Raw genomic sequence first — 144179 nt, forward strand, 5'->3', positions numbered from 1 at the left:
ATGTTTGTCCCTTCCCTCCCACCAGCTCCAGCCCCTGTTCTACTCATCATCTTGTCTTCCCATCCCAATGTCTTCATCTTCTTCTACTGGAAATGCTTTCCAGGCCTCCTCCTCCAAGATGTTGGGGATCGCAAGATAAGAGGTGATAACCACTCCCAATTGTTAATTTGGACTTTGAAACCTCATACTTGCCCTGCCTTCTGGGCATCCTGTCAGTCTCTCTGGTTTTTCAGTACCTAATGATTTGCGGTTGAAAATCCAAAATCAATTCTGATGCCCCTGGAACAGAAGACTTCACCAGGAAAGTGGAACTGAAGCTGGATTCCTACCTTTTCTTCTCTAAATGCTACTTGCTCATTCCCTTGGATGTGATGCTAATTCTGTCCTCACAGGGTGCCTTTTAAGGAAGGTTGATAGAAACTGTCCTTGGAGATCATAAAGCTCAGCAAGTATGACATGCACAGTTGCACAGGTTGTACATTTCACAACACACCCTGCTAGGGCAGTAAGAGGGGCCTGAAATCCAGCCTTCACTCCCCTAAAAAAGATGTACCAAAAAAGATATACAACTTGAGAGTTAAGTTTCATTTGGGGCAAAATGAGGACTGCAGCCTGGGAGGCAGTATCTCAGAGAGTTCTGAGAGACTGCTCCAAAACAGCAGTGGGGGAAGGTCAATAGATAAGATTTTGGTGAAGGGGGAGTTCAGTACCATGAAGCACTCATTTTACAAAAGGTTTTTTGAGGATCTGATGTCACCATGAAGGGATTTAGTGATTCTTTAGATATGAGGAGATGCTAGGATTGAGATCATAACATCTGTTCCTAAAAACATCCAACTATCTGAAGACCTGTCCCACCATTCCCTGGAGCACAGACTGCCTCACTCCAGCCTGAACTTCCTCAGGGGGTGTTGAAGGTCAACAGCTATAGCAGCATGGGATTCAATCTCCATCAGTCAGTCAGTCAGTTCAGTCACTCAGTCGTGTCCAACTCTGCGACCCCATGAACCACAGCACACCAGGCCTCCCTGTCCATCACCAACTCCCAGAGTTCACCCAAACCCAAGTCCATTGAGTCGGTGATGCCATCCAACCATGTCATCCTCTGTCATCCCCTTCTCTTTCTGCCCTCAATATTTCCCAGCATCAGGGTCTTGTCAAATGAGTCAGCACTTCACATCAGGTGGCCAAAGTACTGGAGTTGCAGCTTCAACATCAGTCCTTCCAATGAACACCCAGGACTGATCTCCCTTAGGATGGACTGATTGGATCTCCTTGCAGTCCAAGGGACCCTCAAGAATCTTGTCCAACACCACAGTTCAACAGCATCAATTCTTCGGCGCTCAGCTTTCTCTGCAGTCCAACTCTCACATCCATACATGACCACGGGAAAAACCATAGCCTTGACTAGATGGACCTTGGTTGGCAAAGTAATGTCTCTGCTTTTTAATATGCTGTCTAGGTTGGTCATAGATTTCCTTCCAAGGAGTAAGCGTCTTTTAATTTCATGGCTGCAATCAGCATGTGCAGTGATTTTGGAGCCCAAAAAAATAAAGTCTGACACTGTTTCCACTGTTTCCCCATCTATTTGCCATGAAGTGATGGGACCGGATGCCATGATCTTAGTTTTCTGAATGTTGAGCTTGAAGCCAACTTTTTCACTCTACTCTTTCACTTTCATCAAGAGGCTTTTGAGTTCCTCTTCACTTTCTGCCACTTTCAGATATCATCTGCATATCTGAGGTTATTGATATTTCTCCCAGCAATCTTGATTCCAGCTTGTGCTTCTTCCAGCCCAGCGTTTCTCATGATGTACTCTGCATATAAGTTAAACAAGCAGGGTGACAATATACAGCCTTGACGTACTCCTTTTCCTATTTGGAACTAGTATGTTGTTCCATGTCCAGTTCTAACTGTTTCTTCCTGACCTGCATACAGGTTTCTCAAGAGGCAGGTCAGGTGGTCTGGTATTCCCATCTCTTTCAGAATTTTCCACAGTTTATTGTGATCCACACAGTCAAAGGCTTTGGCATAGTCAATGAAGCAGAAATAGATGTTTTTCTGGAACTCTCTTGCTTTTTCCATGATCCAGCAGATGTTGGCAATTTGATCTCTGCTTCCTCTGCCTTTTCTAAAACCAGCTTGAACATCTGGAATTTCATGGTTCACGTATTGTTGAAGCCTGGCTTGGAGAATTTTAAGCATCACTTTACTAGCGTGTGAGATGAGTGCAATTGTGTGGTACTTTGCGCATTCTTTGGCATTGCCTTTCTTTGGGATTGGAATGAAAACTGACCTTTTCCAGTCCCGTGGCCACTGCTGAGTTTTCTAAATTTTCTGATAGCAATCTCCATGGCAGATGGCAAATGGCTTTGTTGTTCAGTTGTTGGCAAAACTCTTGGCAAGTGCCAATTTGTAGTTGACACATCCTTAAACTGTGTCTGTCTAGTGGACAATTAGTAAAATTGTGTACTGATTTGCAGAAGGCACTTTAGGAACTAGCACGCACCCTGAAGCCTAGCCTGGGGGAGACACTAGCCAGGTAACTGGCTATGACTGGATTCAGAAAGCCTGCAGCCATTCAGGGCCCTGATTTACAGGGCTTTTCTGAGAAGATATGAAAGAAGGTGCCTAAAGGCATGCGCCAGTTTTCAATGAGGCCTGTTATCTGATGTTCAGCAAGTTAAGTGATGTAAAATCACTTAACTTGTAAAATCAGCCAAAGCCCCTGCCGGACAATTTCCATCCATCCACTCAGCTTTGGCGAGAGAGGCCCTCACTTCTTCTTGGGCCTCTGCCACCTAGCCTGTACCCAGATCAAACTGATTCAGCCATGCCAACTTTTCTTGGATTAGTATTTGCGTGGTATAATTTATCTTCTTCCCTACTTCCCGGTGGCTCAGATAGTAAAGTGTCTGCCTACAATGTGGGAGACCCGGGTTCAATCCCTGGCTTGGGAAGATCCTCTGCTGAAGGAAAAGGCACCCCACTCCAGTACTCTTGCCTGGAAAATCCCATGGACGGAGGATCATGGTAGGCTATAGTCCACGGGGTCGCAAAAAGTCGGACACGACTGAGCAACTTTACGTCAATCGTACGATGTTTCTCTCATTGACACTCTGTAGTCTCTATGCGGACGTGGACCCTCCACGGGCTGTGGGTGGTCCTGGTACACTCCTGTCTCCTGCACAGTGAGCTCTGGCCGGGCCGAAGCTGTCTTCTCTGCTTTAGACCAATGCCTCCCCCCCGTAGCTTCTCACCCAGCGCCGTTGCTTCATGGTCTTCCAAAGTAGGGCTGTCTCTCATCTCTCAACGAAGTAGGAACATCAGCCTTTTTTTCTTATTTATTTTTTGGCTGCCCTGGGTCTTCACTGTTGTGTACAGGCTTTTCTCTGGTTGCGGCGAGCAGGGGCTACTCTCTAGTTGCCATGCACGGGCTTCTCATTGGAGTGGTTTCTCTTTTTGCAGAGCATGGTCTACAGGGCATAGGGGCTCAATAGTTGTGGCGCCTGGGCTGAACTGCCCCTCAGCACGTGGGAATCTTCCTACACCAGGGATCGAACCCACGTCACCTGCACTGGGAGGTGGCGTCTGAACCACTGGACCACTGGGAAATCCAGGAATTTCACCCCTTAATGAACACTGAAGCAGAGGTCACAGAACACCAAAGACACAGAGAAGGGTCCCATCTTTCACTTTGCCTTTACTGCATAAAACTCACGAGACTGGATAGCATCTGCTCAGTTCCTAGCCTCTGCCTCCTTGTACTTTTCTTCAGCTGACCATTCACAGCTGTCCCAAGAGAGAAGGTTTCCTGTCCCTTCTCATCATTTCACTCAGGACAGAAATGTAAGTCCTATGATAACAGTGAATTAGCATTCTCTTACCTTATTTGAAACATTGATGAACCACCTTCTCCCCAATTTTGGGTGGAAATATAAATATCAGGGGTAATTTTCAAGCGGGAGATTTTGTTGACAATTTAAACACTGTGTATATATAGTGTATAAGAAAGAATATTTCAGGCAGACGCGAGAGACGCCTGGCTCTGGCGCAACCGACCACGTGCAGAATAGTGGCTGAGAGGAGCTGCCCGGCGCCCAGGGTTAGGGCGGTGGCCGAGAGGAGCTGTACCACATCCAGGAGGCGGTGGCTGCTTGGGCACCAGAGGGCTGAGAGGAGCTGCTCCACATTCAAAGCAGGAGGGGCGGCCTTGAGGAGATACCCCTCGTCCAAGGTAAGGTACAGCGGCTGCACCTTGCTGGAGCAGCTGGGAAGAGATACTCCACGACCAAGTGGAATATAAGAATCCAGTGTTCTGGGGAGGAAGGAACAAGATGGCAGAGGGATAAGACGGCGAGACCACTCTCTCCCCCACAAATTCATCAAAAGAACATTTGAACGCAGAGTAAAGTCCACAAAACAACTTCTGAATACTGGCAGAGGACATCAGGCTCCCAGAAAAGCAGCCCATTGTCTTCTAAAGGAGAGAGAAGACATCCAGCTCCACCCACCAGAACACCGACACACGCTTCCCTAACCAGGGAACCCGGACAAGTCACCCGTCCAACCCCACACACAGCGAAGAAACTACATATTAAAGAGAACTCCACAAACTGCAAGAAGAGGGAAAGGCCACCCCAAGCAAAGCAATATAAGCAAGATGAAGAGGCAGAGAAATACCCAGCAAGTAAAGGAACAAGATAATTGCCCACCAACACAAACAAAAGAAGAAGATATAGGGAATTTACCTGATAAAGAATTTCAAATTTTGATGGTGAAAATGATTCAAAATCTTGAAAGCAAAATGGAGTTACAGATAAATAACCTGGAGAAAAGGATTGAGAAGATGGAAGAAAGATTTAATAAGGATGTAGAAGAAATAAAAAAGAGTCAATATACAATGAATAATGCAATAGATGAGATCAGAAACACTCTGGAGGGAACAAACAGTAGAATAACAGAGGCAGAAGAGAGGATAAGCGAACTAGAAGATAGAATTGTAGAAATAAATGAAACAGAGAGGAAAAAAGAAAAATGAATTAAAAGAAATGAGGACAATATTAGAGACCTCTGGGACAATGTTAAACGCTCCAACATTCGAATCATAGGAGTCCCAGAAGAAGAAGATAAAAAGAAAGACCATGAGAGAATACTTGAGGAGATAATAGTTGAAAACTTCCCTAAAATAGGGAAAGAAATAATCACCCAAGTCCAAGAAACCCAGAGAGTCCCCAACAGGATAAACCCAAGGCGAACTACTCCAAGACACATATTAATCAAATTAACAAAGATCAAACACAAAGAACAAATATTAAAAGCAGCAAGGGAAAAGCAGCAAATAACACACAAGGGGATTCCCATAAGGATAACAGCTGATCTTTCAACAGAAACTCTTCAGGCCAGAAGGGAGTGGCAAGACATACTTAAAGTGATGAAAGAAAATACCCTACAGCCCAGATTACTATACCCAGCAAGGATCTCATTCAAATATGAAGGAGAAATCAAAAGCTTTACAGACAAGCAAAAGCTGAGGGAATTCAGCATCACCAAACCAGCTCTCCAACAAATGCTAAAGGATCTTCTCTAGACAGGAAACACAGAAAGAGTGTATAAACTTGAACCCAAAGCAATAAAGAAAATGGCTACGGGATCGTACTTATCAATAATTACCTTAAACGTAAATGGGTTGAAATTTTCAAAAAGGCTAGGAAACAATTCTCATAGCCATCAATAGTTCAGTGTTGAGTTCATGAATAGTTTTTAAAGTTTGGGACAAACTGTAGTATTTGCTATTTGAAGTACTATTTGTAATTGGCATATTACGATGTAACATTGGTCTTCATTTCCAACTTAAAACGCCTAAAAATGCCTAACAGGTTTTTAGATTTGTGAATTTTAGTTGAAATGTATTTTACGATGTTACTAAACCTGCAGAAATATTGAAATATTTCAGAGAACTTATTCACTGTACATTTAATTTATTTTATTTATAAAAGTTATGAACTGTAGAAAGTTTTACTTGTTGGGTCAAATGCTTGTTGCTTCAAATGCTTGTTGCATTTGAAGTGCTCAGTTCAGTTCAGTTCAGTTCAGTCACTCAGTCGTGTCCGACTCTCCATGACCCCATGAATCACAGCACGCCAGGCCTCCCTGTCCATCACCAACTCCCGGAGTACACTCAAACTCATGTCCACAGAGTCGGTGATGCCATCCAGCCATCTCATTCTCCGTCGTCCCCTTCTCCTCCCGCCCCCAACCTTTCCCAGCATCAGAGTCTTTTCCAGTGAGTCAACTCATCGCATGAGGTGGCCAAAGTATTGCAGCTTCAGCTTTAGCATCAGTCCCTCCAATGAACATCCAGGATTGATCTCCCTTAGAATGGACTGGTTGGATCCCCTTGCAGTCCAAGGGACTCTCAAGAGTCTTCTCCAACACCACAGTTCAAAAGCATCGATTCTTTGGCGATCAGCCTTCTTCACAGTCCAACTCTCACATCCGTACATGACCATGGGAAAAACCATTGCCTTGACTAGATGGACCTTGGTTGGCAAAGTAATGTCTCTGCTTTTTAATATACTATCAAGTTGGTCATAACTTTCCTTCCAAGGAGTAAGCGTCTTTTAATTTCATGGCTGCAATCAGCATGTGCAGTGATTTTGGAGCCCAAAAAAATAAAGTCTGACACTGTTTCCACTGTTTTTCCATCTATTTCCCATGAAGTGATGGGACCAGATGCCATGATCATGTTGAGCGTCAAGCCAACCTTTTCACTCTCCTCTTTCACTTTCATCAAGAGGCTTTTGAGTTCCTCTTCACTTTCTGCCATAAGGGTGGTGTCATCTGCATATCTGAGGTTATTGATATTTCTCCCAGCAATCTTGATTCCAGCTTGTGCTTCTTCCAGCCCAGCGTTCCTCATGATGTACTCTGCATATAAGTTAAATAAGCAAGGTGACAATATACAACCTTGATGTACACCTTTTCCTATTTGGAACCAGTCTGTTGTTCCATGTCCAGTTCTAACTGTTGCTTCCTGACCCGCATACAGGTTTCTCAAGAGGCAGGTCAGGTGGTCTGGGATTCCCATCTCTTTCAGAATGTTCCATAGCTGCTGCTGCTGCTGCTAAGTCACTTCAGTCGTGTCCAACTCTGTGTGACCCCATAGACGGCAGCCCACCAGGCTCCCCCGTCCCTGGGATTCTCCAGGCAAGAACACTGGAGTGGGTTGCCATTTCCTTCTCCAATGTGTGAAAGTGAAAAGTGAGAGTGAAGCTGCTCAGTCATGTCCGACTCGTAGCGACCCCATGGACTGCAGCCCACCAGGCTCCTCCATCCATGGGATTTTCTAGACAAGAGTACTGGAGTGGCTTGCCATTGCCTTCTCCGTTCCATAGCTAGTTACAAGAAAATCAAATACCTTCAATGTATAAATGCTATTAAGTTTTTAAAGGACTCTGGAGTATAAGTAAGTTTGTTTAAAGAAATTTAGTCTGTTCAACTTGAATCAGCTCTGTCAAACATTAATTAAAAGCCTCATTTAAATAAATAAATAAATAAATAATGGTGGTGGGAGGGAGGGTTGGGAAGCTGGCTGGAGGTGGAGGTGGTGAAGTTTATAAATCTAATTAAAAGTGAAGTTGCATTTCCATTTTCCAAAACTACCCATCCACCAGTGTACTGTGTCACTAGACATTATGTACGATTTTACTTTGCGACAGAAACCATTACATTTAAAAATTCATTACAGCAAGGTTAGTTAGACACATTATGGATGCAGCTTTAATCCTGCCATATATTATTACAGTTAAAATGTAAATGATGAAAAATATTTTGTGCTTATCAGCATTTATGTGGAAATGTGTTTTACAGTGATATATGGTGTTATATTGTGATGAAAAAGAAAGCAATACAAAAAGATGAAGTGTTTATTAAAACATGAAAAAAAAAAGAAATAAATGGTTTTGCAGCACTGAAGAGATTATAGAAAGTAAATAAGCTAGATCAGACCTGTTTTATGTAGTAATTTTATAGTTTATTTTAATTATTTCAGTTGTAAAATATTGTTATACTGTTAATTAGTTCTGATTGTTCATATTAAACTATTGAAATGCAAAAATAAATAAATAAATAAATTTTGAAAAAAAAATAAATAAATAAAGTTTGGGACAAACTGTAGTATTTTCTATTTGAAGTACTATTTGTAATTGGCATATTACGATGTAACATTGGTCTTCATTTCCAACTTAAAACGCCTAAAAATGCCTAACAGGTTTTTAGATTTGTGAATTTTAGTTGAAATGTATTTTACGATGTTACTAAACCTGCAGAAATATTGAAATATTTCAGAGAACTTATTCACTGTACATTTAATTTATTTTATTTATAAAAGTTATGAACTGTAGAAAGTTTTACTTGTTGGGTCAAATGGTTGTTGCTTCAAATGCTTGTTGCATTTGAAGTGCTAGTTACAAGAAAATCAAATACCTTCAATGTATAAATGCTATTAAGTTTTTAAAGGAAAAAAAAAAGAAAAGTAATGCTTATTGCCAAAAAATAAATAAATAAATAAAAAGAGAGGAAAGAAAAAAAAAGAAAGAATATTTCAACAAAGGACACTGACACACTACTTAAGTCTTCCCTCTCGCTGCAGATAGCCTTGCCTTTACTGGCAGAGGCGCACAGGTCTTGGTGTAACTCACAAAGGAAACTTGTTATATGGTAGCATCTCACGGTCTTTCTAGGGAAGAGGTTTCCTGAGTTCCAATGGACTTCAATAAAGCTTGACTCATAGTGGGTGCCAGAGTATGCCTTGGAATGAATGAAGGATGATTGCCTCTTCTCGGAGGCCTGATCTTCCCATTTCTCATGATTATAGCAGGTCCATTTACTGGATGGAGGAACCATAGACTCTGTAAGGTCACTAGCAGCACCCAATGCAACTAAAAACAAATCTCCTATCTCCTTCCAAGCTACTCACCCATTAACACTCAGCTGTCTACATTTGTTGTTATTCAGTGGCTAAGTCATGTCCGATTCTTTGTGACCCCATGGACCACAAGGACCCTGTCCTTCCCTGTCCTTCACTATCTCCCAGAGTTTGCTCAAATTCATGCCCATTGAGTCAGAGATGCCATCCAACCATCTCATCTTCTGTTGCCTCCTTCTCCTCCTGCCCTCAATCTTTCCTAGCATCAGGGTCTTTTCCAATGAATCGGCTCTTTGCATCAGGTGGCTGAAGTATTGGAGCTTCAGCCTCAGCATCAGTCTTCCAGTGGATATTCAGAGTTGACACACAACTCTTTACACTAGGAAAAATCAAAACATACCATCCACATGAGATAAATGGTTCTGAAGCCTGTAACTTGTCTACAAAATACTGACTTTAGGAAGGATAAGGGAACATTCATCTAGGATGGAAAAAAATCATCTTTGACCACCACTTCCTTTGGCCTCTTGCCTTCTCTCAACGAGAGATGATGCTTCTTTAGGTTTTTCCTTGCGGCTAAGTCAGAGCTCTGACTGAGCTCTGCCAGCTCTGGAATAACCTCTGCCAACTGTGGGCGAAGCTGTTTGGAAGTTATAAATCAAGCCACCGTTGTCATCAAGGGCTAGATGACAAATCAGTTTCTCCCTTGCACCAGTTTCCATCAACTGGTTGTGGCCACAGGAAGCACACTGCTGGAACAACACCTGAGACCTTATCTAAGGCTTGGTGGGGAAGGTTTTCTAATTGTTCATCAATACCTTCCATGGTTATTGTTACAAAAGAATCATCCAAAACTTGGAAATAAGGCAAAAGTCTTTTTATTATCAGGCTAGAGCATTGTCTAAAAGCCTTCAAAGGACCACCTGACTCTCCAAGGAAATGTGAATTTATATATTGACCAAAGACCCAGCTCTGCAAGGGTAGATAGTAACTTGGAATAAACTTAGAGAGTACACGTTATTTTTATGTGGTAGAGATGCAAATGGTTTCTGACTAGCAGAGAATATAGACCCAAACAGTATGGATATATTGTTCTTGTGTATATTAACAGGTCTTACAGTTTTATATCTTACTTAGCAACTAAATTCTAGCATCCTTCTATTATTTTAAGAGCACTGTATTTTTGCATATCAGTTCTCATATCCTCTCTGAAGCCAGCTCTGCCATCCTGCTGGTTCTCTCATTAATGAGTTAAATAAAACTTTGGTACATGCTTGCTGTGCATTTGAGATTTCAATATTTTCTAAAATTATTCCTTGACAGTATGGAAGGAGGTGGGAGGCAGCAAGGGAGTTTTGAGCCCTTTGTTTCTGGCCTGGGGTCCAGAGGGAGAAAAGGCTTTGAGGATGCTGCCTGCACAGCTTCCGTCGTGCAGCTCACCCTAAGCTCTCCATCTGCCAGGGACCCAGCTCTAGAGACAGAGACGCACATATGTGTTAGCAGTTGCCTGCTTGGGCCACCCAGTTACCTAGTGATTACAGAGATCATGTTGCCTTTCAACATTAGAGGAGATTTTGAAGATCTAATGAAACCCCATCAACCCCCTCCCCACCCCACACTTTTTTTTTTTTTTTTTTTGGCTTCATCTGGCCTCATCACGCGGCATGTGGTATCTTTCTTCCCTGACCAGAGATAAAACCCACACCTCCTGCATCGGAAGCACAGAATCTTAACCACTGGACCACGCAGGCAGCCCTGTAATCCCATCAACTTAATTCAAGGAAGTGATGTATCACTTCAAGCCCAGCTCAAAGAAGTGAACTTGAATAAAATCCATGTGGTCCAAAGCCCTCTCCTCACAGCATCTTTCCTAATGCTTTCATGTGCCAGCTTTCCTTCCTTCAGGACCACAGCACCCTATAATTAGCAGTATGGAGTGATAACAACTAATGCTTATTGTGTGCTTAGTATTTACAGATGAACTCTAAGTACTTAATATAAACGAAATCACTTAATATGATAACCACTCTATAAGACAGGCACCATTAATTATCATCCTCTCCATTTACAGAGGAAGGTACTGAGGCACTAAAAAATGAAGTAACTTCCCCCAAGATCTTACAGCTCATCAAAGGCATACCTGAGGTTTGAACACTCAAAGAATTTATACTCTAACTGCTTCACAATAGGCTCCATTCACAAATTAGAAGTTGAAATGTTCCTGGTGGTATTAGGGTTAAGACCCCATGGTTCCAGTGCAGGGAGTGCAGGGTCCATCCCTGGTCAGGAAACTTAAGGTTCCACATGCCAAGTGACACAGACCAAAAAAAAATAGACACTGCACAAATTCAACTTAAAAAACTCAACTCTTTGTATAGTGAAAAAGTTCTGGGAATGAATAGTGGTGATAGTCACACAGTGTCGTAAATGTCCTTTATATGCCACTGAATTGTATACTTAAAAGTGGTTAAAATGGTTAATTCGTATGTTATGTATATTTTACCACAATTTAAAAAAAAAACTGTTTTACTACATACTAGCTGTATGACTTTGAGCAGATTAACTTTCTAAGCCTGATTTCCTACCTAAAAATGGAGATGATAATAAAGGATGTGCATCATGGTGTTATTGTAAGGATTGACTAAGTTGATTCAAGTAAATTGCTCAGCAGAATTCCTGGCACATAGGAAGACAGAAATGATAGTTAGCTTAAAAAAAAAAAAAAGTAGAAATTCTTACCAGCAAGAGTAGGAAATGTGAACTTCACTGTTTATCTATGAAGGACTACCCTGTACTCTTGTGAGAGGAAGAAGCATTAGCCAACCAGTCATCCCACCGTCCAACCGCAACCTAGAAGGGACACACCAAGGGAACCTCATCTCCACAGCCATTGTGCTCAGATACAAAGAAAAGAAAACCACCCACCATTATGATATGTTTGGGGGCCCTTCTTAAATGCTGCTGCTGTTGCTAAGTCACTTCAGTCGTGTCCCACTCTGTGTGACCTCATAGACGGAAGCCCACCAGGCTCCCCCGTCCCTGGGATTCTCCAGGCAAGAACACTGGAGTGGGTTGCCATTTCCTTCTCCAATGCATGAAAGTGAAAAGTGAAAGTGAAGTCACACCAGCTAAACCCTTTGCATTATGATCCTCCTGTCACAATCATCATATGAGATCAGTATTACTACTTGCATCTTAGGAAAAAGAAGATCCCACAGATGCAGAGAAGTTCGTCAGCTTGCTTAAGGTCACCCAGCTGCTGAACAACAGACCCAAGATTTGAACCCAAGTCTATGCATCTTAGTCAATTCTGACTTTTATAACAAATCACCATACACAAAACAGCTTCAACAAAAGACCATTTATTTCTCACAGTTCTGGAGTGTGGCAAGTCCAAGATCAATGTGCCAACAGATCTGGTATCTGCACAAGACCCACCTCTTGGTGTGCAGATGGCCGTCATCTTGTGTCTTCACAGCAGGGAGAGAGAAAAGCAAACTCTCTCCTTTCTTCTTCTAAGGGCACTAATCCCATCATGAGGGCTACACCCTCATGACCTAATTACCTCCCAAAGGCTCCACCTCCTAATACCACCACACGGTGGGGTAGGTTTTCAACATATGAATTGGAAGGGATGCATTAACAATCTTTAAAAATAATTCCAAAATACCCATACTATAGCACCTTGCTGCTCTGCCACCAAGAATGTGACATGTTTGGAGCAATATTAACCAGAATTCAAAACACAAAACAAAAATAAATCCAAGTGAAGAAAGAGGAGAGGGTCATCCTTTGACTTTGAAATGGAAGAGACCAGGAGTCCTAGATGGAGCAGGAGAGGAGGAGAGGCCTATTGGGATGCTACGCAAGAAGAAATATACACCCCATCCCTCTTTGTTGAGGGAGCATACTTCTTGAGACCCAAGAAGACACGGGGCTGTGTTTTGGGAGCGAGCCTTTGAAAACACTGTGATGATGATAAGGAGGAGAAGGAGATAATTAAAATACTCGTAGTTGCAAGTAACAGAAACAGAGTTGCTTTGTTTTGTTTTTAAATTGTTGGCTATGCTTCACAACCTGTGGGATCTTAGTTCCCCAGGCAGGAATTGAACCTACCTCTCTATATTGGAAGCATGGAGTCTTAACCACTGGACCACCAAGGAAGTCCCAGAAACTGAGCTCTGACCCCTTTGAACAAAACGGGAGTTGATTCACTTAATCAAGGCAAGCCTGGAAGAATAGACTGGAAAAAATAGAATTGATGAGACCAAGTGCCTCCAAAGGGTTAAGAGACAGGAAACAGAACAACTGTCTTTTGTAGGAGACTGCACTGTGACTCTTTATATCCCTCAATCAACACCCCATATCCTAGGAAGGTCATATGTCTGTTCGTGATGCCCAAGTCCTTGAGGCTAAGATTCTGGAAGAGTTAGGCTTTAGACCTCTGGCTTCCATAACTGGAGGAAAAGCATTGCTTTCCACCAAAATCTCACACCTGGGGAATGACTTCCAAATAAGAAGATAAGTGGATGCTGAAAAGCACAACGCCAACCCCCCCACACCAACCCCTGCCAAAAAATTCCAGTCATTGCAATGTCTATGACGTATATTAATATTAATAGCCCTTTTATTATTTTTCCAGTCCCAGTATACTTAAATACTATAAATATTCAAGATGAAAGTGTAAATTTTGTGTTCAACAATGAAAATGTCTTGCACAAACATTTAAGTCTTACAAAAAAGTCATACCCAGTCTAAAGAATAGCATTTTCAGTTAGGACCTTCTCTATATGGAATTACTTCATCTCGGACAGTAAGGAGAGAGAGTACAAGACAAGTCAAAGAAAAGGTTACATGCTATCCAGCAGTGAATTATTACCTATTATCAAAACAGGAGGAAGAACAGAAAGCAAAACTAAACAAAATTATCTCTGTGATAGAATTCCTAGGGCAATTACCAGAGGCCAGAACACTCTCACGTGGACAGAAGAACCTGAGAAGAACAAATAATTGAGGACAAAAGTTTTGAGTTTCTTTGTTGATCTTCCTGCTTCCCATGGTAAAGTGGGATTTTCACTTTAGTCATCTTCATATTTTGCAATATGGTAAACAGGTTTTGCGATGATCCAGGACAGGGTGTCCTACCACACTGGACACAGTGTACCTACCACTGTTCTTCCAGCCAAGTGTGATTTCAGTAGTCTAGAATTGCCAGTGATCAGATGAAATCTTTGATTCCCACCATGGGGCCCAGAAAGAATTTTGCATCATCTTTTCCCTGAGGGACCATGCGCACAGATTTGGGGCATGTGTGTGTGCTCTGTTGCTCAGCTGTGTCTGAATCTTTGTGACCCCATGGACTATAGCTCACCAGTTTCCTCTGTTCACGGAGTTTTCCAGGCAATAATACAGGAGTGGTTTGCAATTTCCTCCTCCAGGGGGTCTTCCTGACCCAGGGATCAAACCCGAGTCTCCTGCATCTCCTGCATTGCAGGTGAATTCTTTACTGCTGAGCTACCAGGAAGCCCCCACAGACTTTGGGGATAAAACCCCAAAATAAATTTTAACAGAGATAATTGGCTTTCAATGGAAGAGGGTCACTAAACCATGATATCACCTACCTTAACCTCCTTTATTTTTTTCTTTAGTTTCATCCCTTTCTTCCTCTCCTACGATGTTGTGACATTGCCTATTTTCTCCATCAAGCATTATTCTACTCTTCAGTCTTCACTGAATTCCTCCTACAGTGTGTATTTGTCAGGAACTAATTCTGTTGCAAAAGATAGAAACCCAACTCAAAATAGATTAAAGAAAATGTATCAGCTCACACAATTTGGATATCAGTCCAAACAGTCGATATTCAGGTATAGCCAGATCAAGGGACTCAAACTATGTCATCACTCTTTGAGTTTTCTTCATCATTCTGGTACATTTTCCTCTCTCTTGGAAAATGTACCAGATTCTCCTCTGTGGGGTCTAGAAGCTTCAGTTTAAAATGGACGTTACAGTGGGAAAGGATAGCCTTTTTCTCCCAGTGACCATTAGCAATCCTCCCACAATCAGGAGTCATGACTGGTTCTTTGGTCGTGTGTCTACCTCTGAACCAATCACTGGATCCAAGAGTATAAATTGATTGGCCAGTCTGGGTCACATGCCCGCCCCTATCACAGGGGTGTGAAGTCCCTTGAATGACCATCTCACTAAAATCCCAAGCCAAAGGAATGCTAGGCAGGCAAAAGAATAAGCAACTTCAGACTATAAACATACAGTCAAACTTTACATTCATTCCCAACTTCCTTTCCTTTTGCTTCTTGTTTCTTGCTGTGGAATTCTGATCTGGATATTAAGCTGAGTCTCTGAAACACCCACCTGGTCCTTCCATGGACACCCTACACTTGAGATCCCAGGAGAAATATTGGCTTATAAGATAAATCAACAGAGAAACATTGTTTGGAACTTCTCTAGACCAAGTGTTCCGGGGTCCTGGGTCCCTGAGTGGATGTTTCTGTGTCAGTTGGACTGGGGACTTTTACTGGGCAGGAGGTACCAACACCTCATCAGAGCCATTTGCATGGAATTACTCTTCCTCAGAATTACATCATCCAGAATGGCATCCCAAAACATAGATTTATCACCAGTATAATGAAACTCATGAAATTTAATGTTCCATTCAATAATGTAGTAAAGTTTATTTGTAGACACTTATCAGCTCCCTATGTAATAAAAGAAATCATATTTTCACCACATGCTTTTTTCTGATTCCTCCCTCTTATCCTGGGTTGTGAGGATGGCCCGCTTCCCTCTGCCAGTATTAGGAAAATACAGAAAGTGAAGAGATAAATGGGGCACAGGTATGGGCTTGCATGCAATTTGCATGTGATGCTGTGTGCCCAGGTATTAAATGTACCTTGCATTCTGCCCTTGAACAGAAAGCAGGACTGGGGAAGATAAAATACTTTTTGCCAAGAGTCCTGTTGTTGAAATACCTGTTCATTATGCCTTCCCCTAAGAATATGAAAAATATCCCAATTTGGGGGCTTCCCTCTGCCATTAGCTCTTAGTGTTTTATTGTAGTAAACTAGGATCATCAATTACTGTGCAGACATGGTCCAGACATGGTGTTTTGTATGTAGTAGGTATTGTTCTAAAATTGAGATGGATCTAACTTATATGTTTTTAGAGTTTTTTTAAATCTGGACCATTTTTAAAGTCTTCATTGAATTTGGTACAGTATTGTTTCCATTGTTTATGTTCTGGTTTCTTGACCATGAGGCACATGGGAACTTAACTCCCCAACCAGGGACTAACCCACACCCCTGCATTGGAAGGCAAAGTCCTCACCATTAGACCTCCAGGGAAGTCCCTGAAATTTATTTTAATGCTTATTAGTACTTGCAGGTAACTTGGCCTCTTCTGGTTTAAAACAGGGTTTCCAGGTGACCGTGAAGTAGAATCCCAGATCCCTTCCTCTACCGTCTCTCTTTTGTTTGCCCTAATCCTCAGAATCTGGGTCCACAGGAGCTGGTGTGTTTTCCAAGCATCAGGGAAGCGGTGGTGTCTCATCTCCACCGGCTTTCTGGTTGGATTTCTCATCCTCATATCAGCCCCCAGTTCAAGTGGCCCCTGCTACAGTGTTCCCCCAAACCACCCTACAGACGCCCTGGGTCTTCATCCTGGAGTTCTCTTCCTGTCTCTGTGAGCCTCAGTGACACTTCCAGACCTCCCACTTCTGCCCAACCCAAGGGGTCATGGCCAGAGCGGTGGTGAGAGGTGGTCAGTCTTTCTCCAACGAAATAGACCGCACTGTGGTTTCTTTCCCTCTGTTGCTGTTTTTTGTTGCTAAGTCATGTCCATCTCTTTTGCGACCTCAAAAGATGGCCCTAAATCTCCATGGGGTTGAAAAATAGAAAAAGAACCTGCACATTCTAGAAAGAAAATGAGACAAAGGGAGGTATGCGATGAGCAAGATGTCTGGATCTCTGCTTCCCTCGTGTCAAGCTGGTTTTCTTTCTAGTTACTTTCATGCCCCCTCTGTTCACCAGCTTCTCCCCTTTTACCTCCACCAAGTGAACTTGGCTACACCTTCCTTAGTAGCTCACGTTGCTCCCGTCAGCTGGACTTCTGCAAGTAACAATGCTGGCTTTTCCATCCTGCATGCTCATATGGAGGCCACAGGGATGGTTACCATGGACACCAATCCAGCCAAAAGACCTCAGGGCCCGTGCTTGAGCTGGGAGGCCTCATCCTGCTTTCCCCAGGGCTCCTCGGGTAGAGGAAGGGAGAAGAGGGGCATGGACCGCTGGTTACAGACAATGAATCCAGTACCTTGGAGGCAGTCGTTGCAGTGAGACATCAGTGCACAGTGAGGAAGACTCAATTTCACTGTGGTCCTTGCCATTTCTTTCTCCTCTTTTCCCATCCTGCTCTCTCTTCTTTCTTCATCTCTCTTTCTCTTCCCCTCTCCTGGCAGGCAGTGGAGTCCAACCTGGATTTCAATTCTAGCTCTGCCTTTTGCTAGCTGTGTGACAGTGATTGAGGAATTTAACCTCTCTGATACTTAATCCCCTTGCCTATTAAACAGGGGTGAAGATACCTAGCTCCATTCTCTAATGAGAACTAGATGCGAGAATGTCTGATATCTGTCCAGGGCAAAGTAAACACCCAGTTAATGCTCTCCACGGTGATCATGTCTCCCTCCCACTAAGTCCTATTGAAACTAGGCAACTCAGATTGGGACTCAAACCCACTGTCCTTTTTTTTTTTCAAATTTTTATTTATTATTTTTGGCTGCCTTGGGTCTTCATTGCTGCACATGGGCTTCTCATTGCAGTGGGTTCTCTTGTTGCAGAGCACAGGCCCTAGTGAGCACAGGCTTCAGTGGTTGCGGCTTATGGGTTTAGTTGCCCTGTGTCATTTCAGCACGTGGGATCTTTCCGGACCAGGGATCAAAACCTATGCCCTCTGCAATGGCAGGTGAATTCCCAACAACCAGACCACCAGGGAAGCCCTTCAAACCCACTGTATTTTAATTGAAATCACCCACTTGGTCTCAGGACTTAATGAAGCTCAGGTTCTTTATGTCTAATCGCAGAAGAGTGAGAGGTAAAAAGTAGATTTACTGAGAAAGATATACACTCCACAGACCGAGCGTGGGCCATCTCAAAAGGCTTGGAGAGCAGCCCTGAAATATGGGGCAGTCAGTTTTTATGGGTTGGGTGATTTCATAAGCTAACAGGTGAGTGGGAGTGTCACTCCAGCTGTTTCAGGGAAGGGGTAAGGATTTTCAGGAATTGGAGCACTGCCCGCTTTCTGGCCTTTTATGGTCGGCTTCAGAACTGTCCTGGCCCCTGTGAGTGTGTCATTTAACTAATACATTACAATGAACATCTGATGAGGCTCGATCCACTGGGAGTTGAATCTCCCAGCAACGTGGGCCTAGTTGGTTCTAACCAGTTTTTTTTGTCATATGCTCAATGGCGCTGTCATTCTTCTAAAAGTTGTGCCCTGCCCTCTTCCCTCCTGTCTCCCTATTCAACCAACAGAATTCACAGGGGCTGCAAGGTAGGAAACCACAACTTTAATGAGAAGTTTGAGATTCCTTTTTATTCCAAGACGCTTAACATTTCCCACTGATTTGCCTACATAGCTTCATTCTCCCAGTTAGATCTGCTTAACACTCTGGGCATCTTCTTACCATCGGTATATATTTTTCTGCTAAGATAATCAAATATGCCAGTAGGGCTGAAGGAAGCAAGACAGAGCCACGGATAAGACAATTTCCCCGGCGCATAAAATGCAAAGGGGCTGTGAGCAGAGATGGCATGCCGAACGTCCAGGAGCACCGGGGAGATGTCCGGATCAGTGCAGGTTTTCATTAAACTGAGAAGACTGCGTTCGCTAAGGATATAGTCCTGGCCGTAGTCCTCTCGCACTTCAGGGGAGAGGTTGTCCAGGACAGTTCTCTCCAGCTTCTCCCACATTTGACTCGTGCCTGAGATGTCTGAGATGCGAGGAAAAAAAGAGAGGCTCAGATGCTGGGAAGGCCAGAACAGGCATATCCTACCCCTAATTAGGAAGAAGGCTCTTGTGAATTGGCTTCTGTTGGGAAGGACATTCCCAAATGCCTTTGAGAGTAAGTGCTTTGCTTTTTTATTTTTTTTAACGTTTTTGGATGTGGGTCATTTTTTAAGTCTCTACTGAATTTGTTACAGTATTGTTTCTGTTGTTTATGTTCTGGTTTTTTTTTTTTTGGTCAGAGAGGAATGTGAAATCTTAGCTCCCTGACCAGGGATTGAACCCACACCCCCTGCATTGGAAAGTGAAGTCCTAACCACCAGACCTCCAGAGAAGTCCTGAAGTATGTGCTTTATAATGGCAATTCTATTCTTTTAAACAGGCATACAGGACAGGGCACAGAGGACTAAGTTTCCACAAACTGAACAGCTCATGTAAACAGACCAAGAAAAGGAAAAACCACCTAAGGCTGCTTTCCCAGGAGCAACTGTCCCAATGAACAGAATAGAGTTTTGCCTGACTTTAGACGCACGCACACATGGGTACATGTGTTGCATAGTCAATAGCTTTCCATCTGTAAACACATCATAAATTATTGATCTGTTATACTACGATGGCCATTGGGGTTGTTTTCAATTTGAGGCTCTTACAAATAGTGCTGTCATAAACATTCTAGTACATATCTTTTCATGACTATTATATACAATATAAAATATAATTTATATATTATCTATGCCAATGTGCCAAGTCGCCTCAGTTGTGTCCGACTCTTTGCAATCCTATGGATTGCGGCCCGCCAGGCCCCTCTGTCCACTTTTAAAATATAGCAGTAATGCCTGTGTATAAAGTTAAATATATATCATTGGGAATTCCCTGGTAGCCTAATGGTTGGAATTCCGGGTTTCCACTGCCATTGCCCAGGTTAAATCCTTGGTCAGGGAAGGTCACAAAAGCCTTGCAGCCAAAAAAGAAAAAAGAGTTAAAAAATAAATAATTTTGAACATGATTTTATCTAGTTAATAAATATAATTTTCATTTTAAACAATACATTAAAATTTAACACATAATGATATGTGATTAAATATATAACCATAATTTAATATAGAAGTAAATTCTTGCTTATTATAGAAGATTTAATAATGTCTATGTGCTGTGCTGTGCTTCGTCACTCAGTCATGTCCAACTCTTTGTGACCCCATGGAGAATAGCCCACCAGGCTCCCCTGTCCATGGAATTCTCCAGGCAAGAATACTAGAGTGGGTTGTCATGCCCTCCTCCAGGGGATCTTCCCAACCCAGGATGGAACCCAGGTCTCCCTCATTACAGGCTGACTCTTTACCATCTGAACCACCAAGGAAGCCCAAGAATACTGGAGTGGGTAACCTACCCATTCTCTAGGGGATCTTCCTGACCCAGGAATCAAACCAGGGTCTCCTGCATTGCAGACGGGTTCTTTACCAGCTGAGCTACCAGGGAAGCCCAATAATATCTATATATTTACTTTAAAATATAGCAGCAATGTCTGCTTATTGTATAAATAATGAATAATAAGGAGATGCATATTTTTTAAAAATTAATCTCCTCTGAGGTCACACAGTTTGGTGTGTCATTTTACAGTCCTTCCTACTTCATAAACATATACATGTATGTTTGACTTCAGCTTAATTTCATTTCATTTGTGTTTTCACAAACAAAACACAGAAAGGATCATACTATATGCGTTTTTTGTTTGTTTGCAGGTTTTGTTTTTGGTTTGCTTGCTTAGTAATAACTCACAGACCTGCCTCCTGGTCAGTGGCTCGAGGTTTAAAGCAGAGCTGCAGAATTTTCCACCGAGCAGTTTTCAGTCACTGCTTCTCAATCAAAGGACGACCCAGTTGTTCCTAGGTTTCCCATCTCAGACAGTGCTGCCATCAACAACCTTGCACAATATATCCTTTTGTTTTTCACCCTTTACTTCTTTAGGCTACTGTCCCCAAAGGGTGACAATCTGGTCAAAAAACAGATATATTTTGAATTTTAATAGCTACTGCCAGATTACTTTCCAGAAATGTAGCAACCCACACTCCCTCCAACAAAGTGTGTGATTGCACAGGGGTTGCTGTGGGGGTGAATCTTGTTTGCCAGCCTGGGTGACTCCTGGATATCAGAACAGTGAGGGAGCTTGGCTAATCCAGTTATACTCAAGGAAATGCAAATAAGGTTTCAACTGCTCATTTCTTTTCATGAAGGCATGACACCCATACTTAAAGAAATGATTACCCTGACAGTTACCACTCCACCACTCCGGGGGCTTCTTTGACTTGGAAAACATGTTTGCATGAACTATGGTTCCTCCAGCTGCTTCTTTCCTAGTCTCTGCTCTCACAGCCTGTTGCTGCTGCTGCTAAATCACTTCAGTCGTGTCTGACTCTGTGCGACCCCATAGACCACAGACAGCAGCCCACCAGGCTTCCCCATCCCTGGGATTCTCCAGGCAAGAACACTGGAGTGGGTTGCCATTTCCTTCTCCAATGCATGAAAGTGAAAAGTGAAGTCGCTCGGTCATGTCCGACTCTTCGCGACCCCATGGACTGCAGCCCACCAGGCTCCTCCGTCCACGGGATTTTCCAGGCAAGAATACTGGAGTGGGGTGCCATTGCCTTCTCTGCTCTCACAGACTAGGGGCTTTCTTTCTCTCTCCACTTCCTCCCACCCTGAACATCTCATGGACATTCTAATCACTCTTGCACCTGCCCTGTCCACAATCCCCAAAGCTATGTTTATTGATGACAAAGCCACCAGTCTTTGATCAAACTTCATCTGCCTCTTCTGACATACAGTTGCCCATCCCCTGCCATTTTGAGACCATACACAATAAAACTGTTAAGATGACCTGGTTCCAAATCCAAACACTACCTCTTCTCAGCTCTGTGGCTTGAGAAATTCCCTAATTCCTCTGAGCCTCAGTTTTCTACCTACGAAATGGTACTGTTATGATGCCTACCTCATGTGTGCTCAGTTGCTTTGTCGTGTCGAATCTTTGTGACCCTCATGTAGTGTAACCCACCAGGCTCCTCCATCCGTGGGATTTCCCAGGCAAGAATACCGGAGTGGGTTGTCATTTCCTTCTCCAGGGGATCACATAAAATCTTAAAATGTGCTTGGAGTGCAAAATGTTTTAGCTATTTTTATTGCAATGGACCCCAAAAATCTGATGTCTCCTTGAATGTCTTCAGAAATTCTGTGTCCCTAAAGATTCTTTTTCTCATCTCCCAATTCAAATGTCATTTTCCAAACGTAAGTCCTCAGCCCTCTACCATCTGGCCTCTTGCCTTTAGAGAGCCCAGCAAATATCAGCTTTATTTTTCATTTTACTTATTCTTTTTGGCCCCACTGTGTGGCATGCGGTGGGATCTTCCCCGTGATCAGGGATTGAACCCCAACCCCCTCAGTGGAAGCATGGAGTCCTAACCACTGGACTGCCAGTGAAGTGAAGTGAAAGTTGCTCAGTTGTGTCCAACTATACAGTGCATGGAATTCTCCAGGCCAGAATACTGGAGTTGGTAGCCTTTCCCTCTCCAGAGGATTTTCCCAACCCAGGAATTGAACCCAGATCTCCCACATTGCAGACGGATTCTTTACCAGCTGAGCCATGAGGGAAGCCCAAGAACACTGGAGTGGGTAGCCTATCCCTTCTCGAACAGATCTTCCTGACCCAGGAAACAAACCAGGGTCTCCTGCATTTCAGGCGGATTCTGAGCTATCAGGAAAACCTACTGGGCTGCCAGGGAAGTCCCCAAATGTCAGCTTTAAATTGAGAGCAGCTTAGTTTATGATGTAAAAGAACCAGGCACTACACCAAGGGATCTGATTTCCAATTCCCCACCATTGTGGTGTCATAGACGTCCATGCTGGAATATCTGCTACCCACCCTACTGCAGTGTCCTCGCCTGGTGAATGATGTCAATTAAATCTACCCCTCAGGGCTGTGATGTAAATTAAGATATATACAGAAAGGATGGGAGTAAAATTGGAATGATAATTAAGGGAACAATTTAGAATTATCCAGTAAAGTTGAAGATAATGAAAATCTATGATCCAGTCATCCCATTCCTGGGTATGTGTCGTAGGAAAAGTGAAAAAAGACAGACACAAATGATTACATACATGTTGATTCCATTCAAAGCTCAAAAACCAATAAAGCCAAACTATTGTTTGAGGATGCCTGCATGCATGGAGCACTGTCAAGAACAGCAAATAAACGACCATTAGAAACAGTACAGGAAGTTAAATGTTGCAGGGAGGGGAGAGCCAAAAGTGGAGAGGACCGTATGGGGGCTTCTGGGAGCTGGAGATGTTTTGTTTTTCGATCTGGATGTTTAGTGCGTGATTTTCTATAACAATTCACTAAACTGTGCATATGTGATATATTTCTCAATTTAAAACATAAGATCAACAGCATCAAGAAGGAGTGTATGGAAAATGGCTACTGCCTGATAAGAGCAGCTGCCCCCAAATGCTAGCGATGACAATTTCACTGGGTCCTTGAAACAGTCAGTTAATTGCAGGGCTGCTGTCTGGCCCACAGTGCGTCCCGCATCTCTGTTAGAAGACTACGTTGGCTGTCACCAAGCCCTTGATCCCCTGCCAGTTCATCACTCTCCCCTTTCCCTCTAGCTGCCAGGCAGCTTCCCTCGTTCTGCCTCTCAGGCTGCCACATCTGGCATCGTTTCCTTCTCCATCAACTCCCCTCAATTCTTCTCCCCACCCAGAGTCCCCAAGCTGGAAACCGCCCCCTCAGACCTCGCCTCCCCTCCACTCCTACTCTTCTGGTCCCACCTATCAACCAGGATGGGCTAGGCGTCTTTCCCCAGGTTTCCATCCCAGATGAACCCTTTCACCATCTCCTGGCTCCTCCTGGACAGCTCTGGGAGACTCCTGGCTGCCAAATACTTCAAGACAAAGTTCTGCTTTTCTTTCCGATTTACATCTGGTGCATTTGAGTTAATATTCAAACCTCTAGGGTTTGTTCTTTAGCGTGGTAGGCATCCCTCTCCCAGTGTGTGGTTTTTTTATTAGACATGCTCTTTTACATCTTCGCTTAAATCACCAATTAAGTGTTTGATGGCCCAGAACTAAGGACTGAGCCACAGGGGGGTCATCTGCCTCTCCCTAGAGTCCAGAAATTCAGCAAGAGGAGAAGAAAGGACAGCCATCTCCTCCCGGGGTAGAAGGAGACAGATCATATCCATATCCTCCAGAGGAGACGAGGTGGTGTTTGAAAACATACATTACATCAATATAATTCACTGGTGTGAGGAGGCAGGGGAGCAACTATACATTTCAAAGCCAGGCACTTGGCCATCAGCGCTTGAAAGAGGGGCTTCCCAGGTGGCGCTAGTGGTAAAGAACCCGCCTGCCAATGCAAGAGAAGTAAGAGACGGGGGTTCGATCCCTGGGTCAGGAAGATTTCCTGGAGGAGAGCATGGCAACCCACTCCAGTGTTCTTGCCTGTGGAATCCCATGGACAGAGGGCATGGACAGAGGGGCCTAGCGGGCTACAGTCCACAGGGTCGCAGAGTCGGACACAACTGAAGCAACTGAGCACACATACACACTTAAAAAGGCCCACCCGTCCCAACCCCATTTTGGTCCACTGCTGATGGGTTTGATTTGACCTCTTTCAGAACAGAACCTCTGCCAGAACAGAACCTCTGTCAGAATCTCTTCCAGAATGAACACTTCAGGGCTCTTGGGCTCAGACACCTACTTGTTTTGAAGCCTCCGGGCTGGATGACAGAGACTTTAACTCCCCATTTGGATAGCTCTTGTCGCAGGATTGATGAAAACATGATCAGAGCTGCCTTGGATGAGCCATAGGCTGCCATCTTCTGCATTGGAACCCCTCCTAGGGAACAATGAGAGGGGGAAAAAAATCAGGTCTGAAGTTTTTATTTGTTCATCCACTAAATTTTTAGATGGCACCTACTGCATGCCAGGAGCTGGTATCAGCGATGCCTAAGACAGACAAAGGAAGGCAAGGGCCCCCGGCACCCAGGTGAGCACGTATTCCTGGCCACGCTGTTGTCTGGCTTCCTTTGCTTCTGCTTTCCATGGCTGTTCCATCACAGCTGGTCCAATGACAAACCAAGTGTAAGATTCAGTCTCTCCCAACAATTAAGCTAATGTAATAAAGAGCATCTGCCCAACCTCTGACCTTCCGGTTTGGCCAACCTACATTCTGAGGTCCTGGGTGGACATGTTGGGGGAAGGAAGGGTAGAATGGGCAGTGTTCACTCCATTACCGTACTTGTATTTGGGCTTAACACATTGCCACAAGGAGTAACAGACATCACAGGGAACTGTGGGACATTTCTGTGAGGGTGTGACCCATCAGAATGGCCATCATCAAAAAGACTCTAAGTAATAAATGCTGGAGAGACAGTTGGGAGAAAAGAGAACCCAATTACTGTGGACAGAGACTGCAGCCACGAAATGAAAACATGCTTGCTCCTGGGAAGAAAATCGCAGCCCAGTAAAACTGGGGGCAGGGAACACAGGCATTGAGGAGACACCTAGAAGAGCTAATATCAGTCAGCGTTATTCTTCTTACGTGATTATTAAAGCTCTGGTCCAGGACTTCCCCGATGATCCAGCTGTTAAGACCCCATGCTTCCAGTGCAGAGGGTTCAGGTTTGACCCCTGGTGGGGAACCTAAGATCTCACATGCCAGGCGGTGCAGCCAAAAAAAAATTTTAAAAATAAATCTTTGATCTGGCTCACACAACTTCCTTTTGGGAAACACTCTCGCTTTACCCCTCTGTCTTTGCAGGAAGGCCGTCAGTCAGGGGTACTCTCATCATTATGAGCGGCCAACTGGCCAACCATGATCTTGCATCCCCTGGCCATGAAGACTGGGTTGGGGCTATGAATGTGACCTCAACTGAGCAGAGTCCTGACATAGACTGTGGACGGGAGATAGCTTTATCGTTTATTCCTGGATACCTACGTATGATAATGGTGAAACATCAGAACTCCCGGGGCCGTTTTTGTCACCACCTCACAGAAGGTAAGCAAAAGAAAGTAGTGACAAGCGAGTTCAGAAAGCTAGAGGTGGAGGGTTGTGGACTGAAATGGAGATGGAGCTGTAGAAAGAGTTATGATGACCCTGAAGCTTGTTTGCAACCAGTCAGTGAGCTCATAAACTCCTGCTTCCTTCTTTAAGTTCCTTTGAGGTTTGGCCCTGTCACTTAAAAGAAAGAGTCCTGAGGCTTAACTGATGCAATTTCAATATAGAATCTGGCATCAAATATTAAACTCTGATTCCTGCTTGCCACATATTTAAGCTGCTTCTTATTGAAGTGATTAAGAGTTCAAAATCCAATTCCTTCCTTTGACCTGTGAGAAGGGCCAAAGAAGCTAAAGAAACTTATTCAAACTTTCAATCCAGTTTGGACAGTTAGACTTGTAATTTCTTCATAGTTTTTAGAGATGAGGCCAGCTGGAAGGCAGCTTAGCAGAGGGCAGCAATTAAGGGCTGGCTTCTGGAGCCAACTGGGCCTGTGTTCAAAGCCAGTTAAAGTTAGGAAAACCAGTTCATGTTTATGCACCTGTCTTTCGATCTGTAAATTAAGAATAAGGACAGTACATGTGTCACAGGATGGTTGTGAAAGCTGAGTGAGTGTTTGGTACAAAACAGGCTCCCTAATAGACCTTCCTGTTATTTGCCCAGGCACTGGATTGTTTAAAAGCTCCTTTGGTTGTTAAATGCTTCTCAAGAACATCTCTGAATGTTTTCCATTTGTTTCTGTCTTCTGGACATGTAAATGTTAATACAGCTTGGGACCTGGGAAAACTGAGGTCTATGTTTCGGTTGTAGAAGTTGTAACTCAGAAGTTGGATAGTGACCTGGCATTGCTGTCTTATCTTTGATCTAAGTCTCAGAGATGTGGGTGGAGGAAGGGGGAGGGCAGGGGTAAGGTATGTTGTGTTTCAAGAGTCTGAAATTTAATCTAAGGCTATGCAGGAAGAAAATGTTTCTTGTTTACATGTTTGGTTTTGATTGGTCTTGAGCTGTATATCGGAGAAGACAATGGCACCCCACTCCAATACTCTTGCCTGGAAAATCCCATGGGCGGAGGAACCTGGTGGGCTGCAGTCCATGGGGTCGCTAAGAGTCAGACACGACTGAGCGACTTCACTTTCATTTTTCACTTTCATGCATTGGAGAAGGAAATGGCAACCCGCTCCAGTGTTCTTGCCTGGAGAATCCCAGGGACGGGGGAGCCTGGTGGGCTGCCGTCTATGGGGTCACACAGAGTCGGACACGACTGAAGCGACTTAGCAGCAGCAGCAGAGCTGTATATGCCTTTGTCAAGATATATTTCCCTTAAATTATGTTGACTGAAAGCATATCTCAAAAGGTTGCATTCTGTATGATTCCATTTATATTGCATTCTTGAAATAAAATTATACAGATGGAGAATGGATTCGTGGTTGCCAGAAGCTGGGGTGAGGGTGTGGATGTGGTCTTGAAAGGGATAGCTCAGGGGATCCTTGTGCTGAAACATTCTGTATTTTGATTGTGTTGGTGGTTTTAGAAAGCTATGCATATGATGAAACTGCACAGAATTATACACACACACATAAATGGGTACAACTAAAACAGGCGAAGTCGGAGTAAGTTCTGTGCACACACATAAATGGGTGCAGATAAAACTGGCGAAGTCTGAATAAGTTCTGTGCATGGTACCAATGGTTTTGATGTCACACTATAATTACGCAAAATGTTATCTTTAGGGAAGGCTGAGTGAAGGGCCAACAGGACTTCCCTGTACATTTCCTTGCAGCTTCCTGAGAAGCTAAAAAAAATTTTTTTTTAAGCTTGTCATGGGAGGCCCCTGGATTTCCCTGGTAGCTCAGTGGTAAAGAATCCGCCTGCCAATGCAGGAGATGTGGGTTCAATCCCTGGGTCGGGAAGATCTCCTGGAGAAGGAAATGGCAATCCGCTCCAGTATTCTTGCCTGGAGAATCCCATGGACAGAGGAGCCTGGCAGGCTACAGTCCATAGGGTTGCAAAAGAGTTAGACATGACTTAGCGACTAAATAACAACAAATACGAGGCCCCCAAATCAAGGTCTGGCTAATCTGAAATGTAAAAGATGAGCTCCCTAAGCACACCAGAGTGTGAAACATTTCTGCTGAGGCTGCAAGCAAATTTAAAGTGACAGTGTACTTGCTCGTCACTCCATCCCACACGCACCCCCATCACAGACTTGACTAATGCAAAAGCAAAACTCTGCCCTTAGAGGGATACTTGCTTAGGAGATATTAAAATTGAATGCTGGGGTTCTTATCAATCGACTCTAAGTAGCCAGCTCTGGTAAACACCCCAGAATATGGGGTGGCCTGTTATTAAGCACCTTAATGGCGCACCCAGGCAACAATGGGGCTTGTTTAACCACTGCACACACACCCATGGACCATTCTGCTGCTGCTGCTGTTGCTTAGTCGCTCAGTCATGTCTAACGTTTTGCAACCCCATGGACTGTAGCCCGCCAGGCTCCTCTGTCTATGGGATTTCCCAGGCAAGAATACTGGAGTGGTTGCCCTTTCCTCCTTCAGGGGATCTTCCCGACCCAGGGATGGAACCCTCATCCCCTGCGTCGGCAGGCGGAATCTTTACCACTGAGCCACCAGGGAAGCCCCAGGGACTCTTTCCATCCTTCACAACTGCAAACCATCTACCTCCACCTGGTGGAGCCGCCATGAATGCAGTGTCCCACCCCCTTCTAAACCTACCAGTCTCCCCTACCCAGTCTTTCTGCCTCCGGAACTACTCAGTGACTCTGTGGTCTGGCAAGAACGAACTCAGCATTCACGTTTGTCATCAGTCTGGGGTTCCTTGTCTTGGACTTCATGGTGTAGAGGGAACCTTGGAGTTCCAATCCTGCAGCTTACAGAACTGTGAGGCTTTCCCCCGATCCACACCCCCCCAATCCCCTAAGGTGGGGCTCAGTCCTAATCTTTGCCTGACTCATTTGGTGCCGGACAAGCAACAGGTTAATAACCTTTCTCTCAGTTCTAGCAGTCAAGTGCTCTTGGAGTCTTCCGAGGAAGCACAGGGCCTCAAAGGCTCCTTGTATGCACAACGATCCACATCTACCAGGAGATCTTTTTCCTGACAGAAAGTTCACATACAGCTTCCCAAGCGGATGTCCTATAACACAGGGCGGAATGGCTGAAACGTTTCAGCCTGAGGCTGTATAGTTAGGGTGTGATATTTTGATTTATAATAAATATGTATTTGGTCACGGTCGTTGTTTCTGGCACTGGGCTTCTAAAGCCCTGGGAGTTTCCTAAGGCAGTGGTCCCTGGCCTTTTTGGCACCAGGGACTGATTTCATGAAAGATGAGTTTTCCATGGACAGGAGGTGGGGGGTGGGGATGATTTCAGGATGATTCAAGCACATACGTTTATTGTGCACTTTATTTCTGATCTAACCCTGCCACTAACCTGACAGAAGGTACTAGTCTCAGGGCTGGATGTTGGGGACCCCTGCCCTAAGGGATAGGAGCTGCAAAGGATAAAGGGGACTTTTGTCCTGTTAAAGAGGCAACCAACAAAATCCTCTCCTAAGGATGGGGCTGGTTGCCACTGGATTCAACCTTGTGATTAGAGGGTTAGAACTTTCAGTTTTACCCCCACTTCCATCTCCAGTGAGGGGAGAGGGGAGATTGAGATCAATCATCAATGGCTAACGATGTAGTCAATCACGTGCTCTAGCAAAGCCTCAAGAAAGCCCCAAAGGAGGGGGTTGGGAGAGCTTCCAGGTCAGTGACCACATGGAGACTGGCTTTCAGAAAGCATGGAAACATCTCACCCTCTCCCCACGCCTTGCCCTGTGTAGCTCTTCATCTGGCTCTTGATCTGTATCCTTTAATATCCTTTGTAATAAACCAGTAATCCAGTGAGTTGAGCTGCTCTAGCAAATTAATCAATCCCAGCAACGGAGTAGTTGGTACCTCTGTCCTACAGCCCATCGATCAGAAGCACAGATGATAACCTGGGCTTGTGACCAGCATCCACTGTTTGTTTGTTTGCCCACGTGTTTGCCTGATGTGTCCTTGTTTGGTAGCCTGGAAGACTGAGAATTTAGAGTAAAAGACCTAGGTTCCCACCCTCATTCCATTGCTCACCAGCTGGATGATCCTGGGCTAGAATGAGCTTGATCTAAGAGGAATTAGTCTCTGCAACCTGCAGACGTTAGAAATGAATCCAAAGTGGGGATGGGGGGATGTTTGGGGGGACAGTCCTATAGGACTGAGCCCTCAACCCGGGACCTGATGCTATATCCAGGTAGAGCGTGTCAGAATTGAGTTGCATTGTAGGCACCCTGCTGGTGTCTGAGCATTGCTTGTTGGTGTCGGGGAAACTCTTCTCTGCAATTTGGGACCAGGCGCAGGACACATTTATAGGGGTACCAGGGTCCCATATCCACAGCAGCGTTCTCATTCTCTAGTATCTTCCCAAGACAGTACTCTCATGACCTTGTCTCAGAAGAAAGAAGTGAGGGCTCCCAGCTGGTTTCTGCTTCCTCCAAGGTCAAGTGAGTCAATTCAAGTAACAAAGTCCAGGGAATTCCCTGGCAGTCCAGGGGTTAGGGCTTCCCTGCTGAGGGCCAGGGTTCAATCCCTGGTCAGGGATCTAAGAATCCCCACCTCCATCCCCCTCCCCCAAAAAAGGAACAAAGTTCATTGCTATAGTGCACCTTTCCAACCCAAGAACACAGACCAGGGCTTCCGTGGCGGTCCAGTGGTTAAGAGTCCATGCTTCCACTGCAGGGGACGTGGGTTTGATCCCCTAGTTGGGGAAGTTCTGCATGCTACAAAGTGCAGCCAAAAGGAAAGAAAAAAGAACACAGACCAAACCAGGAGAGGTAGGTTTGCTTACCTCGTTCAGATTAATAGCAACTCCCCAGTCCCTGAGGATTCAACAAACTGTTCAGTATCAAAAGAAATATCTAAGACCTTGTTCAAAGTGTGATTGAGAAGCAGCGGCAGCAGCTGGGAGTCTATTAGAAGTGCAAGCCCTCGGATACCACTCCAGACCCACTGACTCATAAATTCTGGGGGTGAGAGCAGGATTTTTTTCTTACTGTGATAAAATACACAAAATGTAAAATTCACCATCTAACCCTTTTAAGGTGTACAATTCAGTGGCTTTTAGTACGTTTACAATATTGCACAACCAACAGCACTATTTGGTTCTGTATTTTCAACGCCCCAAAAGGAAACCCCATAACCATTAAGTAGTCACCACTCACACCTTTTCCCTCCAGGCCCTGAGAACCACTAACCTGCTTTCTGTCTCTATGGGTTTGCCTGTATTGGACGTTTCGCATAAATAGGACTGTCCCAAGATGTGGCCTTTTGTGGCTGGCCTCTGCCACTTAGCACAATCGTCTCAAGGTTCACCCTTCAGTGTATCAGCACTCTGTTCCTTTTTGTGGATTAATAATATTCCACTGTGTGGACAGGCCACATCACGTTCATCAGTTCATCGGCTGATGAGCATTTGGATTCTTTCCATCTCTAGCTAATGTAAATAAAGATGCTATGAAGGACCTGTATACACGTTTTTGTTTGAACACCTGTTTTCTGTTCTCTTAAGTACACACTTAGGAGTAGAATTGCTAAGTCATACTGTAACGCTATGTTTAATTTATTGAGGAACTGCCAAATGTTTTCCACAGAGAGTGCACTATGTTACATTCCCACCAGCAATTCAGGAGAGTTCCAGTTCCTCCACATCCTGGCAGATCAAGTGTTGTTTTCTGATTTTTCATGACATCATCCTAGTGTGTGTGAAATATTACCTCATTGAAGTTTTGGCTTCCTATCATTGTTTTTAAATCTATTTCTCACTTCCAATGTATAATCATAAGGGATTTAATTTAGGTCATATCTGAATGGTCTAGTGGTTTTCCCTACTTTCTTCAAGTTCAGTCTGATTTTGGCAATAAGGAGTTCATGATCTGAGCCAGTCAGCTCCCGGTCTTGTTTATGCTGACTGTATAGAGCTTCTCCATCTTTGGCTGCAAAGAATATAATCAATCTGATTTCAGCTTTGGCCATCTGGTGATGTCCATGTGTAGAGTCTTCTCTTGTGTTGTTGGAAGAGGGTGTTTGCTATGACCAGTGCGTTCTCTTGGCAAAACTCTATTAGCCTTTGCCCTGCTTCATTCTGTACTTCAAGGCCAAATTTGCCTGTTACCTCAGGTGTTTCTTCCTACTTTTGCATTCCAGTCCCCTATAATGAAAAGGACATCTTTTTTGGGTGTTAGTTCTAAAAGGTCTTGTAGGTCTTCATAGAACTGTTCACCTTTGGCTTCTTCAGCATTGCTGGTTGGGGCATAGGCTAAGATTACTGTAATATTGAATGGTTTGCCTGGGAAATGAACAGAAATCATTCTGTCGTTTTTGAGATTGCATCCAAGTACTGCATTTCAGACTCTTTTGTTGACCATGATGGCTACTCCTAATCAAATCCCTTATGATTATACAGTGGAAGTGAGACATAGATTTAAGGGACTAGATCTGATAGATAGAGTGCCTGATGAACTATGGACGGAGGTTCGTGACATTGTACAGGAGACAGGGATCAAGACCATCCCCATGGAAAAGAAATGCAAAAAAGTAAAATGGCTGTCTGGGGAAGGCTTACAAATAGCTGTGAAAAGAAGAGAAGCCGAAAGCAAAGGAGAAAAGGAAAGATATAAGCATCTGAATGCAGAGTTCCAAAGAATAGCAAGGAAAGAGAAGAAAGCCTTCCTCAGTGACCAATGCAAAGAAATAGAGGAAAACAACAGAATAGGAAAGACTAGAGATCTCTTCAAGAAAATTAGAGATACCAAGGGAACATTTCATGCAAAGACGGGCTCAATAAAGGACAGAAATGGTATGGACCTAACAGAAGCAGAAGATATTAAGAAGAGGTGGCAAGAATACACAGAAGAACTATACAAAAAATATCTTCACAACCCCGATAATCACAATGGTGTGATCACTCACCTAGAGCCAGACATCCTGGAATGTGAAGTCAAGTGGGCCTTAGAAAGCATCACTACAAGCAAAGCTAGTGGAGGTGATGGAATTCTAGTTGAGCTATTTCAAATCCTGAAAGATGATGCTGTGAAAGTGCTGCACTCAGTATGCCAGCAAATTTGGAAAACTCAGCAGTGGCCACAGGACTGGAAAAGGTCAGTCTTCATTCCAATCCCAAAGAAAGGCAATGCCAAAGAATGCTCAAACTACCGCACAATTGCACTCATCTCACGCGCTGGTAAAGTCATGCTCAAAATTCTCCAAGCCAGGCTTCAGCAATACGTGAACTGTGAACTTCCAGATGTTCAATCTGGTTTTAGAAAAGGCAAAGGAACCAGAGATCAAATTGCCAACATCCGCTGGATCATGGAAAAAGCAAGAGAATTCCAGAAAAACATCTACTTCTGCCTTATTGACTATGACAAAGCCTTTGAATGTGTCGATCACAATAAACTATGAAAAATTCTTCAAGAGATGGGAATACCAGACCACCTGACCTGCCTCTTGAGAAACCTGTATGCAGGTCAGGAAGCAACAGTTAGAAAAGGACATGGAACAACAGACTGGTTCCAAATAGGAAATGGAATACATCATGGCTGTATATTGTCACCCTGCTTATTTAATGTATATGCAGACTACATCATGAGAAACGCTGGGCTGGAAGAAGCACAAGCTGGAATCAAGACTGCTGGGGGAAATATCAATAACCTCAAATATGCAGATGACACCACCCTTATGGCAGAAAGTGAGGAGGAACTAAAAAGCCTCTTGATGAAAGTGAAAGAGGAGAGTGAAAAGTTTAGCTTGAAGCTCAACATTCAGAAAACAAAGATCATGGCATCTGGTCCCATCACTTCATGGGAAATAGATGGGGAAACAATGGAAACAGTGTCAGACTTTATTTTTGGGGGCTCCAAAATCACTATAGATGCTGATTGCAGCCATGAAATAAAAAGACACTTACTCCTTGGAAGGAAAGTTATGACCAACCTAGATAGCATAGTAAAAAGCAGAGACATTACTTTGCCAACAAAAGTCCATCTAGTCAAGGTTATGGTTTTTCCACTGGTCATGTATGGATGTGAGAGTTGGACTGCGAAGAAAGCTGAGCGCCGAAGAATTAATACTTTTGAACTGTGGTGTTGGAGAAGACTCCTGAGAGTCCCTTGGACTACAAGGAGATCCAACTAGTCCATTCTAAAGGAGATCAGTCCTGGTTGTTCATTGGAAGGACTGATGCTAAAGCTGAAACTCCAATACTTTGGCCACCTCATGCGAAGAGTTGACTTACTGGAAAAGACTCTGATGCTGGGAGGGATTGGGGGCAGGAGGAGAAGTGGACAACAGAGAATGAGATGGCTGGATGGCATCACTGACTTGATGGATGTGAGTTTGAGTGAACTCCAGGAGTTGGTGATGGACAGGGAGGCCTGGCATGCTGTGATTCATGGAGTTGCAAAGAGTCAGACACGACTGAGTGACTGAACTGAACTGAACTGAACATTGTTTTTAAGTAGCCCTCTTGCTGATATTAATGCATCCAAAGTTTAAAAAAAATGGTCCAGGGACCAGTAGCATTCACTTACGTACTAGTTATGGAAATACAGACTCTTAGGCCCTCTCAGACCAATTCAGTCAAATCCTGCATTTTAACAAGGCCGCCCGATGAAAAGAGCAGACTCATTGGGAAAGACCCTGATGCTGAGAAAAATTAAAAGCAAATGGAGAAGGGGGCAACAGAGGACGAGATGGTTGGATGGCATCACTGACTCAATAGACATGAGTTTGAGCAAACTCGGTGAGATAGTGAAGGACAGGGGAGCCTGGCGTGCTGCATCCATGGGGTCACAGAGTCAGACATGACTGAGCGATTGAACAGCGGCAGCAACCAGGTGATCACCGTCCACAGTGTTTGAAAAGCACTGATGAAGGCAACAGCCCTAAACTGCTAACACGTCCTCATCATTGCTTAAGCACACTAGAGTTAGGGTCTATGGTTTTCCTGTTTGTTTTGGGGTTTTTGCCCCCCATTTTTGCCTGGTATCTCCTTGTTTGGTAGTCTGAAAGGATGAGAGGAACACAGAATTTGGAGTCAAAAAACAGACCTGGGTACCAACCCTGACTCCACTGCTTACCAGCTGGAAGGTCCTGGGCTAGAGTGTTCTTGTTCTAAAAGGAATTAGTCTCTGCATCCTGTAGATGTTAGAAATGAATGACGTCAAGTAAGTCAGCATCTAATTAAACTCAGCAGGAAGACGTTCACTCCGCTTGCTCTCCTCTCTCCACCATTGTCCTGCGCTTGCCCTGGCTAGTTTTAAGGAAGAAGATCTCCTCTGTGGCTTCCTCTCACACCACTGAGCGGATGAAACTGGCTGAATGGTTTGCCAGATGGTTCCCTTAAGGCAGCTAGTTCAGCAAGGGAAAAAAAAAAAATCCAGACATGATCCCATAGTCAATTTCTACCAACTAGGGCTTCCCTGGTGGCTCAGTTGGTAAAGAATCTGCCTACAGGACAAGAGACACGGAGTTCAATTCCTGGGTTGGAAGATCCGCTGGAGAAGGAAATGGCAACCCACTGCAGTATTCTCACCTGGGAAACCCCATGGGCAGAGTTGCCTGGTGGGTTACAGTCCCTGGGGTCACAAGAGTTGGACACGACTTAGTGACTAAACCACCACATGGTTTAGTAGTCAAACTGAACTCAAGGTTGGATATGCAGATACCTATAATTTGTAGACTTGTAAGACTCTCTGTGAGGCCACTGACTTTGGCACAAAGTAATTTTCACACATTTTTAAACAGCTTGATGTGATGGGTGTCAACTACAAATTGGAGCTTGCCAAGATCTTGCAAGATGACTGAACAAGGGCGTTCACCATCCGCCTCCGTGGAGACTGAGCCCTGCACTGTTGCAGCTGTTGACCTTTAACACCCCCTGAGGGAGTTCAGGGTGGAGTAAGGCACTTTGTGCTCCAGGCAATCTGATGGTCTTTAGATAGATGTTTTAGGAACAGATTTTAAAACCTCAATCTTTGCATCTCCCCATATGTGGATCACAATAAACTGTGGAAAATTCTGAAAGAGATGGGAATACCAAACCACCCGACCTGCCTCTTGAGAAACCTGTATGGAGGCCAGGAAGCAACAGTTAGAACTGGACATGGAACAACAGACTGGTTCCAAATAGGAAAAGGAATACATCAAGGTTGTATATTGTCACCCTGCTTGTTTAACTTATATTCAGAGTACATCATGAGAAACGCTGGGCTGGAAGAAGCACAAGCTGGACTCAAGATTGCTGGGAGAAATATCAATAACCTCAGATATGCAGATGACACCACCCTTATGGCAGAAAGTGAAGAGGAACTCAAAAGCCTCTTGATGAAAGTGAAAGAGGAGAGTGAAAAGGTTGGTTTGAAGCTCAACATTCAGGAAACAAAGATCATGGCATCTGGTCCCATCACTTCATGGGAAATAGATGGGGAAACAGTGGAAACAGTGTCAGACTTTACTTTTTGGGACTCCAAAATCACTGCAGATGCTGATTGCAGCCATGAAATTAAAAGACGCTTACTCCTTGGAAGGAAAGTTATGACCAACCTAGATAGTATATTTAAAAGCAGAGACCTTTGCCAACAAAGGTCCATCTAGTCAAGGCTATGGTTTTTCCCGTGGTCATGTATGGATGTGAGAGTTGGACTGTGAAGAAAGCTGAGCACCAAAGAATTGATGCTTTTGAACTGTGGTGCTGGAGAAGACTCTTGAGAGTCCTTTGGACTGTAAGGAGATCCAACCAGTCCATTCTAAAGGAGATCAGTCCTGGGAGTTCATTGGAAGGACTGATGCTAAAGCTGAAACTCCAATACTTTGGCCACCTCATGAGATGAGTTGACTCACTGGAAAAGACTCTGATGCTGGGAAAGGTTGGGGGCGGGAGGAGAAGGGGACGACAGAGAATGAGATTCCTGGACGGCATCACCGACTCAATGGACATGAGTTTGAGTGAAGTCCGGGAGTTGGTGATGGACAGGGAGGCCTGGCGTGCTGTGATTCATGGGGTCACAAATGGTTTGACATGACTGAGCGACTGAACTGAACTGATATCTAGAAAAGCAATAAATCCCTTCATGGTGACATCAGATCCTCCTGACTAGCAGAAACCTTTTTGTAAATGAATGGTTAATGGTATTGAACTCCCCCCTTCACCAAAATCTTATATACCGGCCTTCCCCTACTACCTCTTTTGGAACAGTCTCTCAGAACTGTCTGAGGTGCTGCCCTCTGGGCCTCAGTCCTCATTTGCCCGCAATAAAACTCAACTCGCAATTCTAGTTGTGCATCTTTTCAGTCGACTTGAGCAACCATTACTGTCTCTCAGTGGAGAGATCCCTGTTACCAGCGGGCCTTCTGCAACTGTGCTAAGCACTCAGAACCCACAGTGCATTTAGCTCTACAGTTGAGACCAGAAGTTCTCAACTGGGGGTGACTCTGCACCCCACCCCCACCCCCAGTGGACACGTGGTAATATCTGAAGATTTCTCAGCGCTGTGGGGGGGTACTACTTACATCTAATGAATCAAGAACACGTGTTGCTGAACATCCTACAGTGCATCAGACAGCCCCCCACAGAAAGAATGAGCCTCCCCGGAAATGTCGATAATGTGGAGGCTGGGCAATGCTGTCTTAGACTCAGGTGCTGTGTCACCCTGTCATGACAGAAGACGAAAGGGACCCACAGACAAGCGGGGTGGCCTGCCCTCAGATCACCCAGCTGGTAATACAAGGGCACAGTTCAGAGCACAACCGGCTCAAAATCCCTGAGGCCCGAGTCATTTTTATAAGGTTTGCTTTTCGCTGTTCTCACTCAAGCACAGCTTGCAACACAACACAGGTATTTGCTCTGCAATTTCTTAAGAGGACAGCTGGCCAGAAAAGACTTTCAGACCTCTCAAACATAAAGATTTTTCACCTGCCCTTTGTCCCATCAATCAGAGAGTCATCTCTCACTTCCTTCAATCCTTGGTTAAATATTTATCAAACTGCCTTGCCGGGATTTAGGTTAAAGAGCTATCCTATTCGAAACGAACTTGCTTACGGGGGGGTGGGGCGGGTCAGGAGGGTGAATATCCTCCCAGGTAGTGAAGTCATTCAGTCGTGTCCGACTCTTTGCGACCCCATGGACTGTCACCTACCACGATCCTCCGTCCATGGGATTTTCCAGGCAAGAGTACTGGAGTGGGGTGCCATTTCCTTCTCCAGAGGATCTTTCTAACCCAGGGGTCGAACCTCGGTCTCCCGCGTTGTAGGCAGACGGGGGGTGGGGGGTCAGGGAATGTCCTCCTGGGTAAGTTGTGGTCAAATCTGGAAGTAGTGACCTATTGGGCTTATCTTCCAGGAGCTATAGTGTGTGATAGGAAGCAGCGGGATGAAATGCCATGTAGTGTCACGATCAGGCGTGATGATGCCAGCAGTGGGCAAGATAAAAAGCCACAGGGGACACAGAGCCAGCCTCTTCATGGTGGATGGCCTTTGAGTCCCTCACTCTGCTACCGCCAGGTTCAAGGCTGATGCTTAAATCCATGTCATTTCATCCCATCTCACCATGGCCCTAAGAAGGAACAATCATTATTATCCCCTTTATAAAATGCACAAGCTGAAACTCAGGGATACAGGACTTTGTCCTGGGTCACTCCACTGTCAGTAGGAAAGACAGGATCAAAACCTATGCAGTTTATCCCCACTCAGCTTCCTGGCTTCCTCTCCTTTTTGAAACCTGATTCTACCTATATAGCTACATGCTGCCTCTCTTGTTCTTTCTGTTTCTTGTTGCTTTCTTTGGAGAGGGGGAGATGTAGGAGGGAAGGGTGTATTCGTGATGCGATTGACTCTTGTGTGCATCCCCTGGAGAAGTCTTTAAAGAAGCGATGTTTCTGCCCTGCCCCAATCCTGGAACTTCCTGTCTACAGGAGTGGTTATACTGACCCTCTTTACACCTGGGAATGGGGCGAGGCTAAAGCTTGCAGATTAATAGGCAGAGGAACATGGCAGAGGTGATCCTTTGGGAAAAGTCTCTGACATGATGTTAACACAAGATCCCACCTGAATCAGTGGGAGAGGCACTGACTTGGTGCATCAGAACATGGGGCCAAAGTTCAATTCCAGTTCTAGCTGCAGGGCTGGTTATATAACTGTTCTGAAACTTGATTTTCACAACTGCAAAAGGAGGATACCAATACTTTTGTTGGGATCATATATCTGATGGCATCCCCAAAACGCCTAAAACCTAATAGTTGTTTAATTCCTTAGTCATGTCTGACTCTGACCCCATGGACTATAGCCTGCCAGATTCCTCTGTCCATGGGATTTTCCAGGCAAGAATACTGGAGTAGGTTGCCATTTCCTTCTCCATAATGCCTAATGGATGCTTCCTAATAATTATTAACATCTATTAGATGTCTACTAAATGCCAGGCACCGCTCTAAGTATTTTAACATCAGTTCTATTGATTACAACTGTCCATCTTCCAATCACTCTTTGACTCTGACCCCCTTGCCTCCCTCTTATAAGGATCCTTGTAACCGCATCAGACCCACCTAGATAACTCAGGATAACCTCTGCCTTTCAGATCCTTAACTCAATTATACCTACAAAGTCCCTTTTGCTAGGTCAGATCACATAATTCAGGTTCAGGGAATGAGGCGTGGACATATTTAAGAGATCATTATTCTCTACCAGACCAGTTGTCTATTCACAGTATCCTGAGACACTGTCTTTGGGGTTGCTTGCTATGCAACCTTGAATAAATGGAACAGAGTTATCAGTTCCAGCTTAGCCCCTCCTGGCTGATGCAAACTTCCATGATAAATCTACATGATATTCTTGTCATGCAGAGGGTGGCCAAGGTGCCAGGCTCAAGACAGCCTGAAGGGTCAGGGCAGCCAGGAGCTCCTGGGAGAACTTTGGAGAACACTTATTGTGACTGGCTCTCTCTCCATACCTCCATCTTCAAAATGAGAAAGAGACCAGCATGTACTCCCAGATAAGTACATTTTCCAAAATTACTACTACATTAGCTTTGCCAAGAGACTCATCGTCAAGCTGTCATCATCTTGGATGTTAATTTCTGTGGATTAGTAGTAGGCGATATAGTGTCTTTTACACATCCCATGACGTTTCTGATTCTTGTCTTACAGTCGAGCTTCTTTTCTCCTTGCTTAAAATCTTTTCCATTGTTCTGAAAAACACTCATCAGCAAAGTGCAAAGAACTCTGCTGAATTCCTCTGCTCCTCATCGATTAGGTAAACTGTATGCGTAGTTTAAGATCTTCGGCTCCTGTCTTCTTACAAATGCCTGCACTGTCAGGAACATATGCTTCCCCTCTGCTCTGATTTCATGCTATTGTTCTAACAACTTTATAAAATACCCTGGGCGATTTCTGAGTCCTGTAAATGAACCTACTGCTGGGTTTTCCCTGAAACATAAGGACTCAGAGCTGGGTGTGATGAAGGAAGACTCTATGCTTCCTGGTGGATGAAGTGAGAGGCTCCAGTGGGTGACTGGCTGAGAGCAAAGGAGAGAAAGGCACAGGGATAAACAAACCCAAGAAAGCTCGAAACTCTGAAACCTAAAGACCAGGAGATGAACAGAAAGAAGAGAGCAAACTTTTGAGTTGCTAGTAGCAAGTTTAGCTTCAGATATGTTGACTCGATGATGATGGTAAAATAATGGAATGGAAATAACGAAGGCTAGATGTAAAGGTTTTGCATGTCTAGTGGTGAGAATAGGAATGAGATGTGTGATTTAATACTCAAAAATTTTCCTCTAATGGAAACATGTGATAAGTGAAAGTGTTAGTCGCTCAGTCATGTCCGACTCTTTGTGACCCCATGGACTGTATCCCACCAGTTTCCTCTGTCCATGGAATTCTCCAGGCAAGGATACTGGAGTGGGTAGCTATTCCCTTCTCCAAGGGATCTTCCCAACCCAAGAGTCAAACCAAGGTCTCCGGCGTTGCAGACATATTCTTTACTGCCTGAGCCACCAGGGAAACCCAAACATGTGAAAAGTCAGTTCAAAGTCTTAGCTTAAGGACTTCCCTGGTGGTCTAGAGGTTAAGACTCTGTTCTTGCAATACAGGTGGTGCAGGTTTGATCTCTGGTCAGGGAACTAGGATCCTACACGCCATGTGGCATGACCAAACTTTTTTTTTAAAGGCTTAGACAAGTTTTAGAGGCCAAGTTGAAGATGTATGAATGGATATCCTCGTGGTATAAATTCATCACCTGTCCATTCATTCATCCATTTTCCGTTCATTTGCACCCTTGCATTTTCTCATTTACTAATTGAGCTCTTACTTCATGCCAGACACTGGGCCCATAACAGATGGTGTGCATATTAGTGAAATGTAAAATAAAATCTTATGAATGAATGAGCAGCTCAAAGTTGAGAACAGAGGAAGAGAAAAACTTCCTTGTCACTGTGTCAAGCAAAAGGCAATGATAAGTCATTTCAGTAAATATTTGTTGAATGAATGAGGCAAAGGAGCATGTGAGACTTCCAGAAGTACCAGACTGAGGAAATTAAAGCTTTCGCAGAGGTCAAAAATGTAAAGGCTAAGTTCAGAAGAAAGATCAGGGTGAAATGCTGCCAATGTGTTTTCTCAGGATTGGTTTGCTTTAGCAAAAAAACCTGGAAATATTTTGGGGTGCTCATAAAAGTTAAAATACAACACTCATTGCTCTTAACCATCTTAGACCTCTCTCTCTGTGTCCTTTCCCCTCCTCCCTCCCTCTCTTCCTTCCTTCTTTCCTTCCTTCCTTGCAACCAGCAGCTTAATGTTGAAAGTGTTAGTCACTCAGTCGTGTCCAAATCTTTAAGACCCCCCTGGACTGTAGCCTGCCAGGCTCCTCTGTCCATGGAATTCTCCAGGTAAGAATAGTGGAGCAGGTTGCCATTCCCTTCTCCTGGGGATCTTCCTGACCCAGGGATTGAGCCTGAGTCTCCTGCATTGCAGGCAGATTCTTTACTGTCTGAGCCACCAGGGAAAGTAGCAATGTTAGCAACACACTCAAATAGCTGTAAAGTTCAAGGAAGTTGCTAAGTTAGAACCAGGGAAGAAAATATCAGGGACAATATCAATTGTCTAAAAAATACACACACACAAAAAAAAACCTTCCCCCCTTGAAACGTAAAGAAACCTAAATCAAACGAACAAATAGTTGGACTTTTATTTTAAAAAAAAATCTTACTCAGAGCCAACAGTGAAGATCGGTATTCCTCTGTGCAAAGACCGGATCCTGGAGTTTAGAGCCCACCCTCTAGGCTTCCCACTTACCCAAGCAGTGACTTTCCCAAACAACCCCCTGGACACCACTCAAAGCCTACTAAGGTTCTGAGGAACCCCAGTTTGTAGGTTTATCATATATGGCCTTTACTATGCTGAGGTAGGTTCCTTCTATGCCCATGTTTTGAAGAATTTTAATCATAAAATGGGTGCTGAATTTTGTCAAAATCTTTTTCTGCATCTATTGAGATTATCACATGGTTTTTATCTTTCAGTTTGTTAATATGGTATATCACATTGATTTGCATATATTGAAGAATGCTTGCATCCCTGGGATAAACCCAATTTGATCATGGGGAATGAGCTTTTTGATGTGTTGCTGAAATCTGTTTGCTAAAATTTTGTTGAGGATTTTTGCATCTATGTTCATAAGTGATATTGGCCTGTAGTTTTCTTTTTTTGTGTTGTCTTTGTCTGGTTTTGGTATCAAGAACGCCAGTTTGGAAATATCTATTCGAGGAGAAAGAATTTGACATCACCTACACGGGGCATTTTTTTTATGGAAGGGAGATGTTAAACCCTTAACTTTGTTAACTATCTGCCCTTTGAAATGGAGAGAAATGAGCCATCAAATGTCACACCCTGTCCCAATTATCTTGAGATTGCAAAACGATGGGAATAATCTTATGGAAAATGCTAGTTGGCAGCCAGCAGAGACACGAAGCACTGACAGTGCCAAAAGAGCGAAGACATGTGCCTACTCATTGTCCAAGGAAGGACAGAGGATGCCGATGCTGGGAGGCTGGAAAACGCAGGTCTTCTGTCATGCTGACCTGAACCGTATGCAGGGTTTCCCGGCCAAATCTAGGAAGCTTGTGCATTAGCAGTCACACTGTGAAAATATGTGAGAACCCTAAATCCCCAGTAATGAACAGATGAGTTAGAAAATAGGTAACAGTCAGTACAAGAAAGGATTTGAAAGGAAAAAAAAAGGTTTTATACTAAGATCAACGGCAAACACAGGATTTGACTAATCTTCATCCAGCCCTGCATGGGAGTCCTGTTTTCTTGCTCAGCGCACAAAGAATGCTACAAGCTGCATCTTGTAGGACTGGCACCCACGACCTTGTGAGGGAAAGGCAAGCTCACCTGCCATGCTGCTGATGTTTACCAGCCTCCCCTTGGATTTTCTAAGAAGAGGCAGAAACGCCTTTGTGACTTCCACAGCCCCGAAGAAGTTCACGGCCATGCATCGTTTGTATTCGGTCATGGGAATGAGTTCCCCATCAGTTGGTAAGCCAAGGACTCCGGCATTGTTGATCACAGCCCACAGTCCTGAGGATAGAAACAAACAAGTCTGAGATCAGGCAATACCAAGAGAGTGGGATGGTTTTTAATCCTTCAAGCTCCGAAGTCAAAAGGACCCATCTGAGACTTGAGATCTGGGCAAGAGATAACTTCAACACTCACACCTTTGTCTTGGGGCTTCCCTGGAGGCCCAGTGGTTAAGACCTCACCTTCCAATGCAGGGGGTTGTGGATTCAGTCCTTTGTTAGGGAACTAAGATCCCACATGCCTCATGGCCCAAGCCAAAACATAAAACAGAAGCAATACTGTATAAAATTCAATTAAGAGTTTAAATATGGTCCACATTAAAAAAAAAGAAAAAGTCTTGAAAAGAAAAATACCTTACTCTCCTTGAATACTTGTGAAATATTAAGAAATGGTTTTATGGAGGTATATTCTTTTGCTTCAAAGTTTATTTCAAGTCTGCCTCGTGTTTCTCCCTCAAATGATTATGTGGAGACAGAGTGATGTCTCTAAGACATGCAGATTTAAGACAATGTGTCTTACATGTAGTGTAACAAAATAAGATCCTGTCTTCCCTTTTCCTTTGACTGGAAAAGTTCTCCTAGTACAGGGAAACAGGAAAACTAGAGCAGAAATGCCAAGAGCTAAGAAGACTGCAGAGTCCTTGAGCTCTGCTCCCTTCCCCAGTCAGCCTGATCCCCTTGACTGACCGGAATCACAAGGAGAGCTTGTCCACACACTGGTGGCTAGGATCCAGCTCCAGAGAAACTGATTGGGGGTGTCTGGGGTGAGGCCTGACAATCTGCATCTCTAGCAAATTCCCAGGTGATGCTGACACAAGCCTGGACCTCACTTAGAGAACCACTGTCCACAACTGGTGATTTTTCAGCCTTGACTGCACATTAAAATCATCTGGGGAGCTTTTTAAAACCCTGACACCCAGGCCACACCCCAGCCAATTAGATCAGCAACTGTGGGGTAGTGAAGAAAGGGGATCTCGGCATTAGCCATTTTTAAAATTCCCTACGTAGGTGATTCCAGTGTACAACCAAGCTTCGGAGACATTGCCCTAAATGGCAGGAGAGTGGTAATACAGGAACTCCACGCGCTTTGTCGGGAGGAGGGTCTGGAGCAAGAGTGAGTCACCCGGGAGAAACAGAGGCAACAGGATCTGGGGCATGTTCAGCTAGATAGACCTGAAGCAGATTCTCTGAGTTCCCTGAGCCACTGCAGGGTTTAGACCAGTGGTTCTCAAGGTGTGGCCCAGTGCAGCAGCAGCAATTGGGAACTTGTTAGAAATGCAAATACTGGAGCCCCATCTCAGACCTGCTGGATCAGAAACTGATGATCAGAAATTACTGTGGAAGCTCAGCATTGTGACACAACGTGCCCAAGTGTGAATGCATGCCCACATGTGAGAACCACCGGGATATGGAGGAGCGGAATGAGCCCTCATGCTAGCAAAGGCACAGGAACAGCAGCAGACACCGGCCCTAACAGTGCCCTTCCGACGGCTCCACAGAAGCCAGGGGCAGCCAACCCGCATGAGGAATGGACAGAGTACTGGACATCTCAGCAGAGTCCAGCATGAAGATGTAATGTCCCATCCCAAGGAATTTAGCATGCCACCCTGGGGAGATGAGAGAAAGCTCCAAACAACTGAGATGGTTTTCGCCACGTGGCTCAAGATAGAAATTGAGTTGACTTATAGAAAATAAAGTTAGATTTCTTGCACAGCTGAGTTGATGGTCTGACATTTACATGCAGTAATGACTGAGAGCTGTAAGTGAGAGGATGCCTGGCACATGGTAAGGGCTCTACAGCCCTTAGGAGGTTGGTGATGGGAGGAGAGGCTGCCGCCCCTAATCCCTCCAAGTGATGGTTTTAATTGACTCAGCCTGATGCATACCTTTGACCAGTCAAACACACAGGTGGCAGCTTGAGAATGCCCTATGACAGGGACCAGCAAACATATCCTGTAAAAGGCTGGATAGTAAATGCTTTAACATTGCAAGTCCTACTCTCTCAACTCCACCATTATGGTGCGAGCAGCCACAGACAATCCATAAATGAACGGGAGTGGCTGCGTTCCAATAAAACAATAGGGACCTTGACATTTGTATCCCATATAATTTTCATGTGTCCAAAAAATCTTCTTCTGATTTCTTTTAACCATTTAAAAATATAAACACCATCATGAGCTCACAGGATATACAAAAACAGGTGGCATATCTATATAATAATCTATATATTTTTATAAAATACTCTTTAAATGACAAAGTTAGAAAGACAGAGGACAGGTTAAGGATGAGAATATGTCTCTTCAGAGGTAACGTGAGAGGGTCTGGTGGTGATGGGACAGTTCTGTACTTTGAGTGGGGTGATATTGCACAAAATTACACGTTATGAAATTGCGAGCAAGCACACACACATACACACACGCACACACATGCACTTGCATGTGTAGCTGATGAAATCTGAATGAACTCTGGGGATTACACCAATGCCAGTTTCCCGGTTTTGATATTGTACTATAGTTATGCAAGATATTAACTCTGGGGGAGGCTTGGCAAAGAGTGAATCTACTATTTTTTCAAAATAAAATGTTAAAAAAAAAAAAAGGCAGGGCCACAGCTTGCCAACTCCTGCCATAGAATTCTAAGCTGGCCAATAAACCTATTATACCTGTAGGGCTTCATAATAGTTTTTAAAAAATTACTATTAATAATGAATAAAGGGATTCCCCGATGGCTCACATTAAAAGAATCCACCTGCAGTGCAAGAGACACAGGAGACACAGGTTCAATCCCTGGGTCAGGAAGATTCCCCTGGAGGAGGGTACAGCAACCCACTGCAGTTTTCCTGCCTGGAGAATCCCACACACCAAGGAGCCTGCCAGGCGATAGTCCATAGTGGGTCACAAAGAGTCAGACATGATTGAGTACACAGATACCAGGGCAATAATGAACAATATGTTCATACCAGTTTTAAAATCTGCTATGCTGGGACACAGCACAGTTGCTGGCCCTCCTACAGGAGCTGAGGTTTTCTGGTTTATCCACGTGGCCCAGAGGGTTCTTTAGCAAACATCCTTCTTTGTGATTTTAAATGACCCTGTTCTACCGCTCTACTTTCTGTTTGACTTGAGAGGCTGAAGTCGAGAGAGACCTCAAGAACAGGTAATTCTTTATTGGTGTTGAATGGGTATTTTGGTAACTCTGCCTCAGTAAGGACTGTTCTCCAGAATGCAGGCCCCAAAACTGCATGTAAAGTGTTTTCCAAATGCTCACACCTTGGAAAGCGTACTGATTGGATCCTTTCATCCCAGGATACTAGCATTGTTATTAGCATTTCAAAAAGTACTATTTTATCATTCACTATAGCCAATACTGTCCCGCTGGGCCTCTCTAGATGGTGTATATTGAATATCTCCTAACAAGACACCATCAGGTCAATAAAAGGGGCAGCAAAAGACAAGGCCAGGAAAATGACCTTTCTAGAAAACAACTATATTAGTTTCTTTTTTCTGGGTAGATCAGCTGTAAACAGGATATAAGGAGGAAGTCCTTGAGGCCTTCCTGGAAAACCCCCAAGTGAAGCAGAACAGGAGAAAGCAAAGCTAATTAAGAGAGGCTAGGTCCTGATGACATTGCTTGAGTGCCTGGATCCAGACATACCTGAAGCCAATGGGTCTTTTTAGTTATGTAAGCAAAATGCATTCCCTTTATGCAAAGAGCTGACTTATTTGAAAAGACCCTGATGTTGGGAAATATTGAAGGCAGGAGGAAAAGGGGATGACAGAGGATGAGATGGTTAGATGGCATCACCGACTCAATGGACATGAGTTTGGTAAACTCTGGGAGTTGGTGAGGGACAGGGAGGCCTGGCATGCTGCAGTTCATGGGGTCACAGGGAGTCAGACACAACTGAGCGACTGAACTGAACTATGAATCTTCTTTCTTAACATCTGAACTGAACTATGAATTGGGTTATGTCACTTGTATCTGAAAGAATCCTGATGGAAACATAGTTTTGGTTCTTAAGAAACCTTGTGGTGAGGAGTGGGAGATGGACATATTTGTATAATAATGCAGTAATGAGGGTGTGTGCAAGGGGCAAAGAGTGAGTTTCCAGCAGAGGAAGTGGATGATGTAGCCTGGATTACTGTTATGTTTGAGCCAGATCTCCCGTAGAGTGTGTAGTTGGACAAAGGCAAAGTCTAGAGAAATGAAGTGGAGGTAACAGGGAAGTTTGGGTAAGAGGAAGCTGAAGGTACAAAGTCATGAACTAGAACATTCTATTCTGGAAACCATTCATCATTTACTGAGTGGAACAGCAGATACTGCAGATGAAGGTTTTGGTAAGGGCTATTCTCCTGAAAGGTCTTAGAATCCCTGTGAAGGTGTTTGATGGTGAATGGAGGACCACAGAACCATTCAGTGAGACAAAGCATACGCCTGGCTCATGGGAGGAGCCCAAGACACGGAGGCTCAGTTTATCAAAGGAGATGGATGATACTCTAAGATATACGCATTGTAAAGATCACTCTCCATCTGGAAAGCAATGGGGAAGGAAATCTGAGTACAAAGAGAGCTCAGGCGGGAGATGAGGGCCCCAGTTAAACCATAGCTCCCCCTTGGGATAATAGGATGGGGCGGAATGACAAAGATCTAGGACATAGAAATGACAGGACTCAGGACCAACAGGATGCAGAAATCAAGGGTAAGCTGCAGGCCTAAGTGACCCCCAGGTTGTTTGGCTTGAATGACTGATTAGGTGGCAGTGCCTGGGCTTCCCTGGTGGCTCAGACAGTAAAGAATTCGCCTGCAGGAGACCTGGGTTTGATCCCTGGATTGGGAAGATCCCCTGGAGGAGGACATGGCAACCCACTCCAGTATTCTTGCCTGGAGAATCCCCCTAGACAGAGGAGCCTGGCAGGCTACAATCCATGGGGTCACAGAGTCAGACATGACTGAGCAACTAAGCACAGCCGGTGCCTGAGCCAGTGCCTCAGTTGTCGGATGCAGGAAGGGAAACTGATTTGCAGACTAGAAGCAGAGGAAAAAATAATGAGGTCCGTTTTTGACAAATTGAGGCAGGATATCTGGTAACCAGTTGTATATGCCTATAGGTCCTGACGTTGAAAATAGGGCTAGGATGTTAACACAGATTCAGAAATTACTGGATTAAATGGCAGTGTTTCTCAATACAGGCAGAATATTAGCATTGCTGGAGGAGCTTTAAAATGTGCTAATACCTGGGACCCCCAAATGGGATCTTCTTTAGAGTGGACCTCCCCAGCAAAAGGAGAGCACCAGTGCCAGCCTCGCTGCGGAAGGATCTGCTGAGTTACTGTCTGTCGATACTGGTTTAATCTGCTGGGGGAAAGTCCCCAGGCTGCGTGGGAATCACAGACGTGTGACCTGTGCTTCAGAAAGATCCCAAGCTTGGTTTCATTTTCCACTGGCATTACCTTAACATCTTAAACATTTTGTGAACAAGGGGCCCCACTTGCAATTTTGCACTGTATCCCCTAAATTACATAGTCCATCCTGGGTCCATACATAGGTATTTTAAGACACTTCCCAGGTGAAAATTCCTGGTATAGGAAGAGAAACAGGATAGCCCAGGAAACTTGGAGTGGGGTCAGGGGACGGAGCCCTCAGTGACATTCACATTTAGGGGACTGGCACAGTGAGCAGAGGAAGAAGGTTCATATAAGAGAGGCAGAGAGAATGATCGGAGAACTTAGAGGGCAAGATGTGGCTGGAGACCCCCAAAGCCCAAGGAGGGGAGGGTAATGAACACATTCAAACACCGCAGAGAAGTTAAGAGCTTGGTGTTCAGGATAATACACACCGGTTCCCTTGGCCAGACCATTTAAGGAGATGTGTCGAGAAGTGAAAACAGGGCAGCACGATTCCAAAGAGCCTGGCTGTGAAGGGAGAGGAAGAGAAAGGCAGGGGCTAAGGGAAGACAGCCATTATGAAGCTATTAGTCTACTAGATGTCAGTATCAGTAAGGGGAAAGACATGTGGAGGGGCAGTAAGTAACAGGAGAGTGACTGAGCAGAGGTTGGAGGGAATGAGACGGAGAATTCTGTAAGTTCTAAAGAAGGACCATGCCTGACTTCTTCCCAGTGTCTTCATATCTGCAAGAGGTCCCAGCAAGGGGCAGGGGCTCAGTACAGGGGTCTCCAGGTGCCATCACAGACTAGAGGGAAGTGGTCATGAGAGGCTAGAACCAGTGTCGGGCATTTGCAAGGAGGGTGGAGGGCAGTCATGGGCACAGGTAGCTGAAGGCAGTACCTTTGTTCTGCACCTTCTCCTTCACTTTGCTGTAGGCCTCTTTTATCTCCTGTGTGTTGGTGATGTTCAGCTGGAGCACAGAGAGATGCTTGGAGCAGGTTCTTCGTAATTCCTCTGCTCCGGACCCCCGTTCATCTAGAACTCCGGCAAATACAGTGAAGCCCAGCTCGTCCAGATACTTGGCCAAACCATGGCCAAACCCAGAATCGCAACCTGCAAGGGGACAAAGCAGTACAAAATGGGCTCAGACTAAAATGGCAGGAGAAATTTTTGAAGAAAAACTCACTGCATGCTGTTTATGATAGTCCATGCTCTCTGTAGAGAGTGGGTCTTGAGGAAGTTTTCTCCTTTGCTAAGTGGAAAATGGGCAGAGAAGCCACAACAGACAAATTTCTCCTTATTAAATAAAAAAGAAATGGAGGTGAGGAAGAATTTGAGTTGGGGACATAAGTGGAAGGAGAAATGCTGATGAGGGGAAAGGGTCCAGGTGGCCAAAGAATGTAGCAGAGAAAACTAAGACATCTGACAGAAGCTTTTTTACTCATTTCTACGTGTAGTGTTTGATGTAATAACCTCCATCACGGCATACAATCTTCAGTAAAATTTTCATTACAAACTAATAGGTTGGAGTTGGTTTTTCTTTTTAAAGATACAACAAAATGTCAGGTCCTGCTTCAAACTGGACCCAGGACCATAGCAGGGGCTACCCACAGGGTCCAACTCCTTCTGAATTATGACAGATGAAGACTCCTAGCCATCTGCCCTTCTCACCTTCTTGGAAGCTTTGCCCTAGCCATGGCCTTCTCCCAAACCACTGAACCCTAGGAAGACGCCTATAACAGAAACCAGAGAGAAATCCCTAAGGGCACTGCTTTGTGAAACCAGAGGATAAGATCGTATGCAAAACATATGTCAAATCTCAGGATTTTTTTCCCACTAATCAGAAAAGGTCCATTCCTGTAAATGCTAGAAGGAATTTGGTCCATGTGTTTCAGAGAACACAATACACAGTTACTTTTTCCAATCCAAATTTCTTGCCTGCTTTAGTTGGATCCTTTAAAGTAACTTTTTTGGGTGTTAGTTCTAGAAGGTCTTTTAGGTCTTCATAGAGCCGTTGAACTTCAGCTTCTTCAGCATTACTGGTTGGGGCATAGACTTGGATTACTGTGATACTGAATGGTTTGCCTTGAAAACCAACAGAGATCATTCTGTCATTTTTGAGATTGCATCCAAGTCACTTTTCACTTTCATGCATTGGGGAAGGGAATGGCAACCCACTCCAGTGTTCTTGCCTGGAGAATCCCAGGGACGGGGGAGCCTGGTCGGCTGCCATCTATGGGGTCGCACAGAGTCGGACACGACTGAAGCGACTTAGCAGCAGCAGCAGTAGCAGCAGCAACTGCATTTCAGACTCTTTTGTTGACTATGATGGCTACTCCATTTCTTCTAAGGGATTCTTGCCCACAGTAGTAGATATAATGGTCATCTGAGTTAAAGTCACCAAAAAAAGATGTCCTTTTCATTATAGGGGACTGGAATGCAAAAGTAGGAAGTCAAGAAATACTTAGAGTAACAGGCAAATTTGGCATTGGAGTACAAAACGAAGCAGGTCAAAGGCTAACACAGTTTTGCCAAGAGAATGCACTGATCATATCAAACACCCTCTTCCAACAACACAAGAGAAGACTCTACACATGGACATCACCAGATGGTCAATACCGAAATCAGATTGATTATATTCTTTGCAGCCAAAGATGGAGAAGCTCTATACAGTCAGCAAAAATAAGACTAGGAGCTGACTGGATCAGATCATGAATTCCTTATTGCAAAATTCAGACTTAAATTGAAGAAAGTAGGGAAAACCACTAGACCATTCAGGTATGACCTAAATCAAATCTCTAAAGATTATACACTGGAAGTGACAGATAGATTCAAGGGATTAGATCTGATAGAGTGCCTGAAGAACTATGGACAGAGGGTCACGACATTGTACAGGAGGCAGTTATCAAGACCATCCCCAAGAAAAAGAAATGCAAAAAGGCAAAATGGTTGTCTGAGGAGGCCTTACAGATAGCTGAGGAAAGAAGAGAAGCTAAAAGTAAAGGAGAAAAGGAAAGATATACCCGTTTGAATGCAGAGTTCCAAAGACTAGCAAGGAGAGGTAAGAAAGCTTTCCTCAGTGATCAATGCAAAGAAATAGAGAAAAATAATAGAATGGGAAAGACTAGAGATCTTTTCAAGAAAATTAGAGATACCAAGGGGACATTTCATGCAAAGATGGGCACAAAAAGGGCAGAAATGGTATGGACCTAACAGAAGCAGAAGATATTAAGAAGAGGTGGCAAGAATACACAGAAGAACTGTACAAAAAAGATCTTCATGACCCAGATAATCATGATGGTGTGATCACTCATCTAGAGCCAGACATCCTGGAATGCAAAGGTAAGTGGGCCTTAGGAAGCATCACTACAAACAAAGCTAGTGGAAGTGATGGAATTCCAGTTGAGCTATTTCAAATCTTAAAAGATGAAAGTTATGACCAACCTAGACAGTATATTAAAAAGCAGAGATATTACTTTGCCAAAAAAGGTCCGTCTAGTCAAGGCTATGGTTTTTCCAGTGGTCATGTATGGATGTGAGAGTTGGACCATGAAGGAAGCTGAGCACCAAAGAATTGATGCTTTTGAACTGTGGTGTTGGAGAAGACTCTTGAGAGTCCCTTGGACTGCAAGGAGATCCAACCAGTCCATTCTAAAGGAGATCAATCCTGGGTGTTCATTGGAAGGACTGATGCTAAAGCTGAAACTCCAATACTTTGGCCACCTCATGCGACGGGTTGACTCACTGAAGAAGACTCTGATGCTGGGAAGGATTAGGGGCAGGAGGAGAAGGGGACAACAGAGAATGAGATGGCTGGATGGCATCACTGACTCGATGGACATGAGTTTGGGTGAACTCTGGGAGTTGGTGATGGACAGGGAGGCCTGGAGTGCTGTGATTCATGGGGTCACGGAGAGTCGGACATGACTGAGCGACTGAACTGAACTGAACTGAAAAGATGATGCTGTGAAAGCATCGCACTCAACATGCCAGCAAATTTGGAAAACTCAGAAAAGGCCACAGGACTGGAAAAGGTCATTTTTCTATCCAATCCCAAAGAAAGGCAATGCCAAAGAATGCTCAAACTACCGCACAATTGCACTCATCTCACACACTAGCAAAGTAATGCTCAAAATTCTCCAAGCCAGGCTTTAACAATACATGAACTATGAACTTCCAGATATTCAAGCTGGATTTAGAAAAGGCAGAGGAACCAAAGATCAAATTTCCAATATCTTTTGGATCATAGGAAAAGCAAGAGAGTTCCAGAAAAGCATCTACTTCTGCTTTATTGACTATGCCAAAGTCTTTGTGTGGATCACAACAAACTGTGGAAAATTCTTAAAGATATAGGAATACCAGACCACCTGACCTGCCTCTTGAGAAACCTGTATGCAGGTCAGGAAGCAACAGTTAGAACTGGACATGGAACAACAGACTGGTTCCAAATAGGAAAAGGAGTATGTCAAGGCTGTATATTGTCACCCTGCTTATTTAACTTATATGCAGAGTCAGTTCAGTTCAGTTCAGTCACTCAGTCGTGTCCGACTCTCTGCGACCCCATGAATCACAGCATGCCAGGCCTCCCTGTCTATCACCAACTCCCAGAGTTCACTCAAACTCATGTCCACAGAATCGATGATGCCATCCAGCCATCTCATTCTCAGTCGTCCCCTTCTCCTCCTGCCCCCAACCTTTCCCAGCATCAGAGTCTTTTCCAGTGAGTCAACTCGTCGCATGAAGTGGCCAAAGTATTGCAGTTTCAGCTTTAGCATCAGTCCTTCCAATGAACACCCAGGATCGATCTCCCTTAGAATGGACTGGTTGGATCTCCTTGCGGTACAACGGACTCTCAAGAGTCTTCTCCAACACCACAGTTCAAAAGTATCAATTTTTCAGTGATCAGCTTTCTTCACAGTCCAACTCTCACATCCATACATGACCACGGGAAAAACCATACATCATGAGAAACGCTGGGCTGGATGAAGCACAGGCTGGAATCAAGATTGCCCAGAGAAATATCAATAACCTCAGATATGCAGATGACACCACCCTTATGGAAGAAAGTGAAGAAGAACTAAAGAGCCTCTTGATGAAAGTGAAAGAGGAGAGTGAAAAAGTTGGCTTAAAACTCAACATTCAAAAAACTAAGTTCATGACATCTGGTGCCATCACTTAATGGCAACTAGATGGGGAAACAATGGAAATAGTGAGAAACTTTATTTTGGGGGGCTACCAAAATCACTGCAGATGATGACTACAGCCATGAAATTAAAAGATGCTTGCTCCTTGGAAGAAAAGCTATGACTAAGTTAGACATCATATTAAAAAACAGATACATTACTTTGCCAACAAAGGTCCATCTAGTCAAAGCTATAGCTTTTCCACTAGTCTTGTATGGGTGTGAAAGTTGGAGTATAAAGAAAGCTGAGCCCTGAAGAACTGATGCTTTTGAACTGTGGTGCTGGAGAAGACTCTTGAGAGTCCCTTGGACTGCAAGGAGATCCAACCAGTCCATCCTAAAGGAATTCAGTCCTGAATATTCATTGGAAGACTGATGCTGAAGATGAAACTCCTTTGGCCATCTGATGTGAAGAACTGACTCATAGGAAAAGACCCTGATGCTGGGAAAGATTGAAGGCAGGAGGAGAAGGGGATGACAGAGGATGAGATGGTTGGATGGCATCACCAACTCAATGGACATGAGTGTGAGCAAGCTCTGGAAGTTGGTGATGGACAGGGAGGCCTGGCGTGTTGCAGTCCATGGGGTCGCAAAGAGTTGGACAGGACTGAGTGACTGAAATGAACTGAACTTAAGGTAAATTTAGATAATTGGGTTTCATTAATGTGGAACGGGATATGAATTCTTATCTTGGGGTGCAGGCACTTAACCAAATTATCAAGCTATCTACAATGATGGCTTATTTGAAACAGTTCTTCTGAGCATGAGGCTTCTTCCTTGCATCAAATGAGTAAGGACTCAAAGGGGCGGGCGGGGAGAAGTACTTGTCAGTGTGAAAGTCACAGTTAATCCTTCTATAATTAGTTTAGGAGAAAAAAGTGAAGAACCCACTGTAGCAGGAAGAAGCAAGAGTCTTCCAGGGTATGACATTTTATTAAAAATTGTTACTGTGCATTTCCGTTGTTTTTTCCATGGCAGAACATATGGCAGAGACTTGGGAACGCCCATGCCTGAGGCCAGGTTACTCTTATTTTCCATAACTATATTGCTTGCAGTGCCACAGAAGTTGGCTGTGCCCCAGAAAAATGGGGTGCTGTTCTGTTCCCACAAATCTTTATTCCAGTCTTCATGGCAAGAAGGGCACTGCCACGTGCTCTCAGCCAGTCTCTTGTCCAAGGTTCCTGGTTTGGTTGACTACATCCTGCTCAATACAGCTTTTGTCATCACAGCTTGAGATGTGATGACTGATTTCAGCCCAAGGAACCTGATGGCAAGCACTGAAAGGACAAGTCGCCAGTTTGTCTGCGACATCAGGGTGATTCTTTCTGCACTTGATAAGGAAACCTGCAGGCCCTGATCTGGTGGTTTTCATCATAAGGGCACGGTAACAGCTTTTCAGGGTTCTGAGCATCCATGTAAGTTTCTTCCACATTGGGAATTAAGAAGCCTAATCCAAAGTGCTCAGTTGAGATGCGCTCTCCCAACCGTGGTCTTCGCCCACACCCTGTGCCCCAGCAACGGTTTACTTCTGGCCCCTGACGTTAGGGGTTGGGACCCCCATTTCCTGTGATGCAGGGCTGGGCATCAGCAGAGCGTGGGGATGGGAGCAAAATCTCAGAATTTGAGATGGAAGTCTACCCCACCCACTTGGAATGTATTATGGACTCTAGAAAAGTTGGGTTTATACCCACAAGTACAATACAGAGACATCTGAAATTTTAAGATGAAGACATTGTGGACATAAACTCACCCTTTGAGCCATACCAGAATAAATGTGTAGCAATTACTAAGTCTCTACAGCTCTAAAGATAAGAGATCATATTCACATTGGCTGTGTCAGGTGGTCTTTCCTATAAACCCAGAAGGAACTGCCTTGTCAGCAATTGGGGGCTACAGTCAGGCATGCCCCTAAAAATCAGAAAATTCAGGAAATCAGAGAGCACACTGACAATCAATTCAAGGATCAATATGCAAGTGATTAGAAAAGATAACTGACTTTAAAGCTAACACCACCTCCCTGGAGGGATTTCCCTAGTGATCCAGTGGGTAAGAATACGTCTTGCAGTGCAAGGGTTGCAGGTTCCATCCCTGGTCAGGGCACTAAGATCCCACATACTGCAGAGCAACAAAGCCTGTGGGCCACAACTAGAGAATCTGTGCACTGCAGCAAAAGATCCTCTATGATACAGCAAAGCTCCCACAGGCCTCAACTAAGACCTGATGCAGCCAAAGTTAATTAATTAATTTTTAAAACCCCTTTGTGGGTCACAGTCTTGTCACGGTGAAGAGGCTTGCATAACTCAATGAAGCTACGAGCCATGCCATGCAAGGCCACCAAAGACAGACAGGTCACAATAAAGAGTTCTGACAAAACGTGGTCCACTGGAGGAGGAAATGGCAAATCATCCTAGTACTCTTACTGCAAGAACCCCATGAACAATATGAAAAGGCAAAAAGATAAGACACTGGAAGATAAGCACCCCCAAGGTGTCTGATACGCTATTGGGGAAGAGTGGAGGGCAATTACTAATAGCCCCAGAAAGAATGAAGAGGCTGGGCCAAAGTAGAAACGATGCTCAGTTGTAGATGTATCTGGTGGTGAACTAAAGAGCCTCTTGATGAAAGTGAAAGAGGAGAGTGAAAAAGTGGACTCAAAACTCAACTTTCAGAAAACTATGGTCATGGCATCTGGTCCCATCACTTCATGGCAAATAGATGGGGAAACAATGGAAACAGTGAGAGATTTTATTTTTCAGGGCTCCAAAATCACTGCAGATGGTGACTGCAGCCTTGAAATAAAAAATCACTTGGTCCTTGGAAGAAAAGTTATACCAACCTATATAGCACATTGAAAAGCAGAGACATTACTTTGCTGACAAAGGTCCATCTAATCAAAGCTATGGTTTTTCCAGCAGTCATGTATGGCTGTGAGAGTTGGACTATAAAGAAAGCTGAGCACCAAAGAATTGATGCTTTTGAACTGTGGTGTTGAAGAAGACTCTTCAGAGTCCCTTTACTGCAAGGAGATCCAACCAGTCAATCCTTAAACAAATCAGTCCTGAATATTCATTGGAAGGACTGATGCTGAAGCTAAAGCTCCAATACTTTGGCTACCTGATGTGAAGAATTGATTCATTGGAAAAGACCCTGATGCTGAGAAAGATTGAAGGCAGGAGGAGAAGGGGATAACAGAGGATGAGGCGGTTGGATGGCATCACTGACTTGATGGACATGAGTGTGAGCAAGCTCTGGGAGTTGGTGATGGACAGGGAGGCCTGGCGTGCTGCAGTCCATGGGATCACAAAGAGTCAGACATGACTGAGTGACTGAACTGAGCTGAGCTGGTGGTGAAAGTAAAGTCCAATTCTATAAAGAATAATATTGCCTAGGAACCTAGAATGTTAGGTTCATGAATCAAGGTAAATTGGGCTTGGTTGTGAACCTGCCCCCCCCACCTCTGCAACCCTGCTCAAGTTATTTAACCTCTCTGAGACTCAACTTCCTCATCTCTAAAATGGGCTTGATAACATTGCCTACATCAGTTATCATTTGTGATGTGCTTAAACGGAATTACTATATCTTTTTTTTAGAAAATAATACTAGGTACATGACATTCTTCCTGAATTTCAGGTGTTTACATGCATGATCTTGATAGATAGGAAGTTCATCTCTACTGATAGCTAAACATCTCGGTTAAGACTCAGCCTGCTTGATTCTGCCTCCCCCATGTCTGAGCCTTGGGTAACACGACATAAAGTAGTGCAGAACCTCCACTTATTCATCTGGGAAGTGGGGTTATAACGGTTCCTCCCTCCTAGGCTGACCTTGGAAGTCAACAAGACAGAGAATGTTCTGCACAAAGCCCAGCATATCATACATGACTGTTACCAGTATTGTGGCTCTAACCCAGACATCATTTCTGATCTGCAGTGTGAACGATCAGGCTATGCTAACCCTGGTGTCTTGGGGCCGTGCAGGGGCCAGAGGGCCTTGAGAATGTAGGTGGCTAGGGAGCCACTCCCTGTCAAGATAGAGTGACCCTTGTGCACTCCAGAAACCCAAAGACAAGGCAGGGGCCTTTGTGAAAGCTACTTTCCCTGGTGACTCAAATGGTAAAGAATCTGCGTGCAATGCAGGAGACCCAGGTTTAATCCCTGGGTCGGGAAGATCCCCTGGAGAAGGGAATGGCAACCCACTCCAGTATTCTTGCCTGAAGAATTCCATGGACAGAGGAACCTGGTAAGTTACAGTCCATGAGCCTAGACACAAAGAGTTGGACACAAGTGAGCAACTAACACTTTGTGAAAAGGCAAAATATTTCATAATTTACCTATCAGTAGCTCAGTTGGTGAAGAATTCAGGTTCAATCAGGATGATCCCTTGGAGAAGGAAACAGCAACCCACTCCAGTATTCTTGCCTGGAAAATCCCATGACAGAGGAGCCTGGTAAGCTATAATCCATAGGGTCATAATGAGTCGGACCCAACCGAGCAACTAAACCACCAACCTCTGAAAATTATCAAACCTAGTATGACTCGAATGCTTCCCAAGACCCATCCAGCTTCACACATATTAACTCCACCCACCCTGGGAGATAAGTCATTTTACTATCACCACTCCACAGAGGAGGAAACTGAAACACAGAAGGGTTAAGTCATTTAGCTGGACATGGCAGAGGTAGGCTGAAACCCAGGCAGGGGTTGCTGTATAAACATCTGGAGTATAAAATATTCTATGCTTCCAGAGCACAGGGCTTAACGTATAGTGAAAGTGAAGTCACTCAGTCGAGTCCGACTCTTTGCGACCCCGTGGACTGTAGCCCACCAGGCTCCTCCATGAATGGGATTCTCCAGGCAAGAATACTGGAGTGGGTTGCCATTTCCTTCTCCAGGGGATCTTCCCAACCCAGGGATCGAACCCAGGTCTCCTGCATTGCAGGCAGACGCTTTAACCTCTGAGCCAATATAGTAGGTGATCAATAAAAGGCGTGTGTTGGGAACTTCTCCAGCAGTCCAGTGGTTAAGACTATACACTTTCAATTCAGGGAGAGAGAGTTCAATCCCTGGTGGTGAAACTAAGATCTGACATGCCATACAGCACAGCCAAAAAATTACACACACACAAAAAAAGCATGTGTTGGCTAAATGGGGATTTAAGAGGGCATTGGCCTTAATGCCTTAAAAACTCAGAGTCTTATGTCACTAGCATCAAGGGTTCCTAGCCTCTAAGTCCTAACAAACACCTGTTGAGTTGGATGCCTACCCCAAGAGAGGGTGGAGGAAATGCTGGGGGTGGTTTTAAGCTATGCCCTTTGAGATCATTCTGTCTCTAGTGGCCTGGAAAATCATCAGCTTGGAGCAAGCAACAAGTACTAGAGTCTCATTTTCGCAAAACTGGAGTGAATGTGAAATTATGATTTATTCTAAAATATTAATAAAGTCTCTCAATTTGTGTGAAAAATGGAAATGTGAATCACTTTAATTCAGAAGGGTTAAGAATCATAGTTTCTGAGCTGGGGGGATAACTGTAAGTGGATTTATCCTATTGCCACATGGGGGCACCAGATTAGCTGGTGAACAGAAACACAGTTCATCATTTGTTGGGTCAAGTCATTGGCAAGTTGTGAATAATTCAAGTTCTGGAGTTCTTCAGGGCTAGGTTCCCTGAATGAAACACACCTGTCCAGACTAACAGCATGTGCTCTTGGACACAAGCCGGTTCCTTGGAAGCTGCGTTCAGAACAGGATGAAGAGGGAAGAATGTGCAGCCCTGTAAATGATTTCTTTGTTGTTGTTGCTATTGCTGTTTAGTCACTCAGTTGTGTCTGACTCTTTGCAACCCCATGGACTGGGAGGCTCCTGTCAGGCTCCTCTGTGCATGGCAAGAATACAGGAGACGGTTATCGTTTCCTGCTGCAGGGTATCTCCTCGCAGGAATCAAACCCACATCTGCATTGGCAGGCAGATTCTTTACCCTTGAGCTACCAATTTCTAGACACTGTTAAAACATCATGTAAGTAATAAAACTTTAAGAGCAATATCAGGATAAACAAAGTTACCCGTAACATCACCAATCTAGCATAAGTTTTATAACTTTCTTGCTTTTTCTTCTAGTCTTTTTTTCCTATACACTGTTAACGACTATAATTACAGCACACATATGATTTGACAACTAATTTTTAAACTAGTATTATAGATATGCAGATGACACCACCCTTATGGCAGAAAGTGAAGAAGATCTAAAGAGCCTCTTGATGAAAGTGAAAGAGGAGAGTGAAAAAGTTGGTTTAAATCTCAACATTCAAAAAACTAAGATCATGGCATCTGGGCTCATTACTTCATGGCAAAGATGGGGAAACAGTGGAAACAGTGGCAGACTTTATTTTTCTGGGCTCCAAAATCACTGCAGATGGTAATTGCAGCCATGAACTCCTTGGAAGGAAAGTGATGACCAACTTAGACACCATATTAAAAAGCAGAGACATTACTTTGCCAACAAAGGTCCATCTAGTCAAGGCTATGGTTTTTCCAGTGGTCATGTATAGATGTGAGAGTTTGACTGTGAAGAAAGCTGAGCACCGAATAATTGATGCTTTTGAACTGTGGCGTTGAAGACTCTTGAGAGTCCCTCAAACTGCAAGGAGATCGAACCAATCCATCCTAAAGGAGACCAGTCCTGGGTGTTCATTGGAGGGACTGATGTTGAAGCTGAAACTCCAATACTTTGGCCACCTGATGCGAAGAGCTGACTCATTGGAAAAGACCCTGATGCTGGGAAAGACTGAAGGTGGGAGGAGAAGGGGACGACAGAGGATGAGATGGTTGGATGGCATCACTCAATGAACCTGGGCTTGGGTGGACTCTGGGAGTTGGTGATGGACAGGGAGGCCTGGCGTGCTGTGATTCATGGGGTCACAAAGAGTCGGACGTGACTGAGCGACTGAACTGAACTGAGTGGAATAGACAAACACAAATGGAGGATCTGTTATGTATCAAACAAGAGGATACTATCTGAATATGTGTTTTGCTTGGTCCATGTAGTATATTTCATAAAAATTTAAAGAAAGGCTAAAATCCAGGAATTTCACCTGAAAACCCAGATCAGTGGTTTCTCTTGATTAACCAGAAGGTGGGCCAACTGTGGGCCTGTGTTCCTACGAGGAACCCGTGTGCTGAAGCTGAGGATCTCAAAGCTGCCCCCTGCCACTCCCCCGTCCCCTGACCCCCAACCCCTCTCCCCCCAGCGCTTTCAGGTCCAGGTGTCCCACTTCCTATTGCACGTGCACACCTCTATCGCCTACAGCCTTAGCCTCTGTGACCCGCTCCACCTCTGCAGCCTTTTGAACCCAACATACCTGCCATACTTTGTCCCACTTACAAAGGTCATCTGGGTCTAGAGTTATTTATCTGGAAAGCCGTGGAAAACTAGGGAGGAAAGGACTTTCCCCTCCCTTGTTTGGACTTTAAGCACTCCACCAGATTGCCAGGACTCTGCCTGGTCCCTATAAAATAGATTAAGGTATAATAAAATGGTAGACACATAAAATAAAACTGTAAGGTACCTGATATTTCCCTGAGAGCCATACAAGGCTCAGCTCCTAATCCAGGAAGATAAAATATTTGACAGTTATTTTCTCAGTGGCAGTTACACTGACACACTACCTGTGCTGACTTTGGCACTCTTAAAAGATAGTAATGTTGGGTGGTGAGCCCCTGGGAATTAGCTAGATCTTTTTTGCTTAATTGGAGGATAACTGCTTTACAGTGTTGTATTAGTATCTGCTGTACAAAGTGTGTGTGAGTAGCTCTGTCATGTCCAACTCTTTGCAACCCCATGGACTGTAGCCCACCAGGCTCCTTTGTCCACTGGATTCTCCAGGCAAGAATCCCCTTCTCTAGGGGATCCTCCCAACTCAGGGATGGAACCCAAGTCTACAGGATTGGCAGGTTGATTCTTTACCATCTGAGCCACCAGGGAATCCCCTAAGACAACGTAAATCAGCCATAATTACACATATATATATATATTTATCTTCTCCCTCTTGTGCCTCCCTCCCACCCCACCCTTCATCTCCCCTTCTAGGTCATCACAGAGCTTAGCTAGATATTTCATGTCAGTTTTTAAAAATAATTTAAAATTTTATTTTTTGGCTGTGCTGGGCCCTCATTGCTGTGAAGGGTTTTCTCTAGTTTGGGTGACTCTCTAGTTGTGGTACACAGGACTTCTCATTGCAGTGTCTTTTCTTGTTGCTGAACACAGGCTCTAGACATGGAGGCTTCAGTGGTTGCAGTGCGAGGGCTTGATTGCTCTGCAGCAGGTGGAATCTTCCCAGACCAGGGATTGAACCCATGTCTCTTGCATTGGCAAGCGGATTCTTCACCACTGAGCCAACAGGGAAGCCCTCATGTCAAATTTTTAATGAAAATGAATTTTTCCTGGAATGTGAAAACCTTTATGAATATTTCTTCAGTACTATTGATATTCCTATGTTAAGATGAGCAACTGAGATACCAAGAGATTACTCATTCAAGGCTACACAGCTGGGATGTGCAAAAGCTGGCTCTCAGAGTAACCTGGAAATGTACATTACCATATGTAAAATAGATAGCCATTGGGAATCCACTGTATGACTCGGGGAACTCAAACCCAGGCTCTGTAACAACCTAGAGGGGTGGGATGGGGAGGGAGGTGTGGGGAGTTTCAAGAGGGAGGGACATGGGTGTACCTATGGCTGATTCATGTTGACGTTTGGCAGAAACCAACACAATACCTTCAATTTAAAATAAATCAATTTTTTTAAAACATAGGGATAATGAAATGTTCTCGTGAACTGAAAACAAAACAAAAGAGCTGGCTCTCAGACCCAGATTTGCTTCTTTCATGTTCTATTATTGCTATGATTCATTTATTGTCTCCTTGAGCGCTTTGCAGTGGTGGGGGTGGGGGCACCAATGATGAAAGCTCTCTGCCTAAGATGGGTCTCCATCAGCGATGCCAGTTCCCTTCACACAGGATGGACTGCCATCATCCATCCAGCAATGAAAATGACTTACAGCTGATTTTCTGCATGGAAAATTTCAATGGATTTGTTCTCAGTGGTACATAAGGAAGCAACTCCTAGCCTTGGAAAATAAGCAACCAATCAAGGTAGCTCTGCTAGGTTTAAGCAAGTGGCTGGATTTCCAGACCACAGTCTAGTCCTGATGCCTCTTCTGAACTCTACCTGCTGCAATTTCAAGTTGAACTAGAATTCATCACCAGTTGCCCCTAACTGCTTCACCTTCGGAGTTTCTTGTTCTCCTAGTCACTCAGGACCAGCACCTCGTCTCCCAGTGCTCACCTCCAGTTGGTGCCCACGCCTGTCCTCCTAAGACTGATATCTATCTCTGTCTCCTTTCCAGCATCTCGTGACAAAAAAAGTCAACTCAGCTCAGCCTCTCATCAGATTGTTAAGTTAGGGATTGTTTTCGCTGTTGCTTAGTCACTCAGTCAGGTCTGACTCTTTTGTGACACCATGGACTGTGGCCCACCAAGCTCTTCCCTCCATGAAGTTTCCCAGGCAACAATACTGGAGTGGGTGGCCATTTCCTCCTCCAAAGGATCTTCCTGACCCAGGGGTCAAACCCACGTGTCCTGCATTGGCAGGTAGATTCTTTACCCCTTTATTCTATACCCGAAGTTAGGGGTATATAGCCTCAAAAGTCACAGAAAATGATGCTGTAATTGTCCAAAATTTCATATTATGTCTCTTAAGGGTATGCCAGTTAAGAAACACTGGACATGAAACTCAGTACTGACCGGGATGATGTTCAGTCACCTGAGAAGGCCAGAATTTCAGAAATCCTCAGTCAAGCACAGAAACCATTAAAAAGAGGTGAGTTAAGGATCTAGACAAGATTCGTGGGGTAAAACAGAGCTGGACACAACTTCACAACTAACAACAGCAACACACAGAAACCAGGGATGCTTCTCAACATCCCACAGCATTCAGGACAGCCCCCACCACAAAGAATGATCTGGCCCCAAATGGCAATAGTGCTGAGAAACCCTGGTCTAGGGGAAGACACACATCAGGCAAATAAGTAAAACAAAGAGTAAAGAATGTTTTCAATAGAAAATCTCTGGGAACTACAGGCCATAGTTTCTGTCCAAGGAGAACTCGAAGTCCCTCCTTTAGGGGACATCCCATTGGAGAAGAAAACAGGCAGGAAAGAAAAAGAACTAGGTCACCTCCACCAGGACAAGGAATCTATTGGGTTAACCTAGTTCACTGTTCTAGCCTCTGTGCCTAAAACAGTGCTGTTAGGCTTCTCTGGTGGCTCAGACAGTAAAGAATCCACCTGCAAAGCAGGAGACCCAGGTTCAATCCGTGGGTCAGGAAGATCCCCTGGAGAAAGGACTAGCAAGCCACTCCAGTGTTCTTGCCTGTGAATCCCACAGATGGAGAAGCCTGGTGGGCTACAGTCCACAGGGTCTCAGAGAGTAGGACACGGCCGAGTGAGTAAACACACACATACAGACACCTCTGTGCCTAAAACAGTGCTGGGTCTAAGTCCCAACAGTCTGGGAGCCTTATGTTTATACATGTTTCCTTATTTCATGCCCAAGATCTCAAAGTGAGTCGTTTTAACAAATAGATTTTAATTTTTAAAAGTTTTAGATGTATAAAAAAACTGAGAAGAGAGTGTAGAGTTCTCTTTGCTTACAGTTTCCACTATTATTAACATCTTACATTAGTATGCTACATTTTCTGAAATTAACGAACCGATATTTATACATTATTATTAACAAAATTTCATACTTTTTTCAGATTTCCTTACTTTTTTACTTAAGGTCATTTTTCTATCCCAGGGTCCCATCTAGGATCCTTTATTAATTTAGTCATCATATCGCCTTAGGCTTCTTCTCAGACTTTTTCTTGCTTTTGCTGTCTTTGATGGTTTTAAAGAGCACCGGTCAAGTATACAGGGCTTCCCAGGTGGATCAGTGATAAAGAATCTGCCTGACAAAGCAGGAGACGCTGGTTTGAACCCTGGGTTGGAAAGATCCCTTGGAGAAGGAAATGGCAACCCACTCCAGTATTCTTGCCTAGAAAATGCCCTGGACACAGGGGGCTGGGTGGCTACAGTCCCTGGGGTCACAGAGAATGGAACACGCCTGAGCACACAAGGATATTGCAGGATGCCCCTCTGTTGGAATTTGTCTGATGTTTTTCTTATGTTCCGGCTGGGGTTATGAACTTGGGGACGGAGGTCACAGATACAGTGCCATTTTCATCACATTGTATTAAGAGTACAAACAAGCAACAAGACATGAATGTTGGAGATGCCTTTGATCACCTGGATGAAGTAAAGTGGGGAAATTTCTCCGCTATAAAGGTACTCTTTATCCACCCCCTCTTCCATACTATACTCTTTGGAAGGAAGTCTCTGTGTATTAATACCTACATAAATTACTTGGAACTCTTGTACATGGGAGATTTGTCTCTTTTCCCTCATTTATTAATTTATTTTTATCTTTATGGACTCATGAATATTAATTTTATACTTTGGGTTATAATCCAATATTTTAGTGCTCAAATTATTCCAGCTTAAATCATTTGGAGCTCTTTCAGTTGGCTCCTGTGAAAGTATATATTTTATTCTGATTTTATAGGTGAAAGAATATAAAGTTTCTTTAAACCAAGCTTCAGAGAATTTCAAGTTCCCACCATCACTAAACTAACAAGAGCAGAGGTGCAATTAATATCATTAGATTCTAAAGCACAGGGGTTTTTTCCCTACTCACCATTGGCTACTGATCATAGCCAATCTTTGTTGACCAATGACTAGTGTATCTTTCACCTGATGGAGTTACTTAAGGCAATAAGTTTTGAGACTACCAGTCTGTTATGTACATTACAGGGAAACTTCCTTATTTTTTGACTTTTTATATGTTGATGAATTTTCAGAGTGAATCCACTCATGCAGGCAGCACCCACATCCAGACCCAGAGCTTCACTGCTGCTGCTGCTGCTAAGTCGCTTCAGTTGTGTCCGACTCTGTGTGACCCCATAGACGGAAGCCCACCAGGCTCCCCCATCCCTGGGATTCTCCAGGCAAGAACACTAGAGTGGGTTGCCATTTCCTTCTCCAATGCATGAAAGTGAAAAGTGAGAGTGAAGTCGCTCAGTCGTGTCCAATTCCCAGCGACCCCAATCGATGGACGGCTCCTCCGTCCATTGATTTTCCAGGCAAGAGTACTGGAGTGGGGTGCCATCGCCTACTCCAGAGCTTCACTAGCTCACCAGAAATCTCCCTGGTGCCTTCCTCCAGTGATCCCCACCCCAGAAGCTACCATTATTCTGGCATCTAAGCAGATCAGGTGTACCTGATTTTCACTTTAAGTAAATGGAGCCAATCATTATTCCTTTTGGAGGCTGAATTCTTTTGTTCATCCTCATTTGTTTTCACGTGGTTTGGTTAGTGGAATTTTTTAAAAAGAGGTTCCAACCACTTATTTCATAAGAAAGGCTACAAACAAGGTAACACTTGTAAAAACATGTTAAGCAACTCCATAAAAAAAAAAAAGCACACTACTATTTAAAAGGTAAATTTACTTAAGATTAGTGTTACACAAAGAGGGGAAAACTACCTGGAGATGTCAATAAATCGCCCCATTATACCAGGGTGGCTCATTTCCTCCTCCCTGTCTTTATCTATAATTTCATCTACCACGGGCTCTCTTAATAATGTTTCTGCTAGTCTCTTTCACAGCAAAGGTGCTTCTTGACTGACAGGATGTCCTTTTTGCCAACACATAGCCAAACACTCACTAGGTTGCTTCTAACATCTAATGGTGCAAGATGCTACCTGCCAAACTGGACTAAAATACTGCCCAGAAACCCAAGAGATCTGGATCTACAGAATTTCTCTTTTCTCTTTCGTTAGCCATCACCACCAATGACCTAGTTCCTCCTGATAGGGCCCACATGGGGTCTCATTGATAAGATGGCTCGTTATGTTGACCTCGCAAACAAAGAATAAATCACAGTGATCTGTGAGGCCGACCCAGTTACCCAAATGGCATCCTGTTATCTCACTGGCACCTGTCTTCTCAAAGCTGCATGACCACCAGATTCCAGACCTGCAGCTATGTGACCATCTCTTCAGAGAATTTTTCCTTGGTGGCGTATAAGAAGGACTCCGTCAGAAAGAGAGAATGCTGGTTCGCCTTAACAGCCGGTCACGTTCTCTTTTCCCTCTAGTAAATTTCCTTTTCTTGCCTAACGGCCCAGCTCGCTCTCTTTTTCTCTGCACTTGCCTTGCACCTCCCAATAGAGGTGCAGAACCCTTGATGTCCCTGCCACCACCACCCCTGATGCCACCATGGACCTCATTCAATCAAACATGCTCTCCCTCAGGACCCACTCCCCCACCACACGCTCCTAACCAACCAGAGACAGCACAAGAGAGGAAGGTATTTGCCATCCCCACTCACAAACAAAGCATTGTGTTATTTTCTAGTTGGATCCAGGCTTTCACCCCATCGTTTTCTAGTTGGAGTCGGGTTTCTAATTTCTACTGCTTCCTTACCATCATCTCTCTCACTGACTTACAAACCTCCTCTGGCTCCCTCTCATCTGATAAGTGATGAAGTATCCTGCTTGGGTTTCAGTAATCTCTTTAATTTGCTCACACCCAGCCAAGCCCAAGATCAGGCTTTACTTTGTAGTCTAGTCAGGCTGGTTTCTTCAACATCCCACACGTGTCCTGCTTTTCCTATTCTGTGTGTTCCTGCCTATCCTTCTAATATGCATGCATTTGTTCTTTCCTTCAACAGCTATTTTTTTGAACAGCTATTTGTTCAGTTCAGTTCAGTCACTCAGTCGTGTCTGACTCTTTGTGACCCCATGGACTACAGCATGCCAGGCTTCCCTGTCCATCACCAACTCCCGCAGTTTACTCAAATTCATGTCCATTGAGTCGGTGATGCCATTCAACTATCTCATCCTCTGTCATCCCCTTCTCCTCCTGCATTCCATCTTTCCCAGCATCAGGGTCTTTTCCAATGAGTCTGCTCTTCTCATGAGGTGGCCAAAGTATTGGAATTTCAGCTTTAGCATCAGTCCTTCCAATGAATATTCAGGACTGATTTTCTTTAGGATGGACTGGTAGGATCTCCTTGCAGCCCAAGGGACTCTCAAGAGTCTTCTCCAATACCACAATTCAAAAGCATCAATTCTTTGGTGCTCAGCTTTCTTTATAGTCCAACTCTCACATCCATACATGACTACTGGAAAAATCATAGCTTTGACTAGACAGACCTTTGTTGGCAAAGTAATGTCTCTGCTTTTCAATGTGCTGTCTAGGTTGGTCATAGCTTTTCTTCCAAGAAGCAAGTGTCTTTTAATTTCATGGCTGCAATCACTATCTGCAGTGATTTTGGAGCCCCCCAAAATACAGTGTCTCACTGTTTCCACTGTTTCCCCATCTGCTTGCCATGAAGTGATGGAACCAGATGTCATGATCTTAATTTTCTGAATGTTGAGTTTTAAGCCAACTTTTTCACTCTCCTCTTTCACTTTCATCAAGAGGCTCTTGAGTTCTTCTTCATTTTCTGCTATAATGGTGGTGTCATCTGCGTATCTGAGGTTATTGATATTTCTCCCGGCAATCTTGATTCCAGCTTGTGCTTCCTCCAGCCCAGTGTTTCTCATGATGTACTCTGCATACAAGTTAAATAAGCAGGGTGACAATATACAGCTTTGACGTACTCCTTTCCCAATTTGGAACCAGTCTGTTGTTCCATGTCCAGTTCTAACTGTTACTTCTTGACCTGCATACAGATTTCTCAGGATGCAGGTAAGGCGATCTGATATTCCCATCTCTTTAAGAATATTTATTAAGCTATTTATTAAGTGCCTACAATGTGCTGTGCAGGCCTCCCAGGTGGCTTAGTAGCAAAGAATCTCCCTGCAATGCAGGGGACTCGGGCTCCATCCCTGGGTCAGGAAGATCCCGCAGAGAAGGAAATGGCAACCCACTCCAGTATAAATGCCGTGGACAGAGGAGCCTGGTGGGCTACTGTCAACAGGGTCACGAAAGAGTCAGACATGACTTAACAACTAAACAACAACAACTGTGTGCTATGCACTCTTCATGAGGGTACAGCAGTACGTAAAGCCATCCAAGTCCCAGTCCCATGGGCCTTATGTTATAGGTGGAGATGGGATACATTCAATAACACACAAACAAACGCATGTGGTTTCAAGAGACGACGAGTGCTGGGCCGGAGAGGAGGACGCCGGGCTCTCCACGGGGGTCAGGGAAAGCACCTCTGAGCAGGAGCAGTTGAACAGTTTTCCCAGGGAAAACCACAGGCACGGGGAAGAGTAGGTGTGAAGGCTCTCGGGGACATAACTGTTAGAGGAAGAACAGGAGGCCGTTGTGACCACAGGGGAATGAGTGAGGAAGGGCTCGACAGGAGGTGAGGCGGAGCAGTGGTCCAAGGCCAGTTCATGTGGGGCCATTAAGCCAACGGTTCTCACCTGGGGAGATTTGGCCCCCACTCCAGGGGGCGTCTAACAATGTCTGGAGACATTTTGGTTGTCGCGGTTGTGTGGCACTACTGGTGTCTCACTGGACGCCAGGGACTAAGGACACTCTTTAGTATCCTGCAGTACACAGGGTGACACGCCAAGGAAGTATCCAACCCCAGCATCAGTGGCGCCAAGGCAGAGAAACCCTGCTTCAGTGATTTATTTGCCTGTGCCCGGTCTTCACTGTGGCATACAAATTCTTAGTTGCAGCATATGTGACCTAGTTCCCCAACCGGGATCAAACCTGGGCCCGCTGCATTGGAAGCACAGAGTCTTAGCCACTGGACCACCAAAACCTTGCTATAAACCATGGCGATGACTTTGGCTTTTACTCTAAGTGTGATGAAATGGCATTACAAAGCTTTAAACAAAGGAAAGACATGAACTGACTTCGATTTTGAAAGGGTCACTTTAGATACTGTGTAGTAAATCATACCTTGAATAATGAGTGATATAAAAGGCTACCATTTATAAAGCCATTTAAAAGGCTACCAATTTGAGACACTGTACCACACCCCTTAAAAGAGGTTATCTTGGTAACTTTCTTCATTGTTCCTATCACTACCTGACATTGTATGACATACTGGTATGTTAATTTTTAAATATTTGTCTCCCCCAATAAAATGCAAATTCAGAGAGGGCAAGAACTTTGCTACGTGACCTGTTGAATCTCTAGCCCCTAGGACAGTGCCTGGCATATCCTGGGAACTCTGTATTTGTTGAATGAACACATGGCTCTTGGGGTCAATCCATTTATCCCCATTTCACAGACAAGAGAATCAAGTTTCAGCATTTGTTGCCTGAACAACACTATGAGTAAAACTCATTTGTGTTATGTGGCCCATTTCCAGGGGGATCATCTCCCATTTTGGTGACAATTCCCAGAAAGAAAAGTTCCCAGGGGACACTATTCCAAGTGACTTGTCTAAGCTATTGAAGCTATTGCTACACCTTAATGATTTTTGACATCAATATCTATTTAGTCATTCATTTGCCAAGTTTTTACTGAGATCATACTATGTGCCAGGCACTATGCTAGGCACTTGGGATATACTGGTGAGGAAGATCAATGTGATCCCCATCGGACTGACATATATAAACTATTAATACTGTGTATAAAATAGAGAACTTATGTACAGTTCAGGGAACTCTACTCAGCGCTCTATGGTGACCTAAATGGGAAGAAAATCTAAAAAGAGGGGATACATGTATGCGTAGAGCTGGTTCACTTTGCTGTACAGTAGAACCTAACAAAACATTGTAAAGCAACTATGCTCCAATAAAAATTATTAATTTTTTAAAAAAGGAAAAGACAGAGCAGTATTCATACAGGAATATCCAAGCTGCATTGCTAATTTGCCTGTGAGAAAGTATAGTGTGATAACTTTATTGTGAAAGAGCCCATGAGATACTAGGAAGGTATATACACTTGTATGAGCACCAAGAAAGGCATGGAACCATAATGTCCAAGAAGAATATTAATTTGAAACAATTGGGAATAAAGGAGATAAAAAAAAATCTTCAAGTACAAAAGAAAATGTGAACTCCACCTGTGTTAGTCAGCTCAGGCTGCCACAACAAAATAGCATAGACGGGATGGTATTTCAACCACAGAAATCCATTCTCCCACAGTTCTGGAGGGCAGAAATCAGAGACAAGGGTGCAAACATGAGCAGCTTCTGGGGAAAGCAGTCTTCCTGGCCCTCTGCAAGGAAGTCCACTGCAGACCTCTTCACTGTGTCCTCACATGACAGACAGAGGGAGAGAGCTCTCTGGCATCTCTTCTTATTTTTTTTTAATATTTATTTATTTATTTGGCTCCACTGGGTCTTAGCCATGGCACACAGGGTCTTCCATCTTTGTTGCAGCATGCAGGACCTAGTTCCCTGACCAGGGATTGAACCCAGGCCCCCTGCACTGGGAGTGCAGAATATTAGCCACTAGACCACCTGGTATTCTCTTCTTATAAAGACACTGATCCCATCATGAGGGTCCCACCCTCATGAACTCATCTAAACCTAGTCACCTCCCAAAGGCTCCATCTCCAAACACCATCACAGTGGGGGTCGGGGGAGACTAGGGTTTCAACATATGGATTCAGGGAGAATATAATTCAGACTATACCACCATCCTCACAAAGTTTACAGTCCTGTGTGGGATATAGACATTACCTGCATGATATTAAAAAAAAAATGATGCACTGTGGTAAGTGTTAGAGAGGAACTAAATGAGTTCTGTGCGGTGAGTAATTGAGGCAGAAAAAAAGGACCAGACTTAAGGAAGCAGACTTCTTCAAGGAAGTAACATACACACAAGTCACCAAAACTGTGGTACAATGAAAAGTACCTCATTAATAACTTTTACACAGATTACATATTGAAGTGATAGCAGTTTTAATATATTACATTAAGGTAAATATATGATTAGCATTCATTTTACCTGTTTCTTTTTCATTTCTTTTTAAATGTGACTATTAGAAAAATCTAAATTACTTATGTAGTGTGCATGTGTGAATCTTCTGTCATGCCCAGCTCTTTGCAACCCCATGGACCGTATGTAGCCTGCCCGGCTCCTCTGTCTATAGGATTTTCTTTCCCAGGCAGGAGTGGGTTGCCATTTCCTCCTCCAAGGGATCTTCCCAACCCAGGGATCAAACCCCCATCTCCTGCGTCTCCTGCATCGTTAGGCAGATTCTTTACTTATGTGGCTTGCATGATATTTCCGATGGACAGCACTGCCTTGTACTATTCCCTTCTACCTAAAAACACTAGTGGAAAAGAGGAGCGACACCCCGAAGAGACAGAGGTGGAGGTGATGAAAAGCAACATGTCAGGAGGTTGAGACGTCGAGTTGGCAGAAACGACTAAGCAACATTTTCAGAAGAGAACAGTCTGCTAATGGTTCCAGCTCTCTTTTGGGGGTTATTGAAAATTGGGGATTAGACAGTAGTGACAGTTGGATGACCTTATGAGTATACTAAAATCCACTGCATTGCACACTTGAAACGGTGAATTGTATGGTATATGAATTTATAGCTCAATAAAAAGTAAGATATAAAAAAGAATAGAATAGGGCAATCTAATATCTACCATGTCTGCTATGACAAAAGTCTCCTGAATTTTCTGGAAAACTTACTACGATTTGGGTGTAGAAGGGAGTGGGTTTGAAGTAAGCGATTAAGGAGACAGGGCTCTTAACACGTTTTGGTGGAAAGCAGAGCAGAGAACAATGCAGCACCTTCACTTGGAGAAAGGTGAACTTGAGAATTTGCAAACGCGCTCTGGAGGGCGTGAATGCACCCACTACACGGGGCCACATAGGCACTTAAGCACGTGATGTCTTGGCCTCATGGGGCAGGGTGACCTTCCCTGATGTCTGAGTCCCTCCCGTTACCTGCTTGATTAGATTCAACCGTGAACCCCTATCTGTGGTTACACTTTCTAGGTTAGTACCTCCTTGCCTAGTGCCAAGGGGACGCCCTGCCTGTGGGCAACTCTCCATGTCCAACTTTGTGTTGGTTCCCCAGCTGCAGCCAGAGATGAAGCTTCCCCCAGGGGACGACGGCGCAGAGTGGAGTTTTCTGTATGCCCAGCCTCGGAGCTGATCAACAGCACCTTTAGAAGCTGCTGCTGCTGCTGAGTCGCTTCAGTCGTGTCCGACTCTGTGAGACCCCATAGACGGCAGCCCACCAGGCTCCCCCGTCCCTGGGATTCTCCAGGCAAGAACACTGGAGTGGGCTGCCATTGCCTTCTCCGCCTTTAGAAGCTAGCCCCAGCCAAAGAGTCCCACTCATGAGTTCACTCGGCTTCTCTCTGCTCCACACAGGACTGGACACTGTGGGTAGAATGGTGACAGAGATCAACCCAGTCCCTGCCCTCCAGGCACTTACAGTCTGGTGGGAAACTCCAAGTCCAAGGCTAGCAGTATGGACTTTACCCATTCCTGATAAATGTATCATTGTTTGGCTATGCTGGTATTTGTTGCCTTGGTTTTCAGTTCCTGTCATTGTTTTCAGTTCAGGAGGATGGAAGATGGTGATGGTTTCCAAGAACCCTCATCTCCTCTGCGGACTCTGCACAAGGGCTATGGTAATCATAGCCTGTTTGGAACACGTGCCTCTTCCAGATCTCCGCTGCTCTTCGTGCTTTATGGCTTGTCTTCTTTTCTCTGGGGTTCAAGTCACGACTCCCTGATCTTCATGGGCTCTGTGGGCTCCTTGTGTTTCTGCACCTGCAGTGCAGACAAGTCCTGTGCTAGGAAAAATTTCTAGAAAGCACCTTGTTGCTGAGTTATTATTGAATGAAGTTATTGTTGGACAAAAGAACATGGAGACCCAGCAGTCATGACCAAGAGATGTCATTTAGTAAAGTGTGGGTTTAATCAAATAATAACAGTAGAATGTTTTTCCTTAGAAGTATAGTGGGCATCTGTTGTATTTGCTGCTCTGTAAGGCAGGATATCTTGGGTAAAGAGATGGCAAACTGGGTGATTGGAAGGAAATCCAGTAATGGACGTGAGAAGAGTCAAAAGCCAGTGAAATACACCCAGGCACATAAAAGTCAGGATCCCTATCCTATGCCTAAGGGGCAAAGAAAGGTATAAGTTGCTGAAATCTGAAGAGAGTAAACTGTGACATTCCATCAGGAAGTTAGGCAACCCCTAGTTCCCTGGTTGGAGAAGGAAATGGCAACCCACTCCAGTGTTCTTGCCTGGAGAATCCCAGGGACGGGGGAGCCTGGTGGGCTTCCGTCTATGGGGTCACACAGAATCGGACATGACTGAAGTGACTTAGCAGCTTAGCAGCAGTTCCCTGGTGGCTCAGTAAAGAAGGCAGGAGGCGCAGGTTTGATCCCTGGGTCAGGAAGATACCCTGGAGAAGGAAATGGCAATCCACTCCAGTGTTCTTGAAGAGGAAAAGTTAAAATTTTACATAACTTCCTTCTCCTTCTGCCTCTGTAACTCAGCTTGCTCCTTGCAAAGTCTGGATCACGCAGGTCACGTAGTCTCAGAAAGTGGGGACTCACAATACTAGTGACTGGAGCTTATCTCACTCATTCTTGTCTTGCTCTTTGCAGTAGCCAAGTCCCTACAAACCTACTTAATCATGCCTATCCGTGTATAAAAATTCGGTAACCCCTTTGTTCGGGGCTCAGAGCTTAGAGTGTTACTCCTCTGGGCCCACCAGCATGAAAAACCTGAGTTCTCCAACTCTTCGAGTGTGGTGCTTGGTTTCTTGAGTACAGTTTTCTGCAACATTTCTGGAGGTGCCAGTGAGATTCCAATCATGCTGGCCTGTTGAGCAGCTGGACTGGTGGCTCAGCCGGGCTGGAGCAAAGGAACCCTGAGACAAACAAGGAGGCGCGCCACCTGACAGTATTCCGGGTTCTTTTTCGGACCGGTGTTCCGATTCTCTGGATGGCTGAGCCAGGCTGGACTCATTGGAGGGGTGGACCAACTCACCAGGAATGGCCACAGGATCAGGTAAGCCCCAGGGCCAGTCCCCAGTCAGGTCCTACTCCAACAGGTAGAAGACTGATAACCTCTCCCTGGGGCTCCCAGGAAGGGAGCAACAGTTACGGAAACCCGGGGAGTCGGGAGAAGGGTGGCATTGTGATAGCCTCTGAATGACTGTGAGTGCATGACTGCTGATTGAATGGAGTGAGAGAAAATTTTCTTTTTGGAAACTGCAAAACCAATTCTTTTTGAATATACAATTAAAAACAACTAACTTGTTAAAAGGCCTGCCCAGGAGAAAGATTGAAATTAACCCTTTCCATGTCCTTGAAATACACAACCAACTTTGCCTGAGACCTCAGCCTTTGGCAAATTAGAACTTCAAGCAAAGAAAAAAAAGGCGGGGGGGTGGGGTCAAAGAGATATTTTAAACCTCAAACAGAAAACTGTAAGATCTCTGTCAGTCTGTCTGTCTGGATTTATGTATGTTTCTTGTTTTTTTCTGATAATACTGTTAAAGTTGTAAATGAGTTCTAATTTAATTGGCCTAAAGAAAAGCAAGTACTTACAAATCAAACAATTCTAAATTCAAAAAAAATTAACCTAAATAAATTTCAGATTCATGTAAACTGAGAAATATTCAATATTAAATATCTAGTACTAATGTTTCCTAATCTAATAAGGAAGTAGGATGTGTGTTTTTTAATAAAGTAGATATAAAAAATAAAATTACATTTTATAAAAGGAAAAGAAAGTAGGTCTGACTTACAAGTGGCTGTTACAAAAAGTGATTCGAAGTTTTGTAGAAAGTGACCTTGAAAAAAAAGTTTGTGCATGGTTAGGACTGACTAGTCAAGATTAAAATACATTTAATTAAGTTTACCTAAATGAGTTTAAAGTAAGTTGGTGCAAAAACTTAAATTTGGCCTTTCTCTCTGTTAAGAGGACATGTTTTCTTCAGATGTTGAACTGCTTTTAATTATAGATTTAAGTTTCTTTACCTCTTAATTGATCTGTTCTATATTTACCTTTGAAATCTTCTGTTAACTTTGGCTAAGTGAATAACTATTATTTCACAGTAACTTATATGATCCTACCTGACTGAGTGTTATAAACCCTTTAGACATTTATCGACAAAACTTCCTAAATAACTTGACTTCTAGCTAACTTTGGGATGCTTCACAGGCCCCTGAGACATCCCAGAGAGCTGTTAAGCTACCTGCGTTCATTGGACATGCTAAATTACATGGGAAGTACTGTTGAAGGGGTGATAAGTCTTTCCAGGTTATACTGTATGGTTGATGTTACTAATATAGATATCCTAAAATTATGTGAAATTATATAGATCTGATATGCCCTGATAAAATATAGTCAATTATAATTCTAGTTATCATATTAAAGTGTTACATATCACACCAATGATCAGGTTTCTTTGTCAATTGCAATAGAATCAGATTTTAAACGTGCCTTCTATGGTTTTACTCTCATGCCTTTAGAAGAATACTGCTAGTTCTTCAAGATTTATGGGAAAGACTTTCTAAGATTAAACAGATATACAAATTTTGTTATAAACAGTAAGCTGGTACCGGACTAAAATTTGGTTTTCTCTCTTCTAGAGAACAAAGTTTTCTTAGAATGCAGCTTTTGATAACAGATTATGAATTTCTTTGTCTTTAAGTGATTTATATTTGTTTTTAAAATCTTTTTTTAAAGTAAATAAACTTTTTGGTAAAGTAAATAAATATTATTTAAGATTATGAAGACAAAGCTCATTTTGCAGACAAAGCTCATTCTGCTTCTACAAAAAAAATAACCCCTCACAGTAAGACTTCTGCTATTCTGATGTCCTTAAAACATGACAATAGTCAGCTCCTAAATCAGGAAATTAAAACTGGGTAAACAACAGCTGAAAATCAAAGAGCCAAGGCTGCTTGGCTTTTCCCGGCTCCCTGACAGACCTCATTTTTATTTGATGGGTTAAAGCCTTCCCTGGCTACAGGGTTAATGCCCTCACAATGAGTTCTCCAAAAAGAAAAAAATTATGTTTCACTGAATATTAAGTTCTAGTTTTGTTAATTAGGGCCTGTGCCTACTAAGACTCACTTCTGAGATAGTTTCTTGTTATGTTATATTGCTAAAAGGTTTAATTGTTATTAAAAAGGACCCTCTAAGATTGCTTTTAAAGCTTATCTCGGTAACCAATCTTTGGATAAAGGTCAGATGCTCCATGATGTACAACCAGGAGATTATCACTTGGCTATAATCATTTAACTGAGTCAGATGACCCGAGGTATACCAGGCTATACCCAGTGAAAGTTCTTGACTTAAATTCTTGCTTGTGACCTTACTAATAACGGCTAGCTATATTATTTTCTATGTAGCTTGTTTCAGAAGATTATTGCTTACATTACCAAAAGTGTGACTGAGCCTGTGATGAAATGCTGATATGCAGTTCCATATGAGATCAATAATTGTAATAATGTAACTCTAGATATGGGAAGAAGTGCTAAGAGGAAATATTTTCCTGGACCAAGAGGCTAGTAAGACAGGTATGCTCCAGAGACTTTTGCTACATACAAGGTCTGGTCTAGTGACAACACCTTGAGTGGCCTGTCAATGGAGTCTTTATTAGACCTGGGAATAAGCCTTTCCAGCACCACAGGACACAATGACCATGAAATGCCCCCAAACATGGTCAAATATGTGGCTGTGAAGGGGCTCTGCTGCATGAAAGTTGGCCCTTGCCAGCTGCCTCTACAAAGATTAAATCATGACCACTGAAAGATGCTGACCTTCAACACCCCCTTGAAAGGAATTCATAGTGGAGACAAAAAATAAGGCACTCTGTGCTCTGGGAAAAACCCAGAAAAACAGGCCTTCAGATAGTCAGATGTTTCCAGGTAAAGATTTTTATGAGTCCAAATTCTTGTATCTTCTTGTACCTAGAGAAACACTAATGTCACAAACCAATATCTGGACCTGGTTCTCCTGGCTAGCCACCCAGTAGCTTTCCTACTTCTATTAATCTTTGGGCCAAATATCTTTAACTTTCTTGTTACGTTTCCTTCTCCAAGTAGTAGTGCGACAAGAATATCCCCTAGACAACACCCAGACAATGCTGAAACAAGCTGCCTTATCATTCTGTGGATTTTCCTCTCCCTCCGTAAATGCACCCTGAGGTCCTCAGGCTATTTTCCCTTTGAGCTCTTATACAGGAGACCACCCCCAGTGATAGAAAAGCTCAAGGGAGACCACCAACAACTAGCTGAACTGGAGATGTTCCAACACCTCCAGGCCCTGCGAAAAGTCTTCTGCCATATTGCCTGAGAAACCTTAGAAAGAACATCCATTCCCTTGAACAATTGGGTTTACCCCAATCAGCCAGGAGATGAGATATGGGTTAAAGACTAAAAACATGAACCACTTCAGCCAGTTTGGACAGGCCCTCACACGCTCGTCCTGGCAACCCGTACTGCTGTTAAAATTACAGGTGTCATCCCTTGGATCCACTACACCATAGTCAAGAAGGCAGCAGCTTCCCGTGATGAGGGCACCTGGAAAGCAGTTCAGGACCCCCAAAACTTCCTGAAGGTCCAGTTCCAAAGACAAAGGCCCTCACCCAGGAAGGACGCTGAGCCCTGCTCTAGTCACTCCGGAAGCTGACTAGACACACACATAGCATAAGCTTGAGGATTCTTCAACCTTGCTCCAGCCACACTCCGGCAGCTGGCTGGTCAATGCACAGTGGAAGCTGGAGGATCTGGCTATCAAAATATTGATGGATTTTCATTGTCAACCCTGGCTGAGATGGTTTTACAGAATAGGAGAGGGCCAGACCTACTGACAACTAAAAAGGGAGGACTCTGCCTCTTCTTGAATGAAAAATGCTGCTTTTATGTAAACCAATCAGGAATAGTCAGGGACATGGCCCAACAGCTAAGGGAATGAATCATGAAAAGGAGAGCAGAACTAGCAAATTCCTGGGGTGATTGGAACAGTATCTGGAGCTGGGCATCAAGGCTTCCCCCTTCATGCTCTTTGCAGCACTCTCGTTTGGCCCTTGTATTCTCAAAGCTATTACCCAATTCGTAACCTCTCAGATTGAATCCACATAGTTACAAATGGTAATAGTTCAATATAGCCCCCTAAACAGTGCGGAGCTCTGAATGTCCTACCAAAACATGAGATGATGCTTTCTACAATGAGTGATAGAAGCATCAAGAGGGGGCAATGAAGAGTAAAAGTTAAAAAATTTAACATAACCTCCTGCTCCTTCTGCCTCTGTAACTCAGCTTGCTCCTTGCAAAGTCTGGATCATGTAGTCTCAGATCAGGTAGACTCAGAAGGTGGGGACTCACAATATAAGGAACTGGAGCTTATCTCACTCAGCTTTGTCCTGCTCTTTGCAATTGTCAAGCCCCTACAAACCTGCTTAATCATGCCTGTCCATGTATAAAAACTCTGTAATCCCTTTGTTCGGGGCTCAGAGTTTAGAGTGTTAACTCCTCTGGGCCCGCCGACATAATAAACCTGACTTCTTCAACTCTCTGAGTATGGTGCTTGGTTTCTCGAGTACTGGTTTCTGCAACATTCTTGCCTGGAGAATTCCACAGACAGAGATGCCTGGCGGGCTACAGTCTTTGGGGTTGCAAAGAGTTGGACCTACACAACATCAGTGACCCTGCAGAAAGGGCATCAGGAGGAATAAGCTGATTTCATGCTTCTCCCTTCCTACAACCTCTGACCTTTGCTCTACTGACGGAGGTCAGTCTCCAGGGTAGAAAGCAGAGAGGGGAAGATGCAAGGAGAAGGGCGGGTCAATGTGGATTTGCCCGTGGCTAGCATGCCTGGAGAACCCCAGGAAAGGGGGAGCCTGGTGGGCTTCCGTCTATGGGGTCACACAGAGTCAGACACGACTGAAGTGACTTAGCAGCAGCAGCAGCAGCAGCAACACATCTGCTCAAACTTCCATCCCCACTTCCTCTGATGGGACCTTGCTTTGGTTTGAGGGAATCTTATGAGTTGCATTGTGTCTCAAAAAGATATGTGAAAGTTCCAACCTCTAGGACCTCAAAATGTGACCTTTATTTGGGAACGGGCTTGTTGCAGGTGAAACTAGTTAAGATGAGGTCATACGCAGTAGAAAAGAAAGAAGAAAGTGAAGTCGCTCAGTTGTATCCGACTCTTTGCGACCCTGTGGACTGTAGCCGACCAGGCTCCTCTGTTCATGGGATTTCCCAGGCAAGAGTACTGGAGTGGGTTGCCATTTCCTTCTCCAGGGGATCTTCCCAATCCAGGGATCGAACCCGGGTCTCCCACATTGGAGGCAGACCCTTTACCCTCTGGGCCACCAGGGAAGCCATATGCAGTAGGGAGGGCACATATTCCAATATGACTGTTTTCCTTATTAGAAAAGGAAAATTTAGACACACAGGTGGAAGACTGTCATGTGAAGATGGAGGCAGAGATTAGGGATACGCTGCCACAAGCCAAGTATCACCTGGGGCCACTGGAAGAGGCCTCCTTCTCTAGAGGCTTCAAAGAGAATGAGGCCCTACTCACACCTTGATTGTGGAGTTCTGGCATCAGAGCCATAAAACAAATTAAAAATGGAAGGAGGGGAAGGGATAAATCAGGAGCCTACAATGAACACACACACACACCACACTATTATATATAAGATAGAGAACCAACAAGGATCTACTGTATAGCATAAGGAACTCTACTTGATATTCTGAGATTAGCTATATGAGAAAAGAACCTTTAAAAAGCGTATATGCTGTTCAAGATGGTTTGACAGTTTCACCTTGAAGCCTGAAGTTGCTATGACTTAGGTTGTTTCTTTACATCTGGTTTTAAGTAAATGAAACAATCAGAAACTTGACCTGTGATACTCTACTATGAAGGACACAGTGACAACAGAAGCAGTGGAATACTTTGTCCCTGTAAACGTTTAAGATTCTTCTATGGATTTTGGTGAATGATTAATAAAACTGTTTTCAAAAAAAAAAAAAAAGCGTATATGTGTATGTATATAACTGAATCACTTTGTTGTACACCTGAAACTAACACAGCCTTGTAAATCCAATAAAAATAAAAATACCAACTATTCTAATGTTTTAAGTCACCCAGAATATGGTTCCTTGTCACAGCATCTCCGGGACACCACAGAGGGGGCTACCCCTTCCCCACCACATGGCACCACATGACAGTCCAACCCTGCTGGGTTGGGGAAAAGGGTATTTGCCCCCTGGGATGTGGATTTTGAGCATGGAAACAGGGAGCTAGACAAGTCCTAAATTCAGATCCCTGCTTTGCCACTTGCTGGCCTGATGGGACTGGGATGAGCCAGTCCAGGGGAAATTCATACCCCTGGGGCTTGCCTCCTGGTTGGGACTTTTAAGCTGTTAGGAGACCTCAAAGGGCTGCCTCCTGAGGGAGCTCATGCTATGAACAAACAGAAACTCACTGACAGTTGTACTCACAAAGACTGCTTGCTAGAACCATCTTGAAGACACGGACCTTCCCTTTTCTGGTGAATGAGGAAGCGGAGGACATTACTGCCCACACTCAGTTCACTGGGTCTAAGACATAGTCGGAAAATATCATCATCAACTTCATGATTCACTAAGCCTGCAGAAGAAGGAGGAGCAGAGAAACAGGAAGAGCCAGACCTAGCTTTCCAGATCTCTGCATGAAGCTGGGAAGCCCACCTGAGTGTAAGCGCACAACAGAGAGGGGCACAGCCCTCCCAGGCCCACGGCCCACCGAAGGGGGCACTTGGCATTGGCCAGTTTCCTCCCAGTGATAGCCCCATGGCAGTCATCTCAGCAGACTGGCCATAGCGCTGTCGTTAAAACGTGGACACAATATGATTTGTGGTCACACTGCACACAGACCATTGTTGATATGCTTGGCACCAAATAAGGCCTTGAGGGTGCAGTGTTGATTCCTGTCCTTGGTGATGGTGGGCTCTGATAGAGACCTACTCCAGCTGCCAAGGGCATGGGAAGGAACGCCTGGGATCTGGGAGAGCTGACCCAGCACTCAAGGACAGCCCGCCGATTCTGTAGATAAATTAAGGCTCTGAGGTGTTAATCACCCAGAGGTGGGAGGCCAGAGTTTGCTGGCTCCAAAAGTTCATGCTCTTTCCGCTGTGCCAGGTCACCTCCCACTAGCATGCCCAGTAGTCCCGACTTATTTGTGAATTTAAACATTCATGCACTCATACAGTCATTCATGCACTTCTTCAATGCATGTTTATTGAGTAGCTACTGTGTCCCAGCAGCTGTGTCGGATACGAGTAAAGCAGAATTGAGTGAGATAGTCAAGGTAATCTTGTGGGGAGAGGGGAGCACAGATACTTAATAGATACTTAATAAAGGTGTATTTAATTTCTAGGCGAGAAAAGTACTATATCAAAGTAAGACATGGAGACTGAGAATAACAGCTGGAAACTTAAAGTCCCAACACTAGGGAACGCTCACTCAACGAGGGAGTATTTAAGCCACTAGTGTTTCAACTGGTCAGTGATTTTGTTCACATGGGACATTGTCTGGAGACAATCTTGGGGATCACAGTAAGAAATGGGGGGTAGGGTGATATTAGCGTCTAGTGAGTAGAGGCCATGAATGCTTCTAAACATCCTACAATGCATAGCACAGCCCCCAAAACAAAGAATTTTCTGGCCCAGAGTGTAATGGCACAAGACTGAGGGACCCTGATTTAGACAAAGATAGGCAGGTGACCTTTGCTGACAAAGTAGTCAAAGCTGTGGTTTTTCCAGTAGTCATATGCGGAGGGGAGAAGTGGATCATGAAGAGTTCTGAGCATCGAAGAACTGATGCTTTTGAACTGTGGTGCTGGAGAAGACTCTTGAGAGTCCCTTGGACTGCAAGGAGATCAAACCAGTCAATCCTAAAAGAAATCAACCCTGAATACTCACTGGAAGGACTGATGCTGAAACTCCCATACTTTGGTCACCTGATGCAAAGAGCCAACTCACTGGAAAAGACCCTGATGATAGGAAAGATTGAAGGCAAAAGGAGAAGAGGGAGGTGGAGGATGAGATGGTTAGATAGCATCACCAACTTAACGGATGTGCATTTGAGCAAATTCTGGGAGATGGTAAAGGATAGAGGATCCTGGCGTGCTGCAGTCCATAGCATCACAAGGAGTCAGACATAAATTAGCGAGTGAACAAAAACAGCATGAAGATGAAGAAGATGCTAGCCCTATTCGCCTGCCCCAAGCATTCCAGATGAAAAGGAAAGCATGTGCAAAGGCTACAACACCAGGAAAAGCTTTGTGTCTCAAGCTAAGGAATAGGGGAGAAAGTTACAGAGTGAGCGGGACCAGATTGTACAGGGCCCCTGGGCTTGGGCAGAAGTTTGGCTTTTTATTCTTTGCCATGGAAAGCCTTTAAAGGGTCTTAAACCAGAGAGGGGCACTCTGGCTACTCTGCAGAGAAGGAGTGGCAGTGAGGGGAGAGTAGAATCCCAGAGACTGGGAACTGCCCAGGAAGAGATGAGGGCAGCCTTGACTAAGCCCAGAGCGGGTACAGGAGAGAAACGGGTGTATCAGTGACAGCTACAGCACTGGCCATGAACTGGATCTGGGGAGGAAGAGGAGGAGGAACAGGGATTCTGGTCTCCGGGGTGATGGGTCATGTGGACCTCCAGATGGGGAAGACTGAGCCAGGGCCAGACAGGAGAGGTCCCAGATCAAGAGCTTGCCTTCAGACACGGCAGGTCTGGGACACCCGGTGGACTTGGTAGGTAAGGTGTTGGAAAGAGGAGTTACTCATAAGAGGCCTTGCAACTGTGCTTGCGTATCTGCCCCAGCAGGGAACCTTCTCTGTGTTCGTGGCAGCCCACAGCTGGCTGAGAAGCCTCACCTCTGTGTGTTACCAAAAGAACTCTCTGTTCTGTGTCTATTTAAAATGCTGCCTCTGCTGCTGCTTCGGTGGTCGGCTGAGTTCCATCTGTCAAAACAAAGACCGTCTGCGATGTTCTTGTGCTACCTTCAGTTCCAGTCCCTTTGTTCTGAGACTCTCTTGTTTACAGCACTGTCAGTCTCCTGCTGAAGCCCTAGGACTGCTTGTGGGGATAGAATATTTACAGTCTTCTTTCTGACCTCCTTTTCCCAAACAACTCCCAGCATCCTCTGCCACCGTGTACTCAAAGCAGAGAAAAATACGTTCAGACTGGGCTTATTCTTCAAGCTCTAGTTCAATCATCTATTTCCTTTTTCTCCCTACCTTCTGACTGCCTTCACCCATTACCCCCTTCCCCCACCCTCGTCTCTGGTAATCGCAAATTTGGCCTCTTTCTCTATGAGTTTGTTTGTTTTTGAAGCATGAGTGATCTACAACTCTGTGTTATTTCCTGCCATACATCATAGCCATTTGGTATTTCTATGCACTTCCAAATGATCATCATGATAAGTCTGGTTAAAATATGTCAACATGCAAAGACACGACACAGTTACTGACCACATTCCCCACACGGGTACATTTCGTACCCATGACTGGAGCTTTGTCTCTCTGAATCTCCCTCATCTATGTCTCTCCTTGCCCACGACCTGTTTGTTCTCTGTATCTATAATCCTGTATCTGTTTTATCATGTTTATTTATCTGTCTTGCATTTTAGATGCCACATATAAGTGAAATCATACATTGTCTGTCTTTCTCTGTCTGATTTATTTCACTTCATGATACCCTCTAGGTCCGTGAGTGTCGTCACAGATGGCAAGATTCTGTTCTTTGTTTATGGTTGAGTAATATTCGATCATATGTATGCGTGTGTGTGTGTGTGTGTCTCCCATCCTCTTTATCCATTTCCTTTTACTCCCTTTTATTATTATTGGACACCCATCATTGACTTGCTCTGTACATGGCACTTGGGGATACCATGATCAATGAGAGTGATACGACCCCTGATAGAGACCCAGGCTTGATTCCTGGGTTGGGAAGATCCCCTGGAGAAGGAAATGGCTACTCAGCCCAGTGTTCGTGCCTGGAGAATTCCATGGACAGGAGAGCCTGGCAGGCTATATATAGTCCATGGGGTTGCGAAGAGTTGGACACGACTGAGCAACTAACACTCTCACTTTCAACATGGAGCTCACACCTTAGGACAGGGTGTCTCAATATCAGCACTATTGACATTTGACATCAAGTAATTCTTTGTTGTGGGGAGCATCCTGTGCATTGTATTATGTTTAGCAGCTTCCCTGGCTTCTACCTCTTAGATGCCAGTAGCTTGTTCCCGTCCCCTCAAGTTGTCACCACCCAAAATATCTTCAGTCATTGCTAAAACTTCTCCTGGGAAGCAAAATTTCTCCCAGTCAAGCGATATTGTTCTAGAAGGAAGAGGACATTAAACAAACACTCATCAAGGTAGATAAATGTGATGATAGAAGCATAAACAAGAGAGATTCAATTTATCTTGGCAGGAATGGAGACATAAAGAGTCCAATGTGGAGACTACCTGTTCCAGCCCAGAAAACTGACTGGTATTCCTTCCAACAGGAGGCTTTCTCTGATTACTTAATTGTCTTCTGTCTTCCCTAGTTTCCATTCACTAATTCTGCACTAGGCAGTCAGGTACACTACTGAGCACTGGGCATGCCTCATATCATTGTATTCTTGTAAGTACCCTATAAGCATAATGGGACCACAAACCACTAAAGATTCACTACATAAGTAAATTGAATGAAAGCCGAGACAGTGACTGCTTCTACTTCTTGTTCACCCTCCGGACAACAGCCTCCCATTTCATCAGTTACCACAACCTTTTTGAACTGTCCATGTCTCCTGCCTTTTGAAACTCCAAAACTACTCCCCCACATTTTCCCATCACCCTAATTTCTTTGTTTGATCTTACTATTCCCTAGGCCTGATCTCTCAACTTGCTTCTTCCTTTTCCCACCAGTGTTCTCAAAACTTCAGAGTTGCCCAATCATCTCCTTCACTGTCCTTACACTGGGCTGCCTTCTTATACCCTTTACTGAAATCATTCTCATCAGTTTCCCCACAGCATAGAATCTAGAGGTGTCCTGTCATCTCATTCGATCAGTCCTCCGTGTTTGATGTTATTTAAAACTCTCCTCCTTGGAACTTCCTTCTTCCTTGGTACCCTGCAACCTTCAGGTCTACCTTCTGCCTCCTGTCCTATAGATCTGGGTAGCCTCCACTGTTCCTCCAAGTTCCCAGTTCCTTGTCCCAATCTCTATCTACACTCATTGCTCAGGCATTGATGTAGCTTTCAGAGCTTTATTTAACCTACCTTTGTGGAAGACTAGCTTAACTCACTTTTGCAATCCATCTGGACACTCTACCTGAATACAACTTTGACACCTCAAATTGAAAGTGTCCCAAAGAAAAGGCTCTATCTTTTCTTCAAAGTCAGTTCTTTCCTTCAGCTTCTCAAAATTTGTTGTTTCTTTTAGTAGGAAGAATCATTCTCAGAGCTTCAGGATGAAATGTCTACCTCAATTTTTGTTCATGAAGTCACTCCTTGAAACTGTTATGGGCACCATGCTTTACAGACTGTCTGCCTTCATGGAACTCGCTGTCCATCTGGCAAAAGAGATGGTCAAAAGAAAGTGCAAAGAGCTTTGATGAGGGTTATAGTAGGAGAAGTCTAATGTGTAGGTCCACTCTCCTCTTTATCACCTAGACCCAATGAGCTGTGCTCTGGTTCTCCCATCATTGTGCCCCTCCAATCAGCTGCTTGCTCTCCAAACTCCTGGCCACTGCCTTGGCCTCCTAAGTGGTCTTATTTCCTCTTATTTCTTTTCACTTCTCTGAATTCTCACATGTTATGTTGCCTTCTTATCGGTCCCCCACAACACTATAAGTTTATTCAATATAACTCTGTGTGTGTGTGCGTGCATGTGTATGTATGTGCCTGATCATTCATCATGTCCAACTCTTTTGTGACCCCTTTTACTGTAGCCCACCAGGCTCATCTGTCCATGGAATTCTCCCGGTAAGAATACTGGAGTGGGTTACCATGCCCTTCTCCAGGTTTTCTGAGCCTAATCTTAGGAGGGGAATACTTCTTCCTCATTGTACATGCTTACTTCAGTATAGAGGGATATCTATTAGTGTGACATAGATGGGCTCGATAAAAGACAGAAATGGTATATTAAGAAGAGGTGGCAAGAATACACAGAACTGTACAAAAAAGATCTTCATGACCAAGATAATCACGATGGTGTGATCACTGACCTAGAGCCAGACATCTTGGAATGTGAAGTCAAGTGGGCCTTAGAAAGCATCACTACGAACAAAGCTAGTGGAGGTGATGGAATTCCAGTTGAGCTATTTCAAATCCTGAAAGATGATGTTGTGGAAGTGCTGCACTCAATATGCCAGCAAATTTGGAAAATTCAGCAGTGGCCACAGGACTGGAAAAGAATGCCAAAGAATGCTCAAACTACCGCACAATTGCACTCATCTCACATGCTAGTAAAGTCATGCTCAAAATTCTCCAAGCCAGACTTCAGCAAGATGTGAACCGTGAACTTCCAGATGTTCAAGCAGGTTTTAGAAAAGGCAGAGGTACCAGAGATCAAATTGCCAACATCTGTTGGATCATGGAGAAAGCAAGAGAGTTCCAGAAAAACATCTATTTCTGCTTTACTAACTATTCCAAAGCCTTTGACTGTGTGGATCACAATAAACTGTGGAAAATTCTTTAAGAGATGAGAATACCAGGCCACCTGACCTGCCTCTTGAACAACAGACTGGTTCCAAATAGGAAAAGGAATACGTCAAGGTTGTATATTGTCACCCTGCTTATTTAACTTATATGCAGAGTACATCATGAGGAACGCTGGGCTGGAAGAAGCACAAGCTGGAATCAAGATTGCTGGGAGAAATATCAATAACCTCAGATATGCAGATGACACCACCCTTATGGCAGACAATGAAGAGGAACTAAAAAGCCTCTTGATGAAAGTGAAAGAGGAGAGTGAAAAGGTTGGCTTGAAGCTCAATATTCAGAAAACGAAGATCATGGCATCTGGTCCCATCACTTCATGGGAAATAGATGGGGAAACAGTGGAAACAGTGTCAGACTTTATTTTGGGGGGCTCCAAAATCACTGTGGATGCTGATTGCAGCCATGAAATTAAAAGACACTTACTCCTTAGAAAGTTATGACAACCTAGATAGCATATTAAAAAGCAGAGACATTACTTTGCCAACAAAGGTCCGTCTAGTGAAGGCTATGGTTTTTCCAGTGGTCATTATGGATGTGAGAGTTGGACTGCAGAGAAAGCTGATCACCGAAGAATTGATGCTTTTGAACTGTGGTGCTGGAGAAGACTGCAAGGAGATCCAACCAGTCCATTCTAAAGGAGATCAATCCTGGGTGTTCATTGGAAGGACTGATGCTAAAACTGAAACTCCAATACTTTGGCCACCTCATGCGATGAGTTGACTCACTGGAAAAGACTCTGCTGCTGGGAGGGATTGGGGGCAGGAGGAGAAGGGGACGACAGAGAATGAGATGGCTTGATGGCATCACCAACTCAATGGACATGAGTTTGAGTGAACTCCAGGAGTTGGTGATGGACAGGGAGGCCTGGTGTGCTGTGATTCATGGGGTCACAAAGAGTCGGACACAACTGAGCGACTGAACTGAACTGAACTGAGCCCTGCTCTGTCTCCCACTTCTTTCTTCCCCTTGGGAGGTGGAGCAAAGCATCTGGTTGGTGATTTTGACAGAAATAACTTGGGAGACTGTTTCAGTGGATGCAAAGGTCTCTTCTCTCTCTTGCAGAAGAACCAAAAGGACAGTTCAGAGAAAATAATCAGGACTGAGAAGCAGAGGAGAAAAATCAAGAGGCCAGAGTGTCACATGGAAGCTCTCCTCTCTTTCTCAGCATCTCCCAGCCTGCAAAACACCTATGATAGCCAAGCTGTCCAACCCAATCACCTTGTGGGCAAGACTTGAGTCTTTTCAACCCTGCCTTGACTGGATGCACCATTTGTTGTTGTTCAGTCACTAAGTCATGTCCGACTCTTTGTGACCCCATGAACTACAGCACTCTAGGCTTCCCTGTCCTTCACTATCTCCTGGAGTTTGTTCAAACTCATGTCCATTGGGTTGACAATGCCATCCAACCATCTCATCCTCTGTCACCTCCTTCTTCTCCTTCCCTCAATCTTTCCCAGCATCAGGGTCTTTTCCAATGCACCATTATTACTACAGAACTAAGATACCTTCTTCAAGGCTTATATCAGGAATAAATCTGACATCTTGATTTCCACTTGCCTATCTCTATGAGTTCAGAACTCAGCTGGGAATATTACAAAGGGACTTATGAATTGACCCCACCAAACAGAACAACAATATCCAAGGAAGAACTTTGCAGGTATGCTGATTTAATTTTATTTCATTAATTCATGGTTTATGTTGCTAATACCAAGATGGCACATGATGTCAAATCTGAGTCAACATCTCAAAGGAATGTCAAGAAATTGGAAAGGGTCCAGAGGAAACTTAATAGAATGGTGAAAGTTCTGGAAACCAGGCCATGGTAGAGAAAGGTAAAACGAATCAGAAGATTTAGTTCAAAGCAGATTTGGCTATGATATGACACAGTCTTCACATTTTTCAAGGGGTACCATGCAAAAGAGTGGCTTAATCAGATTATGTGACTTCCAAGGGCAGAACTAAGTGCACTGATGGATGTTCCATGGAGGCATATTTTGACTCATTATAAAAATTATATTTGCAATGACTAACACTGGATAGCGGAGAAGACAACGGCAACCCACTCCAGTACTCTTGCCTGGAAAATTCCATGGGCGGAGGAGCCTGGTGGGCTGCAGTCCATGGAGTTGCTAAGAGTTGGACATGACTGAGCAACTTCACTTTCACTTTTCCCTTCATGCATTGGAGAAGGAAATGGCAACCCACTCCAGTGTTCCTGCCCAGAGAATTCCAGGGACAGGGGAGCCTGGTGGGCTGCCATCTATGGGGTCACACAGAGTCGGACACGACTGAAGCGACTTAGCAGCAGCAGCAGCATTGGATAGAAGTATAGTTACCACCTGCTGCTGCTGCTAAGTCACTTCAGTCGTGTCCGACTCTGTGTGACCCCATTGACGGCAGCCCACCAGGCTCCCCCGTCCCTGGGATTCTTCAGGCAAGAACACTGGAGTGGGTTGCCATTTCCTTCTCCAATGTATGAAAGTGAAGTCGCTCAGTCGTGTCTGACCCTTAGCGACCCCACGGACTGCAGCCTACCAGGCTCCTCCATCCATGGGATTTTCTAGGCAAGAGTACTGGAGTGGCTTCCATTGCCTTCACCACCTGCAGATGGCCCTTTATGTGTATTATCTCATTTCATCCTGGCAGCAGTCCCAGTGAAATCAGTATATGATTATCTCCATTTAACAGATAAAGAAACTGAGGTTCTGGCAGGTAGATTAATTTGCCCTAGGTCAAAAAACTAATAAGTGGCAAGGCAGGAGTTAGTAAATGCATCAGTCATTGTCCTAAGTATGTGGGCTTAACCACTACATGCTACTATTCACCCTGAATGACAGTGACCAGACCTGCACTTAGATGCACCTGTGTTGTTTCAAAAGAGGAACAGAGTTTTGGTTTTGTTTCTATTCTTCTTCTTAATGATGCCCAGGTTTGGTTTGACTTTCCAGGCTACAGGACCTCAGTAAATGTGAGTGTTTATAGAAAATAGGATTCAGGGCTTCCCTGGTGGCTCAGTGGCAATGAATCCGCCTGGAAATGCAGGAGACACACGTTCAATCCCTGGTCCAAGAAGATCCCACATGCTGTGGCTTAACTAAGTCCATGCACCGCAAGTACTGAGCCTGTGCTCTAGAGCCCAGGAACCCCAACTGCTGAAACCCCCAGGCGCCCCAGAGTCCATGTCTGTAACAAGAGAAGCCACTGCAGTGAGAACCCCCCGCACTGCAACAAGAGTAGCCCCTGCTTGCTACAGCTAGATAATAGCCCACGGGTCAACGACCATCCAGCACAGCCAAAAATACAAATAGATAAAATTATTTTTTCAAAACAGGATTCAGTGAAACCCAGATCTCTTCCCAGGGTTTCAATTGCCCTATCAAAGCCTTTGACCCATAAAGATGAAATTGGGATTTCACTCAACCTAAGACCATGTTGGGCGCTGACTGTTCCAAATTAAGATCCATCCAGTGCAGTCCCTGGGCCTTGAGTCCTCTGCACACAAAGAGCATTCCACACAGGTCCCTAGTAGCTTCTGTTTTTGAATTTTAGAATTGTTTTTCTGCGGACATGTATCTTTTCAACGTCCTGTTTATGGCATGAAATCAGTGGGAGATGGAAAATCTGAGCACAGAGGAAGGAACTCATAAGGCATACCAGTGGGCACGGGAGTGGAAGTGGGGTCAGGAGCACAGGCAGCACGTGGTAAATCCTCTGTTAAAGAGGAGACACCCCTTTGTAACAGTGGTGGGTGGGGTGGATGCAGGCGTCCCTGGATCATCCAAGCCAGACATGTTCCTCCATTCCACTCCATGTCTGCCTGGACTCCCTCCTGCTCCCTGCTTACCTAGCCCTGTCTTATCCTCTTTGGCACCTGGAGTCACTGACTTGTGTTACCCCCAGGTATCTGTTTTTCTTCATTTTGTTCAGTGCAACAGAACTATCTGAGCCATCTACCCATTAACCTGATGTCCTGGCCTTGATTCAGAACCTCTGCCACACCGTGTCCTACCGCGTATTTGTTGACATCCTCAGTTCAGTTCAGTTCAGTCGCTCAGTCATGTCCGACTCTTTGCGACCCCATGAATCACAGCACGCCAGGCCTCCCTGTCCATCACCAATTTCCGGAGTTCACTCAAACTCATGTCCATCGAGTAGGTGATGCCATCCAGCCATCTCATTCTCTGTCGTCCCCTTCTCCTCCCGCCCCCAATCCCTCCCAGCATCAGAGTCTTTTCCAGTGAGTCCTATGATCTCATCTAATCGCCAACTCTGAGGGCCCAGCACTGGAGGGTAGGGGATGATACAAAGGAACAGCATCTGGAAAGCGTTCATCGTTAGGAGCATAAATAGAGGACAACAAAATACGTGGGGTAATCAAAGTTCACAGACTGAAAACAAATGGACAAGGCAGCTATGTCTATGAGGTGGTAAGCAAGGATAATCTTGGGTCGATTTTTTTTTAATAGGAGTGTAATTGCTTTTCATTGTTGTGCTAGTTTCTGCCATACCACAACATGAAAAGTATGGAACACTTGATGCATTTTTGTGTGTTATCCTTGCCGCGGGGCCAAGGTAATCTGTGTCATTCCAATTTTGGTATATGTGCTGCTGAAATGAGCACTTCGATGGCTTTTTTTGAGATGAACTTGTTTGGACCAGGAATCCTTCTGAAGAGGGCTAAAGTCAAAGGCCACCTAAGTGGGAGGGGGCAAGAAGAAGGACAGGAAGGAGTCAGAGGACAGAGCAGTGGAGGAAAAGCAGGACATATAGTGTTCTGGAAGGCAATGGAGGCCGTGTCAAGATGGAAATCAGTCAGCAGTGCTGGCATGGAAGCCATGCTTGGGGGACGAGGAGGGTACCGGTGACACTTGGGAGAGCAGCTTCAGCAGCTGGGGTACAAACCAGAGGGTGTTCTGTTCGTGCTGCATCCCAGGTGACCAGGAGCACACTTCAAACCAAGTCATCACAAAGCCCTGTCCAGAGCAAGCCAAGAATGACGTCTCTACAGAACAATGGGCCTTCCACAGCTCGGCCACGTCACTCTGAGCTTTCTACAGGGGTGGCCTCAGCAAAAAGAACCAGCAGAGATAAGTCCTTAAGCAAGTGAGTCTATGGGGACAAACTCATTGTATCCAACCAGTGACGACGGCGAGGGGAGGACGTTTCACCAGCCTGGCTTATTCACTAGTAGCTCTCTCACTCATGAACACTGAGATGGGTCTAATGTGCTCAGAGACAGAGAAGGCACTTGATCACAAAAGAGATCTGATCTCTGCCGTCAAACAGCTTACAACACATTTGGGGGAACTTCATTCCATGAGTATTTCCTCCAACCTCAACACGCCATCTAGAATGCCTAATAAAGTCCCCATTCAAATTTTACAAAATTACCCAAGTTAGCAATATCTTTTTTATGCCTCTCTGTAGAGGGCTAAGGTCAAGCTTAAAATGAATGATCAAAGAGGATATGTTTTCATTAAAAACAATCTGATAGACTGACTAAATTATAGACTCACTGAGGACTGTATTGATTCCTTACAATATATACTAATGACCTCTTCCCTTGACGCATTAACCACGCTATGTTGCTTGTTGTTTCTCTTTCTCCATCCTCCTTCTCCAAACCTAATCAAGATCTAGGTCTGTATTTCCAACGGCCCCCTCACTGCCCTCAAACTCAAACCTGAAGTCAAATTCACCATATGGCGTCTCTCCATTATCACACTTTTCAGGCATCCTCATTCCCATCACAGATGGGAAAGGTACCACAGTACCTTTCATTTTATCTTCTCTCATGAGCATATCCTGCATCCAGTTTTGTGGTGACATGGACACCAAGTTCCGTGTCAAGCAGGGTCTTATGCCCATAAAAGATATTCAACACTTACTTGCCGATGAATGGACACATTTTATATTCTGGAAACATTTATAACTGACAGGTAACTGTAGCCATCACACTGATAATGGCAGCTGTTAAGAGCAAGGCTTTGGGTGGCAGATGGGGCTGAGCTGGGTTTAGTCTCATAAGATGCTTGCTCCTTAGAGGAAAAGCTATGACCAACCTAGACAGCATATTTAAAAGCAGAGATATTACTTTGCAAACAAAGGTCCGTCTAGTCAAAGCTATGGTTTTTCCAGTAGTCATGTATGGATGTGAGAGTTGGACTATAAATAAAGCTGAGGGCCAAAGAATTGATATTTTTGAACTGTGGTACTGGAGAAGACCCTTGAGAGTCCCTTGGACTGCAAGGAGATCCAACCAGTCCATCCTAAAGGAAATCAGTCCTGAATATTCATTGGAAGAACTGATGCTGAAGCTGAAACTCCAATATTTTGGCCACCTGATGTGAAGAACTGGTTCATTTGAAAAGACCCTGATGCTGGGAAAGATTGAGGGCAGGAGGAGAAGGGGACGACAGAGAATGAGATGGCTGGATGGCATCACCGACTCAATGGACATGAGTTTGAGTGAACTCCGGGAGTTGGTGATGGACAGGGAGGCCTGGTGTGCTGCAGTCCATGGGGTCACAAAGAGTCAGACACGACTGAGTGACTGAACCGAACTGAACTGATGTTGCTTAGTATTCCAAGGACTTTGGACACATCATTTCCTCATTCATAAGATGTTAGTTATTAAGGTTGTGGGAGTCAAATATAAACAGTATGTAGAGCTCTGAGTGCAGAGATGTTACTTCCTTTAGTCCCTAGTCCACTGTCAGCCTAGAAAAGGAAATGGCAACTCACTCCAGTATGCTTTTGTTTTTAATTGAAGGATGATTGCTTTGCAGAATTTTGTTGTTTCTGTCAAACCTCAACATGAATCAGCCATAGATATACATATACCCCTCCCCTTTTGAACCTCCCTCCCATCTCCCTCCCCATCCTAACCCTCTAGGTTGATACAGAGCCCCTATTTGAGTTTCTTGAGCCATACAGCAAATTCCTGTTGACTCTCTGTTTTACATAAGGTAATGTAAGTTCCCATGTTACTCTTGCCTGGGAAATCCCACGGGCAGAAGAACCTGGTGCGCTGCAGTCCATGAGGTCTCAGGAGTCAGAGGTAGCAACTAAACCACCACCCACTGTCAATGCTTATCCATTTCAGCAGTCTAATGTTAAGTTTAAAGGAGCCCAGAGAATTCCCTGGTGGTCCAGTGGTTAAGACTCCTGACTTTCACTGCTGAGGGTGCAGGTTCAATCCCTGGACAGGGAGGTAAGATCCCCCACAAGCCACGTGTTATACGCTCCCCCACCCCCACCCCACCACCGTTGGAAAAAAATTCAAAGGAACCTAAATCCCAAGCTGAGGCCAACAGTATTCCATTTCAAAACACAAATTGGGCTGTTTAGTAAGTCCTAGAAAGGGGTGACCATCACCTAGGACTCTGTTTGGGACATAAGATAAAGACTTCCATATCAAACATATTCTTCTTCCCCTCCCTGATCTCTCTTCCATTGTACCTAGTTTTGAAATTTCCAATTAAAAATTATGCAATTCAAAAAAAAGTATCCAACTCAACAAGTTTTAATGAGTGCTGGCTGTGTGTGTCATGGCTGATTAACCAGTTGCTTGGAAGACCTTATTTTCCTTGTAGAAAGTAACTTTTTCAGATCCTAATGAGCTCACTCCCACACCCAACACTGGGCTTCCCGCCACTCTGGGAATCCTTCTGGAGGCACCCTACATTTCTTTGTCAGCCACTGTTTTTCCTTTTGGTTCTCTTTTTAGCCTACAGAAGGGGATGACAGAGAATGAGATGGCTGGATGGCTTCACCGACTCGATGGACATGAGTTTGAGTGAACTCCGGGAGTTGGTGATGGACAGGGAGGCCTGGCGTGCTGTGATTCATGGGGTCGCAAAGAGTCGGACACGACTGAGCGACTGAACTGAACTGAACCTCACCCATCACCATGTCAATAGACAAAATCACCTCTCTCTCTCCCTCCCCATCCTCTTTCTCATCCACTAACTCCATCTATAACTGTGAGTGTGAGTGTGTGTGTGTGTGTGTGTGTGTGTGTATCATTTCCAGTTTACAGAGGAGAAAACAGTTTAAAGCCTAACACCAGGTACTTTGAAAGATCACACTGCTAGTAAGAGGTATCTAGCAGATATCAGGCTGTCCCAGATCCTTGACCATTTAAAAAAAAATTTGTTTTAATTGGAGTATAATTGCTTTACAGTATTGTGTTAATTTCTGCTGTACAATGACATAAATTAACTATGCTTGCATGCTAAGTCACTTCGGTCATGTACCACTCTTTGTGACCTCATGGACTGTAGCCCTCCAGGCTCCTCTGTCCATGGGATTCTCCAGGCAAGAATACTGGAGTGGCTTGCCATGCCCTCCTCCAGGGATCTATATGTATACATATATCTGGGGCTTCCCAGGTGACGCTAATGGTAGGGAACCCGCCTGCCAATGCAGGAGACATGGGTTCAGTCCCTGGATGGGGAAGATCCCTTGGAGGAGGGCATGGCCACCCACTCCAGTATTCTTGCCTGGAAAATTCCATGGAGAGAGGAGCCTGGAGGACTACAGTCCATAGGGTCACAAAGAGTCGGACACAACCGAAGCATTTAGCACACAAGCACACACATATATCCCCTCCCTCTTTGGCCTCTCTCCCACCTCACCCCAATCCCACCCCTCTATTTCCTTCCTCCAGGAGGTCTTCCCAACCCAGGGATCAAACCTGGGTCTCCCACATTGCAGGCAGAGTCTTCACCATCTGAGCCCCCCGGGCAGCCCCTTCCCATTCCTCTAGGTCATCACAAAGCACAGAGCTGAGCCCCACGAGCTACACAGCAGCTTCCCCCAGCTCTGTCTTGCACGCGGTAGTGTGTCTGTGCCTTGACCATCTGGAGGGGCTCTTATCCACAGTGCACTTCACTCCCAGCAAGCAGAACCTGTGACCTTGTCCACCGGCTGCCCAGAACTCTGGGGTCCTTTTAGGCAGTGGCCGTGGAAAGCCAGAGGGCTTCCCTGGTGGCTCAGATATGCAGGTGACCTGTATCCCCTGGCCCGCACTGGGGACAGCTCTCGCCTCTGACACCCTGGCCTCCTGATCTGCCCTGGGCTATTGAGCTAATACAGGAGCCAAACACACTTCCCTTGTTACTGAATCGGGGCTTGGCCTCCTCCCCTTCCCTGTTCATCTTCTCTACTCCAGGACCTATCACCCTTAACCTATAAACCTTTCCAATAAATCCCTTTCACATAAATCTTCACCTCGGTCTCTGCCCCTAGAGAACCTACCCTGAGGCAATGTGCGTGCAAGGTTCCAACCCAAGCCTGTCAGACTCTTTCGCCTCTATGGGCTTGACATGCTGTTGCAGGGTGACTGGGCTCTTCACTAATCTCACAGTCGTTTAAAAAATTGACTGACTGCCATAAGCCTTTGGGGCCTTGAAGACAAATGTGGGTTTGAATGCCCTACGTGCTATAATTATATGTCTCGGAGACAAAAGCCCTTTATCCTTGCAAAGTGAAATAGGGAACTCAAGGAAAAAGGTTTTTTGAACTTGCAATTGTCCTACACCTGGGTCCATAATTAAGTAGACACTACAGTGGACTTTATCCTTTTAATATGATCTCTTTGTTAAACGGTTTTGTTATGAGAAATGGAATATTTCCTGCTATATCCATAAATAAGAATATCACAGTCATCAAGGATTGCAACCCTCCAAAGTAAGGTGGTGAACCCTAAAGGCACTCAGGAAGGAAAAGAATATCTGCCACCTAGCAGCCATCAGAAGGCAATGGCAAGCCACTCCAGTACTCTTGCCTAGAAAATCCCATGGATGGAGGAGCCTGGTAGGCTGCAGTCTGTGGGGTCGCTAAGAGTCAGACACGACTGAGTGACTTCACTTTCACTTTTCACTTTCACACATTGGAGAAGGAAATGGCAACCCACTCCAGTGTTCTTGCCTGGAGAATCCCAGGGACGGGGGAGCCTGGTGGGCTTCCGTCTATGGGGTCACACAGAGTCGGACACGACTGAAGTGACTTAGCAGCAGCAGCAGCAGCCATCAGACTGCAGCCACTCCCTGCAGTGAACCCTGAGGAAAGGAAGCTCAGGATGTGAAAACACAGCATGCTGGCCCCAGGTAGCTGAGGCACATATGAAAGGAATGATTTTAGTGAGCCCTCATCTTCCCATACAGAGAAAAGCCCCAAATTCCTTAGGATATTTGATCTTCTTTAGTTAACAATAACCTTCTGACTTTCAGACTACCTGCCCTTTGTTTCAAAAGTTCTGGATAACCTTGGCCCTTCTCCTCGCCTCCTCTGAGCGATTTTCTCAGGGTTACTTGAGATGCTGTCTCAAGTAACAGCTTGAGAGGCTTGGCTTGAGGCCCTAAAAATTTCCACCAAATGAAGCATAACTCTCAACTTTTAGATTATGAATATTTTTAAAGTCCACAGTTATATAAGTATTATACCACATTAGACAAATTATAAGGGAAAAACAAATCTAAGTACTCTGATCCAACCATCACAGACTATTTCCTTCTAGTGCTTTTCATGTTCGTGTGACATGGATACAGTCTTAGCCAAACACCAGGATCCCCTGGGTTCTTTCCCTTAGTTCAGTTTCCATGTTCTAGCACAGTTGTCAGGTCATTTTACATGAATTTTTCAAATCCTCATTTTATATCCGGAGACTATACCATCATTTGTCACCATTTTGTTTTTTCTTCATTTTAATAACATTTGTTGCTTTCTTTCTAATTTTATAATGTTGTCACCATTTTGATTGCTTTTGATATTTCACAATTTTAAATAACTTTGTAAATGTACCAGTCTGGTTTGCATCTACCCTTTTTCTCACATTTCAGATTATTTCTTTAAGAGAAATGTCCAAATCTTGAATTATCAGGTAAAAGAATAGCATTTATGGTTTTGAGGTACACTGCCACGTTTCTCTATGTACCCCCCAACCCTAAAATGTGTCCTGATTTACAATATAAGCCGTTCCAAGTCATGATGACTTATTCTTCAGTGAGTTATGAACTGGATTACTATGATGGTGCAGTCACCCACAGCCAGACATTCTAGACAGTGAAGTCAAGTGGGCCTTAGGAAGCACTGCTGGTAATAAAGCTAGTGGATGTGACAGAATTCCAGTAAAACTATTCAAAACCCTAAAGGATGATGCCATCAAAGTGTTGCAGTCAATATGTCTGCAAATCTGGAAGACCCAACAGTGGCCACAGGACTGGAAAAGGTCGATTCTCATCCCAGTTCCCAAGAAGGGTAGTACTTAAAGAATGTTCTAACCATCAGACAATTGCATTCATCTCCCATGAAATAAGGTCATGCTTAATTTCTTGCATACTAGGCTTCAGCATTATGCAAACCAAGGACTTTGAGATGTCCAAGCTGGGTTTAGAAAAGGAAAAGGAACCAGAGATCAAATTGCCAACATTCGCCAGATCATAGAGAAAGTTAGGGCATTCCAGAAAAACATCTACCTCTGTTTCATCAACCATGCCAAAGCCTTCTATTGTGTGGATCATAATAAACTGTGGAAAACTCTCAAAGAGATGGGAATACCAGACCATCTCACCTGTCTCCTGAGAAACCTGTATGTGGGTCAAGAAGTAACAGTTAGAACCCTGTATGAAACAACTGATTGGTTCAAGACTGAGAAAGGAATGCGACAGGGCTGTCTGCTGTTACCCTGTTTGTTTAATCTATATGCTGAGCACATCAGGAGAAATGCCAGGCTAGATGAGTTACAAGCTGGAATCAACATCGGTGGGACAAGCATCAACAGCTCCATTTATGAGGATGATACCTCTCTAATGGCAGAAAGTGCATTTAGAAGAAGTCCTAAATGCTAGTGGCGGCTGCGCTGCACTGGAGCAGCCGAGTGGAGATACTGCACGTCCAAGGTCAGAAAAACCCGAGTAAGATGGTACACGTTGGAGCGGCTGTGAAGAGATATCCCATGTCCAAGGGCAAAGGAGAAGCCCTAGCAAGATGGTAGGAGGGGCGGATTTGCGTTTAGAATCAAACGCCGTCCCCGCCAGAGACGCTCAGAATGCTCAAACAAACCTTGTGCGCATCAGGACGCAGGGACCCCACAGAGACTGAGACAGAACTGTGTCTGAGTGTCTCCTGTGGAGGTACGGGTCAGCAGTGGTCTTCCGCAGGGACAGGGGCTCTGGGTGTGGGTATGGCATAACTCCTCTTGGAAGAGGTTGCCATTAACCCCGCTATAGAGCTGCCAGAACTTACACAGGACTGTGACTCTTGGAAGGCACAACAGAACCTTGTGCACCAGGACCCAGAAGAAAGGAACAGTGACCCCACAGTAGACTTGCCTGCGGGTGGCCGGGAGTCTCCAGGGGAGGCATGGATAGGCAGTGGCCTGCTGCAGGGTAGGGGGTACTGAGTGTAGCATCACATGCCTGGGATCTTTTGAGGGAGGCCATTATCTTCATTACCTCCACCATAGTTTATCAGGGAGGGAACACACCTCCACCCATCAACAGAAGATTGGATTAAAGATTTACTGGGCATGGTCACGCCCATCAGAACAAGACCCAGAATCCCCCTCAGTCAGCCTATCCCATCAGGAAGCTTCCATAAGCCTCTTATCCTTCTCAATCAGAGGGAAGACAGACCGAAAACCACCATCACAGAAAACTAACCAACCTGATCACATGGACCACAGCCTTGTCTAACTCAATGAAACTATGAGCCATGCCTTGTAGGGCCACCCAAGGCAGACGGGTCATGGTGGAGAGTTCTGACAAAATGTGGCCCACTGGAGTAGGGAATGGCAAACCACTTCAGTATTCTTGCCTTGAGAACCCCATGAAGAGTTTGAAAAGGCAAAAAGATAGGAAACTGAAAGATGAACTCCCCAGGTTGGTAGGGGCCCAATATGCTACTGGAGATCAGTGGAGAAATAACTAGAGAAAGAATTAATAGATGGAGCCAAAACAAAAACAACACCCAGTTATGGATGTGACTGGTGATGGAAGCAAGGTCCAGTGCTGTAAAGAGCAATATTGCATAGGAACCTGGAATGTAAGGTCCATAAAACAAGGCAAATTGCACGCGATCAAACAAGAGATGATAAGAGTGAACGTCGACATTTTAGGAATCAGTGAACTAAAACAGACTGGAATGGGTGAATTTAACTCAGATGACCATTATATGTACTACTGTGGGCAGGAATCCCTTAGAAGAAATGGAGTAGCCATCATAGTCAACAAGAGTCTGAAATGCAGTACTTGGATGCAGTCTCAAAAACAACAGAATGACCTCTGTCCAAGGCAAACCATTCAATAGCACGGTAATCCAAGTCTATGTCCCAACCAGTATTGCTGAAGAAGCTGAAGTTGAACGGTTCTATCAAGACCTACAAGATCTTCTAGAATAAACACCCAAAAAGATGTCCTTTTCATTATAGGGGACTGGAATGCAAAATAGGAAGTAAGAAACACCTGGAGTAACAGGCAAATTTGGCCTTGGAGCACGGAATGAAGCAGGGCAGAGGCTAATAGAGTTCTGCCAAGAGAATGCACTGGTCATAGCAAACACCTTCTTCTAACAACACAGGAAAAAGACTCTACACATGGTCATCACCAGATGGTCAACACCGAAATCAGGTTAATTATATTCTTTGCAGTCAAAGATGGAGAAGCTCTATACAGTCAGCAAAAACAAGACCAGGAGTTGACTGTGGCTCAGATCATGAACTCCTTATTTCCAAATACAGACTTAAACTGAAGAAAGTAGGGAAAACCACTAGACCATTCAGGTATGACCTAAATCAAATCCCTAAAGATTATACAGTGGAAGTGAGAAATAGATTTAAGGGACTAGATCTGATAGACAGAGTGCCTGATGAACTATGGACTGAGATTCGTGACATTGTACAGGAGACAGGGAGCATGACCATCTCCATGGAAAAGAAATGCAAAAAGCAAAATGGCTGTCTGAGGAAGCCTTGCAAATAGCTGTGAAAAGAAGAGAAGCCAAAAGCAAAGGAGAAAAGGAAAGATATATACATTTGAATGCAGAATTCCAAAAAATAGCAAGGAGAGATAAGAGAGCCTTCCTCAGTGATCAGTGCAAAGAAATAGAGCAAAACAATAGAATGGGAAAGACTAAAGATCTCTTTAAGAAAATTAGAGATACCAAGGGAACATTTCATGCAAAATGGGCTCGATAAAGGACAGTAATGGTAGGGACCTAACAGAAGCAGAAGATATTAAGAAGAGGTGGCGAGATACACATAAGAACTATACAAAAAAGATCTTTACAACCCAGATAATCACAATGGTGTGATCACTCACCTAGAGCCAGGCATCCTGGAATGCGAAGTCAAGTGGGTCTTAGGAAGCACCACTACGAACAAAGCTAGTGGAGGTGATCGAATTCCAATTGAGCTATTTCAAATCCTAAAAGATGATGCTGTGAAAGTGCTGCTCTCAATATGCCAGAAAATTTGGAAAACTCAGCAGTGGCCACAGGACTGGAAAAGGTCAGTCTTCATTCCACTCCCAAAGAAAGGCAATGCCAAAGAATGCTCAAACTACTGCACAATTGCACTCATCTCACACACTAGCAAAGTAATATTCAAAATTCTCCAAGCCAGGCTTCAAGAATACATGAACCATAAACTTCCAGATGTTCAAGCTGGTTTTAGAAAAGGCAGAGGAACCAGAGATCAAATTGCCAACATCCACTGGATCATCGAAAAAGCAAGAGAGTTCCAGAAAAACATCTACTTCTGTTTTATTGACTATGCCAAAGCCTTTGACTGTGTGGATCACAATAAACTGTGGAAAATTCTGAAAGAGATGGGAATACCAGACCACCTGACCTGCCTCTTGAGAAATCTGTATGCAGGTCAAGAAGCAACAGTTAGAACTGGACATGGAACAACAGACTGGTTCCAAATAGGAAAAGGAGTATGTCAAGGCTGTATAGTGTCACCCTGCTTATTTAACTTATATGCAGAGTACATCAAGAGGAACGCTGGGCTGGATGAAGCACAAGCTGGAATCAAGATTGCCGGGAGAAATATCAATAACCTCAGATATGCAGATGACACCACCCTTATGGCAGAAAGCGAAGAAGAACTAAAGGTCTCATGATGAAAGTGAAAGAGGAGAGTGAAAAAGTTGGCTTAAAGCTCAACATTCAGAAAACTAAGATCGTGACATCCAGTCCCATCACTTCATGGCAAATAGATGGGGAAACAGTGGAAACAGTGGCTGACTTTCTTTTTTTTTGCTCCAAAATCACTGCAGATGGTGACTGCAGCCTTGAAATTAAAAGATGCTTACTCCTTGGAAGGAAAGTTATGACCAACCTAGACAGCATATTACAAAGCAGAGACATTAATTGGCCAACAGAGGTCCATCTAGTCAAGGCTATGGTTTTTCCAGTGGTCATGTATGGATGTAAGGGTTGCCTATAAAGAAAGCTGATCGCCGAAGAATTGATGCTTTTGAACTGTGGTGCTGGAGAAGACTCTTGAGAGTCCCTTGGACTGCAAGGAGATCCAACCAGTCCACTCTAAAGGAGATCAGTCCTGGCTGTTCATTGGAAGGACTGATGCTGAAGCTGAAACTCCAATACTTTGGCCACCTCATGTGAAGAGCTGACTCATGGAAAAGTTCCTGATGCTGGGAAAGATTGAGGAAAGAAGGAGAAAAGGGTATCTGAGAATGAGATGGCTGGATGGCATCGCTGATGCAATGGACATGAACTTGGGCAAATTTTGGGAGATGGTGAGGGACAAGGAGGCCTGGTGTGCTGCAGTCCATGGGGTTGTTAAGAGTTGGACACGACTGGGCGACTGAACAACAAGGGTCTAAGTAACTAAATTCATTTAAAATTCCCCTAGTTAGACAAAGGTCTCAAGAACTTCTCTAGAATTATGTGGAATCTGTGGCATTCCTCATGAAAGTGGCTTGAAAGGCACAATTCAGTCAACCTTAAGGTATGTCCTTCTTTCTTAAGCCTAAGCTTTCTATTTTTGTTTATTTTTATTTTTTAATTTATTTATTTTAATTGGAGGCTAATTACTTTACAATATTGTATTGGCTTTGCCATACATTGACATGAATCCACCCCGGGTGTACATGTGTTCCCCATTTTGAACCCCCCTCCCACCTCCCTCCCCATGTCATCCCTCTGGGTCGTCCCAGTGCACCAGCCCCGAGCTTCCTATATCATGCATCAAACCTGGACTGGTGATTCATTTCACATATGGTAATATACATGTTTCAATGCCATTCTCCCAAGTCATCCCACCCTCGCCCTCTCCCACAGAGTCCAAAAGACTGTTTTATACATCTGTGTCTCTTTTGCTGTCTTGTATACAGGGTTATCGTTATCATTTTTCTAAATTCCATATATATGCATTAGTATACTGTATTGGTGTTTTTCTTTCTGGCTTACTTCACTCTGTATAATAGGCTCCAGAAAGCTGTGGTACATATACACAATGGAGTATTACTCAGCAATTAAAAAGAATACATTTGAATCAGTTCTAATGAGGTGGATGAAACTGGAGCCTAAGCTTTCTACTTGCTACGCATTTCATTGAGGGATTAGTCACTGGGTTTGAGTTGCCTAATTGAATCAGTCATTTTCCATGCCACTGAACACAAGTCAGGACATTTCAATGGCTGATGTGAGCTGAGCTGGGTGTGTATTTGGTGCGTTTCTGCATGCCTCTGTCTTCAAAAGCATAGCATAAAGAACACTGACAAGACAAACAAGCAAGAGACAATTACTGCTTTCTCGGTTACCTTGAAGTTTGCCTCTGTTTATCCTAAGCTTTAGTATTCTTATCTATAAGTCTTAGAAGTGCTGCTTCTTGAAATCCATTTCCCAGGAATATTTGGACCTCCGGGAAATCATGGCCATTAGTGTCAACAACAGCATCATGATTATTTTTTTTAACATGCTTCATTGTTCTGTCTTCTTTCATGCAAGTGGAAAAGTACAAAAAATAAATTGGAATTGAAATTACTCTGAGGACTGTGGGGACTTGCTACTACAGACTGAACAGAAAAATTTATACTGTTCTTACAGCTTTTCACCCAGCCAGCCCTAGAACATTTGAGTTAAACAGTGGAAAACCCAGCCAAGTCCTCCAGATGCGTGATTCCAGGTAACACCAGACATTAGCGTAGATAAACATCTCATGGATCAACTGAATTTTCTACCTTTTAAATGTTTTGGTGATTTTTTTTTTTCACTGCAGAAGCTTGTTTTCTGCAGCACTTCAGAACTCCAACAAGTGCCTACTTGAGTCTCATTTTAAGACAGAATTTCATGATTGAGTTAAAAGTCAAGAGCAAGATAGACAAGTCACTTTCTAGTCCCTTTCTCGGCGACTTGGGAAATCGCCTGATCTGGTTCCATTCACACTGCCTGTTTGCCTTCACTTCACTCCCGTGGGTCACAACCTAGGGGGTGGACAGTGGGGTAATGACCTCCCTCCCAGCAAATGGTTCTGCAGCTGCTGTTCTCACCGTGGCTGGACTTTCTGGGTGAGGATAACACTAGGTAACCCTAATTAAAGTCCTATCCAAGCTCGAACTTCACAACCAAACAAACCAGTTTTACAACACCTAGCAATTTAGTTTGGCCTCACACTTGCAGCAGGGGGAAAAAGCAACACAAGAGAAGGGAAAAAAGCTAGCACCTCGGCCAACCAGCAGCCAGCCGCCTTCTGGACACCTTGCCAAATTGATCCAATTAAGAAACATTAGTGGTCCCAAGACAGATCTGAAGACAAAGGTTTGAATGAGACACAACTTTCTTGACAGCAGTTGGGGAAAACCTCAACTCCAGCCCGGGTGAGTTTCTTCGATATTTAAATAATGAAGCAAAGTACAAGGATAACTTCAATTTGACAGCTTTTTTGTGCATCTCAGGAATAAGAAGCCAAGTCTAAAACACAGCTAATCATTAATCTCAGAACGAAATTTGGTTTTAGCCTTAAAAAAACAAAAACAAAAACCTACAGGGCTTTCCTGGCTACAATGAAACAAACCACCTTGGCTTATTTGTACATATCCTGGGAAATTAACAAAATCGTGACTTAGATACATGTTCCCTTTGAAGTCCCTCTTACCACCAGCCTCATCAAGAGCACCTTCTAAAGAAAACAGATCAAATCGCTGCAGTGAAAGACACTGGGGATGTGTTTGCATTTACTCCATGCCAAGTATTTCCTTTTTAAACCTAATCTGAATAAAACTCCTGCTAAGCAAAGCACGGGCCAGTTCCGGCCCTGAGCAGGGCTGTCCACTTACCTGTGATCAGCACCGCCTTTTGATCCACAGGTAACAACTCTTGGCCAGAAAAGTAAGTATACATGACGAAATACGACAGGGAGAAGAGGACCAAGCCCCAAAAGAGGGACAGGCTGATCAGGCAAGCTCCTCCCCAGAGGCCCGCCAGGCAGACCACCTTTCTCCCCACCTGCCCTGGGCTCGTCTTGAGTTTGCAAAGAATTGTTCCTCCCAGCACTGCGGTGACAGTCAGGCAGAGCCACCCTGGCTCAGAGAAGAAAGTGCCCATTCTCGGTGACTCTGCACCTTTCCGTGCTCACGGCCAGTGAGTCAAGTGGGCAAAGGCAGTCTGGAGGCAGCCTGGGTTATATGAACGGGGAGGCAAGAAGGGAGGGGGAGAAAACAGCCCCAGCTCACTTTGAATGAGTAGGAATTAAGCATACTCATACAGCCACATATTTCCTGGTGGGTAATTTAAATCAGGCTGCAGTTTCATATAAATACTAGAGCACTGACTATTTGATTACTCCCCCCCACGCCCACTGCACACATGACACAGATGTGTACTCACCCACAACAAACACACGCATCGTTGTTTTTTTTTAATCACCTCTGGAGAGATAACTAGTTGGGTAATAATTGACAGAATTCAAACTGTCTGAACAGTGAATAACGAAACCTCTAGCTCGCAGGAGATCTCTTCTCCTTTCAGTACATGTGGTGTGTGGGTCAAGGCTCTTTTCTGACCCAGGGGTGTGTGTGTGTGTGTGTGTGTGTGTGTGTGTGTGTGTGTGTGTAAATCCAGGCAACCACTCTGGAAGATCAACTCTGGAAGGGAAACAGATCACTGATTTCGTCCACATCTGCAGCACTCCTGCCATCTCCCACTGGAGTCAGGCTGAAGGGTTGGATGGAAAGAGAATGCAGAAAGAGAGGAAGAGATTCTTGGCAGAAGAGAAGTGCTTTGGTCTCACCAGAGGAAAGCCAAGCCAGGGAGAGATAACGCTATAATAAACATATGAGTAATGGCCGATAGATACCTGTTTGTGCCAGGAGCCATGTTCAGCTGAGACCCTATTTTCTGCCAAACTCTGCTCCAGGCAGTAGCGCTCAACAGTCAGTATGCACAGCCTCTCTGAACACATCTCTGAACACATCTCCATGAAGTAACTTCTATCCCTGCAGTAATTTTACGGATGAGGACACTGAGGCACACAGAGCTTAAGCAACTTGCCCAAGATCACACAGAAGTGGAAACGAGCAGTCTTATTTCAGAGTTTTATGGTCTAACCACTCTACTGTCCTAGGGGGAAAAAAATTAAAGACAATTAGTATATTATGTACTAGCTCTTCTCTATTTTAGCCTCATTTGAAGCATGAAATAGTTCAAGGTGGATGTTACTATGCACATTTTACAGTGTGGAAAATTGAGGCTGGAAGAGGATAAGCTACTTAAGAATTGTGGGTCAAGACCCACAGCCATGATTCAGTTTTCTCAAAAGGCAGCACTCGGGAGCGGTGACAATGCTGACAGCCCCAAGAGGTCACCGCCCCACTTGGGTTTACAGCCTCACATGCACTGGGCACCTGTCTGGGAGGGACCCAGAATTCTGATAAAGCTGACTGTTGGCATCTCTGGAGAAACAAGAAAAGTCCTCAATCTGAAGTCGGATTGGCTCTATTCAAATCCAGTCTCAGCTCTGCAGCTTAATAGCTAGGTTGTCCTGGGTGGGTGATTCTTTTTCCCTAAACCCTCATCTCCTCAGCTGTAAAATCATAAAAACACTAAGGTAAAGTGCTAAGCACATCCTGCCTGGCACACCAGAAGGAGCCTCATCAGTGCTGGCAATTTGCATTTCCTCAACAGGAGAGAAAGAACCAGGGGAGGAAAACAGAGCACCTAGTGGCGTGCAGATTTCTCACAAATCCTGGCTGAAGTTAGCACGTGCTGAGGGTGGGGAGGAGGTGGGGGATTGTGTTGTTGTTGTTTAGTTGCTAAGTCATATCTGACTCTTTTGTGACCCCATGGACTGTAGCCGGCCAGGCTCCTCTGTGCATGGGATTCTCCAGGCAAGAGTACTGGAATGGGTTGCCATTTCCTTCTCCAGGGGATCTTCCAGACCCAGGGATTGAAGCCATGTCTCCTGCATGGGCAGGTGGATACTCTACCACTGAGTCACCAGGGAAGCCTGAGGTCAGGGGAGAGGACTCCAGTGATGGATGATGGAGCGGAGGCAGGACTTTGCAGGAAGTGTACCTAGCAGCCCATCAGGTAGGTAGAGCTTTGGATAGGTGTTGGAGAAGCTGTCTTCTGGCCTCAGATGAGCCTGAGATGAACCACTGGGCTCAGCCAGCTCAGCTGTAAAGGGAGATGAGGCCGAGCCACCTGGGCTTGGCACTATCTCAAGACCCAAGGAGGGATAGTTCTTGGACTTCCTTGGTGGTCCAGTGGTTAATCACCTTCTGGACCATCACCTTCCAATGCAGAGGATGCAGGTTCGATCCTTGCTCAGGGAGGTAAGATCCCATGTGCCTTGCAGCCAAAAAACCAAAACATAAAACAGAAGCACTATTGTAACAAATTCAATAGAGACTTTTTAAAAAATGGTCCACATCAAAAAATCTTAAAACAAACAAACAAAAAAAAAAAAAATGAGGGGAGACTGGGTGTGAAACCTATTGTGCTGTGGAACCATGAGGGGTGACAACAAAGCCATTATGGGGGTCTCACTTGGGGCACTGGCCCTTCTTGTCTGCCCTCCCAGCCACGAGGACGCCATGTTGTTGATGTACAATGTTGTGTTACTTTCTGCTGCACAGCAAAGTGATCCAGTTATACATATGGATACATTACTTTTTATATTATTTTTAACTGTTTATTATTATTATTATTTTGGCTGTGCTGGGTCTTCTTTGCGGGGCCAGGGCTTTCTCTAGCTGTGGCAAGGGAGGCTCCTCTTCACTGTGGTGTGCAGGCTTCTCATTGCAGTGGCTTCGCTTGCTGCAGAGCATGGGCTATACGTGCCTCAGCTCAGTAGTTGTGGCAGGCAGGCTTAGTTGCTATGTGCCACATGGAATCATCCTAGACCAGGGATCCAACCCATGTCCCCGGCACTGGCAGGCAGACTCTTAACCACTGGCCCACCAGCGAAGTCCTATACACATTCTTATTTTAATTTTATTTTCCATTATGACTTATCATAGGTTATTGAATGTAGTTCTCTGCACTCTATAGTAGGACCTTGTAGTTTATCCATCCTATAGATAATAAAGGTGAAAGTGAGTCGCTCAGTGGTGTCTGACTCTTTGCAACCCCATGGACTATAGCCCACCAGGCTCCTATGTCAATGGAATGCTCCAGGCAACAATACTGGCATGGGTAGCCATTCCCTTCTCCAGGGGATCTTCCCGAACCAGGGATCAAACCCACGTCTCCTGCATTGCAGGCAGATTCTTTACCATCTGAGCCACCGGGGAAGCCCTTATACTGGCTAACTCCAACATCCCACTCCATCCCTCCCCTAACAGTCTCCCTCTTGGCCACCACAAGTTGTTCTCCTTGTCCATAAGTCTGTTTACTCTTTCATAGATAGGTTCGTTATTCACATATAAGTAGTATCCTATGATATTTGTCTTTCTCCTCTGACTTACTTCAATTAGCACGATAATCTCTAGTAACATCCATGTTGCTGCAAATGGTATTATTTCAAAGAAAACGTGAGCTTTAAAGACTCACAGGACTGAGTTTGAACCGCAACTCTGCCAACTTACTAGCTGTGAAGCATTGGGCAATTACCTGCCCTTCCTGAGACTCAGTCCCCTCCTCTGAAGGAGGGTAGATGGTGGTGGAAAGGGAGGGTTTTTAACTCCTGGTTGAAAAATAGTTCAGTCCCACCTGATCTTTGGATGTCCTTGTTCGGATTGAGGACTCCAGGGCCCTAGTCCATCTGAGGGGCTGCTCTACCTCTGAATGAGGACTTCTTCCATCTGACTAAGCCAAACTGGGTCTCCTATTCATCCCCATTATTCTATCCCAGAGCTTTCCCTGAGACCATTTTTGCTTGACCAATGTCTCATTTCTGGCAAACTTGCACTTAGCTTTCCAGGGGGATGGTGCCAATTGGATCAAGTCATTCCTGTTAATGGTGTCAGTGAGCCAATGTGTTGCTTCCTTCTGCCAGCGGAGGTCCCTTTTTGAAGGTGCCTTCTGGCCCAGATAGTAAAGAATCTGCCTGCAATGCGGAAAACTTGGGTTCGATCCCTGAGTTGGGAAGATGGCAACCCACTCCAGTATTCTTGCTGGAAAATCCCATGGACAGAGGAATCTGGTGGGCTACAGTCCATGTGGTCACAAAGATTTGGACACAACTGAGTGACTAACACTCTGAAGACAAGATATCTTACCCCATTTCTCAACCCAGGGAAGGGGGGAAATGCTGAGAATATGGAATGTATATTTTCTTAGAATCGATGGCTCTTGAGTTTAAAAGGGAAATTTGAAGTAAAACATAGATTCTCTCTGTAACATCCCCACCAAGTGGTCATCTTGTCTACTGCCAGTATGCCTCTCATAACAGGCACTGAAAAGCCTCTGTAGCTGCCTTTCGAGTTCAGAACAGTTCAGAGTATTAGAAAGATCTCCTCCGGACTGGACTTGATCATGTCACTTGTCCATCCTGTTTCACTTAGTGTCACACAAGCCAACTTAGTAGTCCTGATCTCATTCAGATATTTGAAGACTACTGTAAGAAAGGCAATGCCAAAGAATGCTCAAACTACCGCACAATTGCACTCATCTCACACGCTGGTAAAGTCATGCTCAAAATTCTCCAAGCCAGGCTTCAGCAATACATGAACCGTGAACTTCCAGATGTTCAAGCAGGTTTTAGAAAAGGCAGAGGAACCAGAGATCAAACTGCCAACATCCACTGGATCATGGAGAAAGCAAGAGAGTTCCAGAAAAACATCTATTTCTGCTTCATTGACTGTGCCAAAGCCTTTGACTGTGTGGATCACAATAAACTGTGGAAAATACATCAAGAGATGGGAATACCAGACCACCTGACCTGCCTCTTGAGAAATCTGTATGTAGGTCAAGAAGCAACAGTTAGAACTGGACAAGGAACAACAACTGCTTCCAAATAGGAAAAGGAGTACGTCAAGGATATATATTGTCACCCTGCTTATTTAACTTATATGCAGAGTACATCATGAGGAACGCTGGGCTGGAAGAAGCACAAACTGGAATCAAGATTGCCGGGAGAAATATCAATAACCTCAGATATGCAGATGACACCACCCTTATGGCAGAAAGTGAAGAGGAACTTAAAGCCTCTTGATGAAAGTGAGAGAAGAGAGTGAAAATGTTGGCTTAAAGCTCAACATTCAGAAAACTAAGATCATGGCACCCGGTCCCATTACTTCATGGGAAATAGATGGGGAAACAGTGGAAACAGTGGCTGACTTTATTTTGGGGGGCTCCAAAATCACTGCGGATGCTGATTGCAGCCATGAAATTAAAAGACACTTACTTATTCCTTGGAAGGAAAGTTATGACCAACCTAGACAGCATATTCAAAAGCAGAGACATTGCTTTGCCAACAAAGGTCTGTCTAGTCAAGGCTATGGTTTTTCCACGGTCATGTATGGATGTGAGTTGGACTGTGAAGAAAGCTGAGTGCCGAAGAATTGATGCTTTTGAACTGTGGTGTTGGAGAAGACTCTTGAGAGCCCCTTGGACTGCAAGGAGATCCAGCCAGTCCATTCTAAAGGAGATCAATCCTGGGTGTTCATTGGAAGGACTGATGCTGAAGCTGAAGCTCCAATACTTTGGGCATGTCATACGAAGAGTTGACTCACTGGAAAAGACTCTGATGCTGGGAAGGATTAGGGGCAGGAGGAGACGGGGACGACAGAGAATGAGATGGCTGGATGGAATCACCGACTCGATGGACATGAGTTTGTGTGAATTCCCGTAGTTGGTGATGGACAGGGAGGCCTGGCGTGCTGCAATTCATGGGGTCGCAAAGAGTCAGACACAACTGAGCGACTAAACTGAACTGAACTGTAATGTCTTACTTTCTCCAAGTGGATGGTCCTCAGTTCTCTCAATTGCCCCTCATGTATAGTAGAATATAATCTATCTGGTACTTAGTGCCCGAAGCAGCCATAACTTTAAGAATTCAAACATTTAAAAAATCATGTTGCTGCAATAACTGAAGAAATGTTGCTATAATTAATGTAACAGCGTGATGACAACGTAATTCATCCGGTAGAGAACTATCTTGTGTTGATGTCACCATGACCCAAATGTCGAGATCTGGAGATGGCGGCTCTGTCATAATGGGTCATCAGGGTGGACATCAGGACATGGACATCAGGGTGGTGTTGGAGTAGCACAAGGTTTGTTGTGTTTTTCAAGCTTTTGGATGATAACTAACATTTTAAGTGTTTAGCTGTAATTGTGCAAATATTATATATCTGCTCTCTAGTTCACATTTGGGAGAGGGAAGAGACAAGCTGATGGTGGTGCTGGATGGAGTCTTTTTTTCTGCCACTGAACTATTGTGGGGTGAAAATGTTGAAATCATTGATTTCAAATAGATCAGATCTAAATTTATTGTATAAGGTTTCAAGGATCCTTAGCAACGTGGCCTTTCCTAGAATGGAACTCAAGTACTTACTTCTCCTCTGAAAGGTTAGGTCCAGAAGAGGTCACCATATTTTTAGTACAGTGCAAACAGCACATAATAGAGCAAGATGATCACCTCCCCTATCCCTGAAGTGATATCTTTAGTTATATGTCCAAAGACTCATCTGCTCTTTTGACAGTAGTGTACTGTGGCTTACTCCCACTGTGTATGCTATTAAGCAAAATTCCAATTTTTGCAGCTTTTTTGTCATTTTTAAATTATTTTGGTGTCCAAAATATAAATGTAAGTAAATATCCATGATCCATGCTGATACAGATAAATGATTAAATAAGTAAATAAATGGAGAAAAGACAAACCTCTTATGCAGAAAATTTCCAATTAATATACATAGATAGCCCCACTCAAGGAGGTGGACTAGAACTCACACTAAGAAGTGAGGGCTGCACATAGTGACTTCCTTCCAAAATGCACAGCCTGGAAACTAAGGCAGGAACCTGCCATGGAGAAACATGAACAAACTCCATCTCAGCCAGGTGACTGAGGTCAACATGACCGGTGATAAGTCACGTAATGAAAATGGCACAATTATCCTTGCAGAACATTCTGCAAAACACCTGGCCAACACTCTTCAAAGCCATCAAAGTCATCAAAAACAAGGAACTGCTGAGAAACAGTCACAGCTAGAGGAGCCTACAGAGACATGACAAGTAAACGTAACGTGGGATCTCGGATGGAGTCCTGGAACAGAAACGGGACAAGGACATCAGGTAAAAAGTATAGACTTTAGTTAATAACAACTAAAGTATCGGTATTGGCTCATTAGCTGTGACAGATGCCCCGCAGTAATGGAAGACACAGGGGAGAATGGGTGGAAGTACAGAACTCCATAATAATCTTTATCTCTTAATCAAACAGTTTAATTCATTTTGTTAAATGTGAGTGTTGATACATTTAGTTTAAACCCATCATTTTACTGTTAACCTTCTATTAGTCCCTTCTATTCTATATTACTTTTCTTCTACTTTTCGACTTCTTTTGAATTAATTATTTTTCAGCCCATCTTCCACCCTCCCCCCTCATTACATTCACATTTACATACTTTCAAAAAATAGATTTATTTATTTGGTCACACCAGATCTTAGTTGCATCATCCAACTCAATGCAGCACGCAAACCCTTATTTGTGGCACATGGGATCTAGTTCACTGACCAGGGCCTGAACTCATGCTTCCTGCATTGGGAGCATGAAATCTTAGCCACCAGACCACCAGGGAAGTCCCTGACGGTTGCACACTTTTTATGATTCTTTTAATAGTTGCTTATGACCCTTATTAAAGTCAACGTGACTAGGCATTTTGGCTCCCTATCTACACAATGCAGGACCTTTGAGCACCATAACACCGTTCCCCCCTTCCTGACTTGAATGCTAATGTTGTCATTAATTTGTATTACCTAGATATGTCAAATCATATATGACACCTATAAGTCAAATGTTCAGCTAATTTTCCCACACAGTTGTTACCTTTTGTGACTTTTCACTCTTTCTCATATCTTCACGCTTAATCCCAAGGTGATTTTTCTTTGGTATTTCCTTTAGTGTGGGGGCCAGTGAGGAAATCTCTCAATTTTTGTTTTTCTAAAAATGTCTTCATCATTTTTTGAAGGATATTTTCACTGGGTGTAGAATTTCCTGTTGGCATTTGTTTTCTTTCAGCATTTTTATGCCTTTGGGGAGATATGCTTTCTGTTTTATCTAGGTCTACTGGATAAGTTCTCAGCAAAAGTGCTGATCCTAATTACCTTGTCTGTTGTTACTGAAAGCAAAGTTCCTGATTCTTTTTTTATACCATCTGGTAAGACTCAGCTTTCCCTGTCCTTATATGATATGTTATTTATATAAAAGTAGAAATCCTGTTAAAAACAGGTCCACTGTGCTAGCCTCCCAGCAACATGTCATGGGGAACATGTCTACATTTATCTTCCATAGCTTTATCTAAGTGTTAAAGTAAGACATTTAATAAAACATTAATTCATTCATCACATATTTATAGAGGTCGTACTATGTGCCGGATGCTGTTCTAGGTACTGCGAATGGGGGGAAAATGACTTGGTTCACGCTCTCATAGAGTTTAAATTCTAGTCTGGGAAACAGACCATTAAATAGCTAATTACAACATAGCTATGAGAGATGTACCACTGGAAATCATTTTCTCAGGTTGATATTAATCATCTGACGTCTTTATCTTGCCAACAGTGATATCAAAAGTGACCTTGTCAAATCCTTTGCTGAAATCCAAAGTCAACATGTTTATTCATTTCACCAGTCAGCAGAGTACTTTTAATCTGACATATTTATTTACTGGTCAACCGTGTTAATTCCTGGGAGCTGTGGATTCCTCTTCTAAGATCACCCAAACCATTTTTTAATAAGACCCATGATGAGAATCTAATTCCCTGCTCTGGTCTGTGGTTTTAAGAAGGCATTTTCTTTCCCTTTTTAGAAAAAACAAAAACTGGGAGTGTAGGGCTTTCAGAACCCTGAAGCATTTCTGAGTAATTAATTAATACACAAAACAAAAAGATGTGATATACTATGTCAGAAACAGTAAACATGTGGGGGAAGTGGTAAAAAGGCAAGATTGTTAAAATGTATTTAAACTTAGGAAATCAGCAACTTAAAAAAAAATATATATATATATATACACATATGTGTGTTTGCATATATATATATATATATACACACACATACATACCTCTCAGTAACTGCAAACCAAAAATTTATGATACATACAGACACAGAAAAAAGAAAGGACTCCAAATATAATACTAAAAATAGTCATCAAGTAACAAGGGGAGAGAACCGAAGAAGAAAGGAACAAAAAAGAACTACAAAAACAGCCCCAAAACAACAAAATGGCAATAAGTACATAACTATCAACAATTATTTTAAATGTAAATGAACAAAATACTTCAATTAAAAGACATAGAGTGGTTAAACGGATACAAAAACAAGAGCCATATATGTGCTGCCTATAAGAGACTCACTTCAAATCCAAAGACACATACAAACTGAAAACGAGGGAATGGAAAAGATATTTCATGTAAATGGAAATGAAAAGAAAGCTGGAGTAGCAATACTTATATCAGACAAAATAACTCTAAAACAAAACTGCAACAAGAGCCAAAAAAAGCCATTGTGTAATAATTAAGGAATCGATCCAAGAAGATTTAACAGCTATAAATACATATACATAGCTTCCCCAGTGGCTCAGTGGTAAAGAATCTGCCTGCAATGCAGGAGACCCAGGAGAGGCAGGTTTGATCCTTGGGTCAGGAAGATCCTCCAAAGAAAGAAATAGCAACCTACTCCAGTATTCTTCCCAGGAAAATCCCGTGAACAGAGGAGTCTGGCAGGCTGCAGCCCAGAGGATCACAAAGAGCTGGACAAGACTGAGTGACTGAGCATACACACAGACAGCAATGTTCATTACAGAATTATTTACAATTGCCAAGATATGGAATCAATGCAAGTGCCCATAAAAAAATGAGTAAAGAAGATGATATACATAAACACACACATATACACACCCACACACACATGCATACACACATAAACACAATGGAATATAATTCAGCTATAAAAACAAAGAACAAAATCTTCCTATTTGCAGCAACATGGATGGACCTAGATAGTATTATGCTCACTGAAATGCCAGAGAAAGACTATATGATTTCACTTATATGTGGAATTTAAAATAAATAAATAAAAACCCAAACAAATGAATACACCTAACAAAATAGAAACAGAATCACAGATATACAGAAAAAATAGGCATTTGCCAGAGGGGAAGGGTGGGAGGGGAGGAAAGAAATAGGTGGGGGAGATTAAGTACAAACTTTCAGTTGCAAAATAAATGAGTCACAGGTGTGAAATATACAGTTTGAGTCAATAATTATGTGATTCTTTGTGGGGTGACATATTGTAACTAGACTTATCGTGGTGATCCTTTTGAAATGTATAGAAATACCAAATCAAGAAGTTTTGTAACAGGAGCTAAACATAATGTTGTGGGTCAATTCTATTTCAAAGACAAACAAAGAAACTTACAGAAAAAGAGATCAGATTTGTGGTTACGAGAAATTGGTGGGGTTGGGGAGGACAAATTGAAGGAAGACAGTCAAAAGGTAAAAACTCCCAGTTACAAGATAAATCAGTACTAGTACAACATGATAGATATATCAAAAATTAACACTGCTGTATGTTATATGTGAAGATTGTTGAGGGAATAAAGAGTTTTCATCACACATTAAAAAAAATTTTTTCTATTTCTTTAATTTTGATCTATGCAAGATGATAGATAATCACTAAACTTACTGTGATGATCATTTCATGATGTATGTAAGTCAGATCATTATTTTTTAATTGAAGTATAGTTGATTTACAGTGTTGTATTAATTTCTGCTACACAGCACGGTGATTCAGTTATACACATATATTCTTTTTATATTCTTTTCTATTATGATTTATCATGGAATATTGAATATAGTTCTCTGTGCTATACAGCAGGACCCTGTTGTTTATCCAATCTATATAGAACAGCTTCCATCTGCAAACTTTAACTTCCTACTCCATCCTTCCTTCACCCCTCCCCCTTGGCAACCACAAGTCTGTTTGCTATGTCTATGAGTCTGTTCCTGTTTCACAGATAGGTTCATTTGTGTCATATTTTATATTCACACGTAAGTGATTTGGTGGCTCAGATGGTATAAAGAATCCACTTGCAGTGCAGGAGACCTGGATTCAATCCTTCAGTCGGGAAGATCCCCTGGAGGAGGGAATGGCTACCCACTCCAGTATTCTTGCCTGGAGAGTCCCATGGACAGTCCATGGGGTCTCAAAGAGTCAGACACGACTTAGCAACTGAACAATAACAACAAAATGCCCATTGTATCAAGATTGCTTGTAGGTAAAATCCAAATCTGGGTCTTAGCTTCATAGAGGAAGGTATCCTATCTTTAGGTTTAGTAACACTTTGTATTTTTAGTTTCTAGGCTGCTGTGTAATTTTCTTAGAAAATCTTCACTGTGATTCTGGCTGATAATTTCCCTGGAACTGTAACTAAATAATTGGACTGCAACTTAATAATAAAATTGCCTAAATCAGTAGTTTCCAAATTTTTTGCTTCTTAGACCAGTAAACTATTTTTTAAGATGCAAGAGATACACATGGAGTCACCAATAGTTTTGCCAAGTGAAAATGCATTAAGAAATCAACTACCAACAGTCTACACAAGAAAAGATATTTTAACACTGAAAAGATGGGCATAGTCTCAGAATAAAATGTGGCCTCATACTGATTGATTTTAACCTTTTAAGAAACTTTCTATGTTGTTCTCCTCTTTCAGGTGTCACCCCCAAAAAAATGAAAAAGTTGTCACCAACTGGCAGTGGTGAATTGCCACTTGGGAACCAAAATGTGAAGTGTAAGAGTGGAAAAGGTCTTGCTCTTAAGACAATAGAATTTCATGCTTAAGAGACATAGGGGATAAGTTATGGGTTCTGTGGATAGGAAATAGCATCCCAATTGTTAAAAATTTTGGCTGCACCGGGTCTTCATTGCAGTTTCCAGGCTCAGTAGTTGTGGTACTTGGGATTTTCTAGTTGAGGCGCGTGGGTTTACTTGCTCCACAGCATATGGGAACTTAGCTCCCCAGTCAGGGATTGAACCGCGTCCCCTGCATTGGAAGGTGGATCCTTAACCACTGGACCACCAGGGAAGTCACGATCCCAAGGTATTTATCTCTGTTCTTGTTTGGGGGCACATCCCCTTCTTGACTCTTAGTACTGACCACAGCTGCTGCTAAGTCACTTCAGTCGTGTCCGACTCTGTGTGACCCCATAGACGGTAGCCCACCAGGCTCCCCCGTCCCTGGGATTCTCCAGGCAAGAACACTGGAGTGGGCTGCCATTTCCTTCTCCAATGCATGAAAGTGAAAAGTGAAAGTGAAGTCACTCAGTCGTATCTGACTCTTCGCGACCCCATGGACTACAGCCCACCAGGCTCCACCCATGGGATCCTCCAGGCAAGAGTACTGGAGTGGGCTGCCATTGCCTTCTCCCACTGACCACAGCAAGGGGCAATAAACAACAAGCATCAAAAAATGGAAAGGCCAGATACACACACACACACACATACATACCCTCTAAGTTCCATAAGTATGTTTAAGCAGATCATGAGGCAGTTCTTTTCCTGCCAAGTGGGTTTGTAATCTCAGTTAGAAAAAGATTTCAATATTCCTCAGACACCTGATGGTAATTTTGGCTTTACACAGATATATAATTCGGATATTTCCAAGTCTGGCTTTCTGAGACCTTCTTTCTCTCTTGTAAGGCTGGAGTCCTAATTCCTCATCAGAACTCAACATTATCCCTGAGGATTTGGGAGGAGTTCCATTTCTCATAAAACATTTCTTGCCATCAGTAGGTTCAGGGAGGTCTGGCTCCTGTAGGCAATTGGGTTCCCTTGGACCCCAGAGATTCCCTTCAGGCTACTGCATGGGACCCCGAGCTCAGAGCCTTCCCTTCACATGACGGGAAGACGGCCCCGACTGTGGTCAGCAGAAAGGTGAGTCGGGACAGGCTGCAGTGGTCAACACCCTGTCCCACAGTCTCCTGTAGCCTCAGGAAGGCTAGGCTCCCTCCTAGGACAGACCTCGGCTGTAAGCTGCAGGGTGGGAGGCGGCCACTAGGAGGCGGCACAGGGACCACAGAGCGTCAGCGGCTCCCACCCCGACTCAGTGAAACCGCTTGGCCCCTGCCTGGTCTGGAGCGTTTTCTCAGGCTGGTCCTCTCCCCAGGACTCGACTCTGCTTGCTTGCGGTACTTTTGTGCTAATAAAATAATTGAGTGTAACAGCAACCAGTGAAACGAATGCAAGTTTAGCCATCCTGGATGAAGCCCAGGTGAGGCATGGGCAACCTTCCTGCTGGGCTTTTCCATCACCCCTGAAGCAGCCCCAAGGCAGGACCTAAGGGCTCCTGGACCTGTGACCAGATGATCATTGATTTAATCTAAACTTGCTGTGAGGAACCTGAGGAGCAGGGAGGGGATAACATTTTTTTGCTAGAATCATACAGATAAGGGGGGCTTCCCAGATGGTGCAGTTGGTAAAGAATCTGTCTGCTACTGCAGGAGATTTTTTGATCCCTGGATAGGGAAGATCCCCTAGGGAAGATCCCCTGGAGGAGGAAATGGCAACCCACTCCAGTATTCTTGCCTGGAAAATTCCATGAACAAAGGAGCCTGGTGGGCTACAGTCCATGGGGTCACAAAGAGTCAACACACACACGCATACAGTGAGCATCAGAATTTGGTTTATGACCAAGGCTCTTGCTGTGTGTGTGTATAGGTGTTTATATGTGTATCTGCATATATGTTTATGTATGTAGGTGTGAATATATATGACTCTGTGTATGTGTATGGGTGTATGGGTATCTATGGGAGTGTAAATGTGTATACATGTTGGGGTGGGCATGTCTCTGTATGTGTGTGAGTGTATGTATGTGTGCCTGCTTTGTGTATGTGGAAGGCTGGTGTGAGTTCCATCCTTGTTCCATGACAACTCTCAAGCCCAGCTGCTAAGCATTTCCTTGAACTCTGCAGACTGTAAACTGGAGATGATATGAATAATATCTCCTTCATTGTGTTCTTAGGGGGATTGTATGAGCTCAGTGCTTTAAGAAGGCTTTCTTATCTCTCCTTGCTATCCTCTGCAACTCTGCATTCAGTTGGGTATATCTTTCCCTTTCTTCTTTGCTTTTGCTTCTCTTCTTTTCTCAGTTATGTGTAAAGCCTCCTTCAGTTCAGTTCAGTTCAGTCGCTCAGTCGTGTCCGACTCTCTGTGACCCCATGAATCACAGCGCGCCAGGCCTCCCTGTCCATCACCAACTCCCAGAGTTCACTCAAACTCATGTCCACAGAGTCGGTGATGCCATCCAGCCATCTCATTCTCTGTCGTCCCCGTCTCCTCCCACCCCCAATCCTTCCTAGCATCAGAGTCTTTTCCAATGAGTCAACTCGTCACCATTTTACCTTCCTGCATTTCCTTTTCTCTGAGATGGTTTTGGTCACCACCTCCTGTACAGTGTCACGTACAGGTTAAGTGTTTTCTACAATGTCAGGTCCAAAGTGCTCATTCAACAATGGTTAACATCAATGGTTGACTTCAAAAATCTCACCCTCATTCCTCAGTCAGAAGATCATCCTGACCTTCCTTTTCTTTACCTTTTCAATGGAGACTACAGCCAACTTTGCCTTCAGGAACCACGTGTGACTGTAAATCGAATAGGGAAGCAATGAGGGTATACGGGTGGAGCGAGGCACTAAAGTCAAATAATAACAGGTTGATGTGATAATTGGTGTTTGTCCAGTTCATGGTTCATCAGTTACTTACTACGTGTCCATTCAGCACCAATAATTGGAAATACAGACCTCTCCTTGTCCTTGAGGGACTCAGTGTGTGTAAAGGAGTAAGGTGTACTCATGAATCCATTGTCCTTTCCTCCCATACAATGTGTATCAGAACAATAATATTGTTGTTGGACAGCTTGAAAGATCCATCTTGAAAGATCCATAAATCCATTTGGATTTATCTACTTGGAGACTGACAAGGGTTCTCCATCTACATAGTTCCACTTCTGATGAATACATTAAGGAATCAACTCCAAAATTTTTCTGTTTCCAAATATTCCTGTCTCTTCTTAATCTACCCTTAAGTGTCTTGATATTAGTCTCCATCTCCTGTCTCCACTTCCCTTCCCCACTTTAGAAAGGACTGGAGTGTGAGAATTCTACCCTAAATAGAGAGGGTAATGACATGAATGCCCCACTCTCACCAGGCTGAATGTTTTCCCAGCTCCTTCTCACAAGCAGACTTCCCTGGTGGCTCAGACGGTAAAACATCTGCCTACAGTGTGGGAGACCTGGGTTCAATCCCTGGGTCAGGAAGATCTTCTGGAGAAGGAAATGGCAACCCACTCCAGTCCTTTTGCTTGGAAAATCTCATGGACGGAGGAGTGTGGTAGGCTATAGTCCATGGAGTCGAAAAGAGTCAGACACGACTGAGCAATGTCACTTTCACTTTCACTCTCCCACGGCAGAAGAGAGGCCATGCATCCCCTTTGGTGTTGGTCAGCCAGGCCAGAGAAACATCCCCTTCAAGCAGTGATGCAGCAGGTCCTCTGGAAGCAATCCTTGATCGTGGTCTAGAGACAGCAACTGCTTTTCACTGATCCATGACAAGATGATGATCATCAGCAAGGACAACGTACTGAACTTTCTTAAGACTGAATTAATTTCATTTAAGGGATTATCAGTGGAGAGTATACCCTTCCTCTCTTTTTGTCATTAAAATATCTATTCGCATATGAAACAGTGGTGATAGGATATCACAGTTTGGTTTTTTTAAAAAAATATATTTAATTTCCTCTCTTTTAAAAAAGTTTTTATATTTTTGGCTGTGCTGGGTCTTACTTGGAGCATACAAACTCTTAGTTGCTGTATGTGGGATCTAGTTCTCTGATCATGGATTGAACCTGGGCCCCCTGCCCTGGGAGCATGGAGTCTTAGCCACTGGACCAGCAGAGAAGCCCCTTGGTCATTGTTTCTGTTTTGATTTCCTTGGCAAAATTAAAAGTTGGCAAACTGACACGTCTCCCCAGATTTTGATCTGAAATTTTACCAGGGTTCAAAATTCAAAAATGTGACAGTCCCATTAACACACCACATAGTGGGTCTGAGTAAGACAAACGTTGGGTATAAATCCAACTCTGGTACTTCCTTGATTGCATGAACTGCCCTGTCTTGTCTGAGCCACAGGCTGCTCACCAACTGTTCAGTTGCTCAGTCGTGTCCAACTCTTTGTGACCCCATCGACTGCAGCTCACCAGGCCTCCCTGTCCATCACCAACTCCCAGAGTTGACTCAAACTCATGTCCATTGAGTCGGTGATGCCATCTGACCATCTCCTCCTCTGTCGTTGACTTCTCCTCCCACCTTCAGTCTTTCCCAGCATCAGGGTCTTTTCCAATGAGTTGGCTCTTCACATCAGGTGGCCAAAGTATTGGAGTTTCAACTTTAGCATCAGTCCTTACAGTGAATATTCAGGGTTGATTCCCTTTAGGATTGACTGGTTGGATCTCCTTGCGGTCCAAGGGACTCTGAAGAATCTGATGCCTTCGAACTGTGGTGCTCACCAACGGTGGGATAATAATTTGTACCTCATATTGGTAATAATCTATGTGTAAATGACCTGGCATATTAGAGTCTTTTATGGCAGCCATTATACAAAAATTTTTTTGGCCTCAGCAAAACCTCTTGCAATAGAATTTTTTCACTTCCTGTCCCTTCTTGGAATTTACAAATTGAAAAATAGGAGCCACAGGCAACCAATGCATCACTTGGTGTGGGCTCTTTCCTACGATCATGGCTCCAAGGCTGAAGGTTCACAGAAGGAGACACGCTGACATCTGTATCTCCAGAAGGGAGATTAAATCTCGGATGAATCTGTTAGAAAGAAGACATTTCAAAATTTGAGAGCACAGCTGAATTCCAAAAGTAAATTATACCATAAGCCAGATGTTCCAAGAACTTCTTTTCCACTTTTTCTTTTGCCTGAAGGAAAAGTTTTAGTTCATAAAGAAAACAATGAGCAGAAATTGTTATCACAGAAGTGTTCATGGTTATTTAAAATGAGACCATTTGAAAATAATCAAAGAGGTACACAATGATTTACAGCGAAAGTTGTTCATTTCAGTGTTATTTATCATGTGTTAAGTGCAAAAACATCCTAAATGGCTTACCATAAAAGATATGTTATATAAATTATGGCACTTTTATTTGATGGACTGCTATATAGCCATTAAAATTGTGTTGTTGGAGAATATTTAATGTCTTGAGGAAAGGTTTGCAATATTTCTGAGCAGAGAGAGCAGGTTACAAAGTAAAATATATAATGTGATCATATTTTATGCCCTTATCATCCAGGTATCTGTTGGAACTTCTTAAACTTTGGGATCCAGATAAGACTGGCTCAAATTCCCAGCCCCACAACCTGGGGAAGACAACGCCTCACCAAGATTTCTCCAAGATCCTAAGGACCGACCTTCTCACTGTTCCTTCTGCTTCTTCTAAGTCATTGCTTCTCTCTACCATTTTGAATTCAATGTGAAACCCAACCTCTCTTTTCTATTTGCAAAACAAAACTGAAAGCAGTAAAGTCAACTGTATTGAACTTCCTTCTACCTTCAATGGCTTTGGAGTTCAAGTAGGAGTGATGGACAGGATGGAGGGAAAAATTCTACTACTGTAGTGGAGTGAATCGTTAGCATATGTTCAGGTCCTAAATCCACAAACCCGTGAAGGTGACATTATTGGAGGGGAGGGGGGTCTTTGCATATGTAATTAACATAAGGATCTCTAGATAAGATCATTTGGGATTAAGACGGCCCCTAATTCCCACAACAGGTATCTGTGTAAGACACAAAACAGAGGCTGAGGGAGATGGGTTGAATGCCCTGGGAAGACGGAGGCAGAAACTGGAGTTATGGTGCCATAGCCAAGGAATACCTGGAGCCACCAGAAGCTGGGAGAGACAAGGAAGTTCCTCCCCTAGAGCCTTCAGAAGGAGCACGGCTCTGCCCATACCTTGAATTGGGGCTTCTAGTCTTCTGAACTGTAAGAGAACAAATGTCTGTTGTTTAAGCCACCAACTGAAACAACAGAGAGTGAAAAAGTTGGCTTAAAGCTCAACATTCAGAAACCTAAGATCATGGCATCAGGTCCCATCACTTCATAGCAAATAGATGGGGAAACAATGGAAACAGTGACAGACTTTATTTTGTTGGGCTCCCAAATCACTGTGGACAGTAACTGCAGCCATGAAATTGAAAGACGTTTGTTCCTTGGAAGAAAAGCTATGACCAACCTAGACAGTGTACTAAAAAGCAGAGACATCACTTTGCCAACAAAGGTGCATCTGGTCAAAGCTATGGTTTTTCCGGTAGCCATGTGTGGATGTGAGAGTTGGACCATAAAGAAGGTTGGGGCATCATCAACTCAATGGACATGAATTTGAGCAAACTCTGGGAGATAGATGGGGAAGCCTGGTGTGCTGCAATCCATGGGGTCACAAAGGGTCACACACGACTGAATGACTGAACGACAACAAAGCCACCTAGTTTCTGGTCATTTATTATGGAAGATCCAGGAAACTAACACAATCACCCAAGTGTGTGCAGCAGTAAAGGGGGCTGTACCTACTAACAGGGGCCGAGGTGTCCTCCCACCATCACCCCAGTGAGTGTCACCGACCTCATGGATGCCCCTTTGAGCTTCTCTCACTCTGTAACCCCCTCCCCTTCCTCCTTCCCTTCCTGTCCCATACATTCGCACTCCTCCTCCTTCCATCCTGCAGAATTCTCTGCTCACAGCTCACTCTAACGCCCCAATTTACATGTCCTAAACTTACTTAACCACATTCCTCCCCATCTCAGTGAGGGCAAAGCCACCCTTCCAGTGGCACAGCGTGGACTCCCCTTCACTCTGATCTCTGACTCAGTCAGTTCAGTCGCTTAGTCGTGTCCAGCTCTTTGCGAACCCATGGACTGCAGCACGCCAGGCCTCCCTGTCCATCACCAACTCCCAGAGTTTACTCAAACTCATGTCCATCGAGTTGGTGAGGCCATCCAACCATCTCATCCTCTGTCGTCCCCTTCTCTTCCTGCCTTCGATCTTTCCCAGCATCAGGGTCTTTTCCAATGAGTCAGTTCTTTGCATCTGGTGGCCAAAGTATTGGCGTTTCAGCTTCAGCATCAGTCCTTCCAATGAATATTCAGGACCGATTTCCTTTAGGATTGACTGGTTGGATCTTCCTGCAGTCCAAGGGACTCTCAAGAGTCTTCTCCAACACCACAGTTCAAAAGCATCAATTCTTCAGTGCTCAGCTTTCCTTATAGTCCAACTCTCACATCCATACATGACTCCTGGAAAAACCATAGCTTTGACTAGATGGACATTTGTCGGCAAAGTAATATCTCTGCTTTTCAATATGCTGTCTAGGTTGGTCATAACTTTTCTTCCAAGGAGCAAGCTTCTTTTAATTTCATGGCTGCAATCACCATCTGCAGTGATTTTGGAGCCCAAAAAATAAAGTCTGCCACTATTTCCACTGTTTCCCCATCTATTTGTCATGAAGTGATGGGACCGGATGTCATGATCTTAGTTTTCTGAATGTTGAGTTTTAAGCCGCTTTTTCACTCTCCTCTTTCACTTTCATCAAGAGGCTCTTTAGTTCCTCTTCACTTTCTGCCATAAGGGTGATGTCATCTGCGTATCTGAGATTATTGATATTTCTCCCGGCAATCTTGATTCCAGCTTGTGCTTCATCCAGCCCAGCATTTCTTATGATGTACTCTGCATATAAGTTAAATAAGCAGAGTGACAATATTCAGCCTTGACATACTCCTTTCCTGATTTGGAACCAGTTTGTTGTTCCATGTCCAATTCTAACTGTTGCTTCTTGGCCTGCATACAGGTTTCTCAGGAGGCAGGTAATTTAGTTTGGTATTCTCATATCTTGTGAGCCACACAGTCAAAGGCTTTGGTGTAGTCAATAAAGCAGAAATAGATATCTTTCTGGAACTCTCTTGCTTTTTCGATGACCCAGCGAATGTTGGAAATTTGATCTCTGGTTCCTCTGCCTTTTCTAAATCCAGCTTGAACATCTGGAAGTTCACAGTTCATGTACTGTTGAAGCCTGGCTTGGAGAATATTTAGCATTACTTCACTAGCATGTGAGATGAGTGCAGTTGTGCAGCAGTTGGAACATTCTTTGGCATTGCCTTCTTTGGGACCAGAACGAAAACTGACCTTTTCCAGTCCTATGGTCACTACTGAGTTTTCCAAATTTACTGGCATGTTGAGTGCAGCACTTTTACAGCATTGTCTTTTAGGATTTGAACTAGCTCAACTGGAATTCCATCACCTCTGTTAGCTTTGTTCATAGTGATGCTTCCTGACTCAACCCACAACCCATCCATCAACAATCTTGTGGGCTACGCCTTTAAAATTTACCCACTACCTGACAACTATGCTGCTACTCACCTGGTCCAGGCGACCATCACCTCCTGCCTGGATGACAGCAACAGTTCCTCTGGGTCCCTCTGATCCCACCCTTGTCTCCCTATAGTCTGTTCTCAACCCAGCACTGCAGAAACCCTTTCATAACCTTAGTGCTATCATATCGCTTATCTGCTGGAAACCTGGGTAAAAGCCAGAATCTCTGAATGACTCCAGGCTAGATGACCGGCTCTTGTTGTTTTAGACCTCTGACTTCTGTCCCCTTACTCGTACCATTCTAGTCACAAGGGCCCCCTTGCCAACTCCTCAAACACACAGGCTGGACCTTGCCTTGGAGCCTCACTTTGGCTCTTCCCTCTGCCAGGAATACTCTTGTCCATTTGCTTATTTCCGTCTCCTTCTATGATTCCTTCTTCAAAGTCTCCTGCTCAGTGGACCCTGCCCCCACCTCCCTCCCCCTCAACATGCTGTAAATTTTTCATGAAAGCCTCAGTAACAAACTCATGGCAACAACAGGGGCTACAATCTGTCTGCTCTTTCTCTCTATCAAAAATGAGACAGTTGTCATGAGAATGTTGTTATGTTTATTCAAACTGAAATACAAACTCATTTTTTTCTAACAGATGATCATTAAATGTAATTTGGGGGATATAACTCAGAAAGAATTCAAATACTTTGATCTGCCTGATTGATTTCACAATGTGGAATGGCTTTGATTATGATACGTTGAATATTTTCCGTAAGTTAAATGAGGTAAATCTTCACTTACGGAGTTGTTTTAAAAGATAGTTGAGACAAGCGATAAGGCTGTGTTCACGAGATTACATTTGTGTTGAAATGAACACTCTTTTGATTTACCCAATTCTGAGAACACTTAGTTAAATGAGGTGCTTCTGAATGAATGAATGACAGGTCGTTCCACAGGGCGATCTCATGGATAGGCAGGAAGCCTTTCTCCTGGTGTATTCTCTGAATCTTCCAGATTCCCAACACCCTGTGGTCCAGGTTGTGCCTTTGGTCCCCAACATCCTCCCCTGTATTACTCCATTTCATGTCCTTCTCTCTTATCGAAGGCGCTCAGCTTCATCTCATTTCACAAGACTTGGGGGAGTGATGCAGGGGCCAGGTGTCTTTGGATCCTGGGAGTGAAGGGAGGGAGAAAGCAGGCAGCTTCAGAATGGAGATGATCAGATCTTGCAGACCACCAAGGTTAGCTTGCTGACCCGCTGGAGTGTTCCCGTGGTTAGGAACCCATCAGGAAAACAGTGAACACAGACGAAATGGAAAGAGAGAATGAGGCCAAGAGACTTTGCAAGGCAAAATTAAATGAAAATGAAGGGAAAGAAAAGAAGTATGAAAATGGTACGGCCAATGTCAGGTGTTGCTGGAGATGAGGGATTCCCTTCTGGATATTGGGTTAAGATAAATGGACCGTTCCCATAAATACATCTCAGTGCCTATTCATATATATTTGGGAAACATCAGCTCAGGGTTTAGAATTGAAACCAAGAGAAATGAAGTATTCTTTTAAGTGAAGTGTGTAGGCATGAAAGAAAAAAGACTCAAGATTCAGTCTTAGGTTTTAACCCAGTTAGGAGGTGGGAAGAAAATACAAAGTTTCTGAAGAAAGAAAGTGGAGAGAAAAGGATGAAGAGGGTGAGAAGACAGAGAAAAACAAAAATACAGACTGTTAAGGAGAAGGGATTCTGTATGAAAAATTTAGGGAAAGCAATACTGTCTGTGACAGAGTAATTCAAATGCATGACAACAAGAATGCGAAGCTTCTTTACAAAACGAAAAATCTAAACAAATGGTAACTTTTGATTTGTCTTATATAACTGAATCCCTAATGAAACATCTGTGTGAGAATTGCATTTAGTATCATGTAATGAAACACTTGCCTTTGGTTTTATAGATGCATCTGAATAGCATATACCTTGCTTTTCAAGAAACACCACCTGAATGTTCCTTACAAACAAAGATGGAGAAATAAAGGGAACTTAATCTCGGTCCTGTGCACCACCTATTCATATTACATCGTGCTGCCGCGGTCTCTGAGGGAAGAGAACATTTGGGTGTGCTGTGGGTTAGGTGAACACCCACTAAATATTGATGCAAGCATAATTAGAACGACTGAAATAATCCTGGCATAAAATTACCCTCGCAGTTAGAAGAGAGACAAAATGAAGCAATTTGATCATGAAAATTAATACAAGTCAACTCCCAGTTTTCAATGCAGCTAATTGAAAACCACTTATTATTCAAACCTCTTTCCCTCCGAGTTTGTACTTTTTTCTCCTTGCCCTGAGAAAGAGGGCAGGGAGAGGAGCGCCCCGAGGAAAAACTCTCCTATTGAGATGGTGGAGCAAGAGAATCATTTTTATTTTTCTAAGGCAGTGGCTCCTAAACCTTTCCCTGTATTGATTTTGCCACCCATGGCATATTTTTGTGGGCATGTCCAGGGTGAAAGGATATCTGGTCCTCTTTCACTCAATGTTGAAATGACAAAATGGCATTTATTGTAGCTTAAATCCTTTTTGAGTAACAGTTCTATTGAGATATAATTCACAAATCATACAACTCACCCATTTAAAGTACAGAAATCAGTGGTTTTCAGTATTCACAGAAGTATGCAACTGTTACCATATTTTATCACCACCACCACCCCAAAATGCCTACTGGTAGTTCCTGGGATCACTTTCCAAATGAACTACTTGCATTTGAATCCTTGCCTCAAGATCTGCTTCTGCAGAAACTCAAGCTAGAACATGGTGGTTCTCCCACAATCCAATGACTGGAATTCCTAGCAAAGTCTATTCTGAGGCACATCACCCACTCCTAAGAGGACTCCCCACATAGAATAAGGAAATATTGTTGGGGTTTGTGCTTTATTTCTTAAAGGGAATTCAAAAGAAGCAGGTCTAGGACTTCCCTGGTGGTGCAATGGATAAGAATCTGCCTCCCAGGTGGGGATACAGGTTCCATTCCTGGTCCAGGAAGATTCCACAGGAGCAGCTAAGCCCAAGCTCCATAACTACTAAAGCCTGCATGCTCTAGGACCCATGAGCTGCAACTACTGAAGCCCGTGAGCCTAGACCCTGACCTTCTGGAGGGGAGGGGAGATGCATCTGTCTTTCCTAGTTGGTATTGCCATAATCATCCTTTTCCTGTGGCTCTAAGAAGCAAGCCGACAACGCTGGTTTGCACAGGTTGGGCATCTCATTCGTAGTTCTTATTGTTGTTCAGTCATTAAGTCACTTCTGACTCTTTGCGACCCCATGGACTGCAGCACACCAGGCCTCCCTGTCCGTCACCAACTCCCAGAGCTTGCTCAAACTCATGTCCATCCAGTCAGTGATGCCATCCAACCATCACATCTTCTGTTGTCCTCTTCTCCTCCTTCCTTCAATTTTTCCCAGCATCAGGGTCTTTTTCAATGACTCAGTTCTTCACATCACATGGCCAAAATGTTGGAGCTTCGGCTTCAGCATCAGTCCTTCCAATGAATATTCAGGACTGATTTCCTTTAAGGTTGACTGGTTTGATCCCCCTATAGTCCAAGGGGCTCTCAAGAGTCTTCTCCAACACCACAATTCAAAAGCATCAATTCTGTGGTGCTCAGCCTTCTTTATGGTCCAACTCTCACATCCATACATGACTACCGGAAAAACCACAGCTTTGACTATACAGACCGTTGTCAGCAAAGTGGTGTCTCTGCTTTTTAACACACTGTCTAGATTTGTCATAGCTTTCCTTCCAAGGAGCAAGTGTCTTTTAATTTCATGGTTGCCATCACTGTCCACAGTGCTTTTGGAGCCCAAGAAAAGAAAATCTGTCACCACTTCCACTTTTTCCCCTTCTATTTGCCATGAAGTGATGGGACCAGATGCCATGATCTTAATTTTTAAACATTGACTTTTAAACCGGCTTTCTCACTCTCCTCTTTCACTTTCATCAGGAGGTTCTTTAGTGCCTCTTCAATTTGCCATAAGGGTCGTATCATCTGCCTATATGAGGTTGCTGATATTTCTCCTGGCAATCTTGATTCTAACTTGTGACTCATCCAGCCTGGAATTTTGCATGATATACTCTGCATGTAAATTAAATAAGCCACAGGAAGAGAACTGGTCAAATGGGAGCAAGGGGAGCTGAGAGATGGGGAGATGGAACTCTGGTGATGTTTAAGACTCTGAAGCTAGATCCAACTTTTGAGCTTCCAGCTACAGCAGCCAATCATTATACCTTTGATTTACCCATGCTAGGATAGATTTCTATGATTTACAACCGGATTAACATGGTTGGTTTCTACATTCTTCAATCTCTGAAAACAGTTAAGAACAAAAGTGGCAAAGGCAAGCTTCACTATCTCTGGGGGTCTTTTGTGTTCTAATAAGAAAGCTTCAATGCTTGAGCCCTGAGCAGAGAACCCTTGGCCAAGATACTCAAAATAACATGTAGTTTTAATCAGTGCTATGTAAACAGCTTAATCCAAGAAGGAAAAAGAAAAACCATTGACCCAAATAGGATATTGGGTAATTCTGAATAAGTGCTACAAATGTTTATAAAAGAATGTTAAGATGCCTAATTGCTGAATAAATGAAATATAAACATCCATTTTGTTACTTGGAGAGTTCTTTAATATGTAACGGAGAAAACGGTGTATTGAATGCACTGTAAGCAATAAATGCCTGTTTCCTTTTCTAAAACAAATCAATTCTTGAAACCATTAACCACCATTTAAATGTAACTCTGTTTTTTCCCCCATTTATTTCTCCCTTTTGAATCTTTCTCATTAGTGGAAGGAAATAGGTTTATCCAGGAGATGGAGCAGCATGGTGGAATGAGCATGGAGTAGAGTGGGATTTGGAGCCTGAAGCCTTGCCTCTTAAGCCCAGCTCTGCCAATTACTAGTTCTGTGACCTTGGGTAAGTCATAAATCTTACCTGGGTTCCAGGTGTAGCAAGAGACCACTGTCAGGAATCTCTTACCCACATCTGAGAGTCGTAGTGATAAAAACCTTTTAGGGCAGCATCTCTCAGTCGTCATAGGAATTCCCTGGGGACTTCCAAATTTCACAGGACCTTTGCAGATTCTTGTTATGTTTGGAGTGGGATCCAAGATCTGCATTTTGAATAAGCTCCCAAGTGATGTTGATGTGGCCGCCTTCACGTTTTGGGGTAACAAGGTAGAGGGCACCTTCCAGGCTCACAGTGATTTTCCTCTTCTAGAGACCACCCTGGATTTTAGTGGCGGGCTACTAATAGCTGCTCTATACCCACTTGCCATAGCTGAATTCCCATAGCTTGTACCCCCTTGCCAACTCTACTACATCAGAGGTGATTTCTGACCCAACCAGGGGCAAAAGGTCTCATCTGCAAATCTGGTTTTGAACAGACAGCCAGAGTTGGGACATTCACTCACTTGCTCATTCATTCAGCAGTTCTTTTCAAATTCTCTCTACGCCAGATACTCTAAGGAGCAGTAGAGATATACTGGTTTGATAAAGCAGGTCTCTGGACTCACAGAGCATTCATGATAGTACTGTACAAGATAATTTCAGATAAGCTAAGTGCTTTGAAGTGATTGGAGGATTTCAAGGGTTGCAGGGGACCTACTTTAAACAGGGGTGCTGGGGAAAGCCAAAATATCGCTTCCCTTTCTACACTGACCTTGGCGAACACATGTTGAATACAAATGAAAAAATATAACCAATGAAAGAAGGCTGGGTCCCTGGTGATTGTGTGCAGGAGAGCCACTCTCCCCTGCAGACTAATTGAACTATGATGAGAATGAAAAAGAAACTTTTACTGCATTAAACCACTGAGATTTCAGGATTTATCTATTACAGAAGCTAGCACTGCTTACCATACATACATAAATTATTGAATTCTTTCTGAGATTCTAAAAGTTGCCATTTTTTTCACTTATATTTGCTAGAGCTATTCTCTACTGGGCTTCCCTGGTGGGTCAGTGGTAAAGATCTGCCAGCCAATGCAGGAGATGCAGATTTGACCCCTGGATCAGGAAGATCCCCGGAGAAGGAAATGGCAACCCGCTCCAGTATTCTTACCTGCAGAATACCAAGAACAGAGGAACCTGGCTGGCTACAATCCCTGGGGTCACAAAAGAGTCAGACACAACTTAGTTACTAAACAACGACACCAAAATTCTCTACTACTTGAAAGAATCTTAATGGACACAATTTCTGTGAGAATCTGATGAGCTAATAGTATAAACTGTTGGACATCTGTGAGGAATGAAAACTGTAAACCGGTTTTTCTGAAATGTATCCACTTTCTGGATATATTATTAGGGAAACAATTTTTTTAAAAAGGATTGACATGTAAATTAATACTGAGGTCAATTTTTTTCCTGGTGATTTCTATTTTAAAATTCTTGTTCAGACCTTTATAAAATCCACTCACTAAATTGCAGTGGGTAGAAACTAAGGAAGTAATTGTAAAGTTTATGATTTTCCCTTAAAACATAAGTGTTTAGATTTTAAAAGAGTCCTTGGTGGCACGATGATTAACATTTAAATTTGCCACATTTCTTCTCACGGGCTATCAACAGGCAGTAAACCTGGGCATCTTGTAGAGATGAATTTCCCCAAAGGATGTTTGTCTTACATTCTGCATCCTCAGAGGGATATTTTCTTCCTTGGCTACTGGTCCCAAGAGCATACTGCCTGTCACCTCACTATCCTTCCTCTTCTCCTCTTCTAATCTTTATGCATGCTAGGAAGGCGGAGAAAAGCTGTTCCTTAAGACTACTTGCTACAACCATATCTCAGTCTCCTAAGACTTATGGCTGGATCACACTTGAGGACAAGACAGATAGGATCAGAGAGGAACGATTCTAGAGGTCAACGCTGGGGACCCAGCTTTCTTCCTGTGGCCTTCATTAATGTTTATATCCCCAGACTCGAGGTTTTCTTTGTGACTTTGTGTTCTCTGAAAATTTAGCAGTAAATGACTTACATCATATGAACTTATTGGAGTCTTCATGTGGCAACAGCAGTGTATGAAGTCAAAACTCCTGTCCTTTGAGCCATCAAAATGAAGTCTTCTCCAGCTAGGGGTCAAGTCGTGTGTGTGTGTGTGTGTGTACACAGAGCCTGCAGGTTTCCATGGAACCAGACTTGTGATGAGGAGAAAAAGATGGGCCTCTCCAGGACACCTTTGAATAAAGGATGTCAATGTTCCTTTCTATATGGCTTAAATGTCTTTGGTTACTTCAGCAACAAGGTTCAGTTCAGTTCAGTCACTCAGTCATGTCTGACTCTTTCCAACCCCACGAACTGCAGCACGACAGGTCTCCCTGTCCATAACCAACTCCCAGACAAACTTATGTCCATTGAGTCAGTGATGCCATCCAACCATTTCATCCTCTGTTGTCCTCTTCTCTTCCCGCCTTCAATCTTTTCCAGCATCAGGGTCTTTTCCAAGGAATCAGTTCTTTGCATCAGGTGGCCAAAATATTGGAGTTTCAGCTTCAGCTTCAGTCCTTCCAGTGAAAATTCAGGACTGATTTCCTATAGGATTGACTGATTGGATCTCCTTGCAGTCCAAGGGACTCTCAAGAGTCTTCTCCAACACCACAGTTCAAAAGCATCAATTATTCGACGCTCAACTTTCTTTACAGTTCAACTCTTACATCCATACATGACTACTGGAAAAATCATAGCTTTGACTAGATGGACCTTTGTTGGCGAAGTAATGTCTCTGCTTTTTAATGTGCTGTCTAGGTTGGTCATAGCTTTTCTTCCAAGGAGAAATTCTTTAAATTTCATTGCTGCAGTTACCACTGCAGTGATTCTGGAGCCCAAGAAACTAAAATCTGTCACTGTTTCCATTGTTTCCCCATCTATTTGCATGAAGTGATGGGACTGGTGCCATAATCTTAGTTTTTTGAATGTTGAGTTTCAAGCCAACTTTTTCACTCTCCTCTTTCACTTTCATCAAGAGGCTCTTCAGTTCCTCTTCACTTTGTGTCATAAGGGTGGTGTCATCTGCATATCTGAGGTTTTTGATACTTCTTCCAGCAATCTTGATTCCAGCTTGTGCTTCAAGTGTGAAGTCAAGTGGGGCTTGGGAAGCATCACTAGGAATAAAGATAGTGGAAGTGATGGAATTCCAGTTGAGCTGTTTCAAATCCTAAAAGATGACACTTTAAAAGTGCTGCACTCAATATGCCAGCAACAAAGGTTAGTCTTCGCGTCATTGCTTGCTCATTGATCAGAAGTGGAACTGTAAAAATAGGGAAAACTGAGGACACAGGAAAATATACATAAACATGGAAACTCAGAGACAGGTTTTAAAAGATACATGGGAAGTGAATATTCAGGAGCCTAGAGAGCCTCATCCATCCATCACCCACCCATCTACCCATCTACCCATCCATCCACATAAACACACATCCATTCATCCATCCAAGCAATAACTGAGCTGAGCTCCTCCTATTGATCAAGCACTACCTAGGCTGAACATTGTGTGTGCGTTAGTTACTCAGTCGTGTCCGACTTTGCGATCCCATGGACGGTAGCCCGCCAGGCTTCTCTGTCCATGGAATTCTCCAGGCAAGAGTACTGGAGTGGATTGCCACTTCCTGCTCCATAGGAACTTCCCAACCCAGGGATCGAATCCCGGTCTCCTGCATTGCAGGCAGATTCTTTGCCGTTTGAGCTACAGGGAAGTCCTGCTCAACGTTGGAGGTACACAGAGAAGGAGACGGAAGTCTAAATTGGAGGTGGCTATAGACCACCTGACCTGCCTCTTGAGAAACCTATATGCAGGTCAGGAAGCAACAGTTAGAAGTGGACATGGAACAACAGACTGGTTCCAAATAGGAAAAGGAGTACGTCAAGGCTGTACATTGTCACCCTGCTTATTTAACTTATATGCAGAGTACATCATGAGAAACACTAGGCTGGAAGAAGCACAAGTTGGAATCAAGATTGCCGGGAGAAATATCAATAACCTCAGATATGCAGATGACACCATCCTTATGGCAGAGAGTGAAGAGGAACTAAAAAGCCTCCTGATGAAAGTGAAAGAGGAGAGTGAAAAAGTTGGCTTAAAGTTCAACATTCAGAAAACTAAGATCATGGCATCCAGTCCTATTACTTCATGGCAAATAGATGGAGAAACAGTGGAAACAGAGGCTGACTTTATTTTTCTGGGCTCCAAAATCACTGCAGATGGTGACTGCAGCTATGAAATTAAAAGATGCTTACTCCTTGGAAGGAAAGTTATGACCAACCTTGATAGTATATTAAAAAGCAGAGACATTACTTTGCCAACAGAGTTCCGTCTAGTCAAGGCTCTGGTTTTTCCCGTGGTCATGTATGGATGTGAGAGTTGGACTGTGAAGAAAGCTGATCGCCGAAGAATTGATGCTTTTGAACTGTGGTGCTGGAGAAGACTCTTGAGAGTCCCTTGGACTGCAAGGAGATCCAACCAGTCCATTCTAAAGGAGATCAGTCCTGGGTGTTCATTGGAAGGACTGATGCTGAGGCTGAAACTCCAATACTTTGGCCACCTCATGCGACGAGTTGACTCACTGGAAAAGACTCTGATGCTGGGAAGGACTGGGGGTGGGAGGAGACAGGGACGACAGAGGATGAGATGACTGGATGGCATCACCGACTCGATGGACATGAGTTTGGGTGGACTCCCGAGTTGGTGATGGACAGGGAGGCCTGGCTTGTTGTGATTCATGGGGTCGCAAACAGTCGGACACGACTGAGATACTGAACTGAACTGATAGCCAATGTGCCCTGAAAGGGCTCCCGCGAAGCTGGAACACACGGTTTGGGCACCTCGGGGGAGATGCGTGAAGTCAAACAAGTGCTTGTGGGAGAAACCTGCACACCATAGAGATGCCGAGACCTCCGAGCATCCTAGAGAGGCCGGAAGTGGCGCCAAGAGGCTGGTCCGACGGCTCAGGCGCCGGGCGGGGCTGGCGGTGGCCAGAGGGCGGGTTTGAGTCGCCCCACCTCGAGCAATCCCGGCGTCGCTGTGGTCTTCTACCTCTGTGAGTGGGCCCGGGTAGGGAGGGTCGCCCCTCCGCCGGGACCCGGGCGCGGCTGGCGGGGGCGCCTGGGCTCGCACGCGCGTCGGGGTCCCGCGGAGGGCGACCTTGTCGGCCGCTACCTGCGTGTCGTGGCCGCCCAGGTGGGAGAGCTCCGTGGCCGCTGGTACGGGGCGAGGTAGTGAGTGATGGCCGACCTGAGTCCACCCCACTTCCCCTCGGATTCCAAGCAGCGGGGTTCAGCGTCGCTTTCTAGGATCGTTGCAAAGGTCTCAAGCACCGGCTAGCTTCTGGTTTTCGTCTTCTTTTTGTAAAAGATGGCAGGCCCCAAGCTCAGAACTTTCAACAGGCATCTGTGTCAAGGAAGACTCCATTCACTTTATTATTATTATAATCGCACTTTGTGGGGGAAAGATTACTTTCTCTTGATGACAGATGATTCTGGTTTTCCATTTAAGTGACCGTGTAAGGTTCCCATTTAAAATGAAGGTATTTATTGCTAAAAGATACGGAGTTTTAAATAAAACACAGTAAGTACTAGTACCAGAGATAAGGCTTCTCTGGTGGCTCAGTTCAGTTCAGTCATTCAGTCGTGTCCGACTCTTTGCGACCCCATGAATCACAGCACGCCAGGCCTCCCTGTCCATCACCAACTCCCGGAGTTCACTCAAACTCATGTCCATCGAGTCGGTGATGCCATCCAGCCATCTCATTCTCGGTCGTCCCCTTCTCCTCCCGCCCCCAGTCCTTCCCAGTGAGTCAACTCTTCGCATGAGGTGCAGTGGTAAAGAATCTGCCTGCTAATGCAGAAGACACGAGTTCGATCCCTGGGTCAGGAAGAGCCCCCCAGAGTAGGAAATGGCAACCCACACCAGTAATCTTGTCTGGAAAATCCCATGGACAGAGGAGCTTGGCGGGCTACAGTCCACGGGGTCGCAAAGAGTCACCCACCATTTAGCGACCAAGCAGCAACAAAGTATCAGAGGTACCAGGTGTGACAGAAATTATGAAGGTAGTAAGTGAATGACACTGCGTTGTTCCCAACCAAGGTGGGTCCTCCTACTCTGATCTTCAGGTCCTTGCTCCACCTCAGCCTCTGTCACCTGCATAATTTGTGGGCCAGTTTTTTGTTTTAGATTTTTTTCCTTTCAACTTGTCTAGGGTAAAAATGACGTGTGGCATTGTGTGATTTTAAGGTGCACAGCTTGATGACCTGATACGCATATATATTATGAAATGATAAGCACAGTGAGGTCAGTTAACTTCTCCATCACCTCACAGAATTATGATAGTTTTCTTTGTGTGTGGTGAACACTTGAAAGATCTACTCTCCTGGCACGTGGGGAGATGGCCACGTCCAGGTGGAGGTCTTGAGATCAGATCTGTGTGGAGTTGGTATCTGGGCCAGCAAGGCGTGCCCTGGCTCACTCTGGGCAGTTCGGCCTTGGGAGCTGCAGGGTCCCAAAGGGGGGGGCAGGATCTACTCTCCTAGCAGCTTTCAAGCCTGTAATAAAGTAATATTACATATGGCCCCCATGTTTTGTATTTGATCCCCAGAACTCAATTATGTCTTGTAACTAGAAGCTTATACCCTTTGACCAGCATCTCATTTCCCGCATCCCCCAACCCCTGGTAACCACCGTCCTACTCTCTGTTTCTATGAGATCAGCTCTTTTAGAGTCTCTGTATAATCGAGATCACCCCATTATTTGTCTGAGACTTATTTCACTTAGCATAATGCCCTCAAGGTCAGTTGGTACTGTCACTAATGGAGGATTTCCTTCCCTTTTTGAGTGGCTGAATAGTATTCCACTGTGTGTGTTTGTGTGTGTATACATCACATTTTCCTTATCCATTCATCCTTCAATGGGCACTTAGGTTCTTTCCATGACTCAACAATTTTGAATAATGCTGCAGTGAATATGGGGGCACAGATACCTTTTCAAGATAGTGATTTCCTTTACTTTGGATATATATATATGGGTAGGCAAGGTTCTTGACCTCTGAGTCTTTTTCTCATATCTGAAAAGCTGAGGATAATAATTACCTCAAAAGATTGTTCTGAGGCTTCAATGGTAAACCTTAAGCCCCTCGCCCATAATAAATAGTAAATGCCGCCATAGTTGTTATTTTCATTTTAGCAAGGAAGAAACAGGATCCAAGAGGTTCAGTGACTTTCCCAAGGGTCACACAGGGAATTGATGGGAGAACCAAGTCTAGGACTCAGATTTTCTGATTTATAACCTAAAAAGCTTAACCCTGCCTCCCCACTACCTCTGCCTCTTGGGAGGGGATGGAGCACCTTCTGCCTGCCCTTCTGGAAATTGGAGGGGCCCCTTTCACATTGTAGAATGTGTTAGCTGTGAAAGCCCCCACGGAACTCAGGTCACCATAGACTTGGCTGCTTCAGGTCAGGGACTCTGCACAGCCCTGAGTGCTTTATGTGGGTGAGATGTAGGCTGTAGAGTCAGATGTATCTGGGTTCTAGTAGGTACAGCCCCCTGCTGTCCCAACTACTGACCTGGCTGTAGTAAATGGGGTTTACCAATTAGTACTTGCCTCAGAGGTTTGTAGTAGCATCAATGATTTGTGGAGAACGTCTAGTGGGGTGCTCAGCACACAGTAAGTGATTAATGAATGACAGATGACAGTCCTTTGACATGTTTTAAGTGACAGGCATGCTGACCTCGAGGGGAGGAAGTGCAAGTGTAGTGCTTACAGGTACGACAGCAAAGGGCATTTGAAAGATTACAGAGCACAAACTGTGTTTGGATTTACCAGGTCTAGGATCTGTCAAATACTCCTCGTTCCTGCTGACATTCTTAGAGAAATGGCTTAGGTTTGCATGGAGTTAATATGATAGTTTGGGAAGCAGGTGGAAAATGCCTATCATAAAACTTTGTGATTAACTTTTATCATAAACATCAGGAATAACTGCAAGACTGCAAGGATCTTTTGTGCAACAAATATCTAGGCAAAAGGAGTTTGCGTGGGTAGCTGGACAAGAACATCAGGTAATAGAATTAACTTCCCTGCCACTGCCAGTAAAACTCAAAACTGTGTGCAAATACCCCTGTTTGTTATGATTGTGTCAACTTTCCACTTAATGCTGTGCCATTAATTTTCTTCGCACATGTGTTTGGCCTTTTAGGTTTTACACCTCACTTCCCTTTTACGTGTATCAGGGTGACTCTCATTGTCTGAAACTACTTGTTCATCCTTATGGCTCTGACTGCTTTGTATTAAACGCAGATAACTTTCAGATCATGTGTGGAATTTGAGCAGCACCGTTTCTAAACCCTCTAGCCTCAATACACTTTCCTGGTCTCAGTACAGTAAAAACACAGTTAACTTTTGCCTCTGTTCAATACCTGGGCAGTAATTTAAAACATGCCATCATAGGGTTAAACTACCTGGATATATTTTTATCTTCCTTTAAAGTAAATACAGTAAATTTTTATCTTTATGAAAGCCGTCTTCAGTTCTGCTTGCCGTATTCCAGTAGTGCCTAGATTTGTATGTTGCATTTTAATACCAGAGGGTCAGTAGCATCATCCTCTTGAACCTTGGGGATGAAGGAACTGTGTGCATAAGCTGAGGTTCTTATTACTGATCCTTCGCATTTAATTAGGTCTTTGTAAATCTGAAGTACTCCTAGTCATTTTTATGAGTTTCTTCTCATGACTTCCCTGTGAGCTGTCAACTTTATTACCCTCATTCTATCTTAGTATTATCAAGGGGTCAGGCGGACTTTAAATTTCATTTTTTCTTGTTTATAATTAAGATTCCTTTTATTTTTTGGATCGTATACTTAACCATAACCTGTATCTGCTAAAATGACTCCTCAAGTTAAATGTGACCCTCCCCCCCAACCCAGAGGGACGCAATTACTGAATAAAGCCACATTTTGGAAGAGCCTTAAAGCAATTGAGATTATAAACAGTGGTCTGAGTGCCCAGCCCTGGAAGGAATCAGATGGAAACTAGTAAAGCAGCCACCATGATATATAAAAAATCAGGCAGCCGTTTGAAGGAAAACCACACAGACCCTCTTTTCCCCCTTGTGGCTTAGTGTTCATGGGAATTTCTTTTGGTTTCCTGTGAAATGTGTTTGCTGCGATTTTTCTGTGCTCGCTGATGCAGGCAGCCAGAAAAGGAGGAGGTGGTTTCTGGGTGGTAGCACTAAAGGCTGGGCATCTATGAAGGTTTCACCAGCCGGGTGGATAGTCTTCTTTCATTGCCATTTGTCTTGCTAAATTATTAATCTTTCCTTACTCGTTACCACTCCTCTGACTCCCCAGTTCAAGTCAGTTACACAAGTTCTTGCCCCAGATAATTCTGGAATTAGTTGGAAGGTAATGAGGAGTAGCGTGAATGGGCCTGACAGGTACTCGGAAGCATTAATAATTTGAATTTGTACATTCCTGGTGTGATTAAGGTGCACGTGAACCAGGACTGGCCTGCAGCCTTATGACTGGATGGGAATGTGCAGTTGATACACACTGCTGTATTTAAAATGGATAACCAGCAGTTCAGTTCAATTCAGTCACTCAGTCGTGTCCGACTCTTTGCGACCCCATGAACCACAGCACGCCAGGCCTCCCTGTCCATCACCAACTCCCGGAGTTCACTCAAACTCATGTCCATCGAGTCGGTGATGCCATCCACCCATCTCATTCTCTGTCGTCCCCGTCTCCTCCTACCCCCAATCCCTCCTAGCATCAGACTCTCTTCCAGTGAGTCAGCTCTTCGCATAGAGGTGGCCAAAGTATTGGAGTTTCAGCTTTAGCATTAGTCCTTCCAATGAACACCCAGGATTGATCTCCTTTAGAATGGATAACCAACAAGGACCTACTATATAGCACAGAGAACTCTGCTCAATGTTATGTGGCAGCCTGGATGGGAGGGGAGTTTGGAGAAGAACGTGTACATGTCTGTGGATGGCTAAGTGACTTTGCTGTGCACTTGAAACTGCCACAGCGTTGTTAACTAGCTATATTCCAATATAAAATAAAAAGTTTTTTTAAAAAGGACAGTGAGAGATTTGGAAGAATTTCTTTTTTCTTTTTCCTTCCCTAAAAAATATTTATTTATTCACTTACTTTCACTGCAGGATCTTTAGTTGCAGCATGCAAACTCTTAGTTGCGGCGTGTGGGATCTAGTTCCCTGACCAGGGATCGAACCTGGGCCACCTGCAGTGGCAGCAGAGAGTCTGAACCACTGAACCACCAGGGAAGTCCCTTCCAAGAATTTCTGTTGGAAAATTCTTAGCTGGGCTCTTTGAAGACTTGTCCATTTTCTGATTTCCTTATCGGGGAATTTGTGTGGAGATAGAAAAATAACCTTTCCCCCCCCCACCGGCATCCTCTTAATGAAAACCCTGTAACCATACAGAACAGTTCTAAAACCTGTAAGTGCTGTTTTGCTTAATGGCTTCACCGTCCTTAGACTTCACCTGCTGCCCCTGCCTCATGGTGATCTCAGCTGAGCACACTGGTCCTGCCCCTTCATCACCCCTCACCTAGACTCCTGCCAACCTCCAGTCTCTCCCTCCTCCAGGTAAAGGTTAATCTTTGACAAGGACTGAAGTGAGCCTGCCATCCTGGACACCTGTCCTGGACACCTGTCCTGGACACCTGCAGAGACTCCGTTGTCTGCAGAATAGAGTGCAGGCTCCCCCGAAGGAATCTTGGTTTCTCCGTTTTGCCTTCTACTTTAATTTGCAGAAGCCTGTCTCCTCTAGCAGACGCTCCAGAATGCATGAATTCTGTCACATTTTGCTTTATGTCATTTTCGTGCCAGAACTTTTCCTTTTAGGAGCAAAGTTAAGTGAAAATGGCAGCACTGATTGGCGTACACGACGACGACTCTTGGACACAGCCGGGCCCTGCATAATTTGTGCCCATCATCGTTTTACTAAATTGGATGCATTTCACTGTGTTCCAAATCACCCATGAATTCTGCAAATACCTGATGGGCATCCACTGCGTCCGAGGCTCTGGTGGGGACATGCCAGTGAGAAAGGCTGAAGGCCTCGGTTCTCATGGCACCCACGTTCTGCTGGAAGGAGACCAGTAGTCAGAAAGGAAACATACATTTACGTAATGAAATGTGCCACGGAGAAAACAAAGCAGCGTTCAGATAAGGGAGAGCTCTTCAGAAACTACCCTCTGTGTCAAGCACTTGAGCAGACCTAAATATTGCGAAAGATGCAGCCTGGCGGGGATCTGGCTCAGCCGGTGGTTCACACAGAGGTGAAGCAAGGAGTGTGCGTAGGCCTCAGGGTACAGATGAGCTTGGCATCATCACGAAAAGGGGAAAGTTCAGGGGGGTGGGGCATAGAGTAGAGTACCAACAGAGGAGTGAAAGGAAGTCAGAGGAGGTTGCCACAAGATCATGGTGGTGACGGTAAGAAGTCTGGGTGGGTTGAAGTGTCAGTGACTGACCCCCTTCTGTGTCTGGAAGCAGCATCAGTGATTACAAAGTCATGTGATCACATTAAGTGATAGAATGGACTGCAGTAAGTTTTATGGCTGGCTATTCCAAATCCGAATGGGAGCGTCCTGCACTCAGAAAATAAGAGAAACATAAGGTCGCATATTAAAAGGATGCCAGAGCGTTTGTTGGTGATGGATTTTCTTGTAAGCACAACAACGGCAACTGCTTAGTCAGACCTTGGGACTCCAGCCATCCTTCACATCATTTTGCTCAGTTTTCCTAATTTTCTCACCCTCAAGCCACGGAGACAGTCACTTGCTGAATCTTATCTTCAGCTGTCACACCAACTGATTTCCGCACGAATGATCTGATTAGATTTACTGGCGATCAAAGCTTCTTAGTAGAGTTATCCAGAGGATAACAGGCTTTGTGTAATCCTGTACTTCTGAGAGACCTAATCATGGTGTGTGGGAATGTAAGAGAAAAATCGAATGCCTAGACTCTGGACCTCGAAGAAAAGGAAATTCAAGAAGTGACGTCCGTGGAGCACCTACACTACATCAGGCAATTTTTATGCACGTTCCCATTCGGCCTCCAGAATCCTGTGAGCTGATTTTTAGCTCCGATTTTTAATGCAGCAACAGCTGAGAGGGATG

At 44.1% G+C, this 144179-nt stretch overlaps 2 protein-coding genes, 1 long non-coding RNA gene, 1 other non-coding gene and 1 pseudogene across 7 annotated transcripts in view; 2 read left to right on the forward strand and 3 right to left on the reverse strand.

Moving 5' to 3' along the window:
* Nucleotides 1–18494: 18494 nt before the first annotated feature.
* HSD17B2 (hydroxysteroid 17-beta dehydrogenase 2) lies at nt 18495–106727 on the reverse strand. 2 transcript variants are annotated; one of them, XM_055413058.2, is made up of 5 exons: nt 106287–106727; nt 49934–50146; nt 43464–43649; nt 24696–24833; nt 18495–18929 (listed from the first exon to the last, which is right to left on the reverse strand). In XM_055413058.2, exons 1-5 carry the CDS (start codon nt 106552–106554, stop codon nt 18568–18570), a joined length of 1167 nt encoding a protein of 388 aa, XP_055269033.2. In that variant the 5' UTR covers nt 106555–106727; the 3' UTR covers nt 18495–18567. The 2 variants fall into 2 exon arrangements, with proteins under 2 accessions (XP_055269033.2, XP_088686898.1); XM_088830772.1 differs by lacking the exon at nt 106287–106727 and adding an exon at nt 50972–51161.
* On the forward strand, nt 46618–81355 carry LOC148774434 (uncharacterized). Of its 2 annotated transcripts, none has more exons than XR_016035955.1 (3): nt 46618–46804; nt 63970–64089; nt 73811–81355. It is a non-coding gene; the product is annotated as an uncharacterized LOC148774434 (long non-coding RNA). The 2 variants fall into 2 exon arrangements; XR_016035954.1 differs by having other exon boundaries at nt 46625–46804; nt 57128–64089.
* On the reverse strand, nt 55160–55681 carry LOC129547363 (gametocyte-specific factor 1 pseudogene; annotated as a pseudogene).
* LOC129547420 (U6 spliceosomal RNA) lies at nt 92499–92602 on the reverse strand. The gene has a single exon (XR_008684090.1). It is a non-coding gene; the product is annotated as a U6 spliceosomal RNA (small nuclear RNA).
* A 30274-nt stretch (nt 106728–137001) lies between the features above and the next one.
* Nucleotides 137002–144179, forward strand: part of SDR42E1 (short chain dehydrogenase/reductase family 42E, member 1) — a 21607-nt gene continuing 14429 nt past the window's right edge. For both annotated transcript variants that reach the window (XR_016035957.1, XM_055413060.2), the window contains exon 1: nt 137002–137088. The gene's annotated coding sequence lies outside the window, so the exon portion shown is untranslated. The remainder of the gene's footprint in view (nt 137089–144179) is intronic.

The sequence above is a fragment of the Moschus berezovskii genome, chromosome 22 (genome assembly GCF_049115385.1).
Source record: "Moschus berezovskii isolate FMDL1 chromosome 22, NW_MosBer_1.0, whole genome shotgun sequence".
Lineage (NCBI taxonomy): Eukaryota > Metazoa > Chordata > Mammalia > Artiodactyla > Moschidae > Moschus > Moschus berezovskii.

What these genes read in the sequence shown, in the direction of transcription:
- HSD17B2 (XM_055413058.2), bottom strand. Translation starts at nt 106,554, where the DNA reads ATGGGCACTTTCTTCTCTGAGCCAGGGTGGCTCTGCCTGACTGTCACC. An exon ending in GGAGAAGGTGCAGAACAAAG is followed by an intron (nt 43,650 to 49,933) that starts GTACTGCCTTCA and finishes TTCTATCCTCAG; the next exon opens with GACTGTGGGCTGTGATCAAC. An exon ending in AAACATCAGCAGCATGGCAG is followed by an intron (nt 24,834 to 43,463) that starts GTGAGCTTGCCT and finishes ATTGTTCCCTAG; the next exon opens with GAGGGGTTCCAATGCAGAAG.